The sequence below is a fragment of the Anomaloglossus baeobatrachus genome, chromosome 1 (genome assembly GCF_048569485.1).
Source record: "Anomaloglossus baeobatrachus isolate aAnoBae1 chromosome 1, aAnoBae1.hap1, whole genome shotgun sequence".
In the NCBI taxonomy this organism is placed as follows: Eukaryota; Metazoa; Chordata; class Amphibia; order Anura; family Aromobatidae; genus Anomaloglossus; species Anomaloglossus baeobatrachus.
The window spans coordinates 622,494,264-622,638,442 of record NC_134353.1 but is presented as its reverse complement, the minus strand read 5'-3'; the positions used below and the strand labels follow the sequence as shown (position 1 = coordinate 622,638,442).

The following is a 144,179-nucleotide window of genomic DNA, read 5'->3' as shown; positions in this document are numbered from 1 at the left end:
AAAGCAATACCTCAAAATAAATGAAAATAATTATAAAATTAATTTATTACAATTTTTTTATTTTATTTTAACTGGAATGAGCTCACTAACATCAATATTTATTTATTTATTTTTTTTTTTTCTTCTTGTGAGGCTCTTCTTTGTACATTTTTACAGTTGTGAGTAGCATCTGGAATGTCTCTCTGAAGCGTCCAAGAGTAGTCTGCCATCGTTGTAATGCTAAATCTTCCCTGGTATCTTTCCATCTCTTTACTATCTTGGTAGAATCGTTCACCTTGCTCTTCACACACAGCTCCCAAATTTTCAGGAAAGTTGTCAAGGTGGGAATGGAGGAAATGCACTTTCAAACTTTTCAGGCAACCTCAAGCTTGAAATGCTTTAAGCATTCATTTTGACGATCTTTTTGTAATCAGGATTTTTATTGCCTAAAAATGTTTTCTATGACCTCTTTAAATGCAATCCACCCTTTTTGAGCATCTGTCATGGTATTGATAAACTCTTGATCAGCTATAAGCCTTCTAATGTCTGGCCCGACAAACACACCTTTCTTCAATTTTGCCTCCGAGAGGCCTGGAATCTTGGTGACCAAGTATTTGAAGCATTCTCCATCTCTTGGAAGTGAATTTACAAATTGCTTCATCAATCCCAATTTTATATAGAGAGATGGTAGAAGAACTTTATGGGGAGGTACCAAAGTTTCTCGGAGGACATTTTGTTTTTTAATTTCACCAACTGTGAGCACCCTCGGCTGCCATCTTTTCTCGATCCAATGATTTTTGTCGGTCTCGACTGTCCCATAGACACAGAAAACAAAGGTATTTGGTATATCCAGCTTTTTGCCCGAGCAGCAGACGCAAGACTTTCAAATCCCTGCACACTTGCTAACCATTCATGTTCATATTTAAGTTTACGAAGAACCAATTCCAAGTGCTCGTAGGTTTCCTTGAGGTGTACGGAATGACCTACAGGGATAAGAGCATAAAAACTGCTGTTGTGAAGTAAAACTGGATTTTGAATTGATCCATCAAACCTTCAACATCGATGCAAGAAACCAACTTGTCTTCCTGGGCAAAGTAAGGAACAAACTCCTTCACAATGTCTGAGCTATGAAAAAAATAATCCTGGCAATAATAAATTCCTACTTTTGAGCCTTGATCCGAGTAACTCAGGGGCATGTTTGGGAAGATTCAAGTTTCTTACCAAATCATTCATCTCCAGGGAAAACCATTTTGGTCTTGTATTATCTTCAAAGTAAGAAATTAATTCAACTGCTTCAGATATAACCCCACCTTCATCGGAGCTAGTTATTTCTTCTATGGTAGCAATGGCCTTGGGTACTGATATATCTGTGCCATGGGGGATGGGACGAATTGCTGAGTGAAGATTGGGGTATGAAATGGAATGCTTCCATTTTGAATTATACCCTTTCACATCGCATAAACGAAAGTAATAATTGTCACTATGGTTCTTTTGCTTTCACCATACCATAGGAATCCCATAACGGAAAGGTTTTTTTTACACGTCTTCCAATTTTGGAGGTCCTCAACACACCATTTACACATTTTGAGGCACGCAAGCTTTATCTTAATCGCCAAGCTTTAGTCCAAAGTATGCGAAGTATACATTTTTCACAAAGTCTGTAATATTCAGCTGTTGCTTCAACACTCTATAGTCACCACAAATGTAATGGAAACTTTCAGGCGACTTAATACACTTCCGCAGAACCATAATGATAATTTTGTGAAACACGGTTGAATAATAACAAGCTAACACAAACGGAGATGAAACAATGTGACCAGTCAAGACCCAAGAAAAAAAAACAAGCCCATGCATGTCCGAGCCTATGCGTTCACCTTACAACATGTTGTTGCTGTTAACAGCTCACTCTGAAAGTCCTTTTCTTTTGAAAGTTCTCTTTTTTGGCATTGTATGTCTTGAATTCACTGATGTGAATTAATAATTAGGGTTTTTAACCAAATTTAAAGTCAAAATTACTAAGATAAAAAAAAAATAACAAATTGAGAAAAATGTACTAAATTTGAGGAGCATTTAGTGGCAAATCCTGACATCCACGATTTTTTTTCAATATTTTTTTTTTCATTTTCAGCTCACCAAAATAGATAGAATTAGAATATAATCAAACCGCCTTAGTTGCGTAACTTATTGAACAGAAGAAAAACTAAAAATTGGTAAAAAGAATATCTAAAAAAAAAATTGAACTCTTGCCACGGCCTTGTCAGTGACCTTGTACAGGAAACCATGCCAATGTTTGGAAACTTTGGCTTTATTTCACATACAATATGTATTTTAAAAATTAGAATACTTTGGAATTTATTTGTTTTATTATTTTTTTCTTTTAATAACTAACTTCCTGTTTCAGGAAAAAAATCATCTATGTAGCCACAATGTACAAACGCCGAACCTATCTTTTGTGTTTAATGAGCCTGTGCAATTGTAATTATTAAATCTGTCCCCAGGTTTTTGCTACCTCATCTGTGAACAGCATAATGTAGGGACAGATCCTGATTTCAGCGATGTGTCACTTACTGAGCGGTTTGCTTTCGTTTTTAATTTTGCAGTTATACATAGCTCATGAATATCGTAAACTACCTGGCAGCAGGCCAAGTAGTCCTCTAATGATGATCTACTGCTGATTTAATGAGTGATTTTATCAAAACTACATTAAGCAAATCAGAAAGTGAACCACCGCTAGAATCAAAATCTCTGCTGTTACGTTATGCTGTTGTCAGATTAGGTGACAAACCTGGTGACCGGTTCCCTTTAAAAAAGGGAGGACAGGGTCAGATGTGAATGATGCCAGTGTAATATGGTCTTTGCTGATTACTGTCCTTTCAGGAAGAGTTTTCAGAAAGGCTTAAGTATGTGTTTAAAAGCCCCAATGGTCAGCGTGACAATTGCAAGATTATTTCTTTTTTTATAAAATAAAAAAATATTCAGAAAGGTTTTATCCCTTTCAGTGACCACCAATGTGACTTAAAACTGACCTGATATAATTGAATAACATCCCCTGATGGGTAAAAATGCAACAGTAATCAGTTGAATACTATAGCTGCCCAACTGCTGCATCATCAGTGTTGACACACACCTTATCCATGTAACCCCCTTTGATGGTACTGTCAAGCTACAGTAGCATCTAGATGGTTGAGTGTGGGGCTCTGTATTTAATCTTGTTGGCATCCCGAGATCATGATTGTGTGGTTCTTATGGTTGCCATGTCAGTTAATGTCCAAGAAAACAGCCTTTACCCCTTTCCAACATTGGATATAACGGTATCTCCTACATTGCCGTGCATTCCCACAAACTGACGTATAGTTACGTCCTGGCGATCATGTGAGCACAGGAGCTGTGCCTTTGAGATTGGCATTGGGAGCTCGACTTAAGTAATAGCCGAGCTCTGGCTGTCAAAGCCAAGGCCATTGCCTGCATTGCCCCTGGCTGGTAAACCCCTTTTAATGTTGCAATCTATAGCTATCACAACACTTAGGAGGCTTTATGGTAGAAATAAATCCTCAAATTCATCCTGCAAAAAAACAAGCCCTCACATGACTATTGGCCAAAAAAAGTCTATAGCCTTCAAAATTTGGTGATGCAAAAATTTTTTATTTTGTGAAAAAGCATTTTTTTGGGGGGGAGGGGGTTAAGTGTGATGGCCAAACCTAAAAAAACACAATTATTTAAATCTGGTATTGCTGTAATTGTACGGACCTGAGGAATAAAGCTGCATAATCACTTTTACTGCAAAGTGAATGGTGTAAACAATAAAGCTAATCCTTCAACTGCTGTTGATTTGTTTATTCTGTCTCCCAAATATTGCAGTAAGGCTCGTCTCACATTTACCCTGCTCTCAACGCTGAGTGCAGTCAACAACCAGTCTTGTGCACCTTTTTGAAAAGAACACAGCTGAAAAGAGGCCAAACATGGTATGGACCCGTGAAAGCGCCCCTAGAGGTGTGAAACGGTACCGTCGTCCTCGTGCTCCCCTCCCTCCACTCCCTCATGTCTGTTACACCTGTCAGCATCGAAAAATAAAGCTGTCTGAAGCTACCTGCAGAGTGCTGCCCGCTCTTTTATTTTCTATGAAAGAGGCCAAACTGAGTCTGGAGTAATTCTGCAGCTCACTAAACACTTAGGTGAATTCCTTGAAGTGTAGTATCCAGAATGGGGTCACTTGTGTGTTTTTTGCTTTTTTGGCATTTCAGGGGATCTTCACAGGAGGTTCAATTTCTCCTGTTACGTTGTGAAAAAGAAAAATGGACTTAAAGCAATCTGTTTGTGGGAAAAATTGTTTTTATTTTCACGGCTCAGCTTTATAAAATTTTGTAACGCACCTGTAGATAAATTCATTGAGTGTAATTTCCAAAATGGGGTGACTTGTTGGGAGTTTTTCACTGTATGGGAACACCAGGGGCACTGCGTCCACTATCGATTTCTGAGAATTGTCCATTCCAAAAGTCAAATAGCGCTCCTACTCCGGCCCTGCTTTGTGCCCAAATAATTTTCCACTATATATGGGGTATCTGCATACTCAGAAGAAATTGCACATCAAATTTTATGGTCCATTTTCTTCTGTTACCCTTGTGAAAATAAAAAATTGTGCTAAAGTATTATTTTTGTTGTTGAAAGTTTGTAAACTTTAATTTTTTTCCTTCTGCGTCGCTTTAATTCCTTTGAAGCACCTGTAATAACCTTCTTGAATCTGGTTTTGAGCCTTTTTGAGGGGAGTAGTTTTTAAAATGTCACTTTTGAGACTTTTCTGTCACATAGAACCCTCAAAGTCACTTCAAATGTGTTCAGGTCTCCCTCTTCTGGTCAATGCTGGTGGTGCTGTTGATTTGTGGAATGAATGCCACACAATGACTGGCAATCAGGTCTCTCAGATTGGGGTATATAGCTGAGTAGTTTTCTCCTGTTACTTGCCGGTGCTCAATGGATATCCTGTGTGTTAAGGACATTCTGAATCCAGCCCTGCTCTCTACCAGAACTCCTCTCAGATAAGTTGGTCTTATACTTCTGCTTTTTTTTTTCCACTTTCTTGTTGTTTTTTCTGTTGTGATACTAATGCTTGATTCCTATTTTTGCCTGTGTGGAGTTCCTAGTATAATTGGATCATTCCCTGCTGGGAGTGTCTGTATACTTGGCTCCATGATTCTGCAATGTATTGTGTATTGTCATGCTTGGTATCAATTCAGTCCCTCATCATCTCATCCTATATTAATGTTTTGGATCCCAGTAACATCAGAGTGCTAATTAGTGGGGGAGAGGCCATTTGGTCTCAGGGTTTTTTTTTTTTATATCAAACGTGCTGGTATTTTTTAGGGTTTTTATGGCTACAGACAATACTCTTTCCTATCCTTTCCTATAAAGATAGTTTGGGCCTCATCTTTGCTAATCTGTTTTCTGGCTATGTATTGTGTTTTCTTATATCACTGTAGTCTTTACATGTGGGGGGCTATCTATAGCTTTGGGGCTGGCTCTGAGGCAGATTAGCTTTTCTTATATTTCTATCTGTAAGGATATTTAGTTCTCCGGCTGTGTCGAGACGACTAGGTCATCATAGGCTCGTCCCATTGCTACTTCTAGTTGTGTGTTAGGATTAGGTCTGCAGTCCGTTAAGGTTCCTTTTTGGGTTTCCGCATTTTTTTGCTCTTCCTCGGTCCCTGAATCATAACAGTGGTCCCTAAAAAAAAACAAAAACATTTTTTGCACACAATATAATGGCAAAAGTAATCTAGCCTTCTCAGCAAAATAAAATATCCGCCTGGACAAATGTGGATAATATTGGACAAAGAGAAAATTTGAGGTTTAGAAATACTCAGTTATGAACTATGTACAGCATATGGCATAATAGTCACTGGACTGATAAATATGTAGCCTCTTGAAGCTCTAGTATAACTCTCCTGTGAGATCCGCTTTTTATCTTGATAAGATCCATGAAAATGTAGTAAACCTTTCTAACAATTATGAGGGTAAATATTACAAACAAATGGCAAAGGGATGGGGGACTATATTTGCAACCAAGTTATGCAAATTATATTAGTGCTGGGATTACAAATATTTGTAAACTTCTTTTTTTTTTTTTGTGATGCCTTTGGGACATAATTGGTTCTGGAAAAGGTTAAATGCTGTGTTCATCTGAAAGCGTTCATAGAATGCACTTAAAACCTTAACATTAGCCTTCAAGTCATTAGCTCTGGTTATGTACCCACGGGAGCATGCATCTGCGGATTTATCCGCAGGTATGTCCGCAGGTTTCCCGCAGAAGCTCCCCGGAATCCGCAGCTATACATAGCTGTGGGATTCCAGTGAAATATCTGCGGAAAACGTGCGGACATTCATGGGACTTACCTGCGGAAGTCCCGGCCTCTATCTCCATAGTGAAGAGCCAGGAATTCCGCAGGTATTTCCACAGGAATAATTGAAATGCAGTTATGTGCAGCTGCTGGACATCCACAGCATATTCTGCAGCCGCACATACCGTAGCATGGACACAGACACTCCCCATGTCCCATAGGATAACATGGGAGTGTCTGTACTTGCTAAAACCTGCAGATTTATCTAGAAAATCCAGATAAATCCACGGGTTTTCCGCTGCAAAATCCGCGGGTACAGAGTCCCGTGGGCACATAGCCTTATGCTCAACTGCATATGAAGCAGAACCTTGTTATATACCCAAACGGGAACATGATCCCTCAAAGAAGTTGGCTCTAAGGTTAAGTTCACACTATGAGTATGTGGTGAGTTTTGACAATGCATATTTTGCTTAGGATTCTAGCAAAAGGGATAGAATTTATTGAAATGTAATCTCCTGATCTGCAACTGTTTTTTTTTTTTTTTCTGTGTGGATATTCTCCATAGGACTGCATAGCATCCAGAAATCCACAGGTAAAAACTCATGTGGTTTTAGTGCTTCCTCTGCACAAATGCACTAAAAATCCATATAACTGTATCAATAGTTTTGTCAAAGCTAAATCCTAATAAGTATGAAACATAAATCTGCTTTATTTAAAACTTGACAAACTAAGAAATGCATGTAACAAAATGTATTCAAAAGGACAATGTAAAAAAAAAACAAAAACTGCCTAATTTAACTAATAGGTGCAGAAAATCTGCAACATAAAATATTCATCGTGGGAATTTAGATGCAGTCTCGTCTGGTTCTTATAATTTGCCCATTTGGGACATTTAGAATCCAGGTATGTAAATTTTAATGATTTTGGAGAAAATACAGAGAAACTCAGTTATGAATATACAACTCATCAACTAGAAAATGCTAAGTAAAAACTACTGCAATGGAGATGTAATAACCTTGTATCGCAGCAGATGCATATAGGCTAAAAAATGGGGAATTGAAATCCCAAGTGTCGCCTATAGTGTTGAGCGAGTAGTTAAATACTCGTACTCGATACTTGACGAGTGTTTCCCATTGACTTACATTGTGCCCACTTGGCATAGCATGTATGAATAGTTAACTATTCGCTCAACACTAGTCGTCTATCATGATATTCCGATATGAGTCTTTGGAAGGGAAAAAAAAAATCAGCAATTTTTATCACAGGATAAAATTATTAGCCATAAACTTATTAGACACCTGCTTTGTGTTTTTTGTTTTATTAAAAAAAAAAAGCAAAAACTTGGGAATGTAGTTGCACCATCTATGAACAATCTGAAAAATTACAAATTATTGAACAAGATTTATTCTTTATAGGCGTTATACCATGTGCCTCAAGTTTTAAGATTGCCTCAAAAAAAGAATTGATTAGCTCATTCTTGAGATTATATGCTAATATTTTTTTAATTGAGTATACAATCACAAGTTCCTTAAAAGATCAGAGAAAAGGGGATACACTAAATAATGTTTAGATCCTCATTAGTTTTTTTTTTTAATACATTGGCACCCTGACAGTCTAAATTGGGCTATTAAATGATCCCACCTTTTCAACAGGAAATGTATAGTTTGGTCCGGAAATATTTGGACTGTGATGCAAGTTTTATATAATCAAGAAGAGCTTAAAGTGCAGACGCTTAGCTTTAAAGCGAACCTCTCAGCATGATTTTGTAATGTAAAGACATGTCTAAAATGGAGCTATAATTATTATTACATTACTACCTTTAGTGAAGAAATTCTCTTTTGTGTTTCTTGTGTAATCGGCATTTCAAGTTTTCTACTAATTAGGTCTTCTCTACCCTGTCTGCTTCCCTGACCCCTCCACCTGCTTCTGGTCTATCATTGCTGAGATTTCACAGACCGGGGGCAGGCGGAGTGGCTGGGAAGTCAGATCGGTAAAGACCCAAGCTCTAAAACTGTAGTATAATGGTTAATATGTCTCAATACAGTGGAATATTTTATCCAGGAGCTGGAACATCACTCTTTATTTTTCAAATGACTGTATTGTTTGACTTGGTGCCTAATGTCATCATGATGTTTATTTCTTTTCATTTACATGCAACCGACACCAGTATTGCTATGATGCGTATGGACATCTAATTAGTATTTATTTCTGTTTTTAAACACCTGTTTTATTATTCTATGTGTGTTACATGCATTGTGAGGCAGTCAAAAGTTAAATGATTTTATTTTTTTTTACCAAAATTGTGAGCTGTATTGTCCTCACTATCCAGTTTCCCTATAAACCGGCCACTTCATGTTCTATGTCTGAAACTATTGTTGAATTTATCCTGAATATTTATAAAAAAGTGATTAGATTATTAAATGGGGAATTTTCATTAGAAACTACCGTTCCCTCTCTACTCCATTCCTATTTTGTTTTTTGGGGTTTTTTCTCTCCCGTTCCGACAACGTTTCATTTGAGAATCTCCAGTACATGCTGGGTTTTCTAACAAGATGTCATCAAAGGCCTGGAGCTATGGTGACTGCCGCAGCTGCTTTCCCCACAGTGAAACAAACCATGATCAGTGAAGTCAGTTTCAAGACTTGAGCTAGTTCCTGATCTGCTGAGCATACTTCATTTGTCAATACTGACCCATTTTCCTGACCTCACGGTTTTGTTTGCTGTATGCGATATTAAATGTCTATAACTTTCTCATATGGATGCATTGATATTTAATGTTAAATTGCAACAAAATATATATTAGCCACATTGAGTTGCTATGACATGTAGTCGATGCTGCAACTTGCAATGCACTGAGAAAGGGGGGACGCCCAAGCTAGGTAGCTACTGACACGAGCCATTGCCTACCTTCCATACTTGCGGAAATATGACTAAGGGCTATTGTCCACTTGCGATTAAATAAAATTTCTGCACTACTCTGCCAAAAAAGTGAGTCGAGTGTCCTGCGTATGGCATGCATATGGCCTGCAAGGGTGTGTTTTTTGTCATTGCATAGCATCCGATTGAAATGCGATTGTGTTGCGATTGTCTGTGAGGTTTTCCTCATACCCTGTGTTTTGTCAGCATGTGTTATGTTTATAATTGGTCCTATGTATGTATTCAGTTTTTTTTTCCTGCGTATGTTTTGCGTTTTTCAACAGATACTTCAAATCATTATTGATTGCCAAATGCTTAATTCTGATAGGATAACCTATAAATACGAATTTCTGAGATCATGAATGCTGTGTGTACACCTATTTCTATGTCCATCAGCACATCATCTATTTAGAAGCCATCTTCATTACATCAATATATCTGCTGACCATGTGTTGATGATGCGGTTAAATCAAACTGAACGTGTATTGTTTTATTGGCTTCTATCACGCAATTATGGTGAAGCTTACCCAAAAGAACTTTGTCTGAGCAGGCGTCACCGGTTTTGAGTATACCCATTGATTTGCAAACGCCACTCAAGAGGACATTTTTCACGCCTGTATGATGAACTTCGGAGACATCCAGATAAATTTTACAACTATACAAGGATGACCATACCCACATATGATTTACTTTTGGAGGAGCTGCGTCCAAGGATTACGTTCCAAAATTCACGGTTTAGAAAATGAGGAGCGACTACTTGTAACCCTTCGGTGTGTGTATATACTTTTTTTTTTTTATCATTGTTTTGAAATTAAATCGTTCAGATTGTTACAATACTTACATCACATGAAAATATTTATTTAAAACTAACAAAGTCACATCAGATGTCCATTGTACAATATCAACAGTTAATGCTTGCTAAAACATTTTTGAAAAAATAATTGTCATTCTAATAAATTATACATCATGAAGCCCATAATATATGTGTCCAATTGTATTATAAAAATTATTTTAATGCTTCATTCTTCATGTTTGCAGATTTCTGGCAACAGGATTAACATATTCCGCATTACATCTAGAATTTCTGCTTGGAATAAAAACCATATCAAGAATTGTCAAGTTCACAAATATGGGAACAATTACATCCAAATGTGATGCCCGTGCCCACAAGTGATGATTGGGTTAATATTTCTTAGGGCATATATGAGGTCACTGAGTTTCCTAACTGCTTGAGAGCTGTGGACAGGAAAACACATTCGTGTAAAAAAGCCACCAAACTCAGGGACCTAATTCTACAATTTTAAGCAATATTTTTCAATAGTTTTTCTGGCTGTAGCCAATAGCAACTACATGTTTAGAATGGTAGACATTGGGGCCTTTGGAAGAACTGGAGATTCTAGGATCTTCAATTTTTCCTAAATGGGTTGGCGACTTAAGAACAGTCGGCTTTCCATCCCACCCCCAAGGAGTTTGCCAGGAACTATTAATCAACCTGTGCCATATGTCTTTGTGGGTGATGAGGCATTCCAGCTGACAACTCATGTCATGAAACCATACCCCCACTGAAGTTGCAATCAACAGCGCAAAGAATTTAGTTATAGACTCAGTTGGGCAAGAAGGCTGGTAGAGTGTGCATTCGGAATTTTAACTGCAAAATGGAGAATATTACACCCTGCAATACTAAGCCCTCAAAATATCAATTTTGTCACACAGGCATGTGTCATACTCCACAATTTCACTCGAATACATAACACGCCATTGTGCTGGAATCCACAAAATGAGGTACACATGCCAAATGTGTCTGGGCAGGCACAGGGTGTGAGACGCCAGGAACCATCAAGCCTTAGAGTTAGGGTATTGTATGAAAATTATTTTGTATCCCCAGAGGGAGGATTACCAGAGCAAATCCGTTATGGAGAATAAATATTTCCTACATTTATAATTTGTGTAGATTTGTTATTTTATACATGTATAATATTTCAATGTATGGTTTTTTAGTTGTTATGAAAACACATCTTAAAAAAACAATGTGTTAAGAGAATTAATACACATTTGTTTCATTATTTTATTTAGCTTTATTCAACTAAATTTAAATAATATCACAAACACCAATAAAAACTTAGTTTAGTTATTTGCAAATACATAACAGAATGTTATGGGTGTATTGTTGTTGCATAGTCACAAAAACACACCAAATAAACAATAGTTAAAAAACTGAAAATTTTCATATGTGCGAGGGGATGGTGATGATGAAGTGAAAGTAGTATGATCTTGGAATCTTGAATAAATATTGCCCATATGTGACACAGATGTATTTGGATTCTTAGTGTTGATGAGGGTATTATTATCATTTTTCAAAAATACACCATCACTTGATCCATATTCTTGATCAGAATCAGTTGTAGTTTGTAGTGTCTGGTTAGGACTAGTGATGAGCGAGTACCATAAAGCTCGGGTGCTCGAGGCTCGGGCCGAGCATCCCAAGATACTCGTGTACTCGGCCCGAGCCCAATGTTATCCTATGGGAGACCCGAGTATTTTTATGAAATGACCCCCGGCAGCATGTAGAAACCCTAAAAATGTCACAAAAGTCTTAGAAGAGGGCTCAAATGACATGGCAACAGCATGGGGAAGACCCCTTGAAGCATTTATCACTCAAAAGTCACAGCTGTGAACAATTTTGTCCGAGTTTTACGCCATTTTTACGGACTCACCAGAAAACCTTCCAAAATGACACCAAAATGAATTTTCATGGCGGAAATGTTAAGGGCACATACCCAATAGTGAGATAGAGCTGGTGTATGTTACTTTTTGAGATTACATGAAAGATTTTATGTGAAAACATTGTGTGGCACTCCGATGTCCAAAACGTACGTTTTGTGCTTTTTTACTAGCGATGTCGGTCATTTTTTTTTTTTCCATTCTATCTCCCTCAGTCCGTCGGTCGGTCTCTCTCTGTCTTGTTTGTCCCCCTCTCACAGTCTGTCGGTCAGTCTCCCCCCTCTCTCATACTTACCGTTCCCTGATCACTGCCGCGGCGCTGCACAGCTGTTCACTAAACTCCGGCGGCTTTTCCTCTTTTGAAAAAGCCGGCCGCTCATTAAACAATCTCGTATTCCTTGCTTTCCTACTTTTCGGCGCCTATGATTGGTTGCAGTGAGACACGCCCCCACGCTGAGTGACAGGTGTCTCACTGCACACAATCACAGCAGCCGGTGGGCGTGTGTATACTGTGCAGTGAAATAAATAATTAAATAATTAAAAAAAACGGCGTGCGGTCCCCCCAATTTTAATACCAGCCAGATAAAGCCATACGGCTGAAGGCTGGTATTCTCAGGATGGGGAGCTCCACGTTATGGGGAGCCCCCCAGCCTAACAATATCAGTCAGCAGCTGCCCAGAATTGCCGCATACATTAGATGCGACAGTTCTTGGACTGTACCCGGCTCTTCCCGATTTGCCCTGGTGCGTTGGCAAATCGGGGTAATAAGGAGTTATTGGCAGCCCATAGCTGCCAATAAGTCCTAGATTAATCATGTCAGGCGTCTCCCCGAGATTCCTTCCATGATTAATCTGTAAATTACAGTAAATAAACACACACACCTGAAAAAATCATTTATTAGAAATAAAAAACACAAACCAATTCCCTCGTAACCAATTTAATAAGCCCCAAAAAGCCCTCCATGTCCGACGTAGTCCACGGACCTCCAGCGTCGCTTCCAGCTCTGCTGCATGCAGGTGACAGGAGCTGCAGAATACACAACCGCTCGTGTCAGCTTCACACAGCAACTGAGGTGAGTAGCACGATCAGCTGAGCTGTCACTAAGCTTATCCGCGGCCACCCCAGCGGTGGCTGTGAGTTTCCTGACTGACAGCAGCTGATCGCGCTACTCACCTCAGTTGTTGTGTGAAGCTGACAGGAGCGGCTGTGTATTCTGCAGCTCCTGTCACCTGCATGCAGCAGAGCTGGAAGCGACGCTGGAGGTCCGTGGATTACGCCGGACATGGAGGGCTTTTTGGGGCTTATTAAATTGGTTACGAGGGAATTGGTTTGTGTTTTTTATTTCTAATAAATTATTTTTTCAGGTGTGTGTGTTTATTTACTGTAATTTAAAGATTAATCATGGAAGGTTTCTCGGGGAGACGCCTGACATGATTAATCTAGGACTTATTGGCAGCTGTGGGCTGCCATTAACTCCTTATTACCCCGATTTGCCAACGCATCAGGGCAAATCGGGAAGAGCCGGGTACAGTCCCAGAACTGTCGCATCTAATGTATGCGGCAATTCTGGGCGGCTGCTGACTGATATTGTTAGGCTGGGGGGCTCCCCATAACGTGGGGCTCCCCATCCTGAGAATACCAGCCTTCAGCCGCATGGCTTTATCTGGCTGGTATTAAAATTGGGGGAACCGCACGCCGGTTTCTTTAATTATTTATTTCACTGCACAGTATACGCACGCCCACCGGCTGCTGTGATTGGGTGCAGTGAGACACCTGTCACTCAGCGTGGGGGCGTGTCTCACTGCATCCAATCATAGGCGCCTGTGGGCGAGGAAAGCAGGGAATACGAGATGGCTGTGTGCAGAGCACAGCGCGCCTGCCGGTATAAAGGCTCGGTCACGCTGTGTGGGCCGGCCAATCACTGCAATTCCACAACTAACAGGGCTGTGGCATTGCAGTGGTCTGCCAGCCAATCCCTGCATGAGGGCTGGCTCTCAAAAGAGCGCCAACATGCAGGGATGAAGACCACGAGTACAGCACGAGTATCACGAATTTACTCGGTACCCGCCGAGTAGCCCGAGTACAGTGATACTCGTGCGAGTACCGAGTAGTGACAAGCGTACTCGCTCATCACTAGTTAGGACCCATAATTACTGAAAATGGTCCAGAATTGAATGGATCCAGTTGCCAAGCCTCAACAGGTTGACTGGCAGGCATATGGTTGTGTATGTGTCTGGAAGACCCTTGCATTGGTGGTGGTTTCTGTTTTGCACGTGTAACAGGTGGAGGTGGTGGCGGCATACTTGGTTATCGCCGGCTGAATTCAGGTATAGAATTAAGGACACCCTCTGGATTGTTTGGTGGAGTGGCCAAATCAATTACATTTATTATGGCTTACTTTACCCGTAGTTTATATTCATTTGGGATTGCTCTCAAATGTTACGCTAAACTACATCCAAATGCCTCATCACCCTCATCATTCATGGTGCGTGCAAGGTATTCAATTACTCTACTGTCAACCTCCCGCCTTGTAGGATGGGTTTGGGCCTCCCTCCTTCGGCGTGCCCTTTGAACAAGGAATATTGCCTGGGGTGAGGTATCTAAAGGCAGAGTGGGACTACTGCTTTGAGGCTGGTCTTCGCCTTGTTGTTGTGTGGCTTGGTCAGAGGTTGGTTCAGTTTCTTTCTCCAGCCCTTCTTCTGATTCTGAGGGGTTTTCACGATCCATGATGTTACTTGTAGTCCTGCAACATAAATTTGTTTTTTTACAACCATTTCCAAATTATATAAATATGTATATTGATGTTAAAAAAAACAACCCAAAAACTTACGGACGAAGATAAACAATAGGGGCCAGAAAATGTAATCTGTTGTAGTGTATATAAGGCATCTTTCTACTTGTTGAGGCACCACTATGCTCTGTTTGTTCACGTTCACGCCAATATTGGTCCTGACAGCGTCTTCATCTTCGGGTTACATCATTCACTGCAATGGAATTGTGTAGAAAATAATATTTCAAAAAATATTCTATTAACGCCACATTTTAAGAAAATTAAAAGAAAATGGGGAAAGAACCTTAGAAAAATTCAACTTATTCCAATATGTTACACAAAACATACATATGGGTGATTTTAATAGTATGTTAAAATAATACATTGTTATTATATTTGGACAATACATGTGGCATCAATTTCACATAACTGTTCTGACCATATTACACATACAAATAAATGGGTTTGTCAAATATAATTGTTTATATATAATGTTGATTGCAACATTACTGTGATGTAAAATATTTACAACAGGGTGTGACTAAAATTAAAAAAAAAAAATGTAGGAAAAAACATTGTAAATTTGTATACCTATATACTGTGATTGGAAAGTGTAACAACAATTTAAACAAGAAAATGGCTAACATAATAACAAACAATGTTTGAATTAGAATAGTAATAGGTCAAATAACTTGCTGTACAATTTTTTTTTTCTGTTCTGTAGTGCTTGAGTCATGGGCAGGGTACAGACGACGACAAACAGTGAGCCATGAGGCATCATTCTTTGCCCTGTCTGTGTATCTTGGGTCCCGGTGTCCCAAAGTTCAGGGCGCTCCTGTATGAGCACAATTAACAATTCTACATTCAGGGCTCGTGACTTTATTGCAGACTCTGTGGAGGTGTGCAAAAGACTTTTGTTTTTATGGCTGTGATTTAATTACTTTCCTGCATCAGGCAATAATGGCAACTTCCTGTTTTTTTTATTTTTTTTTTTTATCTGATTAGTTAGAACAGTGCAGGTGTTTAGCAATGGCATGCTATAATTCTCTATGCGTTTGTCTTACGTATGGTATGCGTATACACATACAAAGCGCACCCATTTAATAACATTGGTGCTAAACGGATCAAACTGCAGCATGCTGTGATTTCACAGAGAACGATTTGTGATGAGAAAAAACAAACAAAAGGACACTGCCCCGTAGATTAACACAGGTGCGATTGCAATCCGATTTTTAGTTGGAACGTACTCGCACATGAAAATCGCAAGTGTACAAGAGCCCTAAGACAAACTTACTTTTGGTTCCAATGGACATTATGCTACTAATTAAGAGTTAGGAGCTTATTTTAATTGGTGGACTCATTAAAAACGTAGCAGGTGGGAGGGTAGATCCTAGCGTTTAATAATCAAATACAGTTTAGTAGTGGAAGCTAAATTCTGTTACCTTCAAATGGTGTTCATGCTTGTAGAGATGAAGATCAGAATTATTTAAGAATTAGACTCCAAAGGTCTTTACTAATTATGGGAGAAGCTATTAAAAAGGATGTAACAATCAAATTGTATAGAATAATTTTGACTTAAAACATAACTTCAATTTCTAAATGTTTAAGAATCTGTGGGGAGCATAAGTATGGGAGCTATCAATTCAAAAAACCTATTTGACCTTTTGAGGTTTTCTCTATTTTATATTACGCAAAATATATTCTACTCCTTTAGTTCAGTAAAATTTGTTCCAAATGTGATATGGAGAAAACTGAGGATAAACATACACTTTGGGGAACATGTGTAATGTTGAACAGTTTTGGAGCAGTGTAGTAGCTCATATTCCTGAGATATAGAATGTAATGTGCCATTACAACAACAAACATGGTAGCATTTTTCCCACAATTGATGTAAAGCGCATCAGTTGATAGTATGTATTATAGATGAATTTACAGGAATTGGTGGTAGAAAAAAAAATGCGTAGGGAATATTCAAGCAAATGTATAATTATGAAATTGATTTACAAGGATCAGATATATTAAAAATGTGGATTAGACTCATTAACGGGACTTTACTGCTTCAAATATTAAATTTTATAAAAGGGGAAACATTTAGGAATATTAAAACCTTTAAGCAAAAAAGTTAATTTGAAATGTGCCCAAAATTTTGAATATCATTTAATAACAAAAACATAAGTTAGGTTTACTGCTAAAATAAAAAATTGGTTTGGTTTAGAATGCCCAAACTGTCTCTGGAGATAAATGGTTAACATTTACAGATCTATGTTTAAAGGGGTTTTCCCACAAACAAATTAGTTTTAAAGTTTTAATCATGAGGTGGTAATTTTATTTATTTATTTTTTTTAAAAATATATACAATTGTGGAACTTATTATTACAAAATCAATTGTTTAAATTTCACTTTGTTGTTAGGAAAATCCTTTTTAGTGATTAACACTTTAGACAGAAATTTTTATTATGCTTTGCTTATATAGCGCCATCATATTCCACAGCGCTTTACAGACGTGATCATCACAATCCGCATTAGGGATCATAATGTAACTTCCCTACTAGTTTTTCTTTGGAGTATGGGAAAAGACAAGAGAACCTGGCTGAATCTCGTGCAAATACGGGGCATATACAAACTCCTTGCAGATGTTGTCCTTGGTGGGATTTGAATCCAGGACGCTAGTGAGCCAAAGCAACGAAAATATCTCCGAGGCACTGGAATTTGTCCTTACTTTTTTTTTTTATTAGAAACATTCCAGCCACACACTGCCATTATAAAGCCAAATGTATTTTTTTCTTAGAAAGTTAGAAGGGTTCACAGTTTATCAGCAATTTCTTATTTTTCCAACAAAATTTACAAAACCATTTTTTTAAGGACCACATCCTATTTGCAGTGATTTTGAGAGACCTAGTGTTATACTAGGTATCGGGGAATACCAGATGAATGGCAAAGGGGGGTGGGAAGAGGGGAGAAGGAAACCCTGTTGCTAGTGAATGAAAGAGATGGTGACCCCCGCTAAAAACTACCACTAGCCCCTGGCATCTTATGACATCCTTAGATACTGTAGCTTCTGCCCCTATGCACTGATCAGGATATTTAGGCCCTTCCTGACCCTGAAATAGGGAATATGTAAAGACCGGATGGGATGAGCACTAGTTAACCTCACTGAGACTAAGGCGGGCTTTGCACGCTGCGACATCAGTAACAATGTGTTACCGATGCTGCAGCGATAGTCCCGCCCCCGTCGCACGTTCGATATATAGTGAAAGCTGCCGTAGCGATTATTATCGCTACGGCAGCTTTACACGCACATACCTGCCGTGCGACGTCCCTCTGGCCGGCGACCCGCCTCCTTCCTAAGGGGGCGGGTCGTGCGGCGTCACAGTGACGTCACACGGCAGGCGGCCAATTGAAGCGGAGGGGCGGAGATGAGCAGGATGTAAACATCCCGCCCACCTCCGTCCTTCTCATTGCAGCCGGCGGCAGGTAAGTTGAAGTTCCTCGCTCCTGCGGCTTCATACACAGCGATGTGTGCTGCCGCAGGAGCGAGGAACAACATCGCACCTGTCGCTGCACCGGCATTATGGAAATGTCGGAGGCTGCAGCGATGATACGATAACGACGCTTTTGCGCTCGTTCATCGTATCATAAAGGATTTGCACGTTGCGATATCGACTGCGACGCCGGATGTGCGTCACTTTCGATTTGACCCCACCGACATCGCACGTGCAATGTCGCAACGTGCAAAGCCGCCCTAAGGGTAGGTGCGCACGTGTGCGTATTACATGCAGTTACGCTGCGTTCTGCACCGCAGCGTAACTGCATGCGTCCTGCGTCCCCTGCACAATCTATGGAGATTGTGCAGGAGCCGTGCGCACGTGGCATGTTAGAACACAGCGATTCGGCTGCTTGCCGAATCGCTGCATTCTAAGAAGTGACATGTCACTTCTTTCGTGCGTTCTGCTCCCTGTCTATAGGGAGAGGCAGCATGCAGAGCGCACGAATCTGCTAGCACCATGCGCATCAGAAGGCAGCTTTTCAGCTGTGCTCTGAAGCGCACAATTTCGGTGCGGTGCAGAGCGCACACGTGCGCACATAGCCTTAAAGAACACAGGGAATGCAAAGGGACAACTTATTATCAAGACGGCTTTGGAAGAATGTCAGCAACATGCAACAATGTGTTACAACAGGAGATTTGAAGCAGATTGCTTGAAATCTGGACAGCTTAGGAGAAAACCCTATCACTGGCAACAAATGGAGTGTTATTTTGTGGGTTGAGTTGATTGCTAGTTGGTGGCAATTTGGGTTTGGGTCAGTTCACATTTATCCTGTGCTCCATGCTAAGCACTTGAATTGAGGTTTCCATCTACATCTCCAAAATATCACATGAGGCAGCAGACTCCATTTGGCCTCTGTTCAGCAGTGTCCAGCTTTTCAGAAGTGAACAAAACTGTTGTTGATTGCAATTTTGTGTTCGTCTAAAAATACAAGTAAAAAGATAGACACACAGACCAGACAGAAGTTCCAACTGACTCCATCTGTCTCAGTACAGTGAATTTTCAATTGGGAATTTTGTCCGAATCAGTTTTTCAGATTACACAGAATCTCTGGTGTAAGTGCTCGGCGTAGAGAGCAGGATCAATGTGAGCTGAGCTTTACTGCCTTTTGTTCTTTTTTACACATTACACCTTGATTAGGCAGATTAACTCCTTAGGTCAGTACAATTACACCGATACTCCATACCAGCTTTATAAAGGTTTATTGTTTTTGATTTATTTTTTTGGATTTTTTTAGGTTTGGTTACTATCACCAAAAACTTTTTCCCCCAAAATAAAGATTCTTTTTTTTTTTTACATCACCTAATTTTGAAGGCTTTAGGTTTTTTTTATTATTTTCTGCAGAAAGTCATGCGAGGTATTTTTTTTTTTTTGTGGGATGACTTGACGAGTTGGAGTTTTTATTGGTACTATTTGGGGGGGGGCACATCATAATAATTTTTTTTTATAGGTTTTTGTTCTGCTTTTTTTATAAGGCAGATTCAAGTCCCTGGCAGCAACTATGCGAACGCCATCCCATATCCTTTGTCAGGAACGCACTGATCATCAGGATATATGGATTATGTGATGTGGGATATGAGGGAGGTGTATCTTGCTGTACAGATTCCTATTTTAAGCTTGGTTTTCACTGTCCATTATTTGTACTGCTTCTGTGTACATTGCATTGTTTGTAAGTAATCACCCCCTATAGTGCAAGGTTATAGCCTCTTGAGGTGCTTCCATCCCTGGGTGTGGGGGGAGGTGGGCCTAGAGACCTTTTGCTTACCTGGGATGTGTCAGTCTGTTTGAGAGCCTCAGGAGAGAAGGATGGATCCTATGGGAGAAGCGCGGCTTCTCAGAGACCTGGACATTTATCGCTGAACTTATTTTACCCTCTGTTTTGTGGATTATTTGATGGACATTTTTGTTTGCATGGAATAAATGTTTTGGATTGCTCACTCATATCTCGCTCTGTTGATTGTGTGATATGGGAGAAGGACCCCGTCACAACTGGTGGCAGCGGTGGGACCAACAGAGCACAGCTTAATGGAGATCAACCCACAGAGTGAGTACAGAAACTGGACTGCATCCAGTCTAAAGGAGAGAGCCAGAGATCTGGGCCTGAGCTACCAGGTACCGAGTAAAGAAGCCTTAATTGATCTACTGGTGGGTGCAAGCCAGTCCACCTCCTCCCAGATGTCTGACAGACAAGCACTGGGGACAGGGATCCCTGCCCCAAAAAGCCAGTGGGTGGTGTGGTTCGAAGAAGAAATGGCAGCTCTTGGCCCCGGTGTATCTCAGGAATATAAGGAGCAGGCTGCTCACCAAGCACAGAGGAGACCAGAAGCAATGGAGTCCGACAAAGGGAGTAATGTGAGTTGGAGTGTTAACCCAGCGATCCAGGAGCCTGTACGGATTACCTGGGTGGACTTCATGCCATTTGATGAGGCTTACGGAGATGTGGAAGGGTTCTTCAAGGACTTTGAGCAGCAGTGTGTCATGATGGAGGTTCCCCACTCTGGCTGGGTGCGTTTGTTAGTGGAACTCCTGAACGGAAGCCTGGCAGAGGCTTATCGCATCATTGACTCACAGCAGAACCGGGATTACAACATTGTAAAGCGGACTATGCTGGATTATCATGCCATCTCCCCAGACTCTCATAGGGTACAGTTCCGAGACCTCCCATGCACAACGGGGGGATCGTTTAGGATGTATGCCCATAAGATGTCCCAGGCATGTCGGAGATGGCTGGAAGCGGAAGACGCCTTCACTGTGGACGCCCTAATGTTTTGAAGACCTCAGTTCAAAAAACATTTAAAGGGAACCTTTCACCTAGAATATGCGTTCTGAGCTATCAGCAGACGCATGTGTGCCCTAATTACACCTCTCTACCCATCACTGTGCTGTAAAATTGTATAATATGAAAGTAATAAAAAAAGTATTATTACATTCATATTTCGTATGTAAATAGCAGGGAATATGGTCACAGGGGCGGCGCCTTGCCCTATGGACGTCTGCATATTTCCGTGGTATCACGCCCCTGTGGGCGTGATACCATGGAGCTACGTCACCATCGCTCATTCTATCCTGCGCACATTTACACTTACTATTGTGGCAGGTTTCTCTTCCGGGCTCTCCTTGTCAGTTTCAGACGCGCCCTGCGCATGCGCAGTGCGCGTCTGAAGCCGACGATGAACACCCGGAAACGAAGCCTGCCATAATATGCGCAGGATAGAATGAGCGATGGGGACGTCACTCCATGGTATCACGCCCACAGGGGCGTGATACCACGGAAATATGCAGACGTCCATAGGGCACATTCCCTGCTATTTACATATGAAATATGAAGGTAATAAACCATTTTTTATTACTTTCATATTATATAATTTTACAGCAAAGGGATGGGTAGAGAGGTGTAATTAGGGCACACATGCGTCTGCTGATAGGTCAGACCGCAAATTCTAGGTGACAGGTTCCCTTTAACTTAGTCTCATTAGTCCAGAGTATAGAGTGCCAGTAGTCTTCATATTTTTCCGAAATGGCCCTGGCAAATTTTAAGTATGCATTTTTGTGAATGGATGTTAGGAGAGGCTTCCTACTTGGACAACACCCAGGCATGTCATCTGAGTACATTTTTCCTTTTTACTTAATTATACAGCTCCATCGTACTGTATTCCGCAGTGCTTTACAGAAATTATCATTGTTGTCTCCTGTGGGGGTTTCACAATCTAAATTTGTCAAACAGTATGTCCAGAATACCGAGAAGAAAACTCACACAAAGACAAGAAAACCACAAACTCCTTGCAGATGTCCCTGGTGGAGAGTTGAACCCAGGACCCAAAATGCTGCAAGGCGAGAGTGCTAACCACTGAGCCACCATGCTGCCCATAAATATAAAAAAACATCATGTGTAAGAAATCCCTGCATGATCTAGTATAGGGAATTAGCGAATCATTGCAGAAATCCAAGTCATCTAAGATGGATTGTGAAATCTTATAAAATACTTTACTCTTATGCTACTATGCAATGTATAGAAGCAAGGAAAAAAGGCTCCAGGAGAAAAGAAAGTTTACATGTTCTGGATCATTGAGAATGGTGTTTAAATAAGAAAAAAAAAAATCTAAACGTGATTCTACCTGCCAATATAGTTTACAGGACATCAAAGACAGATTCTATTCCTATATTCTGTATCAATAATGGCAGAAACAGCAGATCTATTCAGAAATGGTTTACATTGCTAACTACAAATGTATCTCCCATAGATTTATACCTTTTCCCAGGATTGAGCTGACAAATTGCATCTACTTATGATTTATTGCCCTCTTGTGGTTGCTATTTATAATATGATGACGTTTAAAAACACTTCTACATTGGAAAAAAAACCCAATACATCTCACCCACAATGTGTGACCATTCTCATAGCATGTCGCTCTACAATGGCATCTTGTGGAGGGTGCGCAGACAGGACCACCTGTAGGACAACAAACTTCCACAGAAATGTCAAAATCATTTTCAAATGTTTTTAATTCAGTTAGATGTTAGGCTTAAAAGTTTAATAACACACTTACATTTTTTTTTTTCAGGAAATGTACCCAACCTGTTTGATGATAGGACGTTTGTTAACCCTTTGGTGTCTCACAGAATGTAACGCTAACTGGAATAAATAAAATGAAAAAATACATTTTTTTTAGACTAATATGCTACATTAACCGCCAAATTTTGATTTTTATAAAGGGTGATAGGAGAAAATGGACTTCACAATTTGTTACACAATTTCTAAAGAACGCATCAACACTCTATATGTGTTCAAAAGCTATTGTTTACACATACGACAGGGTCCAAAAGAAAAAGAGTGCTATTTAATTTTTGTAGCACACATTTGGCCAATGTAGATATGTCACATTTGCAGAGCCCCTAAGGTGCCAAAACAGCAGAAACCGACTCACTGGTATCCATGGTATCAAAACGCGAGCGCCGGTGATGTTATTGTGCGGGCGCGAGATTATGAACGGCGCTGTGAAAGTCATCACCAGCGTCATCCAAGTACCCGCTCATAATCTTGTGCCCGCGCAATAACATCACCGGCGCTTGCAATTTGAAAACAGTGCTCAGTCCCGCGATAGTGCCACTGCGCATGCACGAGACGTCCGGAGCACTGCGGAACATGAGGGCGGCGGCCTCATCTATGTAAATGAACACTGGGGGATGGCGAACAGCGGCAGAAGGGGGGATAACAGACGGAATACAGCCTACCCACGGGGCCTGCAAACCTCATTACCATAGCAAAAGATAATATTTTATAAAGTTGTTATTTAGGTCTGAAAGGGGGACCAGTAGCAAGATGAACCTATATAGAATGCAGCCCAGGAGCTGCAGAAGGAGATTCTTTTAGTTTAATAGCAAAAATTCTGGTGACAGGTTCCCTTTAAGGCTATATGTGCACACTCCATATTTTTCTGAGTGCATCTTTTTATCCTGTGGTCACAGAAACGCAGCTTGTGGCCCAAAAAACACATGAAGTTTTGCTGCTTTTTTGCCATATTTTTTTTTTGTTTTGCTTTTTTTAAAGGAGAAACAAAATATGATAGGATAGGATAACTTATAGATAGCTAGAATACATAGATATTTAGAACATATAGAATAGATAGATGGAAATAACCGAATAGCTCAATAGATGCCAGCTGTTTTTTTATTATTTTTTGGCAAAAAAAGACAACAAGTGGTCCCCCCATTTTTCATATCCAGCACAGGAACAGCAGTAGCTGCGTGCTGTAACCCTCAGCTGTCTGCTGTACCTTGGCTGGTTATAAAATATATGGGATCCCATGCCTTTTTTTTTTTTAAGTTTGATTTATTTTGAAAAAAAAATTGATGTGGGGTCCCATTTTTCAAAACCCAGCCAAGGTTGGCCCTTTCCAGCCTAACCATAGAAACCGCCCCAGAAGTGACACATCCATTAGATCGGAATAATAAGGAGTTAATGGCAGCCCACACTAATCTTTAAGTGAAAGTAAATAAACACACACACCTCCAAAATCCTTTATTTGAATTAAAAGATAAGATAAAGAAAAATAAACTTTATTAACCCCAAAAACACCCCTGCGGTCCTTCGAGGTCCCACGATGCTTACAGCACTTCTACATCTGAAGCTCATAGCGAGCGCCATAGAACATGACTGCCCGATGTGAGCCATGCGATCAGCAGTGACGTCACTCAGGTGATTTGCTGTCACAAGTGGAGGACTCCAGCTGTGGCCGTGGCTAACCTGAGTAACATCACCGCTGATCACGCCTCAGTCTGTGCCTGAACCTCACAGCGGATGCTAGAGGTGGGGAAACAAAAGGCGCAATAGGGTCTTACCCGGTATAACGTGAGATGATAAGAAAGAAATAGGTACACTCACCTGATGGGGTTGTGCCTGTCACAACTCCTTAAACCGCATGTGAGTGTCCGCGTGGTTCCAGCAGCGGCCCCGTGATATCGTGGTAGAAATATAATCAACTGATGATTTCTTTTTCCCTGAAGAAGGAGACGGTCCTTGTCTCTGAAACACGTGGGAATGCTGAAATAAAAAAGAAATTTCTACATTAATTCTGCATCAGTGGTTTTTAAGTGTGACGTATACCCGTTTTCCCTTTGATTATATTTGAACCTCACAGCGGGCAGTCATGTTCTATAGTGTTCGCTGTGAGCTTCAGATGTACCAGTGCTAGAAGTGTCGTGGGACCTCGTGTGGATCATGTGGGATCTGCAAGGGTGTTTTGGGGGTTGATAAAGTGGTGAAAGAGGATACTTTTTTGTCTTTTACTTGAACTAAAGGATTTTTTGAGTCTTTGTGTTTATTTACTTTCACTTACAAATTAATGATGAGGGGTCTTATAGACGCCTCCCAGTTTTAATCTAGGGCTTATTGGCAGCAGTGGGCTGCCATTAACTCCTTATTACCCCGATTTCCACCGCATCACGACAATCGGGAAGAGCCAAGTAAAGTGCAGGGACTGTCGCAGCTAATGGATGCAACAATCATGGGTGGCTGCAGGCTGATATTTCTAGGCTGGGCCAATAACCATGGGTCTCCCTAGCCTGAGAATACCAGCCCCCAGCTCTCAGACTTTGTCAGTGCTGGGTATCATAATATGGGGGTATCCTACACCAATTTTTTTTGTTTACTTATTTAGTTTACTGTGCGATATAGACAGACATGCCGTCACTCAGCTTGGGGGTTCATCTGACAGCAACCAATCACAGATGCCGGTGGGTGGGGGAAGCAGTGCATATTTAAGGAAGGTAATAAGCAGCCCGGGAAGCGAATGAGCGGCCGCGGGAGCAGTGTGACAGCCACCCAGGTGAATTGGTAAGTATGGAACGCATTCTCCTACCCCTTTGCAATGGATTCTGGTCCTCATAGACTTTGTATGAGGACTGGCATCTGGCCACATACCAGGGATCAATCTCCCACCAACTCCGAGTCAGCAGGGCATTGATCTACCAGTCACGTAAAGAACTGACATGCTGCTGTCATGATTCATGCATGGCTCTGCCGTTCCTGACCCGGTACATGTATCCTACCTTCGGGGTTAAGCTCTCTTGGGAAGAGCCTGTTCAATCTGGCCTTCTTCCGGGGGTCACACTGCTGTATCTTGGTGCTGCTGCCTTCGGGACGCCGCCAGTGATATTTCTGGCTCTGCTGTGTGCTCCGTTCCTGTGAGAAGTACTTTGTTTTTTATCCTGCTACCTGGTACTGGTTTTCCTGACCTCCATTCCCCTTGACCAATCTGACCTCTGTCTGACCTCCATCCCCCCGACTTTACCTGACCTCTATTTCCCTCGCCTGTCCTGATCTCCGCTCCTCCTGCCCATCCGTACCTTAATGTCCTCCAGTCTCCTGTCCTCTCCCGTGTCCCCCACGTCCTCCCCTGTACTTACTTGTTTTCCCAGTATCCGACCTCAGCTCTGTTCTTTGACTTTGGATAGTTTTCTCCTTAGCACAGACGTGACATCCCGGCATAGACCCTGACTGATCAACTATCCCTGCTCTTGTGTTAGCGACCTCTAGTGGACTACTGTCTAACCACACTCAGAAGTTCTTTTCCTTTCTGAGTCCCTGCGCCCCCTAGTAGTAGCTTGACAGCTGCATCTTGGATGCGTCTTCAAAACCACAGCCAAAATAAGATGCAATATGCGGACAGCAAAATAGAAATCTCATAGACTTTGCTGGGGAAAGGAAATACATGCATTTGGGTGCATCTTTTGTGACCACAAACTTCACAAAAAACACACCAAAAACGGAGTAAAAGATGCAGTGTGCGCATATAGCCGACTGTTTTATTGTGACACATTGTACTTTATGATGATGATTAATTAAAGACAATTTTTTTTGCATTTATTTGTGAAAATATTAAAATGTGTCAAAAATGTTTAAAATTTTGCAATTTTCAAACTTTTAATTTGTATGTCCTTAAATCAGAGAGTCATGTCACAGAAAATAATTAATTAAATATATTTACCCCATATCTACTTTACATTAGCACCATTTTTGAACATATTTTTTTCCTTAGAAGTTAGAAGGGTTAAAGGTCTATCGGCAATTTCTAATTTTCCAACAAAATTCACAAAACCAATTTTTTGAGGGACCACATGACATTTGAATAAACTTTGGCCTAGGTGACAGAAAATACCCAAAAGTGACACCATTTAAACCACAGCACCCCTCAAAGTGCTAAAAAAAACATTCAATACATTTATTAACCCTTTCTTTGGTTCACAAGAATTAAAGTAATGTGGGAGGGAAAAAAATACTTTTTCCCACAAAAAATGATGTTTTAGCCTCAAATTTAGCAATGTCACAAGGGTAACGGGAGAAAATACACCATACAATTTGTTGTGCATTTTCTCCTCAGTACAGTGATACACCATATGTGGTGCATATCTACTATTGAGGTGCATGGCAGAGCTCGAAAGGAAAATTAGTACCATTTGACTTTTGAAACACAAAATCAAGTTAAATCTATAGCGGATGCCATGTCACGTTTGCAGAGCCTCTGATGTGCCTAAAGAGTGGAAACCCCTCATAAGTGATCCCAGTATGGAACCAGACCCCTCAAGGAATTTAACTAGATGTGTGGTGAGCACCTTGAGCCACCAGGTGCGTCACAGAATTTTAAACGATGAGCTGTGAACATAACAAATCAAATTTTCGCCAGTTTTGCTTTAGCCCCAAATTGTTCAATGCACCCATAAAATAAGTGGGCTCACCTCACTATGTTAATGTCAAATAGATGGATTCTATCTGCGGTTCTGGGCTTCTGGGTGTGTAGACCATTGAGTGAGTGCCCCCCCTTAGTGTCATATAGTAAGATATGGAGACATATATAAAATGTGCATGTGCATATATAAATAGATATAACCTATATGTACTAATTATATATATATATATATATATATATATATATATATATAATGTACATGTATGTTCCACATGGCACCTGTGCCTATCTATGGAAATCAAATTCTGGGCCTACAACATGACATTAATATCCCTCTGTCTAAGCTTACAAAAATGCATATGTATGTCAGCAGATATATGTATCCAGTGTTGTACTCGTATTGATTATTAATATTTTGGTCTGACAATATTTAACAATTCTCCGTTTTGAGGGTGAAAAACATTGATTGGATTCATCAATAAGATAACAGATCTTCTTTCTTCTTTAGCAATTGTGATTTAATTTCCATAATAATATTAATAATAATAATCAACATTGCATTATTGTTCTACATTTTCAATAATATAGTTATGTGGATTAATGTTATGGTAAGCTGTTACTGATATTATAAACCACATGATAATAACTCCCTAATTCTAAATTGAAACAAATGGATCCAATCATCTGTGAAGCCCCGCAAGTGCAGTGTCGGTGCATTACCTTCAGGGACTCCACGCAGCTGGATCCAGTCACAGGTAGGAGATCTTCTTCTAGGATTGTCGTGACGCCACTCTCACAATTGCGGTCAGTGGGGACCGCCACTGCAGGTTGAGGGACGCCTGGGGCTGATGGTGGGTGCAGTTAGTTGTAATAGCCTCCTGAGAGTGAGGCAGGCCCCAGGGCCCTGTGTAGGGGTGTAGAACCACAAGGCGCAGAATAACTTCACACAAGCAGAATGTCTTTCAGGGGTTTTACTCACTTTAGATGGCAGGGTGAGTAACCCGGGCGTAGCTGGGATGAACCAGGCTGGAACCAGGTATCCTTCAGGCTGATTGATGAGGGTGACTACCGACTCGCCTTCCTTAGCCCTTCTGTGGTTTGTGGTAACCCCGACTTTTAGTCCCTATGGGGGTCACCCAGGGAAGTAACTGCTCCCCTCGTCTGTTTGCCGTTTGCTTGTCGCCTGGACCAGATCACTCCAGCTGCTTGCCTCCTGTGAACTATGGGCCCTAACTGTGGCTACGTGGCTGCGGCTTTTGGGGTGTTGTGGCGTGGGCTTTGAGGGCCCCACACCGGCAGGTTTAGCAAGGAAAGGTGGATCTATCCCCGCTCCGGGATCTGCCGCCCGTTTGGGCCTGGTACTCCCTGACAGTCTCCGTACTTTCCACTACGCGGCTCTCTCTCCAGCTGTGTGTGGGGTTCGGGCAGCACTACCAGGTGACCGTTCTCCCCCGTCGGTAGTCACTGCGCGGACGCTGTTAGACTGCAACAGCTCCAGGGGTCTGCTCCTGACGTCTGCTTTCCCTGGACTCCTGCACTAAACCGGCTCACTTGAGGGACCTGCACTGCTGCTCCAGTCAGAGCTCCACTTCATGCTCCTCACTCCTCCACACTCTGCTTCAGACTCATCTCTCCTCCTCCTTCCTCTTTTCCCTTTGTGCCTGCCTACGCCACCTAGCAACCAGGCTCTCCACCACACCCCTTGATTGGAGATGGAGGCTTCGCCCCCTCCACTCTTCCAGTGGAGGTGAAGGCTTTACCCCCTCCTGGGATCCCCAGGGGTCCTCTCAAAGGTACATGTGTGAGACCTGATCACTATGCGCCTGTGTAGTCACACCTCGGTCAGCCTTCTGGATTACCTGTGTTGTACTGTCCCCAGCATGGGTGCAGTACTCAGTGGTGCCTGACCAGGTCAGGGGCGCCACATTCCCCCTTAGTTATCACCAGCACGTCCTCGGGCTGCAAGACAACATTTTAAAATGCATAAAACATTAAAACATGGTAAAACTTTTAAAACCACCAGGTACCATACATCACCACCCTCCACCCACAAGTCCGTTAACCCACCCTAAACCCTCTCAGGAGGCAGGTCACCGGTTTCTTTTGGTAACCAGGTCTGGGCCATCCGTTTCCCCAGACCTTTCCTCCAATCTGCCTCTCCCGTTGGCCGCGCCTTCAGCCACTTCTGGCAGGATGTAGAGGCGGCTTTCATGGTCTAGTGGTCTTCAGGGCATACCTGGCCGGGTGGAGCCGCGCCTTCAGCCTCTTCTGGCAGGATGTAGAGGCGGCCTCCACAGTTGGTGCTGACCAGATACCCTCTTTGTGGTGGAGAGCCAGGCCCCATAAACAGGCGTGCTCCCTGGTTGCAGGCGAGCCAAGGCCCCATAAACGGACGTGCTCCCTGGTTGCAGGCGAGCCAAGCCCCTAAACAGGCTGGCTCTGGTGGTGGTACCTCTGGGGTAACTATTTACACTGCGAGAGTTTGTGGCTATAGCCAGTTCATAGCCTTAAGGTTTATGGGTTTCTCACATTAGTTCATGTGGGCACATGCTTAAACTTATAAACGTTGCAAACTGGTCAAAACTGTAACTTGCTGTACTTTACTTTACTTTACTTTAAACTGATTCCTCCTCACCAGGGCTTGGGCCTGTAGGGCTGCGGCACCTGTTGCTTTCTCCATCTCTGTCTTTTCTTTCTTCTTCTGTGTCTGTTTCTTTTTCTGTGTCTGTTTCTTTTTCTGTTGAGACGGCAGGTTCACTGTAGGGATTTCTAGGGCAGGGTGTAACGTCAAGTGCATACCATCCTCTTTCTCCCTGATGCATGGTGAATTCCACTGTATCTCCCATCTGTAAGTTCCTTCCTGGATGTCCTCTGGGTAAATGGGCTCTAACGTCTCTTCTGTTGACAAAGATGCCTTCCTTCATACCAGGAGCTACTATGAAGCCATATCCACTCTTCAAGCTGAAGTCTTCTACTACACCACGACAAAGTGGACCTCTGACCTGGGATTTGGCCCTTCTCAGGAACCGTTTCTCTTCCAAGTCTCTGGCCATGACTTCGTCTTTCTGCTCTGGAGACTGCGGTGCAGGGGAAAACTTTGTTCTGCTACGGCGCCGTGTCCTACGGGCTGGATTCTGCTGGGCTGTTACTTCACTGCTTGCAGGCCCCCAGGTGAGGTTTCTGGGCAATTCTTCCTCTTCATCCCAGCGGGAGTATGGCAACATCTCTGGCTCTGGGCATGGATCCACTGCTGATGGCTCCGGGGTCAGCTTCTCAGCTTCCTGGCCTCCTCTTCCCCCTTAGTTCTTCTGAGCACTCCTGTTGTGGCAGCGCTGGGGATGGGTGGTCATCAGCAGGCCCGGGCGGGGGACTCTTTGGCGTGGTTGCTGCAGAAGTCGCCTTGGGGGTGTGCGGAGGGAGCAGATACTGGTCCACCATCTCCTGTGGGAACTGGGCCTCTAGATCAGCCTTCAGCTTCCAGTATGCGGGGTCCTCTCCTATCAGGGACTTCCTAGCAGAGACTTCCTTAGACTGGGGAGCGGTGTCTGCTCTGGCCTTGCAGGCCGGGGTAAACAGTGGTACCTTCTTGTCTTGGCGGGCCGCGCCTGACATGGCGGCGGCCTGGTCTTGGCGGGCCGCGCCTGACATGGCGGCGGCCTGGTCTTGGCGGGCCGCGCCTGACATGGCGGCGGCCTGGTCTTGGCGGGCCGCGCCGGGCATGGCGGCGGCCTGGTCTTGGCGGGCCGCGCCTGACATGGCGGCGGCCTGGTCTTGGCGGGCCGTGCCGGGCATGGCAGCGGCCTGGATCAGCGTCGCTGTGTCAATCTGGGTCGCAGCTGGAGTCTTAGCGGGCATCGCTACTGTGGCCGGTTCTTGGCGGGCCGGGCAGAGCATCGCTGCGGCGGCCTGGTTCAGCGTCGCAGCTGCGATGGGATCTGTGCAGGCTGGGCTGGGCGTCGCTGCTGCGGCCTGGTCCTGCGTCGCCGCGCCGGGCGCCTCTTCAGGGACCGCGGGCGTGGCAGCAGGGGTCGGGGCACTCGCGTTGGCAGGGGCAACACTGGACTCACCCATCGGTGGCACCATCGGGGTCTGAGTCGTCGCCGCTTGGTCTGGCACTCGTCGCGTGGCTCTCCCCTCGTAGGCCTGAACCGCTGCAGCCATTTCCAGAAGCTCCATTCGTTCCTCTCTGATCTGCTCTATGACCCGGGTCTCCAGTCGGTCGCAGAACTGGGCAAGTTCCCGATACCACCAGGCAGCGGAGCCTGGCTCTGGGTTTCTGCGTTCAGACGCCATTTCCTCTGCGCCTTCTTCTGCACGATTTCCCAGCAGCGGACTCGTCGCTGCCTCCAGTAGCAGGCTCTTCAGTTTCTGCTCTGCCTCTTCCAGCAGCAGGCTTCTGGCTCCCTTTCTGTCCCGACGTCTCTGAACGCCTCCGCTCTCATCACTTGCGAGGTCAGGACTCTGCAGGGGATCTCTGGGTAGCCACACCTCTTCGTGGGCGGTAACTTCTCCCAGCGCGGGCTGCTGTTGTTTTTCAGCGCGCTTTTCATGGTGGCAATATGGCGGCGCTTCCAATTTTCCAAGCGGACCGCCCAGGCACATGGTCACCTGTCTGAACAGGTCTAGTCCTTATCCTGTTCGTGACGCCAGATGTGAAGCCCCGCAAGTGCAGTGTCGGTGCATTACCTTCAGGGACTCCACGCAGCTGGATCCAGCCACAGGTAGGAGATCTTCTTCTAGGATTGTCGTGACACCACTCTCAGAATTGCGGTCAGTGGGGACCGCCACTGCAGGTTGAGGGACGCCTGGGGCTGATGGTGGGTGCAGTTAGTTGTAATAGCCTCCTGAGAGTGAGGCAGGCCCCAGGGCCCTGTGTAGGGGTGTAGAACCACAAGGCGCAGAATAACTTCACACAAGCAGAATGTCTTTCAGGGGTTTTACTCACTTTAGATGGCAGGGTGAGTAACCCGGGCGTAGCTGGGATGAACCAGGCTGGAACCAGGTATCCTTCAGGCTGATTGATGAGGGTGACTACCGACTCGCCTTCCTTAGCCCTTCTGTGGTTTGTGGTAACCCCGACTTTTAGTCCCTATGGGGGTCACCCAGGGAAGTAACTGCTCCCCTCGTCTGTTTGCCGTTTGCTTGTCGCCTGGACCAGATCACTCCAGCTGCTTGCCTCCTGTGAACTATGGGCCCTAACTGTGGCTACGTGGCTGCGGCTTTTGGGGTGTTGTGGCGTGGGCTTTGAGGGCCCCACACCGGCAGGTTTAGCAAGGAAAGGTGGATCTATCCCCGCTCCAGGATCTGCCGCCCGTTTGGGCCTGGTACTCCCTGACAGTCTCCGTACTTTCCACTACGCAGCTCTCTCTCCAGCTGTGTGTGGGGTTCGGGCAGCACTACCAGGTGACCGTTCTCCCCCGTCGGTAGTCACTGCGCGGACGCTGTTAGACTGCAACAGCTCCAGGGGTCTGCTCCTGACGTCTGCTTTCCCTGGACTCCTGCACTAAACCGGCTCACTTGAGGGACCTGCACTGCTGCTCCAGTCAGAGCTCCACTTCATGCTCCTCACTCCTCCACACTCTGCTTCAGACTCATCTCTCCTCCTCCTTCCTCTTTTCCCTTTGTGCCTGCCTACGCCACCTAGCAACCAGGCTCTCCACCACACCCCTTGATTGGAGATGGAGGCTTCGCCCCCTCCACTCTTCCAGTGGAGGTGAAGGCTTTACCCCCTCCTGGGATCCCCAGGGGTCCTCTCAAAGGTACATGTGTGAGACCTGATCACTATGCGCCTGTGTAGTCACACCTCGGTCAGCCTTCTGGATTACCTGTGTTGTACTGTCCCCAGCATGGGTGCAGTACTCAGTGGTGCCTGACCAGGTCAGGGGCGCCACACATCTTATCTGATGTCATCTGATCATCATGTCGTGTCTAGTCATTTTCATCTGATGTCTGTTAATTCTTTCCAGCGTAAACAGAGTACAGTCTTTAAATGATATACAGTGCGTTGCGAAAGTATTCGGCCCCCTTGAATTTTTCAACCTTTTCCCACATTTCAGGCTTCAAACATAAATATAAAAATGTTAATGTTATGGTGAAGAATCATCAACAACTGGGGCACAATTGTGAAGGTGAACGAAATTTATTGCTTATTTTAAACTTTTGTAAAAAAGAATAAACTGAAAATTGGGGCGCGCAATATTATTCATCCCCTTTACTTTCAGTGCAGCAAACTCATTCCAGAAGTTCATTGAGGATCTCTGAATGATCCAATGTTATCCTAAATGACTGATGGTGCTAAATATAAGCCACCTGTGTGTAATCTAGTCTCCATAAAAATGCACCTGCTCTGTGATAGTCTCAGTGTTCTGTTTAAAGAGCAGATACTCACAGACTAATGGCAGAAGATGTAAGCTGCCCAAGGCCAAAAAGACTAATGCACTGCCAGGATGCAGTAAGACCTCCATTAAATGGAGACATCACAGGTGCAAAGGAAGATGGTAAAATTGCATACTTGTGGCTTGCATAGGTCACTGTTCACACATGCAGGTTCACAGTATCTGGTAAGCAGTCTATTAGATACGCCTCATCACAGTAGATGCAAGCGGGCTGCACCAGTACTAAATATATGCTCAATGCAGAGACAGTGAGTGTAATATGCAAGGCCTAACATAAAGAGGCCTGACTGTATCCTGTATAAAATATTCTGTGCAAAAGAATAAATAAATATATGAGGTTTTGGTAGGTAATATGGCCATAGTACGGAGGACGTGGATTGTGGGCTTCCGTCTCTTATAGTCTAGTGTATCTTGTAGTCTGATAAATATAGTAGAATGTTACGAAATCATTCATATATCAGAACATAGATTAAAGTTTCTTTAGCAACCTTCTGTATAAATTGTGCATCATAAAAGTATTAAGTTTAATTTAAACCATATTTTTTGGATTATAAGACGCACTTTTCCTCCCAAAAATTTGGGAGGAAAATGAGGGGTGCATCTTAAAATCCAAATATAGCTTACCGGGAGGAGGAGAATTTGCGGGGGGTTGTCTGTGTAGCGAAGTGTACGGACGGCTGGGTGCCTGTCGGTACATGCGGGTGGCCGCCTTTCGGTGTGGGCGGCTACCTCTCTGTGCCGGCGGACGGCCGCCTCTCTGTGTCAGTGGACAGGAGGCCTGCTGGCTGAAATGGTGCCCGGAGTGGCCCATCCATAGATGGAGCTCTCATCCAAGAGCCATATCTGTGCATGTGCTGACACCGGACGCCATCATTTGAAACCTGGACCACGGACACACTGGGACACCCGCCGCACCAGCGTGCTCCACCACATAACCACCGCAGCTTCCGCTGCAGCGACTGACTCCCCCCCCGCTGACAGGACTGCCAGCACGGTCTCTGCCTCCTGTGACCCCGCTCCACCAGCGCTGTCGCCCCCCTCCAGTAAGACAACACCGGAGTATAAGATGGACCCCATACCCCATTTTTTTTTTTTTACCTTATTTTATCTCTAAATTAGGGGTGCTTCTTATAATCCGGTGCATCTTATAAAACGAAAAATACGGTATTTCTTTGAATGTTCACCAAATACAAATAACATAAAATTTAGACTTCCATACCAGTCCATAGACACAAATACACATGAGAAATAGATAAGGAATAACTATTAATAGTTGCAGGTGTTGCAATTGTAACCAAACATTGGAAACTAAGAGCAACAGTTGGGACCTTGTGGGAGCTTTTACATTGACCATCCCTAGCTTCAAGTTACATAATTGAGAATAGAGTATATAGTGTTAACTTATTATTAGCTCAGAGTTCAAATGTCATATGCTTCAGCTGTTAAACAAGCATTAGAATGACTTTCAAAGTGCAAAGAAAAATTCTGCAAACACTTGTAAACACTTAAGAAAAAAACATTAAGAAAGATCTTAATTTTCACGTTAGTTACATATAGAAAAAAATAGATAATATCTGGTACTAACTCATGTAGTCATTACGACTTCATATCTAGGGAAAGACATAAATTCATAAGAATAAGTTTCATCAAATCCTGCTTTGAAATGAGATTCTAAGGAGATAAAAAAAGATAAGATTAAATAACAAATTCATCCAACAAAAAAAAACATTAAAATCTTATATATTTATTACCTCTAAATTTAAAATATAGTTATTTTCACTAGTATATGGAGACCTAATTTATTAGTGAATTAAAATCTCATACACTATAGAGGTATAAATACAATTATACTGAATCTCACTCTTACAAGTATTATATATAAATATTTATTTAGCAAAACTTTGTTACTGTACAATTTACTATATATGAATAACTAGCTGTAGTACCCGGGCGTTGCCCAGGATAGTAACTGTCTCTCTCCCAGTCTCTGTCTGTGTGTCGCTGTCTGTCTGTCTCTCTGTCTGTGTCTTTCTTTGTCTGTCTGTCTTTATGTCTCTGTCTGTCTGTTTCTATCTCTATCTGTATTTGTATCAGTCTATCTGTCTCCATCTTTGTGTCTGTTTGTCTCTATCTCTGTGTCTGTCTCTATATGTGTGTCTGTCTCTTTCCAGGGCTGTCTCTTTGCCCGTCTGTCTCTTTCCAGGGCTGTCTCTTTGCCCGTCTGTCTTTTTACCTGGTTGTCTCTTTCCAGGGCTGTCTCTTTGCCCGGCTGTCTCTTTGCCCGGCTGTCTCTTTGCCCGGGCTGTCTCTTTCCAGGGCTATCTCTTTATGTCTCTCTCTATCCGTCTCCCCACTGACATATTACCTCACACATAAGCTTGTTATACACTAACAGTTTATTTTGTTCCTATAGCAACCACTGACAGTTGCTATTAATAGCCTGTAGCCTGTATTCAGTTTAATGGAGGCAGGATATTGGAGACTAACTGTAAAGCTCAGGGTTAAATTTTCCCGTCAAAACATAGTCTATGACGTTCCCTGAGTATCATGGAGTGTCTGTGCAAAATTTCATGATTGTAAATGCGATGGTGCAAATTCCTTCAGCATATATATATATATATATATATATATATATATATAATATATCTCCACTTTTTAATCGAATCATGACTAGAGATGAGCGAACCGGTCGCGGTTCGGCTCGAGGTTGGTTCGCCGAACGGACCTCCCGTTCGAGTTCGGTTCGTCGAACGTTCGACGAACCGAACTCGAACTGCATAGGAAACAATGGCAGGCAATCACAAACACAGAAAAACACCTAGAAAACACCCTCAAAGGTGTCCTAAAGGTGACAAACAACTCAAACACATTGGAAAGTGACAAGGACATATACTCATGCGAAAACAAAACAGCTGGACAAGGAAAAAGAGGAGGACACACAGATATAGGCATGGCACGCCCTTCTAAAATCATGTAAAACACCGCAAGGTGACTCCAAGCGGAGTCTCCATTTTTTCCAAAAATTGGGCCACACACACACACACCCCTTCAGTGGCAGCAGTTGTGCCCCAGTTGTACACTTCACAGCTACATTTGCATCAAGCACATTCAAAAATACGCCATTCTTATCCATCCCCAGGATGACACCGGGGTAGGTAGCAAAGTCTTTGCTGACCCATGACTTGTTCATCTTGGCTTCTTTTAAAAACAATGTAAGCAAGGGTTACTCCAAGCGGAGTCTCCCTTTTTTCCAAAAATTGGGCCACACAGACACCCACCCCATCAGTGGCAGCACTTGGGCCCTAGTTGCAAACAGGATGTTTTGATTTGCATCAAGCACATTCAAAAATACGCCATTCTTATCCGTCCCCAGGATGACACCGGGGTAGGTAGCAAAGTCTTTCCTGATCCCAGCTCTGTTCATCTTGGCTTCTTTTAAAAACACATCAAGCAAGGGTTACTCCAAGCGGAGTCTCCCTTTTTTTCCAAAAATTGGGCCACACAGACACCCACCCCATCAGTGGCAGCACTTGGGCCCTAGTTGCAAACAGGATGTTTTGATTTGCATCAAGCACATTCAAAAATACGCCATTCTTATCCGTCCCCAGGATGACACCGGGGTAGGTAGCAAAGTCTTTGCTGATCCCAGCTCTGTTCATCTTGGCTTCTTTTAAAAACACATCAAGCAAGGGTTACTCCAAGCGGAGTCTCCCTTTTTTTCCAAAAATTGGGCCACACAGACACCCACCCCATCAGTGGCAGCACTTGGGCCCTAGTTGCAAACAGGATGTTTTGATTTGCATCAAGCACATTCAAAAATACGCCATTCTTATCCGTCCCCAGGATGACACCGGGGTAGGTAGCAAAGTATTTCCTGATCCCAGCTCTGTTCATCTTGGCTTCTTTTAAAAACACATCAAGCAAGGGTTACTCCAAGCGGAGTCTCCCTTTTTTTCCAAAAATTGGGCCACACAGACACCCACCCCATCAGTGGCAGCACTTGGGCCCTAGTTGAAAACAGGATGTTTTGATTTGCATCAAGCACATTCAAAAATACGCCATTCTTATCCGTCCCCATGATGACACCGGGGTAGGTAGCAAAGTATTTCCTGATCCCAGCTCTGTTCATCTTGTCTTCTTTTAAAAACAATGTAAGCAAGGGTTACTCCAAGCGGAGTCTCCCTTTTTTCCAAAAATTGGGCCACACAGACACCCACCCCATCAGTGGCAGCACTTGGGCCCTAGTTGCAAACAGGATGTTTTGATTTGCATCAAGCACATTCCAAAATACGCCATTCTTATCCGTCCCCAGGATGACACCGGGGTAGGTAGCAAAGTATTTCCTGATCCCAGCTCTGTTCATCTTGGCTTCTTTTAAAAACACAGCAAGCAAGGGTTACTCCAAGCGGAGTCTCCCTTTTTTCCAAAAATTGGGCCACACAGACACCCACCCCATCAGTGGCAGCACTTGGGCCCTAGTTGCAAACAGGATGTTTTGATTTGCATCAAGCACATTCAAAAATACGCCATTCTTATCCGTCCCCAGGATGACACCGGGGTAGGTAGCAAAGTATTTCCTGATCCCAGCTCTGTTCATCTTGTCTTCTTTTAAAAACAATGTAAGCAAGGGTTACTCCAAGCGGAGTCTCCCTTTTTTCCAAAAATTGGGCCACACAGACACCCACCCCATCAGTGGCAGCACTTGGGCCCTAGTTGAAAACAGGATGTTTTGATTTGCATCAAGCACATTCCAAAATACGCCATTCTTATCCGTCCCCAGGATGACACCGGGGTAGGTAGCAAAGTATTTCCTGATCCCAGCTCTGTTCATCTTGGCTTCTTTTAAAAACAATGTAAGCAAGGGTTACTCCAAGCGGAGTCTCCCTTTTTTCCAAAAATTGGGCCACACAGACACCCACCCCATCAGTGGCAGCACTTGGGCCCTAGTTGAAAACAGGATGTTTTGATTTGCATCAAGCACATTCAAAAATACGCCATTCTTATCCGTCCCCAGGATGACACCGGGGTAGGTAGCAAAGTCTTTCCTGATCCCAGCTCTGTTCATCTTGGCTTCTTTTAAAAACACATCAAGCAAGGGTTACTCCAAGCGGAGTCTCCCTTTTTTCCAAAAATTGGGCCACACAGACACCCACCCCATCAGTGGCAGCACTTGGGCCCTAGTTGCAAACAGGATGTTTTGATTTGCATCAAGCACATTCAAAAATACGCCATTCTTATCCGTCCCCAGGATGACACCGGGGTAGGTAGCAAAGTCTTTCCTGATCCCAGCTCTGTTCATCTTGGCTTCTTTTAAAAACACAGCAAGCAAGGGTTACTCCAAGCGGAGTCTCCCTTTTTTTCCAAAAATTGGGCCACACAGACACCCACCCCATCAGTGGCAGCACTTGGGCCCTAGTTGAAAACAGGATGTTTTGATTTGCATCAAGCACATTCAAAAATACGCCATTCTTATCCGTCCCCAGGATGACACCGGGGTAGGTAGCAAAGTATTTCCTGATCCCAGCTCTGTTCATCTTGGCTTCTTTTAAAAACACATCAAGCAAGGGTTACTCCAAGCGGAGTCTCCCTTTTTTTCCAAAAATTGGGCCACACAGACACCCACCCCATCAGTGGCAGCACTTGGGCCCTAGTTGCAAACAGGATGTTTTGATTTGCATCAAGCACATTCAAAAATACGCCATTCTTATCCGTCCCCAGGATGACACCGGGGTAGGTAGCAAAGTCTTTCCTGATCCCAGCTCTGTTCATCTTGGCTTCTTTTAAAAACACATCAAGCAAGGGTTACTCCAAGCGGAGTCTCCCTTTTTTTCCAAAAATTGGGCCACACAGACACCCACCCCATCAGTGGCAGCACTTGGGCCCTAGTTGCAAACAGGATGTTTTGATTTGCATCAAGCACATTCAAAAATACGCCATTCTTATCCGTCCCCAGGATGACACCGGGGTAGGTAGCAAAGTCTTTGCTGATCCCAGCTCTGTTCATCTTGGCTTCTTTTAAAAACACATCAAGCAAGGGTTACTCCAAGCGGAGTCTCCCTTTTTTTCCAAAAATTGGGCCACACAGACACCCACCCCATCAGTGGCAGCACTTGGGCCCTAGTTGAAAACAGGATGTTTTGATTTGCATCAAGCACATTCAAAAATACGCCATTCTTATCCGTCCCCAGGATGACACCGGGGTAGGTAGCAAAGTATTTCCTGATCCCAGCTCTGTTCATCTTGGCTTCTTTTAAAAACACATCAAGCAAGGGTTACTCCAAGCGGAGTCTCCCTTTTTTTCCAAAAATTGGGCCACACAGACACCCACCCCATCAGTGGCAGCACTTGGGCCCTAGTTGAAAACAGGATGTTTTGATTTGCATCAAGCACATTCAAAAATACGCCATTCTTATCCGTCCCCATGATGACACCGGGGTAGGTAGCAAAGTATTTCCTGATCCCAGCTCTGTTCATCTTGTCTTCTTTTAAAAACAATGTAAGCAAGGGTTACTCCAAGCGGAGTCTCCCTTTTTTCCAAAAATTGGGCCACACAGACACCCACCCCATCAGTGGCAGCACTTGGGCCCTAGTTGCAAACAGGATGTTTTGATTTGCATCAAGCACATTCCAAAATACGCCATTCTTATCCGTCCCCAGGATGACACCGGGGTAGGTAGCAAAGTATTTCCTGATCCCAGCTCTGTTCATCTTGGCTTCTTTTAAAAACACAGCAAGCAAGGGTTACTCCAAGCGGAGTCTCCCTTTTTTCCAAAAATTGGGCCACACAGACACCCACCCCATCAGTGGCAGCACTTGGGCCCTAGTTGCAAACAGGATGTTTTGATTTGCATCAAGCACATTCAAAAATACGCCATTCTTATCCGTCCCCAGGATGACACCGGGGTAGGTAGCAAAGTCTTTCCTGATCCCAGCTCTGTTCATCTTGGCTTCTTTTAAAAACACAGCAAGCAAGGGTTACTCCAAGCGGAGTCTCCCTTTTTTTCCAAAAATTGGGCCACACAGACACCCACCCCATCAGTGGCAGCACTTGGGCCCTAGTTGAAAACAGGATGTTTTGATTTGCATCAAGCACATTCAAAAATACGCCATTCTTATCCGTCCACAGGATGACACCGGGGTAGGTAGCAAAGTATTTCCTGATCCCAGCTCTGTTCATCTTGGCTTCTTTTAAAAACACAGCAAGCAAGGGTTACTCCAAGCGGAGTCTCCCTTTTTTTCCCAAAATTGGGCCCCACACACCCACCCATTCAGTGGCAGCAGTTGTGCCCCAGTTGTACACTTCACAGCTAGATTTGCATCAAGCACATTCCAAAATACGCCATTCTTATCCGTCCCCAGGATGACACCGGGGTAGGTAGATAAAGTCTTTCCTGATCCCAGCTATGTTCATCTTGGCTTCTTTTAAAAACACATCAAGCAAGGGTTACTCCAAGCGGAGTCTCCCTTTTTTTCCAAAAATTGGGCCCCACACACCCACCCATTCAGTGGCAGCAGTTGTGCCCCAGTTGTACACTTCACAGCTAGATTTGCATCAAGCACATTCCAAAATACGCCATTCTTATCCATCCCCAGGATGACACCGGGGTAGGTAGCAAAGTCTTTGCTGACCCATGACTTGTTCATCTTGTCTTCTTTTAAAAACAATGTAAGCAAGGGTTACTCCAAGCGGAGTCTCCCTTTTTTCCAAAAATTGGGCCACACAGACACCCACCCCATCAGTGGCAGCACTTGGGCCCTAGTTGCAAACAGGATGTTTTGATTTGCATCAAGCACATTCCAAATCCACAAGCATTTACTCTCCCCAGGATGACACAGGGGTAGTAAATTCCTTCTGGATCCATGACTTGTTCATTTTGATGAACGTCAGTCTGTCCACATTGTCACTGGACAGACGCGTGCGCTTATCTGTCAGCACACACCCAGCAGCACTGAATACACGTTCAGAGACAACGCTGGCAGCTGGACACGACAAAATCTCCAAGGCGTAACTGGAGAGCTCTGGCCATTTTTCTATGTTTGAAGCCCAAAAGGAGCAAGGCTCCAGTTGCACAGTCATGGCATCGATGTTCATTTGGAGATACTCCTGTATCATCCTCTCCAGCCGTTGAGTATGTGTCAGACTTGTTGTCTCTGGTGGCCTTGCAAAAGAGGGTCTAAAAAAATTATGAAAAGATTCCATAAAATTGCTGTTACCGGCACCAGATACGGTCCTACTGGTACGGGTAGACTGGTGAAGATGACGAGACCGTCCCATGTTTGTCAAGTTACAACTGGGAGATTCCCTCCCTGCACCTGCACGGTTGTTTGGTGGAAAAGCCGAGCTAAGATCGAGTAACAGCTTCTGCTGATACTCCTGCATACGTGCGTCCCTTTCTATGGCTGGAATTATGTCACAAAATTTGGACTTGTACCGGGGATCTAATAGTGTGGCAATCCAGTAGTCATCATCACTTCTAATTTTGACAATACGACTGTCATGTTGGAGGTAGTGCAACAAGAAGGCACTCATGTGTCTTGCGCAGCCATGCGGACCAAGTCCACGCTGTGTTTGTGGCATAGAGGTGCTACCCGTTCTTTCTTCCTCTGACATCTCCCCCCAACCTCTTTCAACTGAAATTTGACCAAGGTCTCCCTCATCCGCTGAGTCTTCCATGTCCATGGACAGTTCGTCCTCCATTTCTTCATGTTCTCCTGCACCTTGCTCAACATTTCGCCTGCTACTATGCGCCCTTGTCGATCCCTGTTCCCCATGGTCCCATGCCTGCTGCGTTGGTGATGATGAACATCTGGACCTTGGTGATGTTGTTGTCCCTTGCGCATATGAATCCTCCTGTAGTTCCTCCCCTTCATGTTGTCCCACCCCCTGACTCCGAATAGTGTTTAGCGTGTGCTCCAGCATGTAAATGACTGGAATCGTCATGCTGATAATGGCATTGTCAGAGCTAAACATATTCGTCGCCATGTCGAAACTGTGCAGAAGGGTGCATAGGTCCTTGATCTGAGACCACTCCATCAGGGTGATCTGCCCCACCTCTGCATCTCGTTGGCCCAGGCTATACGTCATGACGTATTGCACCAGGGCTCTGCGGTGCTGCCACAGTCGCTGTAACATGTGGAGAGTTGAATTCCAGCGTGTCGCCACATCGCATTTCAGGCGATGAACCGGCAGGCCGAAAGACTTCTGGAGCGATGCAAGTCGCTCAGCTGCGGCGCTTGAACGCCGGAAGTGAGCAGACAGTTTTCGTGCCCTGTTCAGAAGGCCATCTAGGCCGGGATAGTGTGTTAAAAATTGCTGCACGACAAGGTTCAACACGTGAGCCATACAAGGTACGTGTGTCACCTTGCCCAGGCGAAGGGCCGCACCCAGGTTTGCAGCATTGTCGCACACGGCCTTACCAGGCTGCAGGTTGAGTGGAGACAACCATTTATTAAACTCGGACCGCAGAGCTGACCACAACTCCTCAGCTGTGTGACTCTTATTACCAAGACATGTCAAGCTAAAGACCGCCTGATGCCGTTGCGCTCGGCTGCCAGCATAGTAATGAGGCGTGCGTGATTCCTTCTGCGCAGTGAGAACGCTGGTGGCCTGACCAAGCAGGCTTGGGGCGGAGGTGGAGGACCCAGATGAGGTGGAGGATGCAGAAGCTGTGGCGGAACTTGGACAGACAGAGGATTGACACACAAGTCGTGGGGACGGCAAGACTTGTGCAGCAGACCCTTCACCATCTATCACCATAGTTACCCAGTGCCCAGTCAGCGACATGTAACGTCCCTGTCCATGCTTACTGGTCCAAGTATCGGTGGTGAAATGCACCCGTTGACACACAGAGTTTCTCAAGGAAGCGGTGATGTTGTGTGCGACATGCTGGTGTAGCGCGGGCACACCTTTCTTAGAGAAGTAGTGGCGACTAGGCATCTGGTACTGGGGCACAGCGACAGACATAAGCTCTCTAAAATCATGTGTGTCCACTAGGCGGAAAGGCAGCATTTCGGTAGCCAACAGCTTACAGAGGGATAGAGTCAACCTCTTAGCTTTGTCATGGGTCGGAGGAAGTGGCCTTTTATTTGACCACATCTGAGGGACAGAGATCTGGCTGCTGTGTGTAGACGGTGTTGAGTAGGGTGTCCCTGGAAAAATGCAGGTTTGTGAGGAAAGTTCAGGCGGAGACATGATGTTGCCTTCATCCAACGTTGGTGCTATCGATGTCTGAGAGAGCTGTACACACTCACTTGTTTCCCCTTCCAAACCAACTGACGACCTTACAAGCAAACTGCCTGTTGCGGTTACAGTGGTGGAAGTTTTGCGTGGAAAAACAGGTGTGACAGCTGTCCCCACAGTCCTAGAAGATGAAGAGCGCGCGGATGCACTGGAAGGGGCGGGCGGTGGATGGTTCGCTCCGCTAGCCGGCATTGCAGCACGGTGAGCTTCCCACCGGGACTTATGATATTTATTCATGTGACGATTCATGGAAGAAGTTGTCAAACTGCTGAGGTTTTGACCTCTACTAACAGAATCATGACAAATGTTACATATCACATGAGTTGGGCGATCTTTTTCGATGTGAAAAAAGGCCCAGGCTAGGCAAGGCTTAGAGGCCATGCGACCTGTTGATCCACCCCGAATAATGCTCATAGGCAGAGTGGTGGCTGAGGATGCAGTTGTAGACGTGCTACCAGTGCTCCGACTCTGTCCAGGAAGGCGCAAGGTAACTTCGTCGTCGGTTGCATCCTCCTCCACCGCCTCTGTTGACCTCCTCGAGTGCCTGACTGGGGGTTGACAGTAGGTGGGATCTAGAACGTCATCATCAATTGTTGTGTTTGCACTCCCCTCCCCCTCAGACCGAGCCTCTTCTTGCCCTGACCGAATATTTAAGTTGTCATCCCAATCGGGTATCTGAGTCTCATCTTCATCAGTATGTTCCTCATTGTCTATAACCACAGGTGTTACAGTTTGTGACAAAGGGTCAACATTATGCTCAGAAACTTGGTCCTCACGGCCTGAATCTGAGTCACAAAGGTTCTGGGCATCACTGCAGACCATTTCCTGTTCTGTACTCACTGTAGCTTGGGAGCAGACCTCTGATTCCCAGGCTATAGTGTGACTGAACAGCTCTGCAGACTCAGCCATCTCAGTTCCACCATACTGTGCAGGGCTGATGGAGACTTCAGAGCTGGGAGAAATCAAGTGTGATTGGGATGACAACTCAGAGGAATGGTGTTTTTTGGATGTGGTACTTGAAGTGGCTGAGAGGGCACTTGTTGGACCACTTGAGATCCATTCAAGCATTTTCCTTTTTTGCCCATCATCTACCTTTGTTCCTCTTGTTCGTGTCCGTAATAAAGGGAGCACATCGGATTGTCCACAATAAGTAGTAGACATCTTACTTTTGCTAGTAGATGGTCTATCTTCAGCAGATGATAATGGAGCTTTGCCACCTTCCCCACTGACAAAACCTTTTTTGCCTTTTCCACCACGCCTCTTCCCCTTTCCACCAGCATCTGTCATTTTGCCACTCATGTTGATTGCGACAAGATTGTGGACTGAAAATGTGGTAGTAAAAATTGAGAGGTGGTGAAGATTGCAGTGGTGGTCTAGCTTTATTAACAGCAGAATAATAAAGAATAAATATCCCTGACAATGTAACTTAGTTATAATGAGTTGGAGTGTGCAACGCAGGCAGACGTGCTGCAAATGTCTTTGCACTAGTGGGACTATAGCAAAGTCCAATAGCCACGTATAGGATGCCACTAGGTACACTGAGTGTGTGCTAGTATAATGGCTTAGTTATAATTAGTTGGAGTGTGCAACGCAGGCAGATGCGCTCTGCAAATGTCTTGGCACTAGTGGGACTATAGCAAAGTCCAATAGCCACGTATAGGATGCCACTAGGTACACTGAGTGTGTGCTAGTATAATGGCTTAGTTATAATTAGTTGGAGTGTGCAACGCAGGCAGATGCGCTCTGCAAATGTCTTGGCACTAGTGGGACTATAGCAAAGTCCAATAGCCACGTATAGGATGCCACTAGGTACACTGAGTGTGTGCTAGTATAATGGCTTAGTTATAATTAGTTGGAGTGTGCAACGCAGGCAGACGTGCTGCAAATGTCTTTGCACTAGTGGGACTATAGCAAAGTACAATAGCCACGTATAGGATGCCACTAGGTACACTGAGTGTGTGCTAGTATAATGGCTTAGTTATAATTAGTTGGAGTGTGCAACGCAGGCAGATGCGCTCTGCAAATGTCTTGGCACTAGTGGGACTATAGCAAAGTCCAATAGCCACGTATAGGATGCCACTAGGTACACTGAGTGTGTGCTAGTATAATGGCTTAGTTATAATTAGTTGGAGTGTGCAACGCAGGCAGATGCGTTCTGCAAATGTCTTGGCACTAGTGGGACTAAAGCAAAGTCCAATAGCCACGTATAGGATGCCACTAGGTACACTGAGTGTGTGCTAGTATAATGGCTTAGTTATAATTAGTTGGAGTGTGCAACGCAGGCAGACGTGCTGCAAATGTCTTGGCACTAGTGGGACTATAGCAAAGTCCAATAGCCACGTATAGGATGCCACTAGGTACACTGAGTGTGTGCTAGTATAATGGCTTAGTTATAATTAGTTGGAGTGTGCAACGCAGGCAGATGCGCTCTGCAAATGTCTTGGCACTAGTGGGACTATAGCAAAGTCCAATAGCCACGTATAGGATGCCACTAGGTACACTGAGTGTGTGCTAGTATAATGGCTTAGTTATAATTAGTTGGAGTGTGCAACGCAGGCAGATGCGCTCTGCAAATGTCTTGGCACTAGTGGGACTATAGCAAAGTCCAATAGCCACGTATAGGATGCCACTAGGTACACTGAGTGTGTGCTAGTATAATGGCTTAGTTATAATTAGTTGGAGTGTGCAACGCAGGCAGACGTGCTGCAAATGTCTTGGCACTAGTGGGACTATAGCAAAGTCCAATAGCCACGTATAGGATGCCACTAGGTACACTGAGTGTGTGCTAGTATAATGGCTTAGTTATAATTAGTTGGAGTGTGCAACGCAGGCAGATGCGTTCTGCAAATGTCTTGGCACTAGTGGGACTAAAGCAAAGTCCAATAGCCACGTATAGGATGCCACTAGGTACACTGAGTGTGTGCTAGTATAATGGCTTAGTTATAATTAGTTGGAGTGTGCAACGCAGGCAGACGTGCTGCAAATGTCTTTGCACTAGTGGGACTATAGCAAAGTCCAATAGCCACGTATAGGATGCCACTAGGTACACTGAGTGTGTGCTAGTATAATGGCTTAGTTATAATTAGTTGGAGTGTGCAACGCAGGCAGATGCGCTCTGCAAATGTCTTGGCACTAGTGGGACTATAGCAAAGTCCAATAGCCACGTATAGGATGCCACTAGGTACACTGAGTGTGTGCTAGTATAATGGCTTAGTTATAATTAGTTGGAGTGTGCAACGCAGGCAGACGTGCTGCAAATGTCTTGGCACTAGTGGGACTATAGCAAAGTCCAATAGCCACGTATAGGATGCCACTAGGTACACTGAGTGTTTGCTAGTATAATGGCTTAGTTATAATTAGTTGGAGTGTGCAACGCAGGCAGACGTGCTGCAAATGTCTTGGCACTAGTGGGACTATAGCAAAGTCCAATAGCCACGTATAGGATGCCACTAGGTACACTGAGTGTTTGCTAGTATAATGGCTTAGTTATAATTAGTTGGAGTGTGCAACGCAGGCAGACGTGCTGCAAATGTCTTTGCACTAGTGGGACTATAGCAAAGTCCAATAGCCACGTATAGGATGCCACTAGGTACACTGAGTGTGTGCTAGTATAATGGCTTAGTTATAATTAGTTGGAGTGTGCAACGCAGGCAGATGCGCTCTGCAAATGTCTTGGCACTAGTGGGACTATAGCAAAGTCCAATAGCCACGTATAGGATGCCACTAGGTACACTGAGTGTGTGCTAGTATAATGGCTTAGTTATAATTAGTTGGAGTGTGCAACGCAGGCAGACGTGCTGCAAATGTCTTGGCACTAGTGGGACTATAGCAAAGTCCAATAGCCACGTATAGGATGCCACTAGGTACACTGAGTGTTTGCTAGTATAATGGCTTAGTTATAATTAGTTGGAGTGTGCAACGCAGGCAGACGTGCTGCAAATGTCTTTGCACTAGTGGGACTATAGCAAAGTCCAATAGCCACGTATAGGATGCCACTAGGTACACTGAGTGTGTGCTAGTATAATGGCTTAGTTATAATTAGTTGGAGTGTGCAACGCAGGCAGATGCGCTCTGCAAATGTCTTGGCACTAGTGGGACTATAGCAAAGTCCAATAGCCACGTATAGGATGCCACTAGGTACACTGAGTGTGTGCTAGTATAATGGCTTAGTTATAATTAGTTGGAGTGTGCAACGCAGGCAGACGTGCTGCAAATGTCTTGGCACTAGTGGGACTATAGCAAAGTCCAATAGCCACGTATAGGATGCCACTAGGTACACTGAGTGTTTGCTAGTATAATGGCTTAGTTATAATTAGTTGGAGTGTGCAACGCAGGCAGACGTGCTGCAAATGTCTTGGCACTAGTGGGACTATAGCAAAGTCCAATAGCCACGTATAGGATGCCACTAGGTACACTGAGTGTGTGCTAGTATAATGGCTTAGTTATAATTAGTTGGAGTGTGCAACGCAGGCAGACGTGCTGCAAATGTCTTGGCACTAGTGGGACTATAGCAAAGTCCAATAGCCACGTATAGGATGCCACTAGGTACACTGAGTGTGTGCTAGTATAATGGCTTAGTTATAATTAGTTGGAGTGTGCAACGCAGGCAGATGCGCTCTGCAAATGTCTTGGCACTAGTGGGACTATAGCAAAGTCCAATAGCCACGTATAGGATGCCACTAGGTACACTGAGTGTGTGCTAGTATAATGGCTTAGTTATAATTAGTTGGAGTGTGCAACGCAGGCAGATGCGCTCTGCAAATGTCTTGGCACTAGTGGGACTAAAGCAAAGTCCAATAGCCACGTATAGGATGCCACTAGGTACACTGAGTGTGTGCTAGTATAATGGCTTAGTTATAATTAGTTGGAGTGTGCAACGCAGGCAGACGTGCTGCAAATGTCTTTGCACTAGTGGGACTATAGCAAAGTCCAATAGCCACGTATAGGATGCCACTAGGTACACTGAGTGTGTGCTAGTATAATGGCTTAGTTATAATTAGTTGGAGTGTGCAACGCAGGCAGATGCGCTCTGCAAATGTCCTGGCACTAGTGGGACTATAGCAAAGTCCAATAGCCACGTATAGGATGCCACTAGGTACACTGAGTGTGTGCTAGTATAATGGCTTAGTTATAATTAGTTGGAGTGTGCAACGCAGGCAGACGTGCTGCAAATGTCTTGGCACTAGTGGGACTATAGCAAAGTCCAATAGCCACGTATAGGATGCCACTAGGTACACTGAGTGTTTGCTAGTATAATGGCTTAGTTATAATTAGTTGGAGTGTGCAACGCAGGCAGACGTGCTGCAAATGTCTTGGCACTAGTGGGACTATAGCAAAGTCCAATAGCCACGTATAGGATGCCACTAGGTACACTGAGTGTGTGCTAGTATAATGGCTTAGTTATAATTAGTTGGAGTGTGCAACGCAGGCAGACGTGCTGCAAATGTCTTGGCACTAGTGGGACTATAGCAAAGTCCAATAGCCACGTATAGGATGCCACTAGGTACACTGAGTGTGTGCTAGTATAATGGCTTAGTTATAATTAGTTGGAGTGTGCAACGCAGGCAGACGTGCTGCAAATGTCTTGGCACTAGTGGGACTATAGCAAAGTCCAATAGCCACGTATAGGATGCCACTAGGTACACTGAGTGTTTGCTAGTAAAATTGCTTAGTTTAAAAAAGTTGTAGTGTGCAATGCAGGCAGACGTGCTCTGCAAATGTCTTTGCACTAGTGGGACTATAGCAAAGTCCAATAGCCATGTATAGGATGCCACTAGGTACACTGAGTGTTTGCTAGTAAAATTGCTTAGTTTAAAAAAGTTGTAGTGTGCAATGCAGGCAGACGTGCTCTGCAAATGTCTTTGCACTAGTGGGACTATAGCAAAGTCCAATAGCCACGTATAGGATGCCACTAGGTACACTGAATGTTTGCTAGTATAATGGCTTACTTAGAATGAGTTGGAGTGTGCAGAGGACAAGAGGGTACAGTGGCAGGATTGTGGTGCTCTGGGTAGAGGAATGGAAGCCTGCCTTTCTATTCCCTCCTAATGGTGAAATGCAGGGAGGAAATCCCTGACCTGGGCTACACAGACGCTGTTGCTGTTTGCAGGACCTGTCACCTATGGCTCTCTGACCCTGCCGCTTTGAGCCCTTAAAAGGACTGCTAGAATGTGCTCTCCCTAAGCTGTCTAACGCTGTGTATGCAGCGCATACAGCTGTATCGGCTATAGGACTCAGGAGGACGGAGCTGCGACACTGATGTCTGACACCAAAGACGCAGAAGGCAGATAATGGCGTTCGTGAAGAAAATGTCCGGTTTTATAATGCAGGGACATGTGACATGCAGATCCTATCACACATGCCGTTGCTTCTCTGGCTCAAAGTCCACTTAGGTGTGTGTGTGTCTGTGATTGGCTGACATGCTGGCCCGCCCCACAAGACGCGCGCGCTTAGGGAAGGAAGACAAGAAAAAAAAAAAAAAAAAATGGCGATCGCCATTATAGAAACAGCAGTGATCTGAAGGCGCTGTTCACGCACACTATACACTGAAATGTGATAATAGTTTGATTCACAGAGTGACTTACACTATTACAGCAGAGACCAAGCTAGGATTTAGCTGTTTTTTGGCTGCTAGAACCGTTCTCGAACGTTTCTAGAACTATCGAGCTTTTGCAAAAAGCTCGAGTTCTAGTTCGATCTAGAACATGCCCCAAAATCACTCGAGCCGCGAACTGGAGAACCACGAACCGCGCTCAACTCTAATCATGACCCAAATCTTATTTTTTGTCAACAATGCCTTTAAAACCTCAATTTTAAAACTGATGGAATCTTTGAAGAGTTCAGATAATTGAGCACTCTTCAGTTTACATTCCAAGTCATCACTCTCAGAAAATACTTGTCTCCGAGTGTCAACCTGGTTGGAAGTCATTTGTCTTTTAGAGAGAGAAAATTAGAATTTTTATCAATTAACTTTTTTTGTGGAGCAGGATCTTTAGATGACAAGGGAATCACATTTTAAGGTTTTTTGGAAATATGTGATTTCCTACAAAAATCATAAATTTTATCACAGGAATAACTCCATCTAGGAAAGTTTGATGTTGTTTGTTTTTTACATAAAATTTTACCCTGACTTATTGTAGACAGTTAAATATTTTTATCATGATTCTGATGTTTTATAGCAATATTAAGCAATTTTGTACATTCCTTTAAAGAATGTCTCTGTGTAGCAGAATTAAAAAAAACTCGCTCACAAATGTCTTAATCATTAGTTGTGATTTCACATTTTCAATGACTGTTCTTGGACATGAAAGGAAATGAACATTATTTTAGTCCAATTTGTAATTTCTTTAAAATTTTAAAATTTGAACCACTATCATCCATTGTACATCATTATATCTTGTAGAGATTATATAATTTAACCACTCATGTAATTCGTTATCACAAGACATTTTTAACACTAGGCATCTGGAAAAAGTTACAGGTAGCCACATTTTAAATAATCAATTTTTCTCATCATTGAGAAAAATTCAGGAAAACTTTCAGATATCTTTGAATTTCTAATCACATGGAGTTTAGTATCATATGTGGGGATGATTTTCGAAAACTTAATACATTTTTCCTCACTTATATCTGGTGCTGCGTTTTTTCTATTTCTAGTGACCTTCCTACGTCATTTCTCCTTATGTCATTTATTATGCCTCCTCCTACATGACTCCTCCTTGCATCATTTCCTATGTCCTCAAAGACAAGGTCACCTTCAACAGAAACTACAGACACATGTCTTCCATCATCTTGTAGACTTTTCTCATTACAGGCAAAATCACTGACTTTATGATAGATATTATTAGTATCTAATTACACTATAGTTTCTACACAATATTTTTTTATTTCTCTTACACAAACTTATGAAATATATCAACCAAATGTAACATGTTTTTCAATTTTTCTTTTTATCTATTAAAAGACACCAACTTAGATTCTAACTTTATATTCACCATTTCACATTCTGCATATAAGCTAAGCCCAAACTTTTACAAGTTTAATTTATCTGAATAAGTAAATCTTAACTTACTTATTTATAAAGGGAAAAAATAAAATTACTTTTCTTACCTGGAGATAACACAGCTTGTAGCTCCTTTATTACTTTACTGGCTCTGATCTTCAGCACATCTGGCAGATGTACTATTTCTTCTACCCCTCAGCATGTCTGGCAGTTGTAGTATGTCTTCTACTTCTTAATTTATCAGGCACATTAAGTACATATCATACATGTAGTTCTCATCAGAAGATAATAGGCTCCCCCCCCCGACAATTGTAGCATCTTGATTTATGTGCTTGGGTCATCGCTTGTCATACTCCTCCCTTTGAAGCTTTGAGATGAGAATTCTTAAGGCTTGCCATTGTTAAATATCCTTTCCATGTACATATATTTAATTCAGGACTGAATGAAATGAACTGAATGACTGAGGGACTAGGACGACTGATCCGTCCGTGTACATGAAAGAATGAATGAAGCCATGTATAGTGAGATTTTTAGTGAAAACATTGGCATTCTGTCTCCTCCAATGAATGACCAAATACTTATTTTCCACCATAATTTACAAAAAAATCTTGCAAAATCAGAGAAGGTGATTTTCTGGATTCGCTTTCTCATTTTGTCTCTCATAGTTGTGGTCTGCCTATGATTTTTTGGGGGAAAGTAGGAGGTGCGTCTTGTAATCTGAATATGCGGGTCCAGGGGAGGTGGGGGCAACTCTGGAGCGGTGCTGGGGGCTGCTGGGGGGGCTGGTGGAGGCTGGTAGAGGCTTGTGAAGCTGCGGGAGGGAGCCTTTAATCTCCTGCTCCCGCTCATATAATATGCACAGCCGCTGTCCATCACCGTGGTGCTGAAACCGCACCGCGGCGATGGGCTGGGGGATCGGCGCATATTATATCTGCCTGCAACCTCCTTTGATCGCACATGCCCCCCCCACCCCGTGATAGATATGGCCCCCATGCTGCTGGCCATTCTAAAATAAAAAGCTTTCCTTACCTCCTCCAGCGTGTCTCCCGGTGTCTCCCCGATCTCACTGCTGATGCTGTGATCAGGCACGCAGAGATCATGTTACTCTGCTGTGCCGATCACATGATTGGCACGAGAACCAGGAAGTGGAGGAGCTCAACCCCACGGAGGAAGACACGAGGGATTACAGCGCTGGAGAAGGTAAGGAAAGAGTTTATTTTACTATGGGCAGCAGCATGGGGGCTATATGTAACACAGGGGAATGTGTGCCAGCAATATGAGATCTGTGCCAGCTGTATTGCATGTGTGCCAGCAATATGAGACCTGTGCCAGCTGTATTGCATGTGTGCCAGCAATGTGAGACCTGTGCCAGCTGTATTGCATGTGTGCCAGCAATGTGAGACCTGTGCCAGCTGTATTGCATGTGTGCCAGCAATATGAGACCTGTGCCAGCTGTATTGCATGTGTGCCAGCAATATGAGACCTGTGCCAGCTGTATTGCATGTGTGCCAGCTATAGAAGACCTGTACCAGCTGTATTGCATATGTGCCAGCAATAGGAGACCTGTGCCAGCTGTATTGCATATGTGCCAGCAATGGGAGACCTGTACCAGCTGTATTACATATGTGCCAGCAATAGGAGACCTGTGCCAGCTGTATGGGATGTTTGCCAGCACAAGGGGGCTATATTCAATATAAGGGGTCCATATCCAGATTAAGGGGGCTAATTATAGGATGGGGGGCTATAAGAGACATATACCCTATATGATTTGTTAGACGGACACTGGCATTATAAGCGGACCCCATTTAACATTAAAAAAATAAATTCTCTTTTCCTTCACCAAGTTTGGGGGTGCGTCTTATAATCAGGTGTGTCTTATAAAGCAAAAAATACGGTATATAAATATACAGTATATATAATTGCCTTATTCTGTCTGTTTGTCTGTCTGTCTTGCTCCAAAATGAGTCATTACAGTGACAACCGTCGCATTGGCCGCTCGGCTTGGGCCGGCCCAGCCCCCCGCACGCATTGGCCGCTCGGCTCGGCCACGCCCCCCATATGCATTGGCCGCTCGGCTCGGCCACGCCCCCACACGCATTGGCCGCTCGGCTCGGCCCGGCCACACCCCCCACACACTGTGCCCGCTCGGCCACGCCCCATACACACTGTGCCCCCTCGGCCACGCCACCCACACACTGTGCCCCCTCGGCCATGCCCCACACACACTGTGCCCCCTCGGCCATGCCCCACACACACTGTGCCCGCTCGGCCACGCCCCCCCACACACATTGGACACCTATACACTTTCCTCCCAGGACTACTTCACCTATTAGATACCTCCCCCTCAGGACTACTCCACCTATTATACTCCTCTCCCCCCCAGGACTACTCCTCTTATTATCCTCCTTTTTCCCCAGGACTACTCCTCCTCCTATACTCCTCTCCCCCTACGACTACTCCTCCTATTTTCCTCCTCTCTCCCCAGACTGCTCCTCCTATTATCCTCCTCTCTCCCCAGGACTACTCCTCCTATTATACTCCTCTCCCCCCAGGACTACTCCTCCTATTATACTCCTCTCTCCCCAGGACTACTCCTCCTATTATACTCCTCTCTCCCCAGGACTACTCCTCCTATTATACTCCACTCTCCCCAGGACTACTCCTCCTATTATACTCCTCTCTCCCCAGGACTACTCCTACTATTATACTCCTCTCTCCCCAGGACTACTCCTCCTATTATACTCCTCTCTCCCCAGGACTACTCCTCCTATTATACTCCTCTCTCCCCAGGACTACTCCTCCTATTATACTCCTCTCTCCCCAGGACTACTCCTCCTATTATACTCCTCTCTCCCCATGACTACTCCTCCTATTATACTCCTCTCTCCCCAGAACTACTCCTCCTATTATACTTTTCTCTCCCCAGGAGTACTCCTCCTATTATACTCCTCTCTCCCCAGGACTACTCCTCCTATTATACTCCTCTCTCCCCAGGACTACTCCTCCTATTATACTCCTCTCTCCCCAGGACTACTCCTCCTATTATACTCCTCTCTCCCCAGGACTACTCCTCCTATTATACTCCTCTCCCTCCAGGACTACTCCTCCTATTATCCTCCTCTCCCTCCAGGACTACTCCTCCTATTATCCTCCTCTCCCCCCAGGACTACTACTCCTATTATACTCCTCTCTCCCCAGGACTCCTCCTCCTATTATACTCCTCTCTCCCCAGGACTCCTCCTCCTATTATACTCCTCTCTCCCCAGGACTCCTCCTCCTATTATACTCCTCTCCCCCCAGGACTACTTCTCCTATTATTCTCCTCTCCCCCCAGGACTACTCCTCCTATTATCCTCCTCTCCCCCCAGGACTACTCCTATTATACTCCTCTCCCCCCAGGACTACTCCTATTATACTCCTCTCCCCCCAGGACTACTCCTATTATACTCCTCTCCCCCCAGGACTCCTCCTCCTATTATCCTCCTCTCCCCCCAGGACTCCTCCTCCTATTATCCTCCTGTCCCTCTAGGACTACTCCTCCTATTATCCTCCTCTCCCTCCAGGACTACTCCTCCTATTATCCTCCTCTCCCTCCATGACTACTCCTCCTATTATACTCCTCTCTCCCCAGGACTACTCCTCCAACACACACTGCACAAAACATACCTCCCCCCAAAACACACACACACACACACTCACACAAACCGCGCAACACATACAGCACCACACACACACACAACGCTGCAGACACACAGCGCTTCAAAAACAACACCGCTCTCACACAATGCCACACAGAGACAACATCCAGAACATTTACAGTGCCCTACACAAACACTTGGTAACTACACACAACAACCTCTATATACAGTCAGGGCCAGAAATATTTGCACAGTGACGCAAGTTTTGTTATTTTAGCTGTTTACAAAAACATGTTCAGAAATACAATTATATATATAATATGGGCTGAAAGTGCACACTCCCAGCTGCAATATGAGAGTTTTCACATCCAAATCGGAGAAAGGGTTTAGGAATCATAGCTCTGTAATGCATAGCCTCCTCTTTTTCAAGGGACCAAAAGTAATTGGACAAGGGACTCTAAGGGCTGCAATTAACTCTGAAGGCGTCTCCCTCGTTAACCTGTAATCAATGAAGTAGTTAAAAGGTCTGGGGTTGATTACAGGTGTGTGGTTTTGCATTTGGAAGCTGTTGCTGTGACCAGACAACATGCGGTCTAAGGAACTCTCAATTGAGGTGAAGCAGAACATCCTGAGGCTGAAAAAAAAGAAAAAATCCATCAGAGAGATAGCAGACATGCTTGGAGTAGCAAAATCAACAGTCGGGTACATTCTGAGAAAAAAGGAATTGACTGGTGAGCTTGGGAACTCAAAAAGGCCTGGGCGTCCACGGATGACAACAGTGGTGGATGATCGCCGCATACTTTCTTTGGTGAAGAAGAACCCGTTCACAACATCAACTGAAGTCCAGAACACTCTCAGTGAAGTAGGTGTATCTGTCTCTAAGTCAACAGTAAAGAGAAGACTCCATGAAAGTAAATACAAAGGGTTCACATCTAGATGCAAACCATTCATCAATTCCAAAAATAGACAGGCCAGAGTTAAATTTGCTGAAAAACACCTCATGAAGCCAGCTCAGTTCTGGAAAAGTATTCTATGGACAGATGAGACAAAGATCAACCTGTACCAGAATGATGGGAAGAAAAAAGTTTGGAGAAGAAAGGGAACGGCACATGATCCAAGGCACACCACATCCTCTGTAAAACATGGTGGAGGCAACGTGATGGCATGGGCATGTATGGCTTTCAATGGACAATGACCCCAAGCATACAGCCAAAGCTACCCAGGAGTTCATGAGTGCAAAAAAGTGGAACATTCTGCAATGGCCAAGTCAATCACCAGATCTTAACCCAATTGAGCATGCATTTCACTTGCTCAAATCCAGACTTAAGACGGAAAGACCCACAAACAAGCAAGACCTGACGGCTGCGGCTGTAAAGGCCTGGCAAAGCATTAAGAAGGAGGAAATCCAGCGTTTGGTGATGTCCATGGGTTCCAGACTTAAGGCAGTGATTTCCTCCAAAGGATTCGCAACAAAATATTGAAAATAAAAATATTTTGTTTGGGTTTGGTTTATTTGTCCAATTACTTTTGACCTCCTAAAATGTGGAGTGTTTATAAAGAAATGTGTACAATTCCTACAATTTCTATCAGATATTTTTGTTCAAACCTTCAAATTAAACGTTACAATCTGCACTTGAATTCTGTTGTAGAGGTTTCATTTCAAATCCAATGTGGTGGCATGCAGAGCCCAACTTGCGAAAATTGTGTCACTGTCCAAATATTTCTGGACCTAACTGTATATAACAAAAATCATACATTAACTACACAATAAATTCTAGAATACCCGATGAGTTAGAATCGGGCCACCTTCTAGTATATATATATAGTGAGACAGGGAATATAGCTCAGCTGGGATCTTTGCTTTGGTCCAAGCAAGTGGCTATGTGTACACTTATCTCTCAGTGTTACACATGTAAAAACAGGAAAATAAATGTCTTAGGGCGGCTTTGCACATTACGACATCGCAGGTGCGATGTCGGTGTGGTCAAATTGAAAGTGACGCACATCCGGCATCGCATGCGACATCGTAGTGTGTAAAGCCTAGATGATACGATTAACGAGTGCAAAATCGTCGTAATCTTATCATCGGTGCAGCGTCGGCGTAATCTATAATTACGCTGACGTGACGGTCCGATGTTGTTCATCGTTCCTGCGGCAGCACACATCGCTGTGTGTGAAGCCGCAGGAGCGAGGAACATCTCCTACCGGCGTCACTGCGGCTTCCATAGGATATGCGGAAGGAAGGAGCTGGGCAGGATGTTTACATCCTGCTCATCTCCGCTCCTCCGCCACTATTGGCCGCCTGCCGTGTGACGTCGCTATGACGCCGCACGACCCACCCCCTTAGGAAGGAGGCGGGTCGCCGGCCAGAGCGACGGTCGCAGGGCGGGTGAGTGTGTGTGAAGCTGGCGTAGCGATAATTTTCGCTACGCCAGCTATCACACGATATCGTACCTGCAACGGGGGCGGGCACTATCGCGTGCGACATTTCAGCATCGGCTTGCGATGTCGCAACGTGCAAAGCCCGCCTAAGGCCGTCTGGCCACTAACTAACAACAGAATGCTAACTACAAAATAAACCTATGTAACAAACAAAACAGTATTCTCTTACTGTGTCGGTTCCTCAGCACAGCAGGTATTGAGTCTCAGCCCCAGCAGCCATGAGCCTGTCCTGCTATCCTCAGCAGGCTCCTTTCACTGAATGCCTCCTGATTATTTCAGCTGATCCAGTGAGGGATCAAAACCTGGATTGAATGTGGAGAATGGAGCAACCAGTCCCACTGCCATTCCTACTGATTGCTCCAGGAAAAACCGAGCCCAAAATTACACTGAAATAAACAGGCTTCAGTGACTACCTTATTGCTGAGCCAGATATAATGTTCCCAGCTTTTCCCAGTCCATTTGCATGAGCTGACTGCTCCACAGTCAGTACATGGAGACATATGAAATGAACCGAGGGGAAACATACCTGTTCTCTAGTACTTCTCCCCTCGGCATCTCACATACCCCCTCCCTCTGTTCGAGCCCGTGGGGTCGGACACAATGACTTACCAAGCAGTGCGTTCTAGACAACGCGTCTGTGTTCCCATGCGCCTTGCCTGCTCTGTGCTCCACTGAAAATTTAAAATTTTGTAACGCCAAGAACCAGCGTGTCACCCGCGCATTGCCCTCTTTTGCCTGGGACATCCATGTCAGGGGTGAATGGTCCGTCACTATCCTAAATTGGCGTCCTAGTAAATAATAGCGCAGGGCTTCCAGGGCCCACTTCACAGCTAAGGCTTCTCGCTCAACCACACTGTATTTCTTTTCTGCCTCCGTAAGTTTTCTGCTTAGATAGCCCACTGGGTATTCCTCGCCGTTCACTTCTTGTGAAAAACACCGCGCTGAGGCCAACACCAGAGGCATCTGTTTGAACAATAAACTCCCGTTTAAAGTTTGGAGTAACCAACACTGGTTGGTCACATAATGCCTTTTTCAACCGTTGAAAGGCGTCCTCTGCTTCTGTGTTCCACTTAATTGAGACAGAGGTTGACCCCTTGGTAAGATTTGTGAGTGGGGCTGCGATGGTAGCAAAATTTTTGATGAACCGCCGGTAATAACCAACAATCCCCAAAAAGGCTCTGACCTGTCTTTTGGTGACCGGTTGTGGCCAATTCTGAATGGCGTCCACTTTTTTTAGCCTGAGGTTTTATAACTCCCCTACCAATGATGTAGCCCAGATAGCGAGCTTCTTCCAAACCCAATGTACACTTCTTGGGATTGGCAGTCAACCCGGCAGCCCTTAGAGACTCCAAGACAGCTTGTACCTTTGGCAAATGAGTTTCCCAATTATCACTAAAGATAATGATATCGTCCAAATATGCGGATGCATACTGGCCATGGGGCTTTAGGACGATATCCATTAGTCGTTGGAAGGTGGCTGGGGCTCCATGCAACCCAAATGGCATATCCCGGTACTGGAATAGTCCCTGTGGCGTAACAAAGGCAGTTTTCTCTTTGGCCGAGTCAGTAAGGGGAATCTGCCAATAACCTTTTGTTAAGTCAATAGTGGATATGTATCTGGCTGAACGTAGTCTCTCTATAAGTTCATCAACTCTTGGCATGGGGTAGGCATCGAATTTCGATACCTCATTTAACTTGCGAAAATCATTACAAAACCGGATAGTCCCATCGGGCTTGGGCACCAGCACGATAGGACTAGCCCACTCATTCCGGGACTCCTCAATAACCCCGAGCACCAGCATGTTCTTTACTTCCTGGGCAATGGCTTGTCTCCGAGCCTCAGGAATTCGATACGGTTTTAACCGTACTCGTGTCTGAGGGTCGGTGACAATGTCATGTTTAATTAGGTGAGTATGGCCAGGTAGTTCTGAAAAAATATCTGCGTTTCTCTGTACGAACTCCTTGGTTTCTTGTATTTGGGACTTGGATAGCGTGTCTGCAATACCCACCTCTGGTGGTACTATCTGGGGGCCACATACCTCAGATGTTGGTGCCACTCGAGGCCCACCATCAAGGGTAGTCTCAGCTACCAGACTCTCTCTGTCCCGCCAGGACTTAAGCAAGTTTATGTGGTAGATTTGTTGGGGTTTACTCTTGTCTGGTTGGTGTACCTTATAATTCACTTCACCTACTCTTTCTAGCACCTCGTATGGCCCCTGCCATTTTGCAAGAAATTTACTTTCTACAGTAGGTACCAACACTAACACCCGATCCCCAGGTTGAAAAACTCGTGTTTTAGCCGCCCGGTTGTACACCCGGCTTTGGGCGCTTTGTGCGCGCTCCAAACATTCTTTGACTATGGGCATAACTGCAGCAATTATGTCCTGCATGAGTGTTATATGTTCAACTACACTGCGGTAAGGAGTCACCTCTTGCTCCCAAGTCTCCTTGGCAATATCCAACAGGCCTCTGGGACACCGCCCATAGACCAATTCAAAAGGTGAAAAGCCCGTGGAGGATTGGGGTACCTCTCGTATGGCGAACAAGAGATATGGCAGGAGAGCATCCCAATTCCTCCCGTCCTTATCCACCACCCTTTTCAACATCCCCTTTAGGGTTTTATTAAAGCGCCCGACCAGACCATCAGTCTGGGGGTGATACACTGAGGTACGCAGGTGGGAGATTTTTAGTAATTTACATAGTTCTTTGAGTATATGAGACATAAAGGGGGTCCCCTGATCCGTAAGTATCTCTTTCGGAATGCCTGTGCGAGAAAACATGTTAAAAAGCTCCTTTGAAATTGCTTTTGCATTGGCATTCCGTAAGGGTACAGCCTCCGGATAACGGGTGACGTAATCCAGTACCACCAAAATGTATTGATGACCCCTGGCAGATTTAACTAATGGACCGACTATATCCATTGCTATCCTCTCAAATGGCACCTCTATTATTGGCAAGGGTACCAGGGGGCTTCTAAAATGTGTCATAGGCGCAGTCAACTGGCATGTAGGACAGGACTGACAGTACTGAGTTACATCTCCCACCAGACCCGGCCAAAAGAAATGTTGGAGAATACGGTCTTTTGTCTTTTCTCCAGCCAGGTGTCCCCCCAAGGGATGTTTATGTGCCAGGTCTAAAACCACCTGACGAAAGGATTTGGGTACCACTAGCTGTTCCACCACCACTCCTCGCATCTTGTCAATGTGGTACAGCATGCCCTGTTGCACTGCCACATGTGGAAACTCATTTTGAGCCCCTGAGTACACTGGGTTTCCCTCAGAGACCTTCACATTTTCCCATGCCCTTGTTAAAGTAGGATCTTGGTGTTGAGCGGTCCCGAAATTATCACGGGCCACCTCAAGACCTGGCATCTCTATAACATCCTCTAGCGTGTCCGCCTCGCCTGCAAACACAGCCAGAGGAGAGTCTACAGGTTCTGGAGCTACCCCTCTGGTGGGTCCCACATCATCTTGCTCCAGTGGCTCAGGGGCAAGCCCCAGGGTATCGTTCACCAGTTTTTCTTCAACTGGGGTGTTCACGCCATTTTTAATGTTGCACAAGTCCCAGAATAAGGGAAAGTCTCTCCCCAGGATTACACTATGCAACATAGTCTTTAGGATCACCGCCTGATGTCTTTTGTCCCCCAAGGGCGTGGCAAGAGTTACCCAGGCTGTGGGGTAGTTTTTAGTATCGCCATGTATGCAACTAATGCCCACAGTTGAATCGGTTATTGCTCCAGGGTCCACTAAGCTAGCATGTACCAAGGTTACTTGACTGCCAGAGTCTAAGATGGCATTCACACTATAGCCATTGACCTCAATGCAACACACGTTGTTCATTTCCCGTGAGGATCTCCGCAGCACAGACTGACTGTACATATAATGACAGACGCCTTGTAGTGTTAATGTAGTTAATGGGCAGTTAGCAGCTACGTGGCCAAGTCCACGACATCGCCAACACTGAATAGGCCCTTGCTTCCCAGTTGGGGACCTCAGTCTGGGCCTGTTGACTTGCTGAGAAATCACACCGCTAACATAGTCCTTTGTGGACCAGATACCCCTAGTTGCAACATTCTCTTCTTTTGGAAAAGGAGTAATTTTAGCAGGACTTTCATGCGATTTCCTAGAACCCCAGCAAGGCGAAAGCGTCCCCTGGAGTAGGCTTTCAGAAGCGCTGTAACGCTCGACCATATTCACCAACTGGTCAGCGCTAGTTGGGTCACCCTGTCCGACCCACCTCTGGATCTTAGCCGGTAAGGATCGCAGGTACTTGTCTAGGACAACACGTTCCACCATCTGTGCGGGCATCAAAGTTTCTGGTTGCAGCCATTTTTTTACCAGATGGATGAGGTCATGCATTTGTGAACGAGCTGGCTGATGTGCCACAAAAGTCCATAGATGTACCCTCTGTGCCTGTACATATGTGTTTACTCCCAGCCTTGCCAGGATTTCACCTTTTAGTTTAATATAGTCCATAGCATCAGCTCCACTTAGATCATAATATGCCTTTTGCGGATCTCCGATCAGGAATGGAGCGACCACTTCAGCCCATTTGTCCACCGGTAGGCGCTCACGTTCTGCAATACGTTCAAACACTGCCAGATATGCTTCCACATCATCATCAGCAGTCATTTTAAGTAAAGTCTTTTGTACGGCTTTCTGTGCACTGGCAGAGCTTTGTGCACGGTCCTCCGTGTCTTTCGACTGCCGAACCAAGGACTCCTTTATTGCGTTTAACTGCTCTTGTTGCATTTGGTGCTGCTGCTCCAGCGCCTTCTGGAGGTAAGTATTGGTCTGTTGTTGCTGGACATTGGCCTGTTGTTGGTTAATGTTAGCCTGCACCAACTGTTTCAGCAGCTCCTCCATATTGCTGGTCTCTTGGCTCTTAAGCAGTACAGGAGCTTTCAGCCAGGACATCAAGAAAAGACAATACCCATAGAGCGGTTTATCTGCAGTCACAGTCCAATAGTCACTAATGACCGCATTCTCCACCATTTGTGAGACAGGGAATATAGCTCAGCTGGGATCTTTGCTTTGGTCCAAGCAAGTGGCTATGGATTCACAGATGACAGCGGCAGACTGGCATTTTCCACACAGATACGGCCACTGCCGTGTTTATTGTGTACACTTATCTCTCAGTGTTACACATGTAAAAACAGGAAAATAAATGTCTAAGGCCGTCTGGCCACTAACTAACAACAGAATGCTAACTACAAAATAAACCTATGTAACAAACAGAACAGTATTCTCTTACTGTGTCGGTTTCTCAGCACAGCAGGCGAAGGTATTGAGTCTCAGCCCCAGCAGCCATGAGCCTGTCCTGCTATCCTCAGCAGGCTCCTTTCACTGAATGCCTCCTGATTATTTCAGCTGATCCAGTGAGGGATCAAAAACTGGATTGAATGTGGAAAAGGGAGCAACCAGTCCCACTGCCATTCCTACTGATTGCTCCAGGAAAAACCGAGCCCAAAATTACACTGAAATAAACAGGCTTCAGTGACTACCTTATTGCTGAGCCAGATATAATGTTCCCAGCTTTTCCCAGTCCATTTGCATGAGCTGACTGCTCCACAGTCAGTACATGGAGACATATGAAATGAACCGAGGGGAAACATACCTGTTCTCTAGTACTTCTCCCCTCGGCATCTCACATACCCCCTCCCTCTGTTCGAGCCCGTGGGGTCGGACACAATGACTTACCAAGCAGTGCGTTCTAGACAACGCGTCTGTGTTCCCATGCGCCTTGCCTGCTCTGTGCTCCACTGAAAATTTAAAATTTTGTAACGCCAAGAACCAGCGTGTCACCCGCGCATTGCCCTCTTTTGCCTGGGACATCCATGTCAGGGGTGAATGGTCCGTCACTATCCTAAATTGGCGTCCTAGTAAATAATAGCGCAGGGCTTCCAGGGCCCACTTCACAGCTAAGGCTTCTCGCTCAACCACACTGTATTTCTTTTCTGCCTCCGTAAGTTTTCTGCTTAGATAGCCCACTGGGTATTCCTCGCCGTTCACTTCTTGTGAAAAACACCGCGCCGAGGCCAACACCAGAGGCATCTGTTTGAACAATAAACTCCCGTTTAAAGTTTGGAGTAACCAACACTGGTTGGTCACATAATGCCTTTTTCAACCGTTGAAAGGCGTCCTCTGCTTCTGTGTTCCACTTAATTGAGACAGAGGTTGACCCCTTGGTAAGATCTGTGAGTGGGGCTGCGATGGTAGCAAAATTTTTGATGAACCGCCGGTAATAACCAACAATCCCCAAAAAGGCTCTGACCTGTCTTTTGGTGACCGGTTGTGGCCAATTCTGAATGGCGTCCACTTTTTTTAGCCTGAGGTTTTATAACTCCCCTACCAATGATGTAGCCCAGATAGCGAGCTTCTTCCAAACCCAATGTACACTTCTTGGGATTGGCAGTCAACCCGGCAGCCCTTAGAGACTCCAAGACAGCTTGTACCTTTGGCAAATGAGTTTCCCAATTATCACTAAAGATAATGATATCGTCCAAATATGCGGATGCATACTGGCCATGGGGCTTTAGGACGATATCCATTAGTCGTTGGAAGGTGGCTGGGGCTCCATGCAACCCAAATGGCATATCCCGGTACTGGAATAGTCCCTGTGGCGTAACAAAGGCAGTTTTCTCTTTGGCCGAGTCAGTAAGGGGAATCTGCCAATAACCTTTTGTTAAGTCAATAGTGGATATGTATCTGGCTGAACGTAGTCTCTCTATAAGTTCATCAACTCTTGGCATGGGGTAGGCATCGAATTTCGATACCTCATTTAACTTGCGAAAATCATTACAAAACCGGATAGTCCCATCGGGCTTGGGCACCAGCACGATAGGACTAGCCCACTCATTCCGGGACTCCTCAATAACCCCGAGCACCAGCATGTTCTTTACTTCCTGGGCAATGGCTTGTCTCCGAGCCTCAGGAATTCGATACGGTTTTAACCGTACTCGTGTCTGAGGGTCGGTGACAATGTCATGTTTAATTAGGTGAGTATGGCCAGGTAGTTCTGAAAAAATATCTGCGTTTCTCTGTACGAACTCCTTGGTTTCTTGTATTTGGGTCTTGGATAGTGTGTCTGCAATACCCACCTCTGGTGGTACTATCTGGGGGCCACATACCTCAGATGTTGGTGCCACTCGAGGCCCACCATCAAGGGTAGTCTCAGCTACCAGACTCTCTCTGTCCCGCCAGGACTTAAGCAAGTTTATGTGGTAGATTTGTTGGGGTTTACTCTTGTCTGGTTGGTGTACCTTATAATTCACTTCACCTACTCTTTCTAGCACCTCGTATGGCCCCTGCCATTTTGCAAGAAATTTACTTTCTACAGTAGGTACCAACACTAACACCCGATCCCCAGGTTGAAAAACTCGTGTTTTAGCCGCCCGGTTGTACACCCGGCTTTGGGCGCTTTGTGCGCGCTCCAAACATTCTTTGACTATGGGCATAACTGCAGCAATTCTGTCCTGCATGAGTGTTATATGTTCAACTACACTGCGGTAAGGAGTCACCTCTTGCTCCCAAGTCTCCTTGGCAATATCCAACAGGCCTCTGGGACACCGCCCATAGACCAATTCAAAAGGTGAAAAGCCCGTGGAGGATTGGGGTACCTCTCGTATGGCGAACAAGAGATATGGCAGGAGAGCATCCCAATCCCTCCCGTCCTTATCCACCACCCTTTTCAACATCCCCTTTAGGGTTTTATTAAAGCGCCCGACCAGACCATCAGTCTGGGGGTGATACACTGAGGTACGCAGGTGGGAGATTTTTAGTAATTTACATAGTTCTTTGAGTATATGAGACATAAAGGGGGTCCCCTGATCCGTAAGTATCTCTTTCGGAATGCCTGTGCGAGAAAACATGTTAAAAAGCTCCTTTGAAATTGCTTTTGCATTGGCATTCCGTAAGGGTACAGCCTCCGGATAACGGGTGACGTAATCCAGTACCACCAAAATGTATTGATGACCCCTGGCAGATTTAACTAATGGACCGACTATATCCATTGCTATCCTCTCAAAGGGCACCTCTATTATTGGCAAGGGTACCAGGGGGCTTCTAAAATGTGTCATAGGCGCAGTCAACTGGCATGTAGGACAGGACTGACAGTACTGAGTTACATCTCCCACCAGACCCGGCCAAAAGAAATGTTGGAGAATACGGTCTTTTGTCTTTTCTCCAGCCAGGTGTCCCCCCAAGGGATGTTTATGTGCCAGGTCTAAAACCACCTGACGAAAGGATTTGGGTACCACTAGCTGTTCCACCACCACTCCTCGCATCTTGTCAATGTGGTACAGCATGCCCTGTTGCACTGCCACATGTGGAAACTCATTTTGAGCCCCTGAGTACACTGGGTTTCCCTCAGAGACCTTCACATTTTCCCATGCCCTTGTTAAAGTAGGATCTTGGTGTTGAGCGGTCCCGAAATTATCACGGGCCACCTCAAGACCTGGCATCTCTATAACATCCTCTAGTGTGTCCGCCTCGCCTGCAAACACAGCCAGAGGAGAGTCTACAGGTTCTGGAGCTACCCCTGTGGTGGGTCCCACATCATCTTGCTCCAGTGGCTCAGGGGCAAGCCCCAGGGTATCGTTCACCAGTTTTTCTTCAACTGGGGTGTTCACGCCATTTTTAATGTTGCACAAGTCCCAGAATAAGGGAAAGTCTCTCCCCAGGATTACACTATGCAACATAGTCTTTAGGATCACCGCCTGATGTCTTTTGGCCCCCAAGGGCGTGGCAAGAGTTACCCAGGCTGTGGGGTAGTTTTTAGTATCGCCATGTATGCAACTAATGCCCACAGTTGAATCGGTTATTGCTCCAGGGTCCACTAAGCTAGCATGTACCAAGGTTACTTGACTGCCAGAGTCTAAGATGGCATTCACACTATAGCCATTGACCTCAATGCAACACACGTTGTTCATTTCCCGTGAGGATCTCCGCAGCACAGACTGACTGTACATATAATGACAGACGCCTTGTAGTGTTAATGTAGTTAATGGGCAGTTAGCAGCTACGTGGCCAAGTCCACGACATCGCCAACACTGAATAGGCCCTTGCTTCCCAGTTGGGGACCTCAGTCTGGGCCTGTTGACTTGCTGAGAAATCACACCGCTAACATAGTCCTTTGTGGACCAGATACCCCTAGTTGCAACATTCTCTTCTTTTGGAAAAGGAGTAATTTTAGCAGGACTTTCATGCGATTTCCTAGAACCCCAGCAAGGCGAAAGCGTCCCCTGGAGTAGGCTTTCAGAAGCGCTGTAACGCTCGACCATATTCACGAACTGGTCAGCGCTAGTTGGGTCACCCTGTCCGACCCACCTCTGGATCTTAGCCGGTAAGGATCGCAGGTACTTGTCTAGGACAACACGTTCCACCATCTGTGCGGGCATCAAAGTTTCTGGTTGCAGCCATTTTTTTACCAGATGGATGAGGTCATGCATTTGTGAACGAGCTGGCTGATGTGCCACAAAAGTCCATAGATGTACCCTCTGTGCCTGTACATATGTGTTTACTCCCAGCCTTGCCAGGATTTCACCTTTTAGTTTAATATAGTCCATAGCATCAGCTCCACTTAGATCATAATATGCCTTTTGCGGATCTCCGATCAGGAATGGAGCGACCACTTCAGCCCATTTGTCCACCGGTAGGCGCTCACGTTCTGCAATACGTTCAAACACTGCCAGATATGCTTCCACATCATCATCAGCAGTCATTTTAAGTAAAGTCTTTTGTACGGCTTTCTGTGCACTGGCAGAGCTTTGTGCACGGTCCTCCGTGTCTTTCGACTGCCGAACCAAGGACTCCTTTATTGCGTTTAACTGCTCTTGTTGCATTTGGTGCTGCTGCTCCAGCGCCTTCTGGAGGTAAGTATTGGTCTGTTGTTGCTGGACATTGGCCTGTTGTTGGTTAATGTTAGCCTGCACCAACTGTTTCAGCAGCTCCTCCATATTGCTGGTCTCTTGGCTCTTAAGCAGTACAGGAGCTTTCAGCCAGGACATCAAGAAAAGACAATACCCATAGAGCGGTTTATCTGCAGTCACAGTCCAATAGTCACTAATGACCGCATTCTCCACCATTTGTGAGACAGGGAATATAGCTCAGCTGGGATCTTTGCTTTGGTCCAAGCAAGTGGCTATGGATTCACAGATGACAGCGGCAGACTGGCATTTTCCACACAGATACGGCCACTGCCGTGTTTATTGTGTACACTTATCTCTCAGTGTTACACATGTAAAAACAGGAAAATAAATGTCTAAGGCCGTCTGGCCACTAACTAACAACAGAATGCTAACTACAAAATAAACCTATGTAACAAACAGAACAGTATTCTCTTACTGTGTCGGTTTCTCAGCACAGCAGGCGAAGGTATTGAGTCTCAGCCCCAGCAGCCATGAGCCTGTCCTGCTATCCTCAGCAGGCTCCTTTCACTGAATGCCTCCTGATTATTTCAGCTGATCCAGTGAGGGATCAAAAACTGGATTGAATGTGGAAAAGGGAGCAACCAGTCCCACTGCCATTCCTACTGATTGCTCCAGGAAAAACCGAGCCCAAAATTACACTGAAATAAACAGGCTTCAGTGACTACCTTATTGCTGAGCCAGATATAATGTTCCCAGCTTTTCCCAGTCCATTTGCATGGGCTGACTGCTCCACAGTCAGTACATGGAGACATATGAAATGAACCGAGGGGAAACATACCTGTTCTCTAGTACTTCTCCCCTCGGCATCTCACAATATATATATATATATATATAAACAATTTCCAGAACAGTACTTAAACAGTTGGGTGCAACAATCCTTCACATCAGCATCCTACCGTCCCTTCAATATTTCCAAAAAATCAGAAGGCAGCACTCCACTTCTCTTTCAAATAAAATGTTCTTTAGTCGCCCATACCACAGGCCGTTTCGGTCAAAGTCTGACCTTTTTCCAACAGTTTTCAAGGATGGGGGTTATCCTAAACAACTTAAAGTCCTAACTCAACAGGAGGAGAAAGTGATAAGAAAAGAAATGGTGAGTGAGAAACAACAAATGGGAAAAAGAATACCTTTTGTCACTAACTTCAACTTTCAAAGTGGAGAGATAGAAAAAAATCATATTAAAACCTTGAGGGAATGTTAGCAAAATGTAGACCTTATGTTGAAGAGTTTAGGAATCCCCCATGCTTTGCTTATCGAAAAGGGCAAAATACTAAGAGCCTATTGGTTAAATCGGATATTGGGGTGTTTCGGAAGAAAATGACACAAAGTATGTTGGATAGTACGAAAAGAGTAGGATGCTACCCATGTCTTTCTTGTGTTAATTGTATATTAATAAAAAAGGGAGTGATTTTTCACATCCAGTAACTGGGGAAAAATTTAAAATCAACCATTATCTCACTATTAATTCTGACCATGTGGTGTACCTGTTGGAATGTCTATGTAAATTATTATATCTGGGGAAAACCACACTAGATTTAAAAACTAGGATAAATTACCACAGGTACACCATACGGAAAAAGAGATTAGATCTTCCGGTGTCTAAGCACTTTCTAGAGTGCAAACATGCGGAATGGGACCTAAAAGTCAGAATAATAGACGATGTACCAGTAATGAGAAGAGGGTGAGATAGGACGAAAGTACTATTGAAAAAAGAACTGAAATGGATACAAAAGTTACAATCACTTAAACCTGGGGGTCTGAATATAGATTATAATTTAGGCATGGTCTTATAAACTGTGATACTTATTCTTATCTGAACCTAATAACAATATAGTGTCAGTATTGGGGAGGAAAAGAGTGTTTTTTTTAAAAAAACAATATTTGATTGACAATTTATTGTTTTTGTTTTTTTGCAGTAAATAATAATAGAAGGAACACCCACCACAGCAACACGGAGTGTAGATTTAATTAAAAGTCATTGACTGATTATTCCACATGTATCATAATAAAAATAAAGAAGTTATTGTAATTTATTGTGGCTAATAATTCTATTTTTACACAATATGGACATATACAGGAGAATATATGGAGTACACCAAACAGGTTTCTTTAATGCTAGCTGTATGGGTAGAGACCGGGGTATGTGGTCATAACAGACTGCATTGCACTGTGTCTCCCCTTTATTGCATCTCTGAAACTCCTGCTGGGAGTAACGGAGGTGCATAGGCTGACATAAAGACCAAAAGAAGTCCAAGTGACTCCTGAAATGATCCACAGTATTAATGAAGTCACAATGTGAAAAAATTGGAAAGTTGCCCAGAAGCAAAATGGCGCTGACTCCCATGACTGAGCGATCATGTGATCACGAGTGGTCATGTGACCAGAAACGGGTGGATGCTGGGTGACGAGACAAACAAAGGAAACATATGGTTATGGTGCACACACCGAGCTGCAAGCGGTGGGTGGGCCAGTCTAAAGATTACAGGTGATTGTATGTAAACAATAATGAAATGTGATTATGTGAATTAGAATGCCTTTATATACCCCTTTCTGACACATGGTATGAGCACTGTTGGAAAAAGGTCAGACTTTGACCGAAACGTCCTGTGGTATGGGCCTTTAAAGAAGATTTTATTTGAAAGAGAAGTGGAGTGTTGCCTTCTCATTTTTTGGAAATATATATATATATATATATATATATATATATATATATATATATATATATATATATATATATATACGTGGTGCAGTGCTATACTTGTATATTAATAATTTGGTTTGACTTAATATTTTACAGGGAGTCATATCATTTTCCAGAGTGTTTTCCAGTGCTACCAGTAATTTAGGCAACTCTTATATTTCTATTAACAGGTGACAGAACCAAGTGGGGACTTGTTTTGGTTTTTTTTTGTGTGTTGAGTTGAAGCTTTTATTGCTGGCATTTTGGGATACAGAACATTTTGGATCATTTCACATGCATCTGGTGCTGTACTGTTGTACACTGAGCACTTACATTGGGATTTCCATCTAAATATCTGAAACGTGATTGAGATGAAGCCCTTAACAAATCTATTCACTAATGAGGCAGGTGGAGTTACTCCAGACTCCGTTTGGTCTCTGTTTAGTGGTGTCCTGCTTTTCAGAGATGCACAAATCTGTGGCCAACCGTAATTTGGGGCACGCTAAAAAGAGGGACACACCTGGACAGACAGAGTCCACAATGACTGCATCTGCCTTGTTATAGGGAATATTTTGTCAGGGGTTCTGTCTGAATCACGTATTTTAGAGATTTCCAAGGAAACCCGACTGTAACTGTTACCCCTCTATAAATCATTTGTAAGGCCACATCTAGAATATGGGAACCAGTTTTGGGCTCAACAGTTTAAAAAGGACATTCAGAAGTTAGAGTCAGTTCAAAGTTGGGCAACTAAATTATTGCAGAGAATGGAAGGAGGTTGGAAAAGTTGAGCTTATTTAGTTCAGAAAAAAGATGATCACATTTATCTATATAAATACATGTGTGGTCAACAGAAAGGACTGGGATATGGCTTATTCCTTCGAAAGACAACACTAAGGACCAGGGGGCACTAAATGCTGGTGGAAGAAAGGCGATACAGGCAGCTAAATAGTAAAGGGTTCTTTACAGTTAGAGAAGTCATTCTGCCCTACCACAAGAGGAGGTAATGAAGACACTATTACATATTTTAAAAAAGGAAAAAGGGTTGAATGATTTCCTCAGTACACACAACATTGTCGGGTATGAATGACTTAATGACAAAATGTATAATCGGTGGAGCTGGACCTAGGTCTTTTTTTCAACCTATGTAACTATATAACTATGATTGCATTTTATTCCACTTTATGTTCAGAGGTTTATGAAAAAGCATAGATTTACAGTGCCTTGCGAACGTATTCGCCCACCTTGAATTTTTCAACCTTTTCCCACATATCAGGCTTCAAACATAAAGATAAAAATTGTAATGTTATGGTGAAGAATCAACAACAAGTGGGACACAATTGTGAAGTTGAACGAAATTTATTGCTTATTTTAAGCTTTTGTAAAAAAAATAAATAACTGAAAATTGGGGCATGCAATATTATTCGTCCCCTTTAAGTTAATACTTTGTAGCGCCACCTTTTGCTGCGATTACAGCTGCAAGTCGCTTGGGGTACGTGTCTATCAGTTTTGCACATTGAGAGACTGAAATTCTTGCCCATTCTCCCTTTGCAAATAGCTGGAGCTGAGTGAGGTCGGATGGAGAGAGTTTGTGAACAGCAGTTTTCAGCTCTTTCCACAGATTCTCGATTGGATTCAGGTCTGGACTGTGACTTGGCCATTCTAACACCTGGATAAGTTTATTTGTGAACCATTCCATTGTAGATTTTGCTTTATGTTTGGGCTCATTGTCTTGTTGGAAGACAATTCTCCGTCCCAGTCTCAGGTCTTTTGCAGACTCCAACAGGTTTTCTTCAAGAATGGTCCTGTATTTGGCTCCATCCATCTTCCCATCAATTTTAACCATCTTCCCTGTTCCTGCTGAAGAAAAGCAGGCCCAAACCATGATGCTGCCACCACCATGTTTGACAGTGGGAATGGTGTGTTCAGGGTGATGATCTGTGTTGCTTTTACGCCAAAAATATCATTTCGCATTGCGGCCAAATAATTAGATTTTGGTTTCATCTGACCAGAGCACCTTCTTCCACATGTTTGATGTGTCTCCCAAGTGCCTTGTGGCAAACTTTAAACAACACTTTTTATGGATATCTTTGAGAAATGGCTTTCTTCTTGCCACTCTTCCATAAAGGCCAGATTTGTACAGTGTACGACTGATTGTTGTCCTATGGACAGACTCTCCCACCTCAGCTGTAGATCTCTGCAGTTCATCCAGAGCGATCATGGGACTCTTGGCTGCATCTCTGATTAGTCTTCTCCTTGTTGAGATTAAAGTTTGGATGGACGGCCGGGCCTTGGTAGATTTGCAGTGGTATGATACTACTTCCATTTCAATATGATCACTTGCACAGTGCTTCTTGGGATCTTTAAAGTTGTGGAAATATTTTTGTAACCAAATCCGGCTTTAAACTTTTCCACAACAGTATCAAAGACCTGCCTGTTGTGTTCCTTGGTCTTCATAATGCTATCTGTGCTTTAAACAGAACACTGAGACTATCACAAAGCAGGTGCACATAAACGGAGACATGATTACAGGTGGATTATATTTATCATCATCAGTCATTTAGGATATTGGATCATTCAGAGATCCTCAATGAACTTCTGGAGTGAGTTTGCTGCACTGAAAGTAAAGGGGACGAATAATATTGCACGCCCCACTTTTCAGTTATTTATTTTTTTAAAAAGTTTAAAATAAGCAATAAATTTGGTTCAACTTAACAATTGTGTCCAACTTGTTGTTGATTCTTCACCATAACATTAAAAATTTTATCTTTATGTTTGAAGCCTATAATGTGGGAAAAGGTTGAAAAATTCAAGGGGGCCGAATACTTTCGCAAGGCACTGTATGTAACTTTTTTGTTTTGGATTTTGTTTTATGGTGTTCACTGAAGGGGTTAAATACTGTGGTAGTTTTAAATATTGGGTTGTTCCAGATGCAGTGATACCAAATACTTTTTTTGTTTATTTTTGTTCTTACATAAATATACGTATTTATTGGTATTATTTTTTTTTCTTTATTTTGTGGGGGGGTTTTAAAACATTTTTTTTAAAACATTTATTTTTTTAACTTTTTTATTTATTCCCTCTATGGGACTTTAACTTTCATTACTCTGATTACTTATATACAGTAATGCATTGCCATGCACCAGCAAGGTAATGCATTACACCTGTCATTGATGCAGTGACAGAAGCTATTTAGACCATGATCCTGGCATGATCTAACAGGTTTGCCATAGGTGGCTGACCTGAAGGTCATTATGACGACCTCAGGTTGCCATGGCAACAATAGCACCCTTGCGATGATGTCGCAGGGTCGCCGATCGTACGGGAGAGGGAGCCCCCTCCCCCAGCCTCCTAAATAAGGTGATTGATATAAATTGCGGCACTTATGGTTAAACAGCCCGATGTGATGCAGGCACCACTCATGGCTATGAGAGTCGGGGCTCAGCTATTACGTAAGCTGAGCTCCCAGTGGAAATCGCAGAAGCACATCTCCTGTACACGCATGATCACTAAGACGTACTGGTACGTCCAAAGTTGAGGAAGAGTTAAAGAAGCAGTCTGAGAAAAAAATTGTCCACTATCACTATTTGCAAAGTACATAATATAGAAGATAGTGCTATGAATTTCCTTACCAGACACTTTGGCTCCGATTCATCAGGTTTACACCAGAAATCTATCGTAAAACACTTTGAAATGTCATAAATTTTTGTACAACCCAAGAGTGCACAAAACTTTAGCAACTTTTGTCCTTTTTGCACCAGATTTGACTAGCTCTGCCAAATTATGCAGTGCTGGTTTGTGATTGGGCAGGATGGGAAGGGGTGTGGTGATGTCTGCTCTTCAAGTTCATGATGAGCTGTGGCATACCTTATGCCACATCTACCTTGATAGTTAGTCAAGGTAAAGTAGACAGCTGTGGGTTGGTATTATCAGGCTGGGAAGGCTTATAGTTATTTGACCCTTCCCAGCCTAAAAATAGCAGCCCTCAGCCACCCCAGAATTGACAAATCCATTAATTGCATCAATTCTGGCTCTTTTCCGTGTCTCTTCCTGATTGCCCTGGTGCATTAGCAATCTGGGTGATATTTTAGGAGGTTGGTGTCAGCTGTCAATTGTCAGCTGACATCAAGCCAGGAGGGGATGATAATGGAGAGGCGTCCACCAGACGCCACCATTACTTACCTAGTAAGTGTAAATTTAAAAACACACACGGGAAAAAATAGTTTATTTGCATAAAAACTATGCATTTTTCATCAATTTATTTTAAAAAACCCAGAATATGAAGATCCAACATAATCAATTGTGCAGTGGTTCCACAACATCCCCGGAATATGTACTTCAACCTATGGAGCCTCATTCTCATATTGAGGCTTTAGAGGTCATTCCCAGGCAGCACCAAACCCTGAGTTTATCAAGTTTGGTGAAACCTTCCACATCTGGCGCTGATTGGGAGACTCCAGAGGTCCCTTCTGGTCAGCGCCAGATTCAGAACTTTTCACGCGCAAATACTGAAGACACCGCTTGTGAGAAACTCACAGCTGACATCAACCCCCAAAAATATTATCGCAATTGCCAATTCACCACGGCAATCAAGAAGAGTTGGGAAAAAGAGTCTGAATTGGCGCATCCAATGTGAATTCTGGGGTGGCTGTGGGCGGCCATTTTTAAGCTAGGAAGGGGACAAATAACCATGGCCCTTCCCAGCCTGATAATACCAGCCTGCAGCTGTCTACTTTACCTTGGCTGGTGATGAAAAATAAGGGGGACCCCATGCTGTTTTTTTAAAATGTATTTATTAGAGTAAACCAGACGAAACACTTTCTTGCTTTTTAAGGCTTTAAGCAGCAGGGCAATCTGTTATCAACTTATGTTTAAGAAACCCTTCTAAGAAATAATGATTGTCCAAATAATAACAAATTCTTTATGTAACAGCATTTAATTTAAAGTCAATTAAAATGAAAAAAAAAAGGAAAGAGCATACTGCATTGAATTGTAAATTTTATTCTGTATATATATAATGTATGCAAATTTGAGTATTCTCTGGTGTATCAAATGCCAAATATAAAATATATGAAAAATACCTACCATTTTAATAATGGTTGTGCTGATAACAAGCAGAAATCACACATTATTCAGATTAACGCAGAGTTGAAAGATATGGGATTAATCTTTCTGCCTTCACCGTTAACATTAAAGCTTTTTACATTCCTTTGAACTGCTGCATGATGGAAATCAACTGCTGATTGCGTTTTTCAATCATTTGCTGTTCTTCTTTCAACTTTTTCTGTTGTAGAAGAATTTCTTCCTAAGCAGCAATTAAAATACAGTTATGGACTTGATTATTATTTTAGATTTGCATACACAGGTTGTATAGCAGTACTTTGCATTACTTATAGGAAAGGTATAGCTGCTGCTCAAAAATTCTTTTATACTTTGAAATCCAGGTAGGGGAACTGTAAAGAAAGTACAACAGTTCACCAGTGCATTCAATCCAAATACTAGTCCATTTATTTTGTGCTAACCTGCCATTGTGTAACCTAGACTACAGATGTGATCCAGCAGTAATACAAGTTGTATAAAACTTTCACTGCATTAAATGGGTTCTCTATTTTTTTTTTGGGGAACAGTCTGATCTGTTTACTCTTATGCTAATAGTAAAGGCAGCTTTACCTTTGCGGTACTGGAGGAGTGCAGGGGGAGTGAAGTCCAATCCTGTAAACTTCAAAGTTGCAAACAGCTTGGAACTGTGTGCTCTTTACCTAAGAAACTTCTTAGGCCTCTTTCACATGGCCGTGCAAAACACACAGTTTTTGCATGGTCCGTGGTGTGGGTGCATATGTGTGTGTGTTCAGTGTCTGTGATAGCACACGGAGAGCATGAACTTCTATACTCACCTTTCCCCGCCGCTACTGTCTCTGTTGCTGCTGCTTCTGAGTCCGTGGTGCATATGCAATGAACATAATGAGCGGGCCTGGAAGCAAGTCACAGCAGTGCCAAAGACAGCAGCGCTGGAGACAGGTGAGTACAGAAAATAATTTATTTCAAAGACACGTGTATTCCCCTGTATGTGTCACACGGATCACATCAGTGTGCGGTCCATGTGACACTCGTGCTGCAGTAGAAAAACAGACATGTCACCGTGTGAAGCATACGAACATGCATTTGCTCTACACAGACACATGGTCCATGGGAAAACATGGAGATGTGCGCAGACCCATTGATGTTGATGGGTCTACTTGTGTCTGTGTCTTCGGTATGTGTGAAAATGGATGTCACACCTACCAGAAACATGGATGTGTGAAAGAGGCCTTTAGAGTGCAGAGGTGGACGATAACCTAGGCAACTAGCTGTGAATTATCATTTTTAAAATCCCTCCATTTTTGAGAAGGTTTTTGTTAATAGGTAAATTACAAAGTTGCATGTATTTATCATTTTTACCTATTTTAAAAGTTGAGACAAACCTTTGAAAGATGTCAATTCAGCATGTTATGCAAAAACTGTTACAAATATACAACCAACCAATACTCATTAAAATAAAATAAAGTTCACTTCAGCTACGATTTCCCATTTCACCTTTTTGCGAATATTCTAGTTGTAAAATCCTTGGCTTAGATATATTTCATGTGCAGAGGTTTTACCATGTGCGAATAGACTTTAACTTTGAAGATTAACGCTTATTTAACAATATTTCAATATTAGGGTACGTGCCCACGATCAGTGTGTGCAGCGTTTTGGATGTTGCGTGTTTTTGCTGCGTCTAAAATGCTGTGTTATACAGTACAAGTATAGTGGATGGGATTTCTAGAAATCTCGTGCCCACTGTACTTGATTTTTCCTCAGCAAACACTAATATGTAGTGAGGCTTTCCAAGTCACAGCATGTCAATTGTTTGCTGCGGATTCGCATGCGTCCTCCATAGGGAGAACACAAGCGAGAGAACGCAGCGTACTGAACCCTGATTGTGGATACGAGCAGCTGCGGTCTCCTGCGTTATCCTGTGGAGGAGAATCGCGGTCCCGCAGGTCAGGATCATCTGTATCCAGGAGATAGTGAGTTTTGATAGTGGGCACATACCCTTAAGGGCCATTTATATGCTGTGACATCGCTAATGATATATCGTCGGGGTCACAGTGTTTGTGATGCACATCCAGCGTCATTAGCGACATTGCAGCGTGTAACACGTATGAGTGACCTTAAACGATCGCAAAAGAGGCAAAAATCGTTGGTATGTGAGACGTTGTTCACTTACCAAAAATCATTGCCTATTCAGTAGCGAGGTTGTTTGTCGTACCTGCGGCATCACACATCGCTATGTGTGACACCGCAGGAACGAGCAACCGGCCACAATGAGGAAGGAAGGAGGTGGGCGGGATGTTCGTCCCGCTCATCTCCGCCCCTCCGTTTCTATTGGACGGCTGCCGTGTGACGTTGCTGTGACGCCGCACGTACCGCCCCCTTAGAAAGGAGGAGGTTCGCCGGCCACAGTGACGTCACATGGAAGGTAAGTCCGTGTGATGGGTGTTAGCGATGTTGTGCGCCACGGGCAGCGATTTGCCCGTGACGCACAACCGACGGGGGCAGGTACGCTCACTAGCGATATCGGTACTGATATCGCAGCGTGTAAAGTACCCTTTACTGTTCTAAATATTTGCTGAAAGAAGATATGAAAACTATATGTACAGCGTGTTCACAGTGTTTCTATATGCCTTCTCCTGAGCTTATGCGTTATATTCTCTGGTAAGTAATCGCAGTGACAAGAGCAGTTCTGTGACTTCTGACGTTGCTACAGATTTTATTTGTTGGTTCAATTAAATGTGTGTTTTACATAAAAGATTTTTGTATGAGGAAAGATACATTCCTAAATTACCATTAGCATTGCTATCATGTAGGTGAATACGTTACCCAACAATGAGTCTTCTGATGCCGCAACTCAAAGTTATTATAAAACACACATTTGTGGAGAGATTTCTTTTTACCATTTGGATGACCTCGCCACAGAGCTGGGTTCTGACCAGCGTTACTGAATTACTGATTCTACTTAATACCAGACAGAGATCTTAGACAGATGTAGCTCTGTTCCTGGAGAAAAGGTAGTTCCTTATTTCTAATTCTGGGCAATCCATTAAAGTGCATCTGTCATCTGGATTTCACCCACCAAACTATTTATACGAGCATGTACTGTAGCTCTTTCAGAAACAGAGCCAGCAATACCTTCACATGGCCAGCCCTTTCCTAAACTACAGAGAAATCAGAGATTGAATTGATATGCAAATGAGGCTGTGGATCTGTTAAAGGGGGCTCCAATATTAATTTTTAATGTCAGCTTTGACTACTAATAACTACGGTAATATCCAACATTAATTACGTCTTAATGTTTTCTGTTACTTTTGCTAAATAAGTACTATAGTATACATATGTACCGTATTTTTTGGTTTATAAAACACACTTTTCCTCCCCAAAATTGGGGAGGAAATTGAGGGGTTCATCTTATAATCCGAATGTAGCTTAGTGGGACGTGGTGGAGAAGGGTAGCAGAAGGCAGGGGCAATGACGCGGGCGCTGTGCTACTGGAGCGGCTGTGCTGGGGCTGCAGGCGCTGTGCTGGGGCTGCAGGCATCTGTGCTGCAGCTGTGGGCGCTGTGCTTGTGTGACGCCCTGGGCAAGCCAGGGGTCACAGGTCATCACACCACCACACCCTACATCCCAGTTAGGAACACCAAAGCTACTAAAATCCTTGTTGCCTTCCTCCAGGGGCTGATGTTCACACCAGGGGGTGGGCCAGGTGGTTGGCTCCGCCCACCGAGGAGTACACAGCCCTGGAGGCGGGAAGAACCAGGGAGTTAAGCTAGGGACGGAGAGGAGTAAACAGCTAAGTGAAAGTGAAGTGGTAGTGGAGCAAAGAAGAAAAGAGTAAAAGTGAGCTTAGAAAGCCCTGAAGTTGGTCCGGCTAAGTGCAGGACAGTGTCAGCAAGGTCAGCAACAGCGGTGATTGTCTGGAGGGGGACTGCTCGGAGGTTGCTGGAAGGACCGCGGACGGGTAGTGGCCCGGCGGTCTGGAGCAGTATACGAAGGACAGTCAGCACCAGGGCAGGGGCCTCTCGGACCCCGGCAAGGCTAGGAGTCGCCATAATTTGCCAAATCCGTCAGTGAAGGGGACGTCGATCCCCCAACAACCAAGTCCCGACTGAAGGCAAAAGTCCAACCATTAAGGAGGAACACAGCCACCGCCAGGGCACCAGTTCCTTGGGGCCAGCGTCTGCGGGCAAAGTAGGGCTCCTCCGGCCCATATCCAAGCCGGGGAGCGGGTTACCGGTGGGAACCCATCGCTACCAACACAGAAACACTAGGTGCAGGTCAAAGGGACATCACCGTTACCTACTGGGAGAGCAAGTGCAGCCGTCTGTGGGAACCGTCTTTCCAGCCGTGTGGTTTACCGTAAAACTGTGTCAACGTCTCAGGCTGAGTGAGTACCACAGTGCCGCAAGGCACCGCACTGCCCCCGCGTCCCTGCGCCCACCAAGCCCTGCGTCTCCCACCTCCTCACTGGGCCCCGGGATCACCAACCCCTACCCACGGAGGGGCAACACAACAACTGGCTGCTCCATACCACCCTTCCCGGGATCCCCATACAGAGCAGCGGTGGTGCCAATAAATCACCACAACCGTGGGTGGCGTCACGGACAATAAACCATCCCCACACCCAACTACCCCCTTTCACTCACGGGCGAGGAGCGCCGCTAGAGTCCCCGGGATCCGGCTCATCGCTCGAGCCACCGAGCAGCAGCAGGCCGCAGCAGCCGCGGCGGCCGGACCTGAGCAGCAGAGGGAGAGCGCGGTGTCCCCTCCTCCGCCCGCGACACTTGGGCTGTGGGCTGCTGTGCTGTGGGCAGTGAGGGCTGCAAATAATGGTGTCCGGAGTCGACACGTGCGCAGGTGGAGCTCTTAGCTCAAGATTAGTGATGGGCAAACCTGAACTGTAAAGTTCGAGGTCCGTACCGAACACAGTGTTCGTGCACATGGTCCCGAACATGAGTTTTCCTGGCAAAGCCGTGTTACAGTTCAGGTCCAGGGGCTGTAAAAAAGCACATTTTTAAAAAACATTATGATTACACTTAACGGTCCCGCGATGTGTCCTGCAGACCCGCTCAGCCGCTGTCTCCCGACCGCTTCTGCTTCCGGGTCTTATCATTAACTTCCGGCGGTATTCAGTGCACTGCTCGTCACTTGGCAGTCTTCGGCTTTCTTCAGCCATGTTTGCAGTGACACCAGGGTTCACCCAAGTCAATGGTTTAGCCATGGACTCGATTGAACTTTGACTGTCACTGTCAGTGTCAGCCTGCTTCTCGCTCTGTAGAGGCGCTTGTCAGTACAGAACGATGAAGCAGAGCTGACATTGCTCTCCCTGATGGCGGTGGGACACTGGGTAATAAAGGGATTAGGACGAGCTTTGTATTATCAGCTGGTACTAAGCCCTAAGTTCAAGGTTTATTATAAAAAAAATCCTTACTCCGACATAGTCCACAGGGATAGCAATGCCAGCTCTGCTTCATCGCTCTGTACAGACAAGCGTACAGAGTCTCGCATTGCATCACTCGGCATGGCCGCACACTCTCCTGACAGGAGCGGGTTGGCTGCATGTATTTTTGTGCAGCTGCATGCTGGTGTCTGGAGAGCATCAGGCCGTGTTGGGTGATACCGATGTGAGACTCGCAGGAGTCATACGCAAGTGGAACCATCTCTCAGCCTGCTTCTCGCTCTGTATAGACGCTTGTCTGTACAGAGCGATGAAGCAGAGCTGACATTGCTCTCCCTGTGGACTACGTTGAACTAAGGATTTTTTTTATAATAAAGATGGAGTCTCTAAATGTTTTTTTTGTTTTGGTTCTAATAAAAAAATGTTTGTGTTATTTTTTTTATTTTACTGTTTACTAGAAATTCATGGTGGCCATGTCTAATATGGCGGGACACCATGAATTGTGGGCTCAGTAACAGCTGATAATACAAACCTGACCCTAACCCCTTTATTACCCAGCGTGCCACCACCATCAGGGCCGCTGGACGACCCGGGTAAAGCGCCAGAAAATAGCACTTATATGAATGCGCCATTTTCTGGGGTGACTGTGGGCTGCAACTGAGGATTCCAAAAATATTAAGCTTTGATATTTATGAGTCGTTTGGGTTGATTAAGAACATAGTTGTCGATCAATAATAAAAAAAAAATCGCCTAAAATACAACGTGTCTAGTAATTCTGCACACAATGTAAAATACCACATCCTACATCTCAATGAATGAAATATTCCAGTTACAAATCTTTATTAATTACATAGTGGAATGTGTGGAGAACAATAAAACATGAAAATTATCAATGTAAATCAAAATTAATATCCCATGGAGATCTAGATTTGGAATGATACTCAAGATCAAAGTGGAATATAGAATAACAGGCTGACGCAACTTCAGTGGAAATGCCTCAAGAAAAATAAATGAGGCTCAGTAGTATGTGTGGCCTCCACGTGCCTGTATGACCTCCCTACAACGCCTGGGCATGCTCTTGATGAGGCGCTGGATGTTCTCCTGAGGGATCTCCTTAAAGCATCCGTCAATTCCTGGACAGTTAGTGGTGCAACGTGGCGTGGCGTTGGTGAATGGGACGAGACATGATATCCCAACTGTGCTCGATTGGATTCAGGTCTAGGGAACAGGTAGGCCAGTACATAGCATCAATGCCTTCATCATGCAAGAACTACAGACACACTTGAGCCACATGAGGCCTAGCATTGTCATGCATCAGAAGGAACCCAGGGTCCACTGAACCTGCACTTTCAAATGGTCTAACAATGGGTCTGAGGATCTCATCCTGGTAGTCAGGGTATCACTGGCTAGCACATGTAGGGCTTTGTGGCCCTCACCATTACTGACTCACTACCAAGCTAGTCATGCTGAAGGATGTTGCAGACAGCAAAACATTCTCCATGGCATCTCCAGACACTGACATGTCTGTTACATTTGCTCAGTGTGAACTTGCTCTCATCCGTGAAGAGCACAGGTCGCCAATGTCGAATCTGCCAATCTTGGTGTTGTCTGGTGAATTCAAATCGCTTTGCACAGTGTTGGGCTGTAAACAGAAACACCACTTGTGGATGTCAGGCCCTCACACCACCTTGTCAGTTTGAGCATACACATGGATAATAGTGGGCTGCTGGAGGTCACTTTGCAGGGCTCTGGCACTGCTCCTCCTGTTCCTCTTTCCATAAAGGAGGACGTAGCGGTCCTGCTGCTGGGTTGTTGCCCTCCTACAGCCCCCTCCATGTCTTCTGGTGTACTGGCCTATCACCTGGTATCTGTTCAATGCTCTGGACACTTTTCTCACAGACACAGCTAACTTTCTTGCCATAGCACGCATTGAAGTGCCATCCAGGATGAACTACACTATCTGAGCAACTTCTGTGGGATGTAGACCCTGCCTCATGCTACCTCTAGGGGTGAGAGCAATGCTAAAATACAAAAGTGACCAAAACAACGGCAAAAAAGAATGAGAACAGACAAATGGTCTGTGGTCACCACCTGCAGAACTACTCCTTTATAGGGGGTGTCTTGCTAATTGCCTGTCATTTCTACCTGTTGTCTGTTCCATTTGCACAGCAAAGAGAAATTGATTCCTAAGTGTTGCTTCATAACTGGACAGGTCAATTTCACAGAAGTGTGATTGACTCGGAGTTACATTGTGTTGTTTAAGTGTTCCCTTTATTTTTTTGATCCAATACTTCCCCTCTACAAGATCTGAAGCCTCTCTCACTTCAGCTCTATTCCCCACCCAGTGTCGCCTCCTCCTGATTATCTGATACTCCCTATGCAGTGTGACTTCATTCAATGGAGCAATTAAGGCCGCTTTACACACTACGATATATCTAACGATATGCCATCGGGGTCACGTCATTAGTGACGCACTTCCGGCATCGTTTAACATATCGTAGCGTGTGAGAGCTACGTGTGACTGTGAAAGAGCAAAAATACTCACCTTATCATTGCTCTTTGACACGTCGCTCATTTTCTAAAAATCGAACATCCTTCTGTGCTCTGGTTGTTCATCGTTTCCGAGGCAGCACACATCGCTCCGCATGACACCCCGGGAACGATGAACTGCAGCTTACCTGCGTCCCGCCGGCAATGAAGAAGAAAGGAGGTGGGTGGGATGTTTACATCCCATTCATCTCCGCCCCTCCGCTTCTATTGGCCAGCTGCTGTGTGACGTCGCTGTGACGCCGAATGTCCCTCCCCCTTCAGGAAGTGGATGTTCGCCGCCCACAGCGAGGTCGTTTGGGAGGTAAGTGCGTGTGACGGGGGTTACGAGTTTGTGCGACACGGGCAACAAATTGCCCGTGCAGCACAAACGATGGGGGCGGGTGCAATCGCAAATGCGATCGCATGACCTATCGACACGTGTAAAGCAGGCTTTAGTCAAGCTGTAGAAGAGAGTGCTGGGCCCACAACACATTATGAAGGCCACCCCATTCCCCAAACATTATGATGATCCCCACTGATCCCCATACCCAATATTATTTGTCCCTACATTCCCCAACACAATATGATCCTTACAGCCAACAAACACAAAAAGATGACCACACAGAATTATCTCCCACAATCTTTAATCACAGAATGATGACCTCCTCAGTCCCAGATGTAGCACCTCATGGGGCAGGTGCATTAACCTGCTCATTGCCAGGCCATCGACTGTCATCACGGGCGGCCTAGCCAGGCTCCGCTGCCCCGAGGCATACAGAAGATGGCAGGGGAGAGATGTTGGGGGTAGTAATGAGGTGAATGTCGTGATGCCACCTGTCGTATGCGGCCAGGGAATCGGCCACCGCTGCTGTTACTGTCCTCCGGGGCGGATGGTGGTAGCAGCTATGGATGGTATCACTCCCCATAGGTGGAGTGGGCCCTGGGGAGGATGATGAGGGGAGAAGTAATGGCGGCGCGGAGCGGCAGTACCAGTAATAAAGAGTCAGATTCTATGGCTGCGGTTCCAGGTTGTGATGTTTTGTGATGTGCCGCTCACCCAGGTAATACCGGTCACTTGCTATGATGGGCTCCGTCAAACCCTAATCCCTTTAGAGATCAGTCCGGTTTGGTGTTCGGTGGGTTCCCTTTTTATAGCGCCTGTCTGTGGATCCCCTGGCTTGAAGTTACATGGGGACCCGGGTTTTCATGAGTAGTACTCTTGTCCCTATATGCAGGTGCTGCGGTTCCAATATGGAGTCCGGCATGATGTGAGGCCTCAGATCCTCTCTGGCACTGTGCTGTCGGGTGCTGTGTGGGCAGGGAAGCTTGAAACTTTCCCCATGCAGGCAGATTCTGGAAAACCAACGTGAAGTATGATCTTCCCTAGGGTCCTGCCGCCCTGTGTGGTGCCGGATCCGAGGAGAGAAGGTGCACTCTCCCCACGGCAACAGTGTGAACTCTTCCTCCTTCCCACCGGAGCACCTGTGAAGCATGTCTGCTCCGTTGCACTCCTGCTGGAGAACTCCCTAACTGTTGTGTTGGCTCCTGACTCCCCCTGCTGGATGCACCTCCCCCCTCCCAGGTCCTAAGCTAGTGGGAAGAGGGACTGGGGCCCCTGTTTGAGGGCATCCTGTAAATGCCACTCTGTGGGAACAGGGCAACCTGGTGTGTATTTGTGTAAGTGTGTAAGTGGTGAAACTGGGACTTACCTCCTCAGGATCTGAGTTTAGCATTACACCTAAATTTGGGTGCAATACTCTGTGGTAACTGAAGCCTCAGGGGTGCCACACAAACACATAATGAAAGCTCCACATATTCAAGTAAATTACATTAAAAAAGCTCACCTCGCCCCCATTCCCCTGACTTCGGTCTTTGCTCTACCAACTCAAACTCCACAGCAGGCACAATCTAATAGTGTAATCACGCTTCCTGCTTGTTGTGACAACGTTACCCAGGCTGAATGGTGAAAAATGGAGCCAACGGCTTCCTCCTCCACCAGTTTATTCACCATTATCTGCATATACTGGTGAAATCAGGATGGAGATGGGGAGGGCAAATATGGCCCACAGCTTTCAGCCCGTTTGGTGTCTCTGTCCACGGGCCACATAGAGACAGCCAAAGGACTGGAAGTGACCCACAGGCTGTAGTTTGCCCATGTCTGGTATAATATATTATGCAGAATTCTCATTTTGTGCAAGATGAAGTAGTGACTTTTTATTTTATAGCATGACTGGAAAATGCAATCACACCAAGAAAAATTTGTCTAATGGCATCAACAACCTAAAATATCAAAAGATATGCATTTAAAAAAAAGATGAATGTTTCTATATAACCTTTCTTGACAACTAATATATGTCCATCTAAAAGGGTACATGCAGAAAGCAGAAGCTGTGTAGGGTAAAATGGCCACCTAATGCCCCCATATCACCATCATAACTTACCCTTAGTTTACATATGTCTTTCCTTTCTTTGTCATTTTCTTCAGCTCTAGCTTTCAGCCATGCTTCGTTTTGCAGTCTGTGTTTTTCCAACATTTCTTTTAGTTCCTGCATACACAAATCCTGCATGATTGGGAAGCCTTTTCCTTCTTAAGTTATTTTCACACACTGCTTTTTTGCAGCATTTTGTATACAAATTAAAAGCTGCTTTTTACAGTACTAACAAAAAGTATGAGATCTCAGAAGTCTGATGGACATACTTGGTTATTTTACTCACTGACTGAAATGGAAAACTGCAGTGTTTTTTAAAATCTGCAGCATGTGAATTCTTTCAGGATTTTTGTACTGTTTTTTTCACAAATAGAAAAAAATGAGAAAATGAAAAAACGGTGCAAAAAAACACAATAGCGTTTGTCACTATTTATGAATAAACCTAACTTTATTAAACATGTATTGTATGCAAAGCATACTTGTAATCTCATTCTGAAAAACACATCAACAACACAATATAAAACACTGAAAAACTGTTATGAACTTTTTTACTGTCAGGAAAGCAGGTTTTGGCAGCAGAAAAAAAAGCTGTAAAAATACGCTATGTGAACATAGCCTCAAAATTGAAATTGCAACACGAAGAAGAAAAAGCTGTGGACGTATGAAAATCACAGGATCGATAGATGTGTTAATGTAATGCAAATTATGAGAAAAATTAAATTTTCAAAACATCACCAAGCCCGCATCTTTCCCACCACATGACAGCTGATTTGATCAGCCGTTATGTCAATCTCTGACAGTGGGATTTAACACACGCTGGAGGGGATTGTGTCATTCCCCGCACCCCCTGCCACCCTTGTGATGTCATTACTGGGCGCTGATAAGATGTCATAACAGCCAAGGGTCAGCCAATGACCCCTGTATTTGTCATTATGATCCGCCTGAGAACACCGGCTTCTGTGGCATTGCTGTATATAAAGGCCCCGTTACACGCGTTGATTTATCGTGCAATCGCACCCGCCCCCATGGTTTGTGCGTCACGGGCAATTTGTTGCCCGTGTCGCACAAAGTCGGTCACCCCTGTCACACGTACTTACCTCCTGAACGACCTCGCTGTGGGCGGTGAACATGGTCTTCCTGAAGAGGGAGGGACGTTCGGCGTCACAGCGACGTCACACAGCGGCCGCCCAATAGAAGCGGAGGGGCGGAGATGAGCGGGACATAACATCCCGCCCTCCTCCTTCCTTGTTCATTGCCGGCGGGACACAGGTACGCTCTGTTCGTCGTTCCCGAGGTGTCACACGGAGCGATGTGTGCTGTCTCAGGAACAACGAACAACCTGCATCCAGGAATGTGACCGATATTTTGAAAATCTACGACGTGTCAACGAGCAACGATAAGGTGAGTATTTTTGCTCGTTAACAGTCGCTCGTAGCTGTCACACGCTACGATATGTCAAACATTGCCGGATGTGCGTCACGGAATCTGTGACCCCGACGACATATCGTCTGATGTATCGTAGTGTGCAACGGGGCCTTTACACAAGCAATCAGATGATCACAGGTTGGAGTCCCCTAGGGAGACTAATAAATAAAGGGAAAAGTGAAAAAAATACATAGAAGTTCAAATTACCCTCTTTTCCGCTATTATAAATAAAGTTAAGTATATTTAAAAAAAAAAATAAAAATAATACACATGTGGTATCACCACATTCAGAAAAGTCCGGTCTATCAAAATATAAAAGTAATTAGGCTTATTGGTAAACACCATAAACAGAAAAAAATTAAAAAAACCCACATTTTTGTGGTCACTGTAATGCCACAAAAAATGATGTGACAAGCAATCAAAATGTCCAGTCTACCTCAATATGGCACCAATAAAAATATTGTTTTGAACCGCAAAAAAATATTCCCTCTATAAACCAAAAAATGAAACATTATGGGTCTCTGAAAATGGTGACAGGACCTCCCCCCAAAATTTCACCACTAAAAATAATAAAAAGACCTGGACATGTTTGTAATTGTACTGACAAGGAGAATCATATTGCTATTTCATTTTTACCACACAATATATGCCATTAAAACAATTCTTAAAAAACTATGCCAGAATTGTGTTAATTTCACAGCACTTGGATTTTTTTTTTTATTTCCAGTACACTGTGTGGTAAAATGAATGGTGCCATTCAAAAGTACAGCTCGTCCCACAAAAAATCAAGCCCTCATATGTCTATGTGGATGGAAAAATAAAACAAATTACGACTCTAGGAAGAAGTGTAGGAAATAACACAAGGACAGAAATTGAAAATGGCCTCGTGACGGATTTAACCTGTCTAATGATCCTGTGATTTTCATAATTCTGCGACTTTTCTTTGTTGCTGTTACAATTTTGATGTCTAATATTATACAGTGACAAGCAAAAGAGTGACAATGTTTTGAACTTTTGACTTTCATTCTCTGTATCTCACCATCTATTACAGCTTTGAGTGTGAGACTATGTTCATTTTATACACAATCATCTTGGCTATCTCTTACATACAGTTTACTTGCATCTATTTAGCATATGATTAGTTATACAGATTCTTGTCATGTCACTGCATTGTTACTGTTTTGTTCCTGGTGTTTGAAAAAAAATAATAATAATTTCTTCCTGTATACGATAAATTACTAGCTGTCCTCACATTCTCTAATAGCTCAGTTTATTAGGTTGATTCCCAAGCAAAAGGTCACTGATTCAAATTGAGGAGCAGCTTTTCTCAAGAAAAGAGAAACAGCATCATCCAGTTCATCAATAGCGATCAAAATATCGGAGTCAACAAGTCGTCTCATCTCATTTTCTATCAGTTCTAGCATGCCAAACACAGCAATGGAGATGGCTCGTATGCTTCATAATACTGAGGACACAGACATCCATGCAAGCACTGTGCAACACATGTTACAGAAGTCTGGAATGGTGGCCCAAAAAAAAGTAAAAAAGCCTCGACTTCAATATCATCATAAGAAGCATCAGCTTAAGCTTGTAAATAAGTGGACAGTATAAGATTGAAATCGGGTGATTTGGAGCGATGAGACAAAAGTCAATAGACTAGGCTCTGATGGGTGCAAATGGGTCTGGAAGAAACAAGGCAAAAAAGAAGTTAACAGACTGAGAAATTGAAGAAACTGTAAAGTTCGGTGGAGGAAGTCTGATGATATGGGGTTGTTTCACAGCGAAAGGCGCTGGACATTTGACAATGATCGATGATGGTCTCAATGTGAGAATCCTACAAGACAAGTTGCTTCGTACACTCAAGTACTATGGGTTTGAAAAGGATGACATAGTGTTCAAGGAGGACAACGACCCAAAGCATACATCAAGATTGGCGAAGAAATGTTTCAATGACAATGAAGTAGAGGTGCGGGATTTTTTTCCCACAGTCCCAAGACCACAACTCAATTAAACACTTGTAGTTAGGGGTTGAAAAAAAAGTGGTATACATACTCAAATGAGTCAACCAATATCTACCAACATTGGGAAAACGTAGAAGAGACCTAGGATCAGATTTCGGTTCAGACATGGTTGAGTATGGTCAAGAGCATGTCCAGAAGGATTCAGGCAGTGTTGAAAGCCATAGGTGGATTTAAAAAATACTAACAAGATAATGAAAATTAAAATTTAGATTCTTTGGAGCAAAACCATAAAAATGCAGTGGCATGGCAAGAATGTGTATAACTAATCTTATGCTAAATAGTTGCAAGTCAAATTTATGTATGAGATAGCCAAGATGATTGTCTAAAAAATTAAGGTAGTCTCACACTCAAAGCTGTAGTGGATGGTGAAATATGGAGCCTGAAATTCAAAACTTCAAAACATTGCTACGCTTTTCCTTGTCAGTGTATATAATTATACACACCTCTCAATCTATCTGAAGAGTAGAAAAATATTATATAACAATACTAGGTAATATTATGTAGTCAACATAAACCGGTCAATGCTACTTTTAGTTCTACCACCAAAATATATAAGGAAGGAACAAGAAATTGAAAAATGGGTCTGTCGAACCACTAGTTCAAACCTGTTGGCGTAGCTTGTACTCTCTATTGAATTCTTCTTTTTCTTGGAGGAAAGCTGCTTGGTCTTGGGCAAATTTTCCTCTTTCACTAAACATATATGAAGTTAAAAGATTTTATCTACTGTGTGTTAAAAAATACCAGTACAAGGGAAAGAGTGAAGAATAGTTTCTTATAGCAACTGATTGGATTTCAGCTCTTATTTATCGTACTGAATTAACATTTGAGAATACCATTAACATTAAGGGGTGTACAAGAGGTAGGTAGGTAGTATGTTTCAAACTAACAACCATATACATTCTAAAATCTAAGATTTTCCACCAAAACATTGCCCAGAGCATGACACTGGCTCTGTGAGTTTAATTTCTTCTTTCCTTAATGCATTCTTATGTTATCTCTTCCCCAGATAAGCAATGTACCGGACTGTAGTGAATATAAGGCAGCACAGGCACTTTATGCTAGAAAAGTGTCAGAACACATAGTGTTGTATATACAGCTCCATAGCTAGCTAGCATTTAAGGCCCAGTCACACTAAACAACTTACCAACGATCCCAACAACGATACAACCTGATAGGGATCGCTGGTAAGTTGCTAGGAGGTCGCTGGTGAGATGTCACACTAAGCGACGCTCCAGCGATCCCACCAGCAACCTGACCTGCAGGGATCGCTGGAGCGTCGCTACACGTGGAAGCATGCTGCGCTTGGTAACTAAGGTAAATATCGGGTAACCAACCCGATATTTACCTTGGTTACCAGCGCACACCGCTTAGCGCTGGCTCCCTGCACACCTAGCCACAGTACACATCGGGTTAATTACCCGATGTGTACTCTGCTACGTGTGCAGGCAGCAGGGAGCCGGCTTCTGCGGACGCTGGTAACCACGGTAAACATCGGTTAAGAAGTCCTTCCCTTGGTTACCCAATATTTACCTTCGTTACCAGCGTCGCCGCTCTCACACTGCCAGTGCCGGCTCCCTGTTCCCTGCACTCTTAGCCACAGTACACATCGGGTTAATTACCCGATGTGTACTCCAGCTACGTGTGCAGGGAGCAGGGAGCCGGCACTGATAGCTGAGAGCGGCGGACGCTGGTAACGAAGGTAAATATCGTGTAACCAAGGAAAGGGCTTCTTGGTTACCCAATATTTACATTGGTTACCAGCGTCCGCAGAAGCCGGCTCCCTGTCACTGCACATTTAGTTGTTGCTCTGTCGCTGTCACACACAGCGATGTGTGCTTCACAGCGGGAGAGCAACAACTAAAAAATGGTCCAGGACATTCAGCAACAACCAACGACCTCACAGCAGGGGCCAGGTTGTTGCTGGATGTCACACACAGCAACATCGCTAGCAAGTTGTGCCTCAGCAGCGATGTTGCTAGCGATGTTGCTTAGTGTGACGGTACCTTAACCTTTTCAGGTATCTGTGCTAGGAACTCTTTTTTGAAAGATCATACCAATTTAGTTTTGCTGGCTAGTGCATCAGTAAATTTTCAATGCAAATGTCAGACTGGGGAACATTGGGCCCACCAGATGACTAGATTCTGAGGGAACACCTTTTATCTATACAAAATCAATGCATTATCAATACACTGCTGGGCAAAAGTATTGGCACCCCTGCAATTCTGTCAGATAATACTCAGTTTCTTCTTGAAAAGGATTGCAATCACAAATTCTTTGGTATTATTATCTTCATTTATTTTGCTTGCAATGAAAAAACACAAAAGAGATGAAACAAAAATCAAATCATTGATCATTTCACACAGAACTCCAAAAATGGGCCAGACAAAAGTATTGGCACCCTTAAGGGGGCTTTACACGCTACGATATCGCTAATGCTGAGTCGTTGGGGTCACGGAATTTGTGACGCACATCCGGCCGCATTAGCGATGTTGTTGCGTGTGACACCGATGAGCGATTTTGCATCGTTGCAAAAACGTGCAAAATCGCTCATCGGTGACATGGGGGTCCATTCTCAAAAATCGTTACTGCAGCAGTAACGAAGTTGTTCCTCGCTCCTGCGGCAACACACATCGCTCCGTGTGACACCGCAGGAATGAGGAAGCTCTCCTCACCTGCCTCCCGGCCGCAATGCGGAAGGAAGAAGGTGGGTGGGATGTTACTTCCCGCTCATCTCCGCCCCTCCGCTTCTATTGGGCGGCCACTCAGTGACGTCACTGTGACGCTGCACGGACCGCCCACTTAGAAAGGAGGCGGTTCGCCGGTCACAGCGACGTCGCCGGGCAGATAAGTATGTGTGACGGTTCTGGGCGATGTTGTGCGGCACGGGCAGCGATTTGCCCATGTCGCACAACAGATGGGGGCGGGTACCACACTAGCGATATCAGGACCGATATCGCAGTGTGTAAAGCGGCCTTTAGCCTAATACTTGGTTGCACAACCTTTAGCCAAAATAACTGCGAACAACCACTTCCGGTAACCATCAATGAGTTTCTTACAATGCTCTGCTGGAATTTTAGACCATTCTTCTTTGGCAAACTGCTCCAGGTCCCTGAGATTTGAAGGGTGCCTTCTCCAAACTGCCATTTTGAGATCTCTCCACAAGTGTTCTATGGGATTCAGGTCTGGACTCATTGCTGGCCACTTTAGTCTCCAATGCTTTTTATCAAACCATTTTCTAGTGCTTTTTGAAGTGTGTTTTGGGTCATTGTCCTGCTGGAAGACCCATGACCTCTGAGGAAGACCCAGCTTTCTCACACTGGGCACTACATTATGCTGCAAAATTTGTTGGTAGTCTTCAGACTTCATAATGCCATGCACAAGGTCAAGCAGTCCAGTGCCAGAGGCAGCAAAGCAACCCCAAAACATCAGGGAACCTCCGCCATGTTTGACTGTAGGGACCGTGTTCTTTTCTTTGAATGCTTCTTTTTTTTCCCTGTAAACTCTATGTTGATGGCTTTTCCCAAAAAGCTCTACTTTTGTCTCATCTGACCAGAGAACATTCTTCCAAAATGTTTTAGGCTTTCTCAGGTAAGTTTTGGCAAACTCCAGCCTGGCTTTTTTATGTCTCGGGGTAAGAAGTGGGGTCTTCCTGGGTATCCTACCATACAGTCCCTTTTCCTTCAGACGCCGACGGATAGTACAGGTTGACACTGTTGTACCCTCGGACTGCAGTGTAGCTTGAACTTGTTTGGATGTTAGTCAAGGTTCTTTATTCACCATCTGCACAACCTTGCGTTGAAATCTCTCGTCAATTTTTCTTTTCCTTCCACATCTAGGGAGGTTAGTCACAGTGCCATGGGCTTTAAACTTCTTGATGACACTGCGCACCATAGACACGAACTTTCAGGTCTTCGGAGATGGACGTGTAGCCTTGAGATTGCTCATGCTTCCTCACAATTTGGATTCTCAAGTCCTCAGATAGTTCTTTGGTCTTCTTTCTTTTCTCCATGCGCAATGTGGTACACACAGGGACACAGGACAGAGGTTGAGTCAACTTTAATCCATGTCATCTGGTTGCAAGTGTGATTTAGTTATTGCCAACACCTGTTAGGTGCCACAGGTAAGTTACAGGTGCTGTTAATTACACAAATTAGAGAAGCATCACATGATTTTTCAAACAGTGCCAATACTTTGGACCAAGGCTAATTTTCGGGAGGTACTGTATCTTATTGTATTGCAGTAAGATTAATTGATCATCATGTGATCGCTCATATTCAATTCTTTATTGCATTATAATATGATATACTATTAATTTAACTATTAGTTGTTTAAGGCTCTTAAATAGTTACATTACATAGTGCTTGTAAAAACAAGCAACTTTGCAATTTACTGCTGATAATATACGGTATTTGTCTGTTCTCAAGAATGGAGGGATTATTATTAATTGTAGACTACAGATTGTTACCTACGTTCCCGGCTACCTCTTGGAGTAGACTGTTAACAAGGTAAGGAGCAAGTGCTTGTAAGCTGGATCCAGACATCTTCAGTATCCCTGCACTCTTCTGACACTGTAGTTCTAAATACTGGCTATTCTATGGTAGCAGAACCCAAAAAAGATGAATTTATACCAGAATAACCCTGGAGCCAGATCACCGGATTCACCCAGCTTCAGTCTCCTTACACTTATCCTATGCTTGCGAAGGTAAAGCTGCTGGTTGTAGCATGGGAGTGCTGTCTTCACATCAGTGGATCAATCATGTCACCAGCCTGAACTGTCTATTAACTATTATTTATTCAGTTATTGACTTATAAAATGAAAATTAATTTCTATTTTAATTACTTTTTGTGTTATTTTATTTCTTCATTGCTATTATTTGTACTATTGCAGCACACCAGCATCATTTTATAGGATGGTGTGAAGCACTATAAGAGTATTTTTTTTTTACTCTATAATGCTATTATATTGATATGTGATAAAATAAAGGAATGTAAGTGAAGGTTGCTCTCATCCACTTTTCTTCAATAGCACACCAACCCCTGCAAAACAGGAAAAATGCTGGGGAGCGGTGAGCTCCTGAAGAGAAGCGAGGGAAACCCTGTAATTCCTTCTTTTACTTCCCTGTATTTTTTTTGTCATATCTATACATAGTAATATAGTAATATAGTTATTAGTGATGGTTGCTGGTCAGACGCTTGGACGGGCTGGACTCGAGCATTTCTGGGGGAGGGTGGTTGTTGTTTTTTTGGACACACTGCATCGAAAAAGATATTTAAGGCAACAAATGTAGAGAAGGAACAGTCCCGCACCACTAAAACATCACCTTGCAGTGTATCGCATTAGCATGGAATGCAGCTCCGGCACCACACGATCCTGGCTCATGTAGAGTGGAAGATCCATAAACAGTCCAGAAAAGGAAAAGACCGCACACTCCAGATGAAAGCCAAACGATCTTATTTATTAGAAATTGAGGCACAGGGTAAAATGCAGGAAGAGAACCACGTGCAGGCTCCTTCACGGTCCATGAAGGTCCGTGAAGGAGCCTGCACCTGGTTCTCTTCCTGCATTTTACCCTGCACCTTCATTTCTAATAAAGAAGATTGTTTGGCTTTCATCTGGAGTGTGCGGTCTTTTCATTTTCTGGACTGTTTATGAAAAAGGTATTTAAGCCCCAGCGAGAGCCATCAGAGATTGTAAATGGCTCTCACTGAGGTGCCGAGTACCGAGCAGTGCTGAGCATGCTTGCCCATCATTAATAGTAATATAAAAAGGTCAAATACATTATTATATAATAATCTCCAGAAAACTGGTGTTGTTATGCTGCAATAGGTCAGAAATAAAAAACACAAAATGTAATGGAAATGGAAATTAATTTCTATGTTAACCTGAGCTTCAAAATGAGGTCATAGCTTTGAAATTTGCTGAATAAATAAATTCAGACAGTTGAACTTAATTAGGAACATTTACGGTTCACTGCAATGTCTCAGAGGCATGAATGGAGTATCAGTTACACACACTCTTCATATGAGGCAATGACCAGGTGGTGGTGCTAAGAGCACAAATTTAGCCATTATAGCTGTAATAGCTGATATTTTTACTATGAAAACACATCTGAACACTAAAGCAGAATACTTTTATGTTATGTTATGTTATGTTATGGAAACCATAAGATTGTATGGCGAAAAAAATGGGACAAAAGATGGTACAAAAATATTTAGATTTTGGCATTCAAGTTTTAATATCTTTTTTTATTACTTTGCAGAACAAGTTATAGTTTCTACATGTACAATTTTGGAGTAAGAATATGGTGGTATTTAATTTGTATTTATTTCATTTTTACGGTGCGGTAAATATATCACCATTCTGCTTTCTTGATATTCTTATCCTGTTTTTCATATTGTTCAGTACTGATCCAAAGTAAGTGTATATCTTTAAATATGTGGTGGTTTGGTGGATACTGGGGGTATAGTTCTTCATATTTTTTTGTCCCATAAATGGGGCTCTTGACTGCAGGGGAGCCCTGGAGGAAAGTCTAGCACTAACGATGGGGCGAGGGAAGGGGTACTACAGGCCTTTTGACTTCTGTCTACTAGACATTATTTTCTTAAGGCTTTGCCAAAGCCAACAATCAAATTCTTCACTGAAAGAATACAGAGTATAATAGCATTTCCGTACAGGACAAGAAGGTGTCAGGACGTTATAATATATAGCATATGGCATGTACCGGTAAATTGTTCCTTTTGTCCTGTGGTCAATTATTCAGTCACAACTGCTGTTGTATTACACAAACTTAGCATCATATGGCTTCTAAATAAAAGCCTTATTTAACCCCTTCCCGACAAAGTGATTTTCCATTTTCCTGATTTTGTTTTTTTAACTAAATTTCTTCCAAGAGCCATAACTTTTTAATTTCTGCTACATAAAGGAAAACTGAAAAGACAAAAGGTGCTAATAGGGTATTAACGTAAAAGCGTTGGTAGGTAATGTCAGATGTGCTCACCGGATGTAGTTGTGAAAATAGTCACAACTGCTATAGAAAGCGTGTAAATTACGGCTGCAGCAAGCACCATGAGGAGTTAGCGTAAAAAAAATCAAAGCAGAAGTGGACTCCCACGCTGTCGTAAGAAAATGGTCAGCAGTAATAGTTAAATCGTGATTTTATTACACGTTTCGAGAAATCACATCTCCTTCCTCAGATAAATCACACACGTAGATGTACATGTGTGATTTATCTGAGGAAGGAGATGTGATCCGCATAATAAAATCACGATTTAACTATTACTGCTGACCATCTTCTTACAACAGCGTGGTTGTCCACTTCTACTTTGATTTTTTTTTACACTAATTTCTTTTTTAATTTTCTTTTCTAATTTTTTTTTGCAGGACAATTTTTAGTTTTGTATGGCATCGTTCATACTAACAAACTGGAAAACTATGAAAAAAATTTCCAAGGGCTGTAAAATTGAGAAAATAAGAACGCAGTTCCGCAATTGCTTTTTATAATTTGATTTCACAGTGTTTCTTGTTTAGTAAAATGACGTGTGCATGATATTCCAGGTTAGTATGATTACAGCAATACCAAACTTAAATAGTTTTTTATTTTAAGTGCTGAAAAAAAGTTTGGAAAGTAAGGCAAAAAAAAAAAAAATCAATTGTGTCACCATTTTCCCAGTCCCATAATATTTTGGATTTTTAGTCCTGTGTTAGTGCTTGTTTTTTTTTCTGGAGAAAGCTTATGGTTTCTTTATACCATTTTCAGGCAGAAAGAAATCTTTCTGCGTTTTTTTCACTAAATTGCGACAACCAAAAAGCTGCAATTTTGGCACTCCATTTTTTTTCATTACTGAACAGGTTAAGTAAGTTTGTACCTTGATAAATCAGATTTTTACAGAAACAGTAATACCACAAATGTGTAGTTTTTATTACCATATTTCTAAGGGGGGGAGGTGTTTGGAGCTTTTATATTTAATTAATTTTTTTTTTTACTTTTCACTTTATTAGTAGGGATGAGCAAACCCGTGGAAGTTCAAATTCGCTGGGATGATTCGGAATTTAGTTAAAATTTCGATTTGGGATCAAAACTTGACCCTGGACACCGAACCCCATAGAAGTCAATGGGAACCCGAACTTCTGTGCTGTAAAATGGTTGTAGTAAGTGCTAGGGTGCTGCAAATGGAAACAAAATGGGGGCAAAATGAGGGATATTGCCCTGCAAACAAATGGGGATAGGGTATAAATAAAATTAAAAAAAAATGACGTACCGCCTTCTTTTTTAACCAGCGCAGGCAAAGCAGACAACTGTGGGCTGCAAGCCTAAGCTGTCTGGTTTACCTTGGTTGGTTATCAAAAATAGAGGGGATCTCATGCCTTTTTTTTTAATTTATTTAAATAAATAATTTTAAAAAACTGCATTAGCTCCCCCCAATTTTTGAAAACCAGCCAAGATAAAGCAGAGACCTGGCGTCTGGTATTATCAGACTGTGCAGGCCCATAGTTATTTGGCCCCTCCCAGCCTAAAAATAGCAGTCCCCCACAAGTGGCGTATCGATTACATGAGCCAATAGTGCTTTGCCTGGCCTTGGTGCAGTGGCAATCGGTTAGCTGTGAATTGACAGCTGACATCAATTACCCATACCCATTACTATTGCGGTAAGGGTAGAGTCAAAAAACGTACACAAACAGAAAAAAAATGTTTTTGAATAAACACTCCCCAACAGCTACACCCTCATTCACCAATTTAATAATTTTTAAAAATGGTTGAAGTTCAACCGTGATTCAATTAGGTAATAAAGACTTCCCCACACTCCCTTGTTCACTAATATATTAATTCAAATTAAATCTTCAAAGTTCCAACATAATCCAATGGTGTAATGTGCCATGATGCCCACCAATTCCTGTGGAGATTCTTTCTGAGAATGAGGCTCCACAGGTCACTGCCGGTCAGAGGCAGGCATGGAAATTCCGTGAGAAATTTTGTAACTACAGCTGACTGGCACTGACCTATGGAGCCTCATAATTTATAAGAGCGGTGTCACCGTCAGCGCTTTGCAAATCTCTACTTCCCTGACAATATGCAGTAAGCCGGGTGCGCGCACCTCAGCTTTATCGGTGCAGTGTGCATGCCTATGGAGGCGTGTGATGGAGGACTCAGCCAGCTGCTACTGCTAGTTCTGCAAATCTCTTGGCTGTCTGTGTCCTATGTCACTGTTCCCTCATTGAGCATGCGCATTGCGGCAATGAAGCCGGGGAGCATACACAAAACTTCACTACACTTTGCCAGGGAAGAAAAGACTTGTAAAGAGTCTGCAGTGATAACGCTCTTGAAAATCATGTCACTCATGCCCACAGGGACATGACAATATCATTAGTGGGATGAAAGCAACACCCTCACAACTAGTCACCCACTAATTAGCATATTGCTATCACAGTTATAAAATTGATTTTATGAAGTCACAAATCAATAAGCCACAAAAACGGGCTTCTTAGAAAGTACCTCAAGGGTTCAATAAAGATATTGCGGCAATTTGGGGGTCTAGGGAGGCTGACAGAATTGTATTTTTACCTAAATGCATGAATTACTGCAGAATGATTCAGTCAAATCTACCAGTGAGCTCCTTCCTACGGCTTCTTTCTAATTCTTAACTTCCTTCCACTGAACCTTTTTTTCTGTTGATGTGGCCCTAAATAAGATTAGAGGATCAATAAAAGCTAGATAAAAGTTACATGCCATCATGGGAACCCACTGATGAATTTCTTAGGCCATTTGCAGTCGTCAGTGTATTGTATGTAAAACATAGAGGATGTAGAAGAATACGGTCCAATGTTTAAAATGAAACCCTAATGCAAAAATACTTTTTTAACCAAAAATGTATGCACCTAAGTCAAAGATGCTCCTGAAGGTATCTGTATCCTATAAGAAAAAGGTTCAGTGACAACACCAATGTTAATTAAAAGGAATATTGTAGTTCTAAGACTATTCTGAATTACCTCAAGGTTCTCTTTACATTATCCCTTCTAATATTCTTTGATTTAAAGTAAAGGGAGCATAAGGATACATATTACACTAAAGATAAATGGAGACCGTCGGGAACTGCAACCTCAGGTAGGTACTCACAGATCATAGTTCTACTGAATAACGGACTTCCAGTAGTCCATGGTAGTGTTCAGGCAATGCTGCAGTAGAAGTGAGATGAATCCAAAGAAGGAAGGAAGGCAGCACTTCACAGTGGGGTTCTGCAGTTTTTAACGTGCAATCATATGAAAGTTACATAGGTGGGGAGGGAGGAGTGCAGGTGCACCGGACGACGGACGTTTCGCACTGAGGCTCAGTGCGAAACGGCCGTCGTCTGGTGCACCTGCACTCCTCCCTCCCCACCTTTGTAACTTTCATATGATTGCACATTAAAAACTGCAGAACCCCAGTGTGAAGTGCCACCTTCCTTCCTTCTTTGGATTCATACATATTACACTACCTACATTTAATAGCAGAACAGCATAGTAATACTTACAGGTCAAATTTTTCAAATTCATTGTCTAACAAGACAAAGGCTGATTTTATTTTTTCTATGGCTTCACTACGAAGAGACATGAAGTTGCTTTCTTTAACATCCTGCAAACAAAATGAAATCAAGAAATATGGCAAAAATTTGTAGTCTTACATAAATAATAATATAGCTAAGAATTATTTAATGCAGCAATTTATTAATGATGAAAGATGTATGACCGATCTAACCGATTGTATGTCTGCACCTTTTTTTATTTATCAACATTACTTCTTCTGCATAAAGGTATGGAGTCTTACATTAATCACCTTGTAACTGCAGGACAACAGCCCCAACTTAATCGAAAATGATCTTATTTATATGGACTTACATAAGTAGTATGTGTAGAACAGGTGTTTGGAGGCTCCAGCTCGCTTAGGTGGTATTTTACTTTCGGGATTTTGGTTGGTGTATACCTACAAAGCATGAAAAAGAACATAACAATGACAATCTATATTATTTTATTAAAGGGAATCTGTCACCAGGTTTCTGCCACTTAAAGGGAACCTGTCATCAGAAATGTAGCTATAAAGCTAAAAGTTTCCCCCTCTGCAGCTCCTGGGCTGCATTTTAGAAAGCTTCCTATAGTTTTTGTGGCCCCTTTTATTCCAAAATAAATACTTTATAAACTTGTACCTTTTCTTATGCAAATTTCTTTAATCGTCCATGGGGGCGGGCTGCCTGATGTACGTTGCTGTCCTCCTGCCGATTTACGCCGCCCCCGAACGCTGAATTTCAAACCTCAGGACGCCGCCCCTGGGCGCCCGTGGTCCCGCACATGCGCTGTGCTACTGTAGCGGTGCCGTGCACTGCGTGCACGTGTGACCGCTGGTGACGCTTTGCGCGGGCACCGACTGCTCCGTCCGCTCCTCCCATCTATTTCCTGCTGCTGAGCAGGATGGGAAGGAGGTGACGTCCGGTCATCTGGCCAGCGAGCAGAACGCTGGAGGAAGAGGGGAAAGTGCGGTCACGAGGTTATGGGCGGCACTTGCTGATGACACTCACAGCGCCGCCCATAACCTCGTGCCCGCGCAAAGCGTCACTAGCGGTCACACGTGCACGCAGTGCACGGCACCGCTACAGTAGCACAGCGCATGCGCGGGACCACGGGCGCCCAGGGGCGGCATCCTGAGGTTTGAAATTCAGCGTTCGGGGGCGGCGTAAATCGGCAGGAGGACAGCAACGTACATCAGGCAGCCCGCCCCCATGGAAGATTTAAGAAATTTGCATATGAAAAGGTACAAGTTTATAAAGTATTTATTTTGGAATAAAAGGGGCCACAAAAACTATAGGAAGCTTTCTAGAATGCAGCCCAGGAGCTGCAGAGGGGGAAACTTTTAGCTTTATAGCTAAATGTCTGATGACAGGTTCACTTTAATCAGAGAAGCAGCATAATGTAGAGACCCTGATTCTAGCTATGTGTCACTTACTGGGCTGCTTAGTGTAGTTTTGATAATTTCCTGCTAGTTAAACAGTGATTTTATCATTAAAGGACTACTTGGCGTGCTGCTAGGTAGTCCAGCATATTCATGAGCGCTGCACAACCCCCTCCACTGATTGACAGCTTTCTGTGTACACTGTACATGGACAGAAATCTGCCAAACAGTGTTGTTGGCAGGTTATAGAGCTCCACTTTCAAATAACTGCTAAATCTACAGCAAATAAAACGGTGATTTTATCTAAATTACAGCAAGCAGCTCAATAAGTGACACATCGCTGGAATCAGGGTCTTTGTTTCAACATTACGCTGCTCTCAAATGGGATAGAAAAAAAACAGGGGACCAAATCCCTTTATTCTATAAACTCTTGCACTTTTTTATTGTGGACACACAGTCACATAATAGTCTGACAGCTATTGCTCTGAAAAGATTATGTCTCAGCAGTCATGTTATTACCATCACAGGGAAGATTACAATGAGAGGTAACACAGGATCCACCATTAACCCCTTCATGACATTTGACAAATTTACATCATGATGAGGAAGGGGTTCCCGCAAAATCACGTAAATTTACGTCATGGCAATCATGCGGGCACAGGGGGTGTGCCCGCTCGATCGCTGCTGTCAGCTTCGTATAACCAGCTAGCTGAAAACACAATATAACTACAAAAATACATACAGCTGCGCTCTAGAACACTAATAATGAATAAGGGAACTCTGGTATTGCATTACTGCTGTAGGAATATTTTAAATAAAGAGACACTTAAGGTGGCTTTAAACGCTACAAGATCGCTAAAGCGATCTCGTTGGGGTCACGGAATTTGTGACGCACATCCAGCCGCGTTAGCGATGTTGTTGCGTGTGACACCTATTAGCGATTTTGAATCGTCGCAAAAACGGTTCAAAATCGCTAATCGGTGACATGTTCCCCTATTCCCAATTATCGTTGCCGTTGCAGTAGCGATGTTGTTCCTCGTTCCTGCGGAAGCACACATCGCTACGTGTGACGCCACAGGAATGAAGAACCTCTCCTTACCTGCGTCCCGCCAGCAATAAGGAAGGAGGTGGGCGGGATGTTCGTCCCGCTCATCTCCGCTTTGATTGGGCGGCCGCTTAGTGATGTCGCTGTGACGCTGAACAAACCGCCCCCTTAGAAAGGAGGCGGTTCGCCGATCACAGCAACGTCGCAGAGCAGGTATGTGCGTGTGACGCTGCCGTAGTGATAATGTTCAGCAGCGATCACCACATATCGGCCGTACGATAGGGGCGGGTGCTATCACACTCAACATCGCTAGCATCGGCTAGCGATGACGCAGCGTATAAAGCCCGCTTAAGGTAATGTATTGGCCAATGCATGCGAACCTGATAACAATGATAAGGTGATCTCTTATATCTTGGGACCCTAACTTGAAACGCCGCTATCTGGGCAAAAAACCTACATGCAATACCAGAGTTTCCATATCCATTGTTAACATTTTAGAGTGCAGCTGTATGTATTTTTGTAGTTATGTTGCGTTTTAAGCTGACAGCTGTGTTCACACACGTTGGATGGGCGGGTTAGTCTTTTTGATATTTGTAGTTCATTTCTTTCTGACTGAGCACTCTGCCCTATAACCAGGCTGTGTCCATCATCCTTTATAGCTTTTCATTTCTGCCCAGACATGTAGGTTTTTAAACAAGATAGAGGCATTTTAGTTAGGGTCCTGGTATATTAGAGATCACCTTGTCATGGTGATCGGGCTCACATGCATTGTCCAATACATAAGCTAAGTATCTCTTTTTTTAAATAATCTTATAGCAGTATTCCAATTTTAGAGTTCCGTTATACATTGATAGCATTTTAGAGTGCAGCTGTATATATTTTTGAATTCAACTGGATAACTGCGTGCGAGCCAGCATCAAAGTCAGTGACACCCTTATGATGTAAATATATGTGGTTAACACTAGAGCTACTGGACTTGTGACACCTATATAGAAATACATAGTGCAAAGTCGTCAAAATGACTACCTCAGTAGTTCTAGTGTTAAATACTGCACCCTTATGGAAGGCAAGCCAGGCCTCTATAATTATAGTATTGAATTTACATGCACATATTTCTTTTATTTCATACCTTTATCTGTCTCTTTTGAATAAAAGGATATGTATTTAGAATAAAAGCTATAATTAAAATCACCTTTGAAGACCGGATCTTTGCTTGAAGAGCAAATTTTCACATCATATGACGTCCAAACAATGCACACGGACCCGATTAACTCTGTACTGTAGTTGTCCTGCTGAGCTTTATGTTTTGATGGCAAAAAATAGCACAGTGTGGTGCAATTTCCTTTCTGACAATATGGAAAACATTCCCGATGGAGACTCCGAGCTATGGGAACACAGCCAGAGGCTACTTTCACCTGACTGTGTTCTATATGGCTTTGGTAAATACGGATAGTGTGTATTCTGCATCTCATAGACTTGAATGGCACAATCTGATCAGCCAAAATGTTTTGTTTTTTTCTGAGATGAGACACAGCGACCAGTGAAAAAAATATGTGTGAATAGCCTCAATGAGTTTAGATAGTATCATAGTGTATTTACAAAGAGTTATAAAGTTACACATACCCATTGCTTATGCCTTGAATCCCACATTCTAACAGAATGTCTTTCATGACTAAAAAAAGAATAAAAAATGTCAAGAACAATGTAAACTCAAAAATGTACAGAAAATATAGATCATTTTTGTAACATTCCTATAAAGCCTGCTTTACACGCTGCAATATATCTTACAATGTGTCGGCGGGGTCACGTTGTAAGTGACGCACATCCGGCATTGTAAGTTACATTGCAGTGTGTGACAGGTACGTGCGATCGCATACACATCGTACCTTTCTCTAGAATTGCACGTCAGGTTGTTCATCGTACCTGGGGTAGCGCACATTGCAGTGTGTGACACCCCGGGAACGATGAACAGATCCTACCTACGTCCTGCGGCTCCCGGCCCACAATGCGGAAGGAAGGACGTGGGCGGGATGTTTACGTCCCGCTCAGCTCCGCCCCTCCGCTTCTACTGGCCGGCTGCCGCGTGACGTCGATGTGACGCCGAACGTACCTCCCACTCCAGGAAGTGAATGTTCGCCGCCCACATCGAGGTCGTATGGACGGGTAAGTACGTGTGACGGGGGTTACTCGTATGTGCGGCACATTCAACAAATTGAACGTGCCGCACATACGATGGGGGCGTTGCAAATTGCATACTATATCGTATGCGAAATTGCAACGTGTAAAGCAGGCTTTAGTCTAATTCGAGTCCATTCTGTAACATTGCATTGTATAACTTACTGGGTTGTCTGTCTGAAGGATTTATAAGTTTCATAGCCATTACATCATTGAAGTCTTTTTCTTCGTTTCTTCCACCAAATACAAAAAGCTTTAATATTAGGAGGAAAAAAAACATTTTAAAAAGGTGATCATACTATATTTACATATAGTACTCTATATAAAACCTCAATATTTTATTTACAAAATCTCTTTATGCCGTTTTTCCTATTTTTACCATTTTTTTTTTTAGTTATTTTCAAGTTGTACAAAATAAGTGAACATTAATGCTTAATTAGATCCTCTCATCCGCCATATAATAGTCAGTTTTAAATATCATACATATAAAAGTAGTTAAGATACTGTATATCATATAGTCTCAATATAGTGTGCAGTCATGGCCGAAAGTGTTGACACCCTTAAAAATCGTTCCAGAAAAGGAAGCATTTCTCCCAGAAAATTATTACACTTGCACGTTTTGTTATACACATGTTTATTTCTATTACGTGTATTGAAGCAACACAAAAAAAGCTAAGAAAAAAGGCAAATAGGACATTAATTCCCACAAAACTCCAAAAATGGCGGGACAAAATTGTTGGCACCCTCATCTTAATATTTGGTTTAACAACCTTTGGAATAAATAACTAATCAATCGCATCCTGTAACCATCAACAAGCTCCTAACACCTCTCAACTGGAATTTTGCATCACTCTTTTGCAAATTGCTCCAGGTCTCATATTTGAAGGGAGCCTTCTGCCAACAGCAATTTTAAGATCTCTCCACATGTGTTAAATGGGCTTTAGATCCAGACTCATTGCTGGCCACTTCAGAACTCTCCAGAGATTTGTTTCCATCAATTTCTCGGTGTGTCTTTAAGTATGTTTGGGGTCCTTGTCCTGCTGGAAGGTTTCTGAAATTGGCTACTACATTACCACCCAAATTTCTTTTTTAATCTTCAGATTTCATGATGACTTGCACACAGTCAAAGAACCCAGTGCAGGAGGCAGCATAACAACCCTAAAACATCTTTGAACCTCCACCATATTTGACTGTAGGTACTGTGTTCTTTTCTCCATAGGCCTCCATCCATTTTCAGTAAACAGATGTGTTTTACATATAAAGCTCTATCTTCAGTTCATCTGTCCACCAGATGCTTTACCAGAAATATTTTGGCTTAGTCACATACATTTTGGCAAAACTGCAGTCTAGCTTTTTATGTCTGTGTGCCAGCAGTGGGGTCCTCCTGGGTCTCCTGCCATAGTGATTAATTTCATTCAAATGTTGACAGATAGGTCACTGATCCATCCTGAGCTTAACAGCTTGAATTTATTTGGAACTTGATACGGGATGCTTAGCCAACATCTGGACAATCCAGCATTGCAACCTTTCATCAATTTTTCTCTGCCATCCACGCTCGGGCAGATTAGCTACAGTGCCATGGGTTGCAAACTTCTGTAATGTGTTGCGCACAGTGGACAAAGGAAGAGCAAAATCTCTGGAGATGGACTTGTAATTTTGAGGTAGCTGGTATTTTTTTGTTTCTCAAGACTTCAGACAGTTCTTTTTTTCTTCTTTCTGTTCTCCATGCTTAGTATGGCACACACAGACACACAATTCAAATATGGAGTCAAATTCTCCCCGTTTATCTGGTTTCATATTGCTCACACCTGTTACTTGCATCAGGAGAGTTTGTAAGAGCATCACATGCTTAAAAAAAAGGGGTTTTTTATACACAATTTTGGAAAGGTGCAAACAATTTTGTCAGGCCCATTTTTGGAGTTTTGTGTGAAATTATGACCAATTTGTCTTTTTTTCATTTATTTTTGTGTTTTTTTGTGTTGTTCCAATAATACAGTACAAACATGCATAACAAAACATGTATTATTGCAATAATTTTCTTTGAGAAATACTTCATTTTGTGGAACAATTTCAAATGTGCCAATATTTTCGGCTATAAATTGTATGGCTAGTCTAACGATACAAGAGGACCGGGTAAAAAAGGGAGAGGGGGAGGTAAGGAGAGAGAATGAACAGAATGTGGGGGAATGCAAACTAAAAACTTTAAACAAAAACAAAAAAGGGCAGACTAATATCACTTAATAGAAGACTATGACCATAAGCAGAAAATACAAATCAAATTAGTGTAGTACCCCTACCCTCATCCCAACAAAAGTCCATCTGTCATGGGTTAGTAGTTATATCTCACGGATAGAGTCCCGAAATCAAGCCACATAGAGATTGTAAGTTGCTTTGGATTCCATGTTTTCTGCAGACGCACAGGTTATTGAGATACTAGTAGTAGAGATCAGTGGTAAGGAAAGAAGGAAAGAGAGATCAGTGGTAAGAACATAAATTGAGGTGAAAAGAAAAATAAGTGTAGATTCAGCCCCATCCACCTTAATACTCCAGCTATAAAGGACGATCCCAAAGAACTCGTTTTTACATTTTGTATCCAATAAAATACATTGCCAGTATATTATTTCTTATATGTGAAACCCATAGGTGGCTGCTTGGCCTCTTACAAGAATGCCTGAACAAGTACTTATACGAAAGGTAAGACCAGAGAATAGGCTAAGGCTGATTTCACACTTGCATTGTTTTGCATCAGTTGCAATCAGTCGCCTTGAGGAAATATGGTATCCTGCTAAATATTTTGCAGGATTCTGTTTTTTTCCCCATAGACTTGTATGGATGATGGATTGCGACTGATAGCCTTGCATTGCATCCGCCGCGGGACGGCTCAGTCGTAGAACAACTGACCATCGGGTGCCAGGAATGCAGCATATAATGTTTTTTGAGCAGCGGAATCCTTTTGTTTTCACTGCGTATGCTCAGCTCTTGTGTTTAATCATTGAAATCAATGTCTTTCTCTCTCTCGGCGGCCAAACAATCAGCTGATCGTCCACCGGCGGCTATTGTGAACGATCAGCTGATCGCCCGGCTATTGTGAACGATCAGCTGATCGCCCGGCGGCCGGCTATTGTGAACGATCATCTGATCGCCCGGCGGCCGGCTATTGTGAACGATCAGCTGATCGCCCGGCGGCCGGCTATTGTGAACGATCAGCTGATCGCCTGGCGGCCGGCTGATGAGTCATCAGCTGATCATTCACAATACCCGGCTGCCGGTAAAACAGTAAAAAAAAAAAATCAAACAACAGATCTTTTTTTGCAGCATCAGTCACATCAGTTATGCCACTATCTGCAACGCATCTATTGCATCAGTCACACAACGGATTGCAACTGATGCAAAACGACGCAAGTGTGAAAGCAGCCTAAGAGAGCAGCATCCACTTTGTTACACTTTCACTATTCATTAGCCACCCCGTAGAAGCTGATAACTGTTAGAGACAAGTTTTGTTTCTGATCTCTGCCGTGGAGTACTTTGATATATTCATTCCTTATCTAAAATAGGGTATAAAAAGTGTATAAAATTAAACTTTGTCTTTTTTCTATTGTTACTGAGATTTGGAGCCAAAGCACTATACATACTGTTATTGTCCAAAATGATGAAAAATACATGATCCTAACTTCATACTACATTGTCCATGTGATCAGTACTTACATGACTCTGCAGAACAAAAGATGTATGCTTATATCTGCACGCTGGGGGAACGCCAAAATAGAGTGGCATCTTCCATTTCCTCTTAGCTGTAAAGGATAAACAGTGGGTTGTTAAATGTTTGCAAGTCCTCACTTAGGAGTCTGATTTTTATCCTCGTACATAAAAATACAGAACATTTTCATCAGTGTATTGGATCAGATTTTCATCAGAGTTTCTTCCGTGTATCAGCTTTACCATTTGTGATTTTCTGGTATAAAAAAATTCCAAAGCTTTTCGTAGAGTAAAAATACCGTACACAGAGAACACAAGGATACCATCCGACTGCTGGTACTTTTTACGGACCTATACTTGTACAAGGGTATTTGCTCTGTGACTCGAATCACACCTGCACACATCATAGACCGTAATGGGAATGTACGTGTGCCGCCCCCGTGCCGTGCCGTGCTGCTCGGATTCAGATCTGCGGTATGGCTCGAGGGACTCTACCGGACCCGGGGGTCGCGCGGACACTCCGAATAAAAGGGGCGCATATTTGTACGGGGGTTGTTGGAAAACTGTCTGTGACACCACCCACGGTGTGTGGTGAGATGTAGCACCACCGCTGCTGTTGTGGGGCTCCGAGGGGCGATGAGCTGGCAGCTGGATGTTAACCCCTCCGTGGGCAGGGATGGATGCCCCGGGGCCCAATGTCTCTGTGCAGGGGATGATAACGGCAAGGACCCTCACACCCGGTCAGGCCGGGAAGGTTACTCACTGTTGAATCAATCACACAAGTCTTTTGGTAAACCAAGGTGATGGTGGCCGGCTGCCGCAGATGGATGTATCTGGTCCCACACCCGGGTTGATGGTCACTGCCCCTTTTCTCTGCACTTTGTGTTTGCTTGTGTAGACTTCCCAGTCTGTAACGCAGGAGTCCGCTCCCGCTGCTCTGGTTGGGAGCCTTGCCCGTCAGATGCTGACCCGTAGGATCTACTGGGCCCTGGCGGATGCCCTATCCCTCTCTGTGGGTGGTTGCCAACTTTTTGGGACTTAGGTTGGGACAGGACCTTGAATCCTGCCCTCAATCGGTTAATTAGCTAGGCCATCGGTGCCGGTTCTGGCTTCAGGTTCCGAGGACCCCCTGGTGTGCACGGTTTCAGGGTTGGTTATCCGGTGTCGGTACCGGCGGGCTACAACCCTGCTCCGGTCCACCTCAGAACTGCCGAGCCGTCTTCCTGTCTCTTGCTGGCGGTGACCACCGTTTGCCACCTAGCCAATGTGTCACCTGTCAGCTTCTCCTCCTTACTCCATTCCACTCCAAAACTTATCTAACTGTTTTCCTGCCCCAGGCTCTCCAGACCCCTAGGTGGGCGTTTTCCTTCCACCTGGTCCCACCCACTGGTGGGCCCATCCTTCCCTGGGAGGGTAACTAGGGTTTTGTCGGCTGCTTTAACCCTGTGTGGGAGCGGTGTTGTGCGGGGGCCTGAACTGTGTGACTACCTGGTTTTGCCAGGGCGTCACATACGCTATCCATGAAAAACTCAGCATATGTACATGAAAATCAGATGTCTGAGTGAGGCCTTAGAGAAAGTACCTGAATCAAAGCATAGCATAATACTAACTGAAAGGAAGATGTCTTTGGTAAAAATTTGTCATCCCCTCCAATCACTAGGACAATGGGCTCTTGGAATATCCCATTCAGTGAATGTGACTACATATTAATTGCAAGGAAATATATAACGTGACATGTGTGCACAGAGGACAATTCATCAATGAACAATTGTTGAACCCTGCACAATATTATTTCTGCTAAATAGTATACACATGCAGATGGTTTTACGTGGTTGTATTTACAGAGACAAAATCTTTAATTAAGCTTTAAAGGTAATATCGATGATTAAATCACAGCAAGACAGAAAGGAACCTTTACCCCTAAAGTTATTGGATGGAATTAAATAAGCTCCAAATCAGGATAAACGATGGTCTGGCACTAAAGAGGTAATGCTGTTACCTTCTGATCCCAGATCCCCCCGAGATCACACCAGGCCGTGGCACACTCCTGATAGGAATTTGGCCCTCATCACTAGAGTTGAGCACGGTTCTAGGTTCGAGGTTCTCCAGTTCTAGGCTCGAGTGATTTTGGGGGCTGTTCGAGATCGAACTAGAACTCGAGCTTTTTGCAAAAGCTCGATAGTTATAGATACGTTCGAGAACGGTTCTAGCAGCAAAAAGCAGGGCTTTTTACAGCTACAGTGTGCAGGAGCCATTGCTGGCAGCCTGCCAGAAGCTGGTAACCAAGATAAACATCGGGTATCCAACCAAAGCGCTTTGGTTAGTAACCCGATGTTTATCCTAGTTATGTGCAGGAAGCCCACACTTCCCCGCTCAGCTCACTCCGCCCCCTCCTGCCCTCGGCATGTACACACGTACACACACACACACACACACATGGTCCCGCTCGGCTTACCTGCGGTGATGAAGTCCCGCCATCCCGACCTCAGCGCTGTCACTGTCCTCCATGGCCGCCGCTTGTCACATCACCTTCTCTCGCTTCCGACCCGAGACTGACTAGCGGTGACGTCACGGGCCTCTCGCGATACTTGGCTGTGAAGGCGGCGGTCATTGAACTCAGTGACAGGGGCTGTCAGTGTGCAGGAGATCAGCGCAGGTAATGTACCTCGCTGACAGCAGCACTTGTCATGCCCTGCAGTGACCTGGGCTGACCCATTGATGTTAGCTCAGGTCACTGCACTGCTCTCCCAGCCATTGGCCCTCATCACTAGAGTTGAGCGCGGTTCTAGGTTCAAGGTTCTCCAGTTCTAGGCTCGAGTGATTTTGGGGGCTGTTCGAGATCGAACTAGAACTCGAGCTTTTTGCAAAAGCTCGATAGTTCTAGATACGTTTGAGAACGGTTCTAGCAGCAAAAAGCAGGGCTTTTTACAGCTGCAGTGTGCAGGAGCCATTGCTGGCAGCCTGCCAGAAGCTGGTAACCAAGATAAACATCGGGTATCCAACCAAAGCGCTTTGGTTAGTAACCTGATGTTTATCCTAGTTACATGCAGGAAGCCCACAATTCCCCGCTCAGCTCACTCCGCCCCCTCCTGCCCTCGGCATGTACACACGTACACACACACACACACACACACACACATGGTCCCGCTCGGCTTACCTGCGGTGATGAAGTCCCGCCATCCCGACCTCAGCGCTGTCACTGTCCTCCATGGCCGCCGCTTGTCACATCACCTTCTCTCGCTTCCGACCCGAGACTGACTAGCGGTGACGTCACGGGCCTCTCGCGATACTTGGCTGTGAAGGCGGCGGTCATTGAACTCAGTGACAGGGGCTGTCAGCGTGCAGGAGATCAGCGCAGGTAATGTACCTCGCTGACAGCAGCACTTGTCATGCCCTGCAGTGACCTGGGCTGACCCATTGATGTTAGCTCAGGTCACTGCACTGCTCTCCCAGCCAATGGGGAACATCCTGCTCTTCATTGACTGGGACAGTGTGGATCGTCATGGCAACCCCTTGGATTACAGCAGACCTGGATTTGTTTTTCATTCTAATAAATTGGTTAAAGAGGGAATGTTTTGGGGAGTGTTTTTTCAAATAAAAATGTGTTTGTCGTCTATTTTTTTTATTACTGACTGGGTTGGTGATGTCGGGTATCTGATAGACGCCTGACCTCACCAACCCCAGGGCTTGATGCCAGGTGACATTACACATCTGGTATTAACCCCATATATTACCCCGTTTGCCACCGCACCAGGGCGCAGGATGAGCTGGGGCGAAGCACCAGGATTGGCGCATCTAATGGATGCGCCACTTCTGGGGCGGCTGCGGCCTGCTATTTTTAGGCTGGGGAGAGTCCAATAACCATGGACCTCCCTAGTCTGAGAATATCAGGCCCCAGCTGTCTGCTTTACCTTGGCTGGTGATCCAATTTTGGGGGACCCCTACGTGTTTTTTTTTTTAATTATTTATTTAATTTAAAATAACAGCGTGGGGTGCCCTCAGTTTTGGATTACCAGCCAAGGTGAGGTTGCCAGCTGTGGTCTGCAGGCTGCAGCCGTCTGCTTTACCCTAGCTGGCTACAAAACTAGGGGGAACCCTACGTCATTTTTTTTTTCATTTTTTTGGCTAAATACAAAGCTAAGCACCCCTTAGTGCCACATGAAAGGCACCAAAGGGTGCTCCACTTTTTCTCCATTTTTTCTCCACTTTTTCTCCACTTTTTCTCCATTTTATCTCCACTTTTTCTACATTTTTTTCTCCATTTTTTCTCCACTTTTTCTCCATTTTTTTCTCCACTTTTTCTCCACTTTTTCTCCATTTTTTCTCCACTTTTTCTCCACTTTTTCTTCATTTTTTTCTCCACTTTTTCTCCACTTTTTCTCCACTTTTTCTCCACTTTTTCTCCATTTTTTCTCCACTTTTTCTCCACTTTTTCTCCATTTTTTTCTCCATTTTTTCTCCACTTTTTCTCCACTTTTTCTCCACTTTTTCTCCATTTTTTCTCCACTTTTTATCCACTTTTTATCCACTTTTTCTCCACTTTTTCTCCATTTTTTTCTCCACTTTTTCTCCACTTTTTCTCCATTTTTTCTCCACTTTTTCTCCACTTTTTCTTCATTTTTTTCTCCACTTTTTCTCCACTTTTTCTCCACTTTTTCTCCATTTTTTCTCCACTTTTTCTCCACTTTTTCTCCATTTTTTTCTCCATTTTTTCTCCACTTTTTCTCCACTTTTTCTCCATTTTTTCTCCACTTTTTATCCAATTTTTCTCCACTTTTTCTCCACTTTTTCTCCATTTTTTTCTCCACTTTTTCTCCACTTTTTCTCCATTTTTTCTCCACTTTTTCTCCACTTTTTCTTCATTTTTTTCTCCACTTTTTCTCCACTTTTTCTCCACTTTTTCTCCACTTTTTCTCCATTTTTTTTCTCCATTTTTTCTCCACTTTTTCTCCACTTTTTCTCCACTTTTTCTCCATTTTTTTCTCCATTTTTTCTCCATTTTTTCTCCACTTTTTCTCCACTTTTTCTCCACTTTTTCTCCATTTTTTCTCCACTTTTTCTCCACTTTTTCTCCACTTTTTCTCCACTTTTTCTCCATTTTTTCTCCATTTTTTCTCCACTTTTTCTCCACTTTTTCTCCACTTTTTATCCATTTTTTTCTCCACTTTTTCTCCACTTTTTCTCCACTTTTTCTCCATTTTTTCTCCACTTTTTCTCCACTTTTTCTCCACTTTTTCTCCATTTTTTTCTCCACCTTTTCTCCACTTTTTCTCCATTTTTTTCTCCATTTTTTCTCCACTTTTTCTCCACTTTTTCTCCACTTTTTTTTTCACTTTTTATCCACTTTTTCTCCATTTTTTCTCCACTTTTTCTCCACTTTTTCTCCATTTTTTTCTCCATTTTTTCTCCACTTTTTCTCCACTTTTTCTCCATTTTTTCTCCACTTTTTCTCCACTTTTTCTCCTTTTTTCTCCACTTTTTCTCCACTTTTTCTCCACTTTTTCTCCATTTTTTTCTCCATTTTTTCTCCACTTTTTCTCCACTTTTTCTCCATTTTTTCTCCATTTTTTCTCCACTTTTTCTCCACTTTTTCTCCACTTTTTATCCATTTTTTTCTCCACTTTTTCTCCCCTTTTTCTCCACTTTTTCTCCATTTTTTCTCCACTTTTTCTCCACTTTTTCTCCATTTTTTTCTTCATTTTTTCTCCACTTTTTCTCCACTTTTTCTCCATTTTTTTCTCCACTTTTTCTCCATTTTTTCTCCACTTTTTCTCCACTTTTTCTCCATTTTTTTCTCCATATTTTCTCCACTTTTTCTCCATTTTTTTCTCCACTTTTTCTCCACTTTTTCTCCATTTTTTTCTCCACTTTTTCTCCACTTTTTCTCCACTTTTTCTCCATTTTTTCTCCACTTTTTCTCCACTTTTTCTCAACTTTTTCTCCACTTTTTCTCCACTTTTTCTCCACTTTTTCTCCACTTTTTCTACATTTTTTTCTCCACTTTTTCTCCACTTTTTCTCCACTTTTTCTTCACTTTTTCTCCACTTTTTATCCATTTTTTTCTCCACTTTTTCTCCATTTTTTCTCCACTTTTTCTCCATTTTTTTCTCCATATTTTCTCCACTTTTTCTCCATTTTTTTCTCCACTTTTTCTCCACTTTTTCTCCACTTTTTCTCCATTTTTTTCTCCACTTTTTCTCCACTTTTTCTCCACTTTTTCTCCATTTTTTCTCCACTTTTTCTCCACTTTTTCTCAACTTTTTCTCCACTTTTTCTCCACTTTTTCTCCACTTTTTCTACATTTTTTTCTCCACTTTTTCTCCACTTTTTCTTCACTTTTTCTCCACTTTTTATCCATTTTTTTTCTCCATTTTTTCTCCACTTTTTCTCCATTTTTTTCTCCATTTTTTCTCCACTTTTTCTCCACTTTTTCCTCCGTTCTTTTTCTATGGTCGGTCTACCCATTAGCTCTGCCATGCATACTGTAGCTCTACACCTACTGCACATGTTACTTTATGATTGACATCTCTTTCGTACCAGAGCTGTCTAAGTCTACTCTGACCCCATATTTGTCATTACTATATTGTCCTTGTACTGTATTATGACATTTGTATCATGTGTTTCATTTCTTGCTGTGTTGCAATTTTTTTGCTGCATCCCAATTGTACCTCTACATTGTTCGAGTTTATGTTATTGTTCTCTCACTCTTATGTGATACTGATTATTGTCATTTTTCATGATTACATGCAGATAAGTCCAATCTGACGAAGGCTCAGGCCGAAACGTCATTTGTAACTTGTTTTGGACAAAAACATATATGCTTATGAAAAAATTTTTTTCTTAATACGGACCAATAAAGAGTGATTTTACATTACTATCCATTGTGACTTACTGACTTAGTCTAGGAGATTTAGAGTGCCGAGGTTACTCACTAATTTTATCTATTATTACCTCTGAGCACCTATATACCAGTGAGCAGAGCTTCCTCTACAGTAGTTCTCCTGATTAGGCATGCCCTTACCTCATGAGCAGGGCATTGCAGCTTTGGTAGCAACCATTACAACATGGACTCTGCTGCTGTGGACCCGGGGAGAGTGAGTGCAGATTGATTGCACCCACACTCCTCACATGAAGGGTCCGCACTCCTAGAAAATGGGGGATACGTTCCCTGAGTGTCTCCCCCCCATATTCTAGACGGTCCAGAGTCGTCGTGGGACCCCTTTATTTTTTTTCTTACAATAAATTGGTGAAAGAGGAAATGTTTTGGGGACTGTTTTTTCAAATAAATTTCTTTTGTCGATTTTTTTTTTTTTGTTAGTACTGACAGTTTATGATGTTGGGTATCTAATAGACGCCATGACATCACAAACTGTTGGGCTTGATCTCAGGTGACTTTACAGCTAGTATCAACCCGATTTATTACCCCGTTTGCCACTGCACCAGGGCACGGGATGAGCTGGGGTGAAGCGCCAGGATTGGTGCATCTAGTGGATGCGCCACGTCTGGGGTGCCTGCGGCCTGCTATTTTTAGGCTGTGAAGGCCCAATAACTATGGACCTTCCCACCCTGAGAATACCAGACCACAGCTGTCCGCTTTACCTTGGCTAGTGATCCAATTTGGGGGGGACCCTACTTTTATTGTGTAATTATTAATATTTATAAAATAATTATAAAAAAGAGCCTGAGGGGACCTCCACATTGGATCCCCAACCACGGTAAAGCTGCCAGCTGTGGTTTTCAGGCTACAGCCGTCTGCTTTACCCTAGCTGGCTATCAAAAATGGGGGGACCCAACGTCATTTTTTTTTTTAACTATTTTTTAAATAGAAAAAATTAATGGGCTTCCCTGTATTTTGATTGCCAACAAAGGTAACGGCAGGCAGATGGGGGTGGCAACCCATAGCTGTCTGCTTTATCTGCTGAGAATCAAAAATACCGCGGAGCGCTACGTCATTTTCTTAAAGATTTATTTTTACAGCACTGTGATGTCCAGCAATCAAAATACAGGGAAGCCCATTTTATTTTTAGTTTTTAAATAAATAGTTAAAAAAAATATATATGGGCTCCCGCTGCATTTTTTGTATTGCTAGCTAAGGGTAATCCAAGCAGCTACTGGCTGCTAACCCCCACTGCTTGGTGTTACCTTCACTGGCAATGGAAAATCCAGGGAAGCATTTTTTATTTTTTTTGCCAAAAAACTACAAAAAAAGGACGTGAGCTTCGCCATATTTTTGTATGCTAGCCAGGTATAGCAGGCAGGTGCTGGAAGAGTTGGATACAGCGCCAGAAGATGGCGCTTCTATCAAAGTGCCATTTTCTGAGGCGGCTGCAGAATGCAATTCGCAGCAGTGGGGCCCAGAAAGCTCAGGCCAACCTGTGTTGCGGATTCCAATCCCCAGCTGCCTAGTTGTACCTGGCTGGACACAAAAATGGGGCGAAGCCCACGTCATTTGTTTTCTAATTATTTCATGAAATTCATGAAATAATAAAAAAAGGGCTTCCCTTTATTTTTGGTTCCCAGCCGGGTACAAATTGGCAACTGGGGGTTGGGGGCAGCCGTACCTGCCTGCTGTACCTGGCTAGCATACAAAAATATGGCGAAGCCCACATAATTTTTTCAGGGGGCAAAAAACTTCTGCATACAGTCCTGGATGGAGTATGCTGAGCCTTGTAGTTCTGCAGCTGCTGTCTGTCTGTATGGAGAAGAGCAGACAGCAGCTGCAGAACTACAAGGCTCAGCATACTCCATCCAGGACTGTATGCAGAATTTTTTTGCCCACCAAAAAAATGACGTGGGCTTCGCCATATTTTTGTATGCTAGCCAGGTACAGCAGGCAGCCACGGGCTGCCTCCAACCCCCAGTTGCCTATTTGTACCCGGCTGGGAACCAAAAATATAGGGAAGCCCGTTTTTTTTTTAATTATTTCACTTATTTTATGAAATAATTAAAAAACAAATGACGTGGGCTTCGCCCCATTTTTGTGTCCAGCCGGGTACAACTAGGCAGCTGGGGATTGGAATCCGCAGCACAGATTAGCCCGAGGTTTCTGGGCGCCTCTGCTGCGAATTTCAGTCCGCAGCCGTCCCAGAAAATGGCGCTCTCATAGAAGCGCCATCATCTGGCGCTGTATCCAACTCTTCCAACAGCCCTGGAGCCGGGTGGCTTGTTGGGTAATCATGAGTTAATACTGGCTTTGTTTTACTAGCCAGTATTAAGCCAGAGATTCTTAATGTCAGGAACGTTTGACCCAGCCATTAAGAATCTCCATTAAAGGGTTAAAAAAAAGACACCACACAGAGAAAAAATACTTTAATAGAAATAAATACACAGACACATTAGAGACTCCATCTTTATTACCCCCTGTCAGCCCTCCACGATCCTGCTCTTCTGTCTTCTTTCTTTCTAGTGTAGTAGTAGTGACGATTGTAGTGAGGATGAGGTTCACCAGCCCATCACTTGCGGCTGGGGAACCTCATCCTCACTACAATCCTCACTACAATCGGGAAGCAGCGTACAGCCTTCACTCCGTGAGTGATCAGTGCTGGCTGTCAGCGGTAACAGTGGTAACGCTGACAGACGCGTTACCATAGCAACGGTGCTCTCGGAGCTGCGGTTAGCGGTGACGTCACCGCTAACTGCGTTGCTATGGCAACGGTGATCTCCGTTAATGACCGGCTGTGTCAGCCGGTCCCTAACGGAACGGGGAGTCGACCGTGTGCTAGAGCATGTCGCCGGTACACGGCGATACACATATGTGCACCGTGTACCGGAGAGATGCACTCGCAGGTCCTACATGACGCGTCATAGTCATGTGACCAGTCTGTAGCCAATGAGATAATAGCCACGTGACTGGTCACATGGCTATTTTGACGTCACGATAGGTCCTGCATCTCTACTGGCAGTGCCGGTCACCGGGAGGATTCAGCGATCATCGGATGGAATAGCGGCAGGAGACAGAGTGCAGAAGGGATCGCGGGGACCGGTAAGTGTTATGGCAATGTTTATTAACTGTTTGTGTACATTTATAATACATTTTTATGTGTTTGTGATTGCCTCCCATTATAGCCTATAGGTTCGAGTTTGGTTCGTCGAACGTTCGACGAACCGAACTCGAACGGGACCCCCGTTCGGCGAACCGACCTCGAGCCGAACCGGGACCGGTTCGCTCATCTCTACTCATCACTCAGTGAATAATGACAACAAAGAAGCAGTGGGGGCACTTCCAACTATCCTCATAGAGTAGAAAATGGAGGACCAGGATAGTCTGCTCAGGCAGTTGCCACTGTAAGAAAGGCTTGTCTACTGTTCATATGTAGTTTTGTATGACAACAGACATTCACACTTCTGGCTACAAATTTCCTACATAGACATTGCCTATATAGGTGATGACCATTATGGCTGCATGTAGGATGAGTATGATCAGATGGGATAAGTACACAAAGGAAAGTCTATGAAATAAGAATGATTATGCTTTTTCATGTCTAATCCAATAGCATGTGCATTATTTAGCAGAATATAATTCTACTGTGCTTTCTATACTTGCATAAGAGCCTTTCCATTCACATGTATTGTGAGAAAGTATAAGTAGAGTAAAACAATTCTTTAGGGTTTAAATGTTACTAATACAGATTATCCTCGTGTAGAGTCACGTGTATGCCAGCCGCATCGCATGAATAGTTAATGAATTTCTGCCAGGATTAATATATTAGAAGTCCTTGTCATAAGGTACATCCCTTCTCTGACATTGTGCATTATGAATATTGCATTATATATAATTCATATATTTCCCCTATTCATACTGATTAGTTACATTTCAATGAATAAAACACAGGTATGGAGCTTCATGAAAACCAGTAAAAAGAAACCAAGCAAATGGCAATAGCTACAAAGCAAAGAGCTCTACAACATATTGAGTGCAATCACAATAGTGAAGGATACTGCTCTATTTTTTGTGTATTCTTTCTATATCTCCCGCAGAGACCATTGGCATCTGGAAGATGTCATTACAGGAGTTAGGATAGGTCATTAATAGCAGATAAATTGGGGCTCAACATCTCAGACCTACAGTGATTAGCTGTTTGTAGCACCAGAACAGCGCAGAAGAAGAGCAGCACAGCTCTGTCACTAAGAAGTGGCTGTTCTCGGGTACTACAGCTCAGAATGGCGACTACTCGGTGTACAGAGCTGTGGGCTTCCAGTCCTATGCACACTACATCCAGCGATACAATCCACTGCTAAGTGGGGGTGCCTCTTGTTGACCCCCATCGATGTGATATTGATGACCAATCCTGCACATTTCTAATCTGTTGAAAGTTTCAATTTTATTACAGAAGTTCTAGCTCTAACTTAAAAGTTTCTGGGATTCATTTTACAATCAGCAAAGGCCAAGAAAATACACAAGCATGTAATTTCTAAGATATTACACATAACAAATGAAGATCTCATTTATTTATACCTCTCATAAATATGGGTGTATCATGCATAAATTTAGGAGTTTCTTACATGTTAGCAAATTGAAAAATATATAGCTGCATAATAAATAAAGACACTCCCTGCATCCACCCACAACACATCTTAGTTTCAGTCAGTTCTCATGAGAATTACTACACCCTATGACATTTGGCAGGCCTGAAGACATTACCCATTCCTTACTCTAATAATTTCTTACCCTATTCATGATTACTCTTTGCTCTTAGTGAATAAGAAAATCACATCCAGATGCTGAAAACTGCCCTGATTACAAAAAAGGGGGTGTGACACCCATTACAAAAGAAACATCTGACACACTGCAGTAAACCACGCAGCTGTGTCACTTGGAAAGGATCGTGATTACTTTATAGTCTCTGAATGTAAACAAGAAATAGTCCTTTTCCCTGACAAAAAGCAGACATCTTACAATGTTGAGAAATCAAAATATAAAATATACTAGATTGTTATTTAACATTATATCAAATCAAGAAAATATACCTTTTTAAAAGATTTAGCCCTATACAGTCCCCAAAGTACAGCTTAGGCACAAGGCATTCTCCTACTTCCTGAATAATACAGCTGAGTATTACAATGTGATGCAAAAACTGTTAGGTTAATTGTCTTCATTTTTACATAGTTACATAGTTACTAAGGTTGAAAAAAGACCTAGGTTCATCTAGTTCAAGTACACATCGGATAATTAACCCGATGTGTACTGTAGCTAGGAGTGCAGGGAGCCAGCGCTAAGCAGTGTGCGCGCCTCCCTGCTCTCTGCACATGTAGCACAGCGACGCGTGTCGTTATGATCGCTGCTGCGTCTGCTGTGTTTGACAGATAAGCAGCGATCATAACAGCGACTTACAAGGTCGCTGTTGCGTCACAGAAAATGATGACGCAACAGCGACGTCGTTGTCGCTGTCGCTATGTGTGAACCCAGCTTAAGAGTGGGATAATTGCTCTGCAAACAAATGTGGATAGGGAAGAAATAAATAGAAAAAAATGGCCCTTAGCTGTCTCCTTAACTTTGGCTGGTTATCGAAAATAGAGGGGACTCCATGCCGTTTTCTTAAAAGATTTATTTATAAAAAATTTTAGGCTGGGAGGGGCCAAATAACCATGGGCTTTCCCAGCCTGATAATATCAGCCTACAGCTGCCCCAGAAGTGGCGGATCACATTAGATGCACAAAATTCTGAGGCTTTACCCAGCTCTTCATGGTGGCCCCGATGCGGTGGCAACCAGGGTAATATTTTTGCAGTTGATGTTAGCAATGAGTTGGCAGCTGGTTTCAAGCCCACAATCTTGAAAAATTCCGTGCTTGACACTGACTAAGAGTGACCTATGGAGCCTTGTTCTCAGAGCAAGGCTCCTTAGGAATAAATAATCATCATGGGACATAATACCATTGGCTTACGTCGGAACTTCGAGGATTTTTTTAAATTAATAAATTGATTAATGAGTGAGTGTGGCAGAGTCTTTATTCAAACAAACAATTACTAGCCTCTGTGCTTGATGCCAGCTATCAATTCACAGCTGACATCAACCCAAAAAATATTATCCTGATTGCCACCACACCAGGGCAATTAAATAGAGTTGGGCAAAGTGCCAGAATTGATGTATCTAATGGATGCCCCTCTTCTGGAGCAGCTGCGGGCTGCTATTTTTAGGCTGGGAAGGGACAAATAACCATGGACCTTCCCAGTCTGATAATACCAGCCCCCAGCTATCTGCTTTACCGTGGGTGGTTATTAAAAATAGGGGGCACCCCGCCCCGTTTTTAACAAAACTGTTTATTTATATATAAATCATTTTAAACAATGGTGTGGAGTCCCCTTTATTTTTGATAACCAGCCAAGGTAAAGCAGACATCAAAAGGCTTCAGCCCACAGCTGTATGCTTTACCTTGGCTGGTTATCAAAAATAGAGGGTACAACACATCATTTTATTTTTTATTTTTTTTTACATTTTGTCCCCAACAGCATCCAGGCATTTTCCTTATGCCAAATAGCTTGTTGATTGGCTGCACTGCAGCCTTTCAACAAACTTTATTCAGCCTCTGAACAGCATCCGAACTCACACCTCAGACATGGACTTCCGTGAAAAGTTCATGTTTGGATTTGAGCCTCAGACGCTAGGTGTCTGGTACAAACCCAGAGCTTTACAGTTCGGGTTTGCTCATCCCTAGTCTTCATATCAAAATTACCTTAGGCCTCATTCAGATGATCATGTTGCATGTACGTGTTGTTTCTGTGTTTTTTACGGATACAACATGTGCCCAATATAGTCTATGGGGCTGTTCATACATTCGTGTTTTTTCATGAACCATGTGCCATGCAAATTCTCAAACATATCTGTTTTTTTTCCAGCAGTATGCATGACCAGAGCCAACACAAGTCCATCAAAAACAGGAACAGCACACTGATGGCACTCGTCTACAGTACGTATTTAACATTGCAAAGAATAGGAGAAGTTTGTGATTTATTTATTTATTTATCCATCTAATCTAAGTTCCCTGACTCTATGTTAATACTCACCTGCTGCTGTCTTCATCTGCTCTCATCGCTCCTCCCATCAGTCTCCGGCAGTTTATGACCTGCCGGCAGCGCCAGTGTTTCATGGAGCGATCCAGAGGTCAGTCTTCAATGCAAGTCTATGAACACCTCATTTTGGTCTCGTTCTGGCTCTCATAAACTTGTGACGTAACTTCTTGTGACGTAACTTCTGACTTTTGGCAAGTCAGAAATTGTGGTAACAAGGTGGCGCTGTGGAACTGAAAGGCATTGATAAAAGCTGAAGCTGTTGGACGATGAGTATATAAGTAGGGTTAGGGAACTTCGATTAAAAGCACCACTCCAGCAATGAAAACACCTAAATGCTGGAGTAGCACTTTAAAGATGTTTTCCATGACTATTATTTTTCTGACTTATCTTTACATCATTAATACTGTGTTTTTCCAAAACTAAGACACAGTCTTATACTTTTGTTGCCCCGTAAAAAAGCACTAGGGCTTATTTTTGGAGGAGATCTTATTCTTGGAGAAATATGGATGGGGGTAAGTTTACCCCCCAAAAAAGCAGACCCCCCCCCACTTCCCAGGAGACTCATACTTACCAGACTCGGATGTCTGCGTGGCTCCCAAGTCCTCCTGTGATCTCCGGTGGGTGCTCCCAGCAGGTATGCTGCACGCCGTCCTCTCCTGCTTCTGGCTAACACACTCACACACAGCAGATCACACACAGTAGATCACACACACAGATGCACTCACTCACAGACAGACTCACTCACTCACCACATCCAGCATTACAGAATGCTTCCAGCCACAGGGAATGATGGGAGGAAGTCACCAGCCAAAAAGGTCCTGTAAGCAAGCATTGCGGCAAGTCCTTGTGCTCCCCAACACAGACTCTCAGGATTCTGCCGGCAAGAAGAAATCGGTGTGTCGCTGGATGTAATGAGTTTATGCGTGATCCGATGTTTGTGTGTGTGATCTGATTGTGTATCATCTGAAGTTTATGTGTGTGATCCGATGTTTGTGTGTGTGATCTGATTGTATGTGTGATCTGATGTTTGTGTGTGTGATCCGATTGTGTGTGTGAGCCGATGTGTGTTGGGGTGCGATTACTGCAGGTCCTCTGCTCGGCGTCTGGTGAGTGTGATTGCGGGGCGTCCGCTGTCTATAAGGATGTGTCCTGCAGTATCTTTAACTTTTTTAGCTGCATGGACACTTCATTATTGAACCGTGACTAGGGTTTATTTTTGGGGTAGGGCTTGTATTTAAACCTTGCTCCGAAAATGGTGAAAATCCCTGCTAAGGCTTATTTTTGGGGGAGGACTTATTTTTGGAAAAACATGTACGAAACTGATACCCAGCAACCCCACTGATTAGCTGTAGCCTGATGTAAACAATATACAAAGTGGAATACTACTGCTTAGTCAAACTGTTTAGTGCCTACTCCGGGATACTGCAGATCACGTCCCAAACAGTGACTGACAGCCGGCTCTGTACTGATACACTGCAGAGCCAGCTGCCAGTTACCATTGGGGCGTCGTGATTACAGCCACAGCTCACAATGTACTGAGTGGTGACTGAAACTGCTTTGGCTCCTCCTCAATGATTGAAAGCCTGAGGCTATCAGAAGAAATAAAGGTAATTTCCTCCTGGGAACCAGGATTTCAGTGCTTTGGACGCGCAGTTTTAGAATGCTATTAACCTGCAGATTAATCCATTATCTGCAGAGCATTTTTTTAAATGACTGATTTCCTTTAAGAAATCCATATTTTAATGAAAAACAACTTAAAAACTGTAACATGTCATTGAACATCATCATCTACCAAAATCATACCAATAGCTACAATAGGATGATAGTAACTAGATTTGTGTCTCAGAACTTAAAGGGATATTCCCATCTCCAAGATCTTATCCCAGTAAGTAGTAGGTGTAATAATAAAAAAAATTAGAAAATACCTCCAATACAAAATGTAGAATAGTACTCCTAACTAGCTATGTCGCTTACCTCATACGCAGGGCATTAAAGTAGTTTAGGTATCCATGTTAATGCTAATAGTCATAACCAATGATATCTCAGCTACTGCAATGTCCTGTCCATGAGATAAGCAACATAGCTAATCAGTTAAGGGTACTTTACATGCTGCGATATCGGTCCCAATATCGCTAGCGAGCGTACCCACCCCCGTCACGGGCAAATCGCTGCCAGTGGCACACAACATCGCTAACACCCATCACACGGACTTACCTTCCCTGCGACGTCACTCTGGCCGGCGATCCGCCTCCTTTCTAAGGGGGCGTGTCGTGCGGCGTTACAACGACATCACACGGCAGCTGCCCAATAGCAATGGAGGGGCGGAACATGCCGCTCACCTTCTTCCTTCCTCATTGTCGGTGGACGCAGATAAGGAGATGTTCGCCGTTCCTGCGGTGTCACACATAGCGATGTGTGCTGCCGCAGGAACAACGAACAACATCGTACCTGCAGCAGCAATGGTATTTGGAAAAGGAGCGACATGTCAATGAGCAACGATGTTTTACGTTTTTGCGCTCGTTGATTGTTGCTCCTAGGTGTCACACGCTGCGATGTCGCTAACGGCGCCGTATGTGCGTCACTAACGACGTGACCCCGACGATATATCGTTAGCTATGTCGCAGCATGTAAAGCACCCTTTAGACTAATATAGCTAATATGATTATTTTTACACCTACAAAGTATTGGAATAGCATCTTGGGGATGGGAATAGTTCTTTAATACTAAAGTGTCTTTTTACGTATTTGGAGCACATGTACAATATGTAGAGGTACAGTATTAACAATTCATAGTACAGTGCATACTTTAAATAAGTGTCAGCATCACCTTCTAGTTTGAAGTAAACAACTCAACCATCGCATGCTCAGAAATAAACTTAATTACATATCTTGAACTCTTATTTCTCATTTCCCTAATGACAGCTCTTAAAAATCTCAGTGACATCTATATCTGCCTTAGATATGGGAAAAAACTGTTGTCGAGCAAATAGTGTTAGTTTTATGTTCTAATTTCTGACTGACTGATGAACACGACAGAATGGTGATATACCCATGCTATACATATATATTTTTCAAGAGATCTGCGTTGTCCAAAAAGGTTGTGATTTTTCAAAGCAATTTGCCCCAGAATACAGGCATAATCACTATGATGAATCAGTGCTCTTTTCTCCCTTCAGCTGCTCGCTTATGTTTAGTGGTCCCGTCGGGGCATCCGTCTGAACAGCCCCTCCCCCACCCTGCAAAACGTCTTTCGGTCGCATGTGCCGACAGGGCCATTGACTGTAATGCAGTACAGTACGTTAGCGTGTGCTCTGTTTTGTACCTTTTTTGCACATATACGTTTTCTGCAGGCGGACACCCGAATGTAGTCGACTACGTTCGTGTGTCCGCCTGCAGAAAACATATATGCAGGAAAATGGTACAAAACAGAGAACATGCTTACGTAGTCTGCTCCATTACATCTGCTCCATTACAGTCAATGACCCTGTTGGCGCATGCGTCTGAAACACGTTTTGCAGGGTGGGGGAGGGGTGGTTCGGACGGATGCCCTAACGGGACCACTAAACGTAAGGCAAAACGCAGTGTGAAAGGGGCCTTACAGTCACTGCTCACTACATAGTGAGTGCCCTGTAATCACTCCCCCTGGTCCTTGACTGACACATTGCTGCGCGCATGCACTGCAAAGCAGGATGGAAAACAAGGTGCATGGGAAGTACTTTTTTGCGCTGAGTGTTCAATGCTTGGAAGCCAGCAGCTGCAAGGAGGATATCAATTCATTTTTTCCTGCAGCTGTTTTTTCAATTAGACAGCTGGAAATGTTTAACATGGTATCAACCTGCAGATTACACAATGTTTGCAGGTAAATACGGCACCTCAAATTTATATAATGAAATTACATTTTGCATTACTTACCAAGACTTAACTTCATCACATCACCTTTCAACATTTTCGTTTCATTATCAGTTTCTGCGATGCCTCCAAATAAGTAGATATCCTGTAATTGGGACCAAATGAAAAATAATATACTCTCATATCAAAGTATCTGTTTTACTGCTGCTTCGGCACCGTGCCTCCTTCACAGTTTTTCCTCTTTACAGTCGTGTTCCCAGTCATCTTCCCAGTCAGCTAAATTTAAAAGGAATTTGTCAGTGGGAACAACCCTTGTAAGAAATGTACATGGGCATGCAGGTCCTAGAAAGTTGAATAAAATGATACTTTAATATCTGCAATCTGACTTCTTATTCCTGAGAAATGTACATTTTTCTTATTTTGTAGATGAGCTGTTAAGATCTAGGTGCCTGACACAGATCTTCCTGAAAATCTGCCTCCAAGGCTTATTTTTAAAAAAGGGGTGCATTACCAACATGAGACATACAAGTGCATATCAATAAATTAGAATATCCCCAAAAAGTTAATTTATTTCAGTTATTCAATACAAAAAGGGAAACATATAATTTAGAATCATTACCAACAGAGGGATCTATTTCAAGTGTTTATTTCTGTTCATGTTGATGATTGTGGCTTACAGCCAATGAAAACCCAAAAGTCATTATCTCAGAAAATTAGAATATTATATAAGACCAATTAAAAAAAATGATTTTAAACTCAGAAATGTTGACCTACTGAAAATTCTGTACAGTAAATGCACTCAATACTTGGTCGGGCTCCTTTCGCATGAATTACTGCATCAATGCAGCGAGGCATGGAGGCAATCAGCTTGTAGCACTGCTGAGGTGTTATGGAAGCCCAGGTTGGTTGATAGCAGCCTTCAGCTCGTCTGCATTGTTGGGTTTGGTGTCTCTCATCTTCCTCTTGACAATACCCCATGGATTCTCTATGTGATTTAGGTCAGGCGAGGTTGATGGCCAATCAAACACAGTGATACTGTCGCTATTAAATCAGGTATTGGTAATTTTGGCAGTGTAGACAAGTGCTAAGTCCTGCTGGAAAATGAAATTTCCATCTCCAAAAAGCTTGTTGGCAGAGGGAAGCTTGAAGTGATCTAAAATTTCCTGGTAAATGGCTGTGCTGAGTTTGGTCTTGATAAACACAGTGGACTTACACCAGCAGATGACATGGCTCCCCAAACCATCACTGATTGTGGAAACTTCACACTAGACCTCAAGCATCTTGGATTGTGGCCTCTCCACTCTTCCTCCAAACTCTGGGACCTTGATTTCCAAATGAAATGCAAAATTTACTTTCATCTGAAAACATCACCTTGGACCACTGAGCAACAGTCCAGTTCTTTTTCTCCTTGGCCCAGGTAAGATGCTTCTGTCGTTGTCTATTCATCATCAGTGGCGTGACACAAAGAATGCGACAGATGTAGTCCATGTCCTGGATTCATCTGTGTGTGGTGGCTGTTGAAGCACTGACTCCAGCAGCAGTTCACTCCTTGTGAATCTTCTCCAAATTTTTGAATGGCCTTTTCTTAAGAATTCTATCAACGTTTCGGTTATCCTGGTTGCTTGTGCACCTTTTTCCACACTTTTTCCTTCCACTCAAGTTTTAATTAATATGCTTAGATACAGCACTCTGTGAACAGCCAGCTTCTTCAGCAATGACCTTTTGTGGCTTACCCTCCTTGTGGAATGTGTCAATGACTGCCTTCTGGACATCTGTCAAGTCAACAGTCTTCCCCATGATTGTGTAGCCTACTGAACCAGACTAATGGACCATTTTAAATGCTTAGGAAGCCTTTGCAGGTGTTTTGTTGTAATTATTCTAATTTTCTGATATAATGACTTTTGGGTTTTCATTGGCTGTAAGCCATAATCATTAACAGAAATAAACACTTGAAATAAATCACTCTGTTTGTAATGACTCTACAGTATATAATATAGACGGTTCCCTTTTTGTATTATATTACTGAAATAAATTAACATTTTGATGATATTCTAATATAATATATTGATATGCCCTTGTATAATGACTGACAGTCTGCTCTCCTGATCTACATGTCTTACAATGATAATGCCCCCTTTCATTTAAAATAAGCTCTGGAGGCAGATTCTCAGGGAGATCTGTGTCTGACCCATAGATCTTAACAACCAATTCACATATAAGAAAAACAGAGATATTTCTGGAATAAGACATCAGATTTCAGATATCAAGGTATCATTTTTTTTAACTTTCCATGACCTGCATGGCCATGTAGATGGCTTAGGAGAGTTGATCCTACTGACAGATTCTTTTTAATAAAATGTGTTTAGTTGCAGTCCTCTGCACAGATGGGGGACTGGAACTTACAACGTGTAAGGAAATATTGAAGGCAGTACAGCACTGATCAATGCTATGGACTGTTCAGTTATAAGAATGTTTAGATGCCAGAAGTTGGATGGCCCTAGCAATATGCTGTCACATTAAGAGAATTACCGGTAAGTAGGAAAATGGAGAGATAATTGTGTTACCACTGGCAAAACGTTTTGTAACAACACAACAATATCTGGTTTGCTGGCTGTGTAGACATGATCATTTACAGACAAACAAGGAGCTTATGACTACATCATTTGGCAGCCACAGTATATGCTGCAGCAGAAAGAGTCAGCAATATATGCATTTGTGGACCCTAGGTAAGATTTTGTGCAGTGGGAAAGTTTTTTGTTAAACAGACATCACATTGAATAGATAACCTGACAAGTCAGCTTGGTTGACAATCATTATACTGCTTGAGTAAAGGCTGCTTTACACGCAACGACATCGCTAGCGATGTCACTGGTGAAAGCACCCGCCCTCGTCGGTTGTGCGTCACGGGCAAATCGCTGCCCGTGGCGCACAAGATCTCTAGGACCTGTCACACGTACTTACCTGCCTAGCGACTTTCTAAGGGGGCAGTTCGTGAGGCGTCACAGCGACGTCACATGGCAGCCGTCCAATAGAAGCGGAGGGGCGGAGAGCAGCTGAAAGAAAGTGATGCCAACCTCGTTGCCGGAGGACGCAGGTACGGTGTTGTTCATCGTTCCTGGGGTGTCACACGTAGCGATGTGTGCTGCCTTACGAACGACCAACAACCTGCGTTCTACAACAGCAATGATATTTGGGATTAGAACGACATGTCAACGATCAACGATTAGGTGAGTAATTTTGATCGTTAGTGGTCGTTCGAACGTTTCACACGCAATGACGTCGCTAACGAGGCCAATTACGCGTCACGAATTCTGTTACCCCAACGACATCTCGTTAGCGATGTTGTTGCGTGTAAAGCCCCCTTAAGACTGCATCGTCTTCCACACATCGGAATGACGTGTCGGTGTACTGTCTGATTTTTTATCGTACATCATACAGATACATTGACCATGTCCTATTTTGCGCCTCAAGATCGAATCAGAATAGGATTTGCTATGAGTTACATGGATCTTATTCTTGGATCCTTCACATTAATGGATATGTAAACAGGTGAGGCCTTGTGACGTGCAATCCAAAATGGGACAGCACCCGGACATTTCACATGGACGAGTGAATGCAGCCTAAACAAGAGATAAATCATAGACTATAATGCCATGAATTCAATAGTATAGCTGGTGTCACACTAAACGACAGCGACAACGACGTCGCTGTTACGTCACCATTTTCGGTGACGTAACAGCGACCTTGTAAGTCGCTGTTATGATCGCTGCTTAGCTGTCAAACACAGCAGAAGCAGCGATCATAACGTCGCTGTGCTACATGTGCAGAGAGCAGGGAGCCGCGCTTAGCGCTGGCTCCTTGCTCTCCTGCAGCACACATCGGGTTAATTAACCCGATGTGTGCTGCAGCTACATGTCACAGTTCAGAGAGCAGGGAGCCACGCTTAGCGCTGGCTCCTTGCTCTCCTGCAGCACACATCGGGTTAATTAACCCGATGTGTGCTGCAGCTACATGTCACAGTGCAGAGAGCAGGGAGCCGCGCGCACTGCTTAGCGCTGGCTCCTTGCTCTCCTTGCTACAGTATACATCGGGTTAATTACCCGATGCATACTGCAGCCACATGTCACAGTGCAGGAGCCGGCACTGGCAGCAAGAGCGGAGGCTGGTAACCAGCGTAAACATCGGGTAACCAGGGAAAGGTCTTCCCTTGGTTACCCGATGTTTACGCTGGTTACAGCTTACCGCAGCTGCCAGTGCCGGCTCCTGATCGCTTCATTTCGTCGCTCTCTCGCTGTCACACACAGCGATGTGTGTGTCACAGCGGGAGAGTGACGACCAAAAAATGAAGCTGGACATTCAGCAACGACCGGCGACCTCACAGCAGGGGCCAGGTCGTTGCTGGATGTCACACACAGCGACAGCGACGGGACGTCGCTGCAACGTCACAGAAAATGGTGACGTAGCAGCGACGTCGTTGTCGTCGTCGTTATGTGTGACACCAGCTTAAAGCTAACCATATGACTATAGGAATAGGTTTTGTTAGAAAGACACAAAGGATAATCTCTTCAAGGGGTGGTCTATTTTCACAACCATTTTAATTCTGCAGACAAACTGTATGTGGTAACAGACTGCAAACACATACAGTGTGGTCTGATAACATACATGTAGGGTAATATGACTGCGTAGAGATAAGTAGGTTTGAATAGACACAAAACAATAGGAGATATTTAAAGAGGTTGGCCACTATTTTAACATTGATGGACTATCCTTATAATAGTTCAGCAATGTTTGAATAGCTAGGGTTTGACACCCTGCACCCTCGCCAATCAGCTGTTTACATGCGGCAGGAAATGCTCAGTTTCAGAGCTGCCCCATCTTTTGATAGCAGCAGCAGCCAGGTACTATGCATCCACCTCCCATTCAAATCAATGGGAGGCGGATATGCAGTACCCAGCTGCAGCCACTATAAGTTGACAGGGCAGCTGTGGAATTGAGCATTTCCGACCATAGGCTGCCAGCGCCGCCACCCAGAAAAGCTGAATGGATGTGGAGCGAGGTGTCGGACCCCAGTCGATCAGTCATTGATGACCTATCCTAAGTATATGCCATCAATTTAAAAGTAGCGGATAACCTCATTAATTATGTCTATTTGAAAAAGTGGCTTTGTTTAGGATGTAGTAGACCAAATCAAAAATGAGGTTGCAAAGGTGAACATTCTCTGTATTGATTTAAACAGTTATATATACACAGAGCACTGAAAGTGAGGGTCATCTTATATAGAAATCTCACTATTCTTTCATTAATTTGTGTTTGGTTTGAAACGCAGCTATATGTATATTATTATGGTAACGAGCATTACACCAAAGTTACATTTTGAGTTAGCGATTTGTTAAGGTTCTCCTATTCTGTATTACTGTGCCATGTTGTATTGAATAGTACCTTATCATGATGAGCTGTAAACGAGTGGAATTTTCTCCCAGCTGGGCTGTCTCCTTTAATCTCACAATGCTGCCAATACAAAGTAGCTATGGAAACATAGAAGAATAGAAGGACATTCATATCATACCCACTCGGCTCTAGTTACACTACAGACAAAGTAGGTGGGTGCAAAGGTGTAGCAGGTAAGAGCAGAGCAATCCTAAAAAGAGGGTGATGTTCCCAATTTTTATGGAAACCCAGATTTTTAGTTTTGTCCGAAAACATTGGATAATTAAACTACTGTAGTACACTTTGTGGTTAGGGCAGTTAAATCTCACGGATTAACCCTTGCTAGCATGCCTATGAATAAGCACACAGCAGGTTAACGCCCAAGTCTGCCTGTGTCACTAGAGAGACACTAGAGAAACCATCGGGTGGAGTGTCAGAATCTGCAATCTGAACAGAGCCCAATGCCGCCATGACAGTCGGCAAAGTTTGTGCAAAACTCTGTGTCACAGTAGCCCTCCCTCTAAGAGGGATTACTAGAACCTCAGGATCTGATCTCTCAGGATGGAGACTTTGGAATGTCCTAACCATGCGTTCAGCATGGATATCTGTGGTTGGTACCCAAGTGATCTCCTCAGGACTATAAGCTCGCCAATGAAACAACTACAGAAAATAAACCATATCGAGGAGTGTAAAGCCCACTTTACACACAGCGACATCGCTAGCAATGTCGCTGGTAAAAGCACCCGCCCCCGTCGGTTGTGCGTCACAGGCAAATCGCTGCCCATGGTGCACAATATCGCTAACACTTGTCACACATACTTACCATCCTAGCGACGTCGCTGTGGCCGGCGAACTGCCTCCTTTCTAAGGGGGAGGTTCGTGCGGCGTCACAGCGGCGTCACTAAGCGACCGCCCAATAGAAGCGGAGGGGTGGAGATGAGCGGCCGTAACATCCCACCCACCTCCTTCCTTCCTCATTGGCGGCAGCCGCAGGTACGATCTTGTTTTTTGTTCCTGCGGTGTCACACATAGCGATGCGTGCTGCCGCAGGAACAACGAACAACATCGTACCTGCAGCAGCAACGATATTTGAGATTAGAACGATGTGTCAATGATCAACGATATGGTAAGTATTTTTGACCGTTAACGGTCGTTCTTGCATTTCAAGCGCAACAACGTTGCTAACAAGGCCGGATGTGCGTCACGAATTCCGTGACCCCAACAACATGTCATTAGCGATGTCGTTGTGTGTAAAGTGGCCTTAAGAATCTGCAGTCTGAAAAGAGCCTAATGCCGGCATAACAGTCTGCGAAGTTTGTGCAAAACTCCGTGTGGCATAGCCTCAGAGCAGCATGGTGGAGGCAGTGTTATGCTTTCGCACTGTGTTTTAGCAGCTCAAACTTTAAACAAGGTGAGGTTTTAATGAAGGTGGATGGAATTAAGAACAGTTCCAAATATCAGTCAATTTTGCAATGAAACCTTTAGGCCTCTGATAAAAAGGTGAATGCAAAGAAGAATTTCACCTTTCAGCACAACTACCATAAGCATATCTCAAAAATCAACAAAAGAATGCCTTTGCTAGAAGTGAATCAAAGTTTTGGAATGGCCCAGACAGAGCTCAGACCTAAATCCAGTTGAAAATCTGTAGGTTTCTCTGAAGAGGACTATACACAGGAGATGCCCTTGCAATCTGACAGATTTGGAGCACTATTGCATGGAATAAAGGACAAAGATTGCTAATTCTAAATGTACAATGCTGATAGACTCCTACCCAAATCGACTAAGTGCTGTCATAATATTATGTACATGAGATTTCCAACAGGGGTATTGGTATCAGTAAATACGTCAGCTCACGGTGCAAAAAATAAGCCCTAACACAGACCCAGATCCCAAAAAGTAAAAACTTTATGGGTCTTGAAAAATGACAACAAAAACTAAATTTGTTTCTTGGGGCTTTTTTTTGTTTTTTGTTTTTTTTTTTACAATTTTCTGAATTTTTCACCACGTCGGAGTAACCACCGCTGACTGCTGTGGTGAGCCGGCGTTGATCCCTGCACATGTCTCTTGATTTGAACAGCAGACATCTGTGGCTTCCAGGCACAGGTGGATCAGCAATCCACCTCGGACTGTTAACCCCTTAGATCGTGCTGTCAAAACGTGATAGCGCAATTTAAATGGTCACAGCTGGGAACCTGCCTTTTACCGTCGCGATCGGATGGTCCGTGACATGATCACAGGGAGCCGATGGTTGCCATTGTCATGTGGTGACTCCTGTAGATATCATGACATAGTTCCTGTTAGAGCCGACAGAGCAGCGGGTCAATCAGGAATGCTGCATTTCTGCTGATCAGAGCTGTGTAGCTCTGATCAACATAAATGAACAAACGATCAGACTGCTGATCCTTACAGCCCCCTAGGAGAACTAGTAAAATAAAATAAGTAAAAAAAATTTAAAAAGTTAAAAAAAAACAAAAACTAAAAGTTCAAATCCCCCCTCCATTTGCACGCTTGAAAATTAAACTGTTAAAAAAATATTCATATATTTGGTATCGCCGTGTTCTGAAATGCCCGATCTATTAAAACATATAATCAATTAACCTGATCGCTAAACAGCGTAGCGGCAAAAAAATTCCAAATGCCAAAATTACATTTTTTTTTTGGTTGTTGTAAATTTTGCGCAAAATGCAATAAAAGGCAAAAATAGTACCATTAGAAATGTCAGCTTGAGATGCAAAAAAATAAGCCGTCACTCAGCCCCATATCCCCAAAAATAAGTACACTATGGGTCGCGGAAAATGGTGCACCAATGTTTTTGGACAAACTTCTGAATTTTCTTTTAACCCCTTAAATAAAAGTAAACCTATACATATTTGGTATCTACGAACTCGTATCGACCTAAGGTATCACATTGACACATCAGATTTACCATATAGTGAACACGGTAAATAACATACCCCAAAAACCATTGTATTGTACAAATTGCACTTTTTTTGCAATTTTTCTGCACTTGTAATTTTTTTTGCAGTTTTTCAGTACACTATATGGTACAACTGATGGTTTAATTTAAATGTACAACTTGTCCCGCAAAAAACAAGCCCCATATGGTAATTTTGATTGAAAAATAAAAAAGTTACGGCTCTTGGAAGAAGGGAGCAAAAAAACAAAAAACGAAAAACGGGGGTGAATGGATTAAACTTAAAAAAAATTATACGTGTTTGGAATCTATGTACTTACAATCCTCATACAGTTATATTGATGAAAAACAAAATGTTATGGCTCTATGAAAAAGGAAAGGAAAAGACAAAAATAAAAAATGGAAAATCACCCAAGAGTGAAGGGTATAAAGGGGGAAATAGTTCTGAAATTATTCTTTTTGGTGTGATTGTTTACATGTCAAAAAAATCTGACACTTTAAGAATGGTATGCACTTTTTAAATCCGCTGTACATTGTAACAACACGGTATTGCAGTGTATAGTAAAATTTATGGTCTCCTATGAATGCCAATCACATATGGTTTTCATATGAGCACCAACACGACAGGCATGTAGGCTTCCTAAGTACATTATGAGCCCCATATAGCCTCCTATTGATAGTATGAACCCACATAGTCTCCTATATACAGTATTAGTCCCACATAGCCTCCTATTTATAGTATGAGCCCCACATAGACTCCTATATACTTTATGAGCCCCACATAGCCTCCTATATACAGTATTAGACTCACATAGCCTCATATTTATAGTATGAGCCTCACATAGCCTCCTATATACATTATGAGCCCACATAGCCTCCTATATACAGTATGATCCCCACATAGTCTCCTATATACATTATGAGCCCCCCCACATAGCTTCATATATATATATAGCAGCAGGAGCCCCCACATAGCCTCCTTTATACAATATGAGAACCCACATAGCCTCCTATGTATATTGTAAGCCCCACTTAGCCTCATATATACAGAATAGCCTCCACATGGCCGTCTATATACAGTATGAGCCCCCACATAGCCTCCGATATACTTCAGTAGCCCCCACATAGCCTCCTATAGACTTTATGAGCACCGATAGAGCATTCCATATTCTTTGAGCCCTTACAGAGCTTCTCATATACTTTATAAGCTCACACATAACCTCCTATACACCTATGACACCCACTTAGCCTCATAAATACAGCATGAGCCTCACATAGCCTCCTATATACTTTATAAACTACCACATAGCCTTCTATATACTTTAAGCCCCCACATAGCCTCCAATATACTTTGAGCCCCACATAGAATCCTATATACTTTATGAGCACCCACATAGCCTCCTATATACATTTGAGCCCCTATATTGACCTCTATATACAGTATGAGCACCCACATTGTCTACTATATATATTTCTGAACCCTCAGATAGCCTCCTATAAACACTTCTTAAAGTGAACCTGTCATCAGAAATTTAGCTATAAAGCTAAAAGTTCCCCCCTCTGCAGCTCCTGGGCTGCATTCTAGGAAGCTTCCTATAGTTTTTGTGGCCCCTTTTATTCCAAAATAAATACTTTACAAACTTGTACCTTTTCGTATGCAAATTTCTTAAATCTTCCATGGGGGCGGGCTGCCTGGGGTACGTTGCTGTCCTTCTGCCGATTTACGCCGCCCCCGAACGCTGAATTTCAAACCTCAGGATGCCGCCCCTGGGCGCCCGTGGTCCCGCGCATGCGCTGTGCTACTGTAGCGGTGCCATGCACTGCGTGCACGTGTGACCGCTGGTGACGCTTTTGCGCGGGCACCGACTGCTCCGTCCGCTCCTCCCATCTATTTCCTGCTGCTGAGCAGGATGGGAAGGAGGTGACATCCGATCATCTGGCCAGCGAGCGCTTGCGCAGAACGCTGGAGGAAGAGGGGAAAGTGCGGTCACGATGTTATGGGTGGCACTTGCTGATGACACTCACAGCGCCGCCCATAACCTCATGCCCGCGCAAAGTGTCACTAGCGGTCACACGTGCACACAGTGCACAGCACCGCTACAGTAGCACAGCGCATGCGCGGGACCACGGGCGCCCAGGGGCGGCATCCTGAGGTTTGAAATTCAGCTTTCGGGGGCGGCGTAAATCGGCAGCAGGACAGCAACGTACATCAGACAGCCCGCCCCCATGGAAGATTTAAGAATTTTGCATACGAAAAGGTACAAGTTTGTAAAGTATTTATTTTGGAATAAAAGGGGCCACAAAAACTATAGGAAGCTTCCTAGAATGCAGCCCAGGAGCTGCAGAGGGGGGAACTTTTAGCTTTATAGCTAAATTTCTGATGACAGGTTCCCTTTAACCCCCACAAAGCACGAATAAAACTTATTGAGTGGACGTACCCTTACTGAGGGAAACAATGGATGTATTTATTTTATGTTGGTAAAGATCCATTAACAGATATTTATACCTGCACTTTTGAACCAAATGTATTGTTGAAGTAAAGTTTCTGGGATTCATTCTACCGTGACAGTGAGAATTAAAGAAATACACAGGCATGTGATTTCCAAAGCTCTCCAAATGAATATAATGAGAATACGATCTTTTATACTCTTCATAAACATGGGCATACCATGCATAAATTAAATCGTTCCTTACATGGTAGCAAATAGTACAGTACATAACTGCATAATAAGTATAGACACTCCCAGCCTCCACCCAGCTTAGCCACACCCACTGAACAAGTCTTTGTTTCAAAAGTAAAATCCCACACCCTAAGAACGTTTTGACAGGCATGAAGACATTAACTACTTTCTTACTTTAACAGTTTTTTTTATCATTCATCCTGATGAAGATTGTTTTTTAAAACACGTTGACAAATAAAACCGTGCTTCAACACGTCCTGACTCCTTTGTTCATCATTGGATCGTTTTGGAAGTGCACATTTTTAACCCTTTCATCTCTTTTGGATTGCTATATTCTACAGTGGTTTCTGCAGCAGCCTCCCTAGCACATGTGACATTTAAGGGGGCTTTACACGGTAGTGATATCGCTAGCAATTTGTAGCGATAGCGAGCGTGTAAGTACCCGCCCCCGTCGCGCACGCGATTGTTTGTGATCGCTGTCGTAGCGAACATTATCGCTACGGCAGCGTCACACATACTTACCTGGTCGTCGTCGTCGCTGTGACTGCCGAACAATCCCTCCTTCAAGGGGGAGGGACGTTCGGCATCACAGCGACGTCACCGCAACGTCACTAAGCGGCCGGCCAATCAAAGCGGAGGGGCGGAGATGAGCAGGACGTAACATTCCGCCCACCTCCTTCCTTCCGCATTGTGGCCTGGCGGCAGGTAAGGAGACGGTCCTCGCTCCTGCGGTGTCACACATAGCGATGTGTGCTGCCGCATGAGTGATGAACCACCTGGATAAACAACCCTTACCGATTTTTGAGTTTGGGACGACCTCTCCATGGTGAACGATTTTCACTATTTTTGAGGTCGCTTAAGGTCGCTGGTCAGTGTCACACGCTGCAATATCGTTAATGACGCCGGATGTGCGTCACTAACAACTTGACCCCGACGACAAAACATTAACGATATCGTAGCGTGTAAAGCCCCCTTTCGGGTTGTGCCTTCACAATTTGACCAGGTGAGCATCTTCCCTTGTTGCCCTATTTTTGTTATTTGGATAAGACCCTATTTTTAAACTTGTGTCTTTTCCAGCTCTTATTTCCCTTATTTCGTCATAGGTACAGTATACTTCAAGAACAAGACTTCTTTACCAACAGAAGCTACTTGATATTCTTGGGATTACCTCTGTTACTTGTAGCAGATGTATTTGTCCAGTAGTTTGATTTGAATGCAATCAAATTGATTTAATGAAGCCAGAAAGCTATGTCATGCTCTCAGAAATCTGTATAACCTACATTAAACTGTAAAAAGATTTTTACTAACTATCTTTTGGGCTTGACACAAATTACACCATCTAAATAAATGCCTTTTTTGTCTATTAGGATATTCCATACACAAGGAAACTATTCATTATATTTAGTAATTTATATGTTTGAAAATGAAAAAAAATGTAAAACTTGACTTTTATAAATGAAATAATTATAAATATGTGTAGTAGAAAAGAAAATAATTTACCTGTATCCAGCATGAAGACATCACTGTTGTATACTCCATCTGCTGAACAGCCGCCAAACATGTATACTTCTTGTCCAACAGTAGCAAATGTGTGGCCGGATCTTAAGATAACACATTGATGAATTACTATATTTTAGTCAAAGATATCAATTTTATCTGGATGATCAGTGAAATTCTTTTATCATTTAGATTTGCAAAATAATGTGAATTCTTACCTTGCATCAGGCAAAGAGCCAGATGTCTTTACAGGTACCCATGTTTCAGAAACTGAAATTTTAACAATAACAAATGAGCAAAAATAGTAAAAATGATAATTTATTTAAAAGGCTAATATCTACATTCCCATAAGCTAGTAAACCTTAAAATTACCCAGGACCAACTCAGATACAGTCTTGTTTAAGCTACACTCCCCACTGTAATATCTGACCTCAAATATTTTTATGGAATGAAATCACTAGCAACTGAATATATGCCTTCTATAGATTTTACTTCCTGTACAGGATGGTTACGCTCGCCGATGATGAGGATGCAGTGAGAAAGCGTGGACCCACTGGACCACAGGGTGGACCTGAGCTTACACTGTCATGGGAGGGTCTGACTAAGTGCCTACTAGGTAGATTTCACGTACCACTCCCAGGGCAGTGTTCGGGACTGTGGCAGCTGACCCCCCAGGACAGGGGCGGGATCAAGCAGAGTCTCTAGTACTGATGGGTGCAGTTGGGATGGCTGAGGCAGACAGGACTGCAAGAGCAGGCAGGTACATAGGGCATATCCGGAGCAGGATGAAAGATACAGATAGGTGGACACACATACAAGTAATGGACAGAAGAAAAGGGGACCTGACAAGTAGCTATCTAGATGGACATACACTAACTAACTGACCATGTTGTTAAGGCACCTCTCCTAGTGGAAGGGTGCCTTAAGTACCTAGTGCCCCTCATCTATAAGCTGAGAGGCATGGGTGAGCTAGGAGGAAAGAGAGTCAAACGTGGAGGACTGCAGGGAGGCGAGGCAGAGTGGTACAGTCTTGCCATGGCAGTAAGTGACACTGGCGCTACAGCAGTGCAGGAATGGGAGTGTGCCATAAGAACAATGCACATACAGTAAAGAACTATACATGGCAGACTTAATGGGAACCTGACAGGTCCCCCTAGCCCTCCCATCCACCAACATTTCTATATGTATTACTAAATACCCTGCCTAACGAGCCCTTTATACTGCCTGACACTTAAACACATATTGAAAAAAATAAAGTCCTTTTTTCAAATATAAATGATCCCTTTGACTGGTTGATGAGGCATTAGTTCCCCAGACCTCTCTATTTGTTGCCACGTTCCTGTGGACATTATAACTAGAGTTAAGCGTTGTTCGATTCGAACCATTCGCCAATTTCAAGTTCGAGTGATTATGGTCGGTGTTCGAGTCGTTCGACGAACTCGAACGATTTGCTTCAAGTTCAGCTGTTCGAATTACCGTTCGATCACCAAAAGCGTAGCTAGTTACTAGCTGTCTTTTCACTGTAATAGTGTCAGTCACTGTTAATAATGATATTATCAAAATTCAGCGTATAGTGTGTGGGGGGACGGGGTTTAGATCAGTGCTGCTGAGTGCTGAAAGAATGGCGATCGCCATTTTTTTTTTCCCTACCCGCGCGTACAGTGGGGCGGGCCAGGCTGTCAGCCAATCACAGACACACACAGCAAAGTGGATTTTTGCCAGACAAGCAAGGGAATGTGTCATATTCTGTGCATGTCACATGTCCTTGCCCTATAAGACCCGGACATTTTCCCCTTCGCCGCCATTATCTATCTGCTGAGGGTGGGTGACAGTCACCGCTCCTGCTCCCGCTGCTGCTGCTGTGTGCGCTATAGACATACAGTGCAATCTACACATCGCTTTAGGGATTAGGGACTTCTTGTAATTTCAGCCCTTTTCAGGGCTACATTACAGCCGTTCATAGCCATTGAACGTGAGGGTTCCTCTGCTGACAATTTTGCTATACCACCTGTGCATTATACACCACCAGTCCATTTTTGCTACGCAATTTTAATTGCAAAAAGTGCTGCCAGTTTTAGGGCCATAGTTTCATTTTCAGGGATACTACGTTAGGGTTCCTCTGCCTGTCAAGCAAGCTACACCACCTGTGCATTGTATACCACCTGTCCATTTTTGCTACGCAATTTTAATGGCAAAAAGTGCTGCCGTTTTTAGGGCCATACTTTCATTGTCTGGGATACTACGTTAGGGTTCCTCTGCTGACATCTTAGCTATACCACCTCTGCATTGTACACCACTAGTGTTGAGCGAGTATGCTTGTCACTACTCGGCACTCGCACGAGTATCACTGTACTCGGGCTACTCGGCGGGGACCGAGTAATCCTGCGATACTCGTGCTGTACTCGTGGTCTTCATCCCTGCATGTTGGCGCTCTTTTGAGAGCCAGCCCTCATGCAGGGATTGGCTGGCAGACCACTGCAATGCCACAGCCCTGTTAGTTGTGGAATTGCAGTGATTGGTCGGCCTGCACAGCGTGACTGAGCCTTTATACCGGCGGGCGCGCTGTGCTCTGCACACAGCCATCCAGACAGTCAGTGCAGGGAGAGTGTTGCTGCTTCAGGGAAAGGTTTGCGGCCCTTTATAGTTATTTCTGTAGCGGGGCTGCAAACAGTGTGACCAGAAGTCCTTCTCAGGACTATTGTAGTTGTATACAGGCAGGCAGGGTATAGCCAGGTCGGAGTACAGGAGCAGAGTCCTTCTCAGGACTATTGTTGCTGTATACAGGCAGGGCAGGCAGGGTATAGCCAGGTTGGAATACAGGCTAGTGACCAGAAGAGTCCTTCTCAGGACTATTGTAGCTGTATACAGGCAGGCAGGCAGGGTATATAGCCATTCCTAGTGGTTACCGTATACCAGCCTTCATCATATCTGGGGCTGGTGTACACAGTCTAAAACAGTCCTGATAGTGTCAGACTTCTCAGTAATTGTCGCTCCTAAAAATCTGTTAGGTTCTTAGTGCGTCCGTGCGTGCATTTAAAAACCGCACGTGTGTGGCTGTCGGTGGCAGCGTACAGGTGCACTTGTATGCGTTTTTCACAAACTAGTATATAACGCACAAGTCTAGTGAATAATACTTGTCAGTCAGCAGTGGCTGATAGTGTCAGACTTCTCAGTAATTGTCGCTCCTAAAAACCTGTTAGGTTCTTAGTGCGTCCGTGCTTGCATTTAAAAACCGCACGTGTGTGGCTGTCGGTGGCAGCGTACAGGTGCACTTGTGTGCGTTTTTCACAAACTAGTATATAACGCACAAGTCTAGTGAATAATACACGTCAGTCAGCAGTGTCTGATAGTGTCAAACTTCTCAGTAATTGTCGCTCCTAAAAACCTGTTAGGTTCTTAGTGCGTCCGTGCTTGCATTTAAAAACCGCACGTGTGTGGCTGTCGGTGGCAGCGTACAGGTGCACTTGTGTGCGTTTTTCACAAACTAGTATATAACGCACAAGTCTAGTGAATAATACACGTCAGTCAGCAGTGTCTGATAGTGTCAAACTTCTCAGTAATTGTCTCTCCTAAAAACCTGTTAGGTTCTTAGTGCGTCCGTGCTTGCATTTAAAAACCGCACGTGTGTGCCTGTCGGTGGCAGCGTACAGGTGCACGTTTTTCACAAACTAGTATATAACGCACAAGTCTAGTGAATAATACACGTCAGTCAGCAGTGTCTGATAGTGTCAAACTTCTCAGTAATTGTCGCTCCTAAAAACCTGTTAGGTTCTTATTGCGTCCGTGCTTGCATTTAAAAACCGCACGTGTGTGGCTGTCGGTGGCAGCGTACAGGCGCACTTGTGTGCGTTTTTCACAAACTAGTATATAACGCACAAGTCTAGTGAATAATACACGTCAGTCAGCAGTGTCTGATAGTGTCAAACTTCTCAGTAATTGTCGCTCCTAAAAACCTGTTAGGTTCTTATTGCGTCCGTGCTTGCATTTAAAAACCGCACGTGTGTGGCTGTCGGTGGCAGCGTACAGGTGCACTTGTGTGCGTTTTTCACAAACTAGTATATAACGCCAAGTCTAGTGAATAATACACGTCAGTCAGCAATGTCTGATAGTGTCAAACGTCTCAGTAATTGTCGCTCCTAAAAACCTGTTAGGTTCTTATTGCCTCCGTGCTTGCATTTAAAAACCGCACGTGTGTGGCTGTCGGTGGCAGCGTACAGGTGCACTTGTGTGCGTTTTTCACAAACTAGTATATAACGCACAAGTCTAGTGAATAATACACGTCAGTCAGCAGTGTCTGATAGTGTCAAACTTCTCAGTAATTGTCGCTCCTAAAAACCTGTTAGGTTCTTATTGCGTCCGTGCTTGCATTTAAAAACCGCACGTGTGTGCCTGTCGGTGGCAGCATCAGGCTCCACATTGTCCCTGGATAGAGACGTGCATGATGGCCTGCAAACCTGAAGTGCCCATTGTAAGGAAGTGGGTCTATTGTAGTATAGCCCTTTGGCAGGGCAGCCAAAAATTGGGAGGCTCCACATTGTCAATGGATAGAGACGTGCATGAGGGCCTCAAAACATTGTTCCCATTGCAAAGGAGCGGGTCTCCTGTCGTTGTAATGCCCATTCTGAAAGAATGGGCGAAAACATTTACCACTGGGGGTATACCTGAAACAACGGCCTAACTATTGTAACGGTCATCATGGTGGCGCATGAGGAGAAGGAGGAGCAGTCCAGCGATTAGCCAAAGTCCAGAAGTGTGTGCCCATGGGTGAGTGGAGGTACATGGCAAATTCCCGTTACAAACTTTAAATTCCGCTGTCATTTGCTGGTGAAGTCTGGCCCAATCCAACCCTTGTTCATCTTGATCAGAGTCAGCCTGTCAGCATTTTCAGTTGACAGGCGGGTGCGTTTATCTGTAATGATTCCACCTGCGGCACTAAAAACACGCTCTGACAAAACGCTAGCGGCAGGGCAGGCCAGGACTTCCAAGGCGTAGAGAGCCAATTCATGCCACGTGTCTAGCTTGGATACCCAATAATTGTAAGGCACAAAGGAATGTCGGAGTACAGTTGTTCGATCTGCAAGGTACTCCTTGAGCATCTGGGCAAACTTAGAATTTCTTGTGGCACTACCCCGCACCTCAGGGGCTGTGGTATGTGAGGGGCTGAGAAAACTGTCCCACATCTTAAATACTGTTCCTCTACCTGTGGCGGATTGGACTAGTGCCCCTCTCGGCTGTACGCCTTGGTTGTCCACTGATTCCTGACCTATGCCGCTAGCGTTTTGTGAGGGGAATGCTTTGCCTACTTCCGTGACTATGGCCTTCTGG

At 43.8% G+C, this 144,179-nt stretch overlaps 1 protein-coding gene across 1 annotated transcript; it reads right to left on the bottom strand.

The window, feature by feature from the left end:
• Nucleotides 1–75,781: 75,781 nt before the first annotated feature.
• On the bottom strand, nucleotides 75,782–133,310 carry LOC142315717 (uncharacterized). The gene is made up of 11 exons (XM_075352573.1): nucleotides 133,286–133,310; nucleotides 131,775–131,860; nucleotides 126,399–126,480; nucleotides 108,489–108,574; nucleotides 104,949–105,036; nucleotides 104,232–104,280; nucleotides 100,519–100,603; nucleotides 100,155–100,255; nucleotides 90,254–90,338; nucleotides 86,215–86,319; nucleotides 75,782–76,075 (listed from the first exon to the last, which is right to left on the bottom strand). Exons 1-11 carry the CDS (start codon nucleotides 133,308–133,310, stop codon nucleotides 75,971–75,973), a joined length of 897 nt encoding a protein of 298 aa, XP_075208688.1. The 3' UTR covers nucleotides 75,782–75,970.
• Between the last annotated feature and the right edge of the window lie 10,869 nt (nucleotides 133,311–144,179).

What these genes read in the sequence shown, in the direction of transcription:
- LOC142315717 (XM_075352573.1), bottom strand. Translation starts at nt 133,310, where the DNA reads ATGCTTATGGTAGTTGTGCTGAAAG. An exon ending in TGTGATGAAGTTAAGTCTTG is followed by an intron (nt 108,575 to 126,398) that starts GTAAGTAATGCA and finishes TATCCTTTACAG; the next exon opens with CTAAGAGGAAATGGAAGATG. An exon ending in GTTCTACACATACTACTTAT is followed by an intron (nt 100,256 to 100,518) that starts GTAAGTCCATAT and finishes TTTTGTTTGCAG; the next exon opens with GATGTTAAAGAAAGCAACTT.